Source organism: Physella acuta, unplaced genomic scaffold, assembly GCF_028476545.2.
Source record: "Physella acuta isolate Inbredline_101_S28 unplaced genomic scaffold, ASM2847654v3 ptg000425l, whole genome shotgun sequence".
Lineage (NCBI taxonomy): Eukaryota > Metazoa > Mollusca > Gastropoda > Physidae > Physella > Physella acuta.
The window spans coordinates 2561-146739 of record NW_026731944.1 but is presented as its reverse complement, the minus strand read 5'-3'; the positions used below and the strand labels follow the sequence as shown (position 1 = coordinate 146739).

Genomic DNA, 144179 nt, shown 5'->3' with positions numbered 1-144179 from the left:
TTTGTAGCGCACGCAACATAAATACTGGCGAATTCATATCGGTGTACTGCGGTCTGCCTTTTCAAAACTTTGAGAGGAAAAAAAAAATTAAAAAAAAAAAAAAAAAAAAAAAATAAATTCCACTGCGCATGCGCGGATATCGGCCATAAACTGAGAAATTCCGTCAGCCGTCGTCCAGCGGGCTAATTGATTCTGCCCGTCTACTCGTATCTTCTATTCAAACGCGGATCACTCGTAACACCCCGGCATATTTGTTCGCCAGGGGAGGAAATTTGTTTCTGTAGAACAGAATTCGCTTTTTTTTTTTAAATAAAAAAAATATATGAAAGGTTGAAAGAGTTATTTCCCTTGCACAAATTTTAGGTTATTTACACATTTGATATTTCGATGAACGAAATTTGTTTTTTTGAGTCCCATAGCCCGGGTCGTTTGTTTTAAGGGGATCACGTGATGTAATTGGACATGGCAGAAGGTAGATAAGACCGGTAGTGACCATTAGGTTAGACAAGCTGGACACACGATAGACCTTAGGTGACCGTTTGATTGGACAGGTGATGACCACTACGTTCGACCGTTGGTGACCGTTAGGTTAGACAAGCTGAACACTGTGGCGACCTTAGGTGACCATTAGACCGAAAGAGATCAGTGATGTGTAATTAAAACAAAGAGCAACTAGACTTTAAACCGATCATAACCAATAGACAGAAAGAGACCATTTCTTTGGATCACTGATGTCTATTTTAAAAACAAAAAGCGACCAGACTTTAAAGAAAGAGCAACTAGACTAAAGTTTAAAGCAATATGGTTAAAGAAACCGCAATCTTTACTGTGTTGAATTTATGCTAAAGCCGAGTAGAAAGTTGGACTAGGGTACTTGGACATTTGAAAATCTCAGAACTCCAGTTTAAAATTTTTGAATCAATGAAATCAAGTGTGTTGAGGCGTTGCAGAGTTACAGAACAACAACACCAGCTGGGTCCCGGGATTCTCAAAATATGGGTCACAAACTACCCAAATTGGGCCGTTGTCTTCCTGCCCGGGTATTGGTTATCTTTTTGTTATTATTTTGTATCTCTTTCTGGGTTTGTGTCTCCATTCTGAGAATTTCTGTCATGTTTCGGCCTCTCTCTTCGGTCATGGGTTTTCTGTTCGGCTCTGAATATCTGTGTCTGGCTTTGTGTCTCTCTGTCCGGCCCAGGGTCTTTCTGTTCGGCCCTGTCTCTTTGTCCAGCTATAGGTCTCGATGATCGGCACTAGGTTTCTCTGTTCGGTCCCAGGACTCTAGGGTCAGCCCTCGGTCTCTCTGTCCTGCCCAGAGTTTCTTTGTTCGGTTCCGGGTTTCTCTGTTCTGTCCTGTCTCTTCGTTCGTCTCTATGTCTCTATGATCGGCCCTGGGTTTCTCTGTCCGGCCCTGTTTCTCTATGATCGGCCCTGGGTTTCTCTGTCCGGCCCTGTTTCTCTATGATCGGCCCTGGGTTTCTCTGTCCGGCCCTGTTTCTCTATGATCGGCCCTGGGTTTCTCTGTCCGGCCCTGTTTCTCTTTGATCGGCCCTGGGTTTCTCTGTCCGGCCCTGTTTCTGTATGATTGGCCCTGGGTTTCTTTGTCCGGCCCTGTTTCTCTATGATCGGCCCTGGGTTTCTCTGTCCGGCCCTGTTTCTCTATGATCGGCCCTGGGTTTCTCTGTCCGGCCCTGTTTCTCTATGATCGGCCCTGGGTTTCTCTGTCCGGCCCTGTTTCTCTTTGATCGGCCCTGGGTTTCTCTGTCCGGCCCTGTTTCTCTATGATCGGCCCTGGGTTTCTCTGTCCGGCCCTGTTTCTCTTTGATCGGCCCTGGGTTTCTCTGTCCGGCCCTGGGTTTCTCTGTCCGGCCCTGGGTTTCTCTGTCCGGCCCTGGGTTTCTCTGTCCGGCCCTGGGTTTCTCTGTCCGGCCCTGTTTCTCTATGATCGGCCCTGGGTTTCTCTGTCCGGCCCTGTTTCTCTTTGATCGGCCCTGGGTTTCTCTGTCCGGCCCTGTTTCTCTATGATCGGCCCTGGGTTTCTCTGTCCGGCCATTGGTCTCTCTGTCCGGCCATTGGTCTCTCTGTCCGGCCCTGGGTTTCTCTGTCCGGCCCTGTGTCTCTGTCCAGCTCTGGGTCTCTCTGTTCGGCCTGTGTCTCTCTGTCTCTATGATCGGCCCTGGCTCTCTTAAAGTCAAGTTCTAAGCCTCAAGATTCGGCCCTGATTCCTTGCCCGGCCCTGAGTCTCCGACCCCTAAATCTCAACACCCTGCCCACGTCTCTTTGTCCGGCTTAGTCTTCCCACCCTTTGTCAAAACAAATCCCAGCTAAGTAAACTTCAACTCGCCCAAAAAAAAACCGCCCACCCGCACCCTATTTGACGATTACAGTAAAAAAGAAAAAAAAAGCGAAAAAAAAAAAAGAGGAATTAGGAGAAGTATTTGTCAGAGATAGGAATCAACCAATTCCAGCCACGATTGATGAGTTGCGTCTGCTCCGACAGATCGCCACAGAATTTCTGTCCGGAAGCAAACGCCGGATCTGACAGCCCGGATGATCAAAATCAACAACGCTCTCTTCCACTTGTTCTGCCGCTGAGTTCCGTTTTAAATCCGGTCTTGTTTTTTTATATTATTATTATTATTATTTTTCTTTTTTTTTTTTTACATGAAAAAGGAAAAGGGTGGGGATCGGGGTAATGTAATTAAAGAAATTGAAAATGCTTGTCGCATCAGTCTCGAAAGACAAGCGGTCCAATAGGGGACCGTGTCGGAGATCATGTGACTGGCCGGGGGAAGAAATGTCCGGCTAAAGATCGCCGGCTGTGTTAACACCAAGGCGAAGAATGGCTACTAATACACTCAGGGTGGATGTTTATCTTCCACCAAGATGGCCGCGCGGCTGACACGGTGGCGCGATGGGGGTGGGGGTGGGGGGAGGGGGAGAGATCATCGCTGTCTTATCATCGCTGTTTATTTGATGATGTGGTGGGGGGGGGGGATGCTTGATGGTGGGATGGGGGTGGGGGTAAAATTTGAGTATGTGTTTTGTTGATGGATGATTATGATGAGTAGAGTTGTGTGGTTGTTTTGAAGATAGTTTTTTTTAGGTATGTGTTGTTGTTGTTGTTTTTTAAAAGATATTTATGTTTGGTTTTTTTATTTTTTTATTTTTGGTTTTTCAAGTACTTGTGTGCTTTTTAGGTAGTTGGGTGGGTTTTATGTTGAGTGATTTTTAGGCAGTTTCTGTGGGTTTTTTTTGTTGTTGTTGTTGTTATTATAATTTTGTAAATTAATAGATAGTGTATTTTGTAAAAATACTGTATAATGTCAAAAAAAACTCCAGATATCACATTGTACAGTCACTAAGCTCCAGATATATCAATATATTATGTCTAAGCTCCAGATATCCCACTTTCTAATGTCACTACGCTCCAGATATTCCAGTTTCTAATGTCGCTAAGATATCCCAATGTATTAACGACAAGCTCCAGATATCCCATTTTCTAATGTCAGTCACCTCCAGATATCCCAGTTTTTAATGTCACTAAGCTCCAGATATCCCAGGCTCTAATATCAATAAGATATCCCAATGTATTGACCACAAGCTCCAGATATCCCAGTTTCTAATGTCACTAAGCTCCAGATATCACAGTTTCTAATGTAAATAAGATATCCCAATGTATTGACGACAAGCTCCACATATCGAAAGGTAAATGCCCGGCTTAGTTAGAGATCGACCTGCTGGTCCAATGCAAGCATCTACTGTTGGGGGGTCTGGCACAGCTGGTTGGGTAAACACGGGCATCACGTGGGGAGGGGTGGGGAGCAGACAGCGAGAATTGAACACTGGATTGAACGCGCTGGGGTGGGGGGGGGGGGGGTTAAGTAGGCTACTATAGGAGTTCTTGGTTTTTTAGGGGTCTTGGTTTGTTAGGAGTCGTTTTTTTAGGGGTCTTGGTTTTTTAGGGGTCTTTGTTTTTAGGGGTCTTGGTTTTTTACTTGGTTTTTTAGTAGTCGTTTTTTTTAGGGGTCTTGGTTTTTTTAGGGGTCTTGGTACTAAGGACGTCTTGGTTTTATCGATGTCGATACTATGGGGATCTTGGTTTTTGGAGGTCTTGCATTTATAGGGGTCTTGATCCTTTGGGGGGTCTTGCTTTTATGAGATTCTTGGTTTTTTATGGTGGGGGGGGGGGGGGGGGAGAGTCTTGTTTTTATGGGGGGGGGTCTTGGTTTTATGGGGGTTGGTTTTATGAGTGGGTCTTGGTTTTATGGGGGGGGTCTTGGTTTTATGGGGGGGAGTCTTGGTTTTATGAGTGGGGGTCTTGGTTTTATGGGGGGAGTCTTGGTTTTATGGGAATCTTGGTTTTATGTGAGTTGGTTTTATGGGGGGGGGTCTTTGTTTTATAAGGGTGGGAGGTGTCTTGGTTGTATGGAGGTATCTTAATAAGGTCTCGGTCTCACAGAGATCTCGGAAGTTTCAGTCCTATGGAAACGTCGATGATCTCTAGAGGTGTTACGGAACTATAATGGGGAGTGCTAATGTTATGTTTATGGGTACCGAAACAGTAAAATAACAAGAGGAATATCATCGGAGAAAACTCAAAACTAAAAAGAAACTCGGCGTCAAGTATCTATCTATATATATAATTCTCTTTTTGGAGACGCTAGAAAACAAGCTGTAAGCGCTCCCTCCCACCCCTCCACTACATGGTCTGGTGAGCTTTGGTTCACGCTAAATGTTTACAATCGTAGAGCCAGGTTTAGTGACGGCTATTCGGGGCAAATAATTTAGTTTGAAACGATTTTAAACTTAGGGGAAGTAACTAAGAGGAGGCTGCTTTCACGGGGGGGGGGGGTGTAGGGTAGGGGTTGGGGAAAGGAGGGTGGGGGTAGTATTGTCCTTAACGACCTACTGATAGTGTTTTAAAGCAAATATTTTCAGTGGCAGCATTGGTACTGTCGAATTCACAAATTATGAATTACTGAAAAGTAGAAAATAAAACAAATAAATAGCGGCGTATGATACGCCGCGGGCCGGCTCGTATAACTAAAGCGACATCTTCCGACAAGGCAAACATCCGACACAATGCCAGATAAGAAATAAGAAACCATCCACCGAAACTAACAATTATTTTTAAAAAACTGAGGTTCAAGCTAATGTTAAACATATTCGAAAATTGCTCTAGAAAAAAAAAAAACTTCAGCGTTATTAAAACCAACCATGACAGTAAACATCGGAGTCTTTCTGTTGCTAAACACTTACCTTGTCAATTAAACTGTTAGAGGCAAAGGAATCGAGCGAGTGATTATCCTGGTATTCGAATCCTTGCAGCTGAAGAGCTCTTCTCTTTTGTCGGCTCTTAATGTACTCACGAACCTGTAGGGACGATATCAAACCACGATTACAATGGTAAGTGGAATATCGATACGGCAGTATACAACAAGTTAACTGTTTGACTTATAGCTATGTGACTGTTTGACAAGTAGGTAGGGGGGGGGGTGTAACAACAAATCAACTGCTTGACCGTTGACTATTTTGCTAACACGTAGGAGTGTGTGTGTGAGTAGGGGGGAATACATCAAATAACACATGTTAGACTTGACTTTGCAAATGTAAATACATTTTGGGAGGTTGTGGGGGGGGGGGGCAGAGTTTCTCCCAGGCATCTCTTCGGGAGAGGGGCGCTTCCCCCGAAGAAAGTCTACCGCCCCCCCCCCCCCCCGAACGAAATGGAATTTATATAGAAAACATATACTTTTACCAGTGTCGTCGCCCCCCCCCCCCCCCCCCGCAGAAAAAAAAGTCTGGAGAAACACGGGGGGGGGGGGGATTCTGACCATTGTGATGAAGAAAAACGTTGATGAATGCGTTATGCCATAAAATGTGCAGAGAATTGCTTGCTGGTGATCATATCTGATAGAGGTTTAGAATGAAGCTGATTTTTTTTTTGTTTTCACTGGCGGCTTGTCAAAAAATGATTACCGACGTTTGGAAAAGTTAACTGCAGCAGTTTTATTACAGAGGTGCAGAAGTGTCAGGTAGGTTAGCTCGGGTCCTGTCGGTGTCGCCCAATGGACGCACCAGTACCAGAATCTTATGAGATCTATTCCGCCCTCAACTACGAGATAAATCTTCATCATCACTGCCCGACACCCCTGATGGGGTATGGACCACCAACTACATTTCCTCTCAGGGGAAACAGTCAGTGTGCAACGTGTATTTTATGTGCGCGGTGTTCTAAAAGTCGTATACAAGAATGTGTGTATTCTACAAAGCTGCAGGTTCAAAACTACTGCGCGGCCAGGCAGCTTGGAGGGAACATTGGCCGCCAACCAAAGATCTCCAGAGTCCTCTGTCAAGTGCTATCCTCTCAACCTGACTCCAGATGAAGCCCATCTTTGTGGCTTCAGCCGGGTATTTTTTTGGTCAACCTTTTTCCTTAAGGGTTCCACCTCAATGCCTGTCTGGTGATATTGGTTAGTGGTCAGCGCAGTGTGTACCTATCCAATTCCATCTTGTTCCTAATTTCTTTTTCAGCGGCAAGTTGTCCTGTCGTTTCCCAAAAGTAAACGTTAATAAATAAGATAGGCCTATAAAGGTGCTTTAATTATCTTTAATCTTCTTCTTCTTCGTTCTTAATTTGGTATATGAGGGAGGATTTAACAACAAGGCCAACTTCGTGTATGAACTGGACTGTGGTCTCCAGATCAGCGGGTGCCCCATATAGTTTTTCCTTGAGTGGGGTGTGTAGGAGCCAGTGTTTGGCCTTTAATAATTCGAAGGTTTTTTAAATATCACTCCTCCATTGAGTCCCACGTAAAAGTTTGCTGAGGGGGCTATTTACAAACATATTTACTATATATATATATATATATATATATATATATATATATATATATATATATATATATATATATAAACATATTACCAAGGACTGTGGTTGTACTTAGTAATTACGCTATAAGTAAGAATTCCCAAGTGTTTTTGACAAGTCAGCTCCCAAAGTGCCAGTTAATCACGAAGATTGCCATGCGGACATAATTTTAATCACACAAATTTCTCTGTACATGAAAAAAAAAGCAACAAAAAACGTTGCCAGTTGTTTTAATTTAAATTGGGTGGAAATATAATTGAAAAACGTCCGCCCGTCTCCAGCGAGACCCTCTTGACTTTGTCTTCTGTTGAAAATCTTGGCCCCCACGGTCACCCTGAAGCATGTCCAAGGATGCGCGCTCGAGGATTTCTGTAGCCATTTTGTGGCCCACCTCCCGTTCATTGTACTGGCCCGCCGAGGCGATTAATGCCCCTGATTGAAGTCCTCTCCTGTACGACCATCTGCGTATTTGATTTGTCTCGTTTTTCCCCCCGCCAGAAATCGGGAATTCCAAACGACACTATTGCGCAGGCGTACACGGTCCCCGGCACGCGGCCCGTTCTGCTCAATTACAGCCACGTGACCGATGGGCGGCCATATTTCCTAATCCAATTAACGAAAAGGAAGACGTAGAGTCCCCGGATCATAATGGCCGCTCAAATGTGCCAGTCAGCAGATTAAAAAGCCTCCATAAAAATGAAATGTTGTTGGTCTTTATGGGACGGCCCGGCCCGCCGTCTTAACTCGCGGAGACAGACGCGCAAACAGGAAAAGTTTGTTTAAGGGAATTGCAACTCAGCCGGCGATGCCATATTGCATCGTTTCCGGCCAGAGTTATCCCCCTTCCCCCACCCCTTTCACGCCGTGGTCCCGTCAAATCCCCCCTCCCCCTCCATCTACCCCCCAACCGGACTGGGACTAGTAGTAATGGGACAGCTAAGTGTGGAGAAATGCCGCCTTGTACATCTAGATACGGTGATGAACGCCCGGAAAATTCCCGCGGACAGAGACGTCTTATCGAAGAATGCATCGCATCAATCACCCCGCGGGTACCGTCCCGGCAACGCCTGACTTTAAGACTGATGACTTTTTATCAAATCAATTTTAAGACGGATGGCTTTTTATCAAAATCCTGAGATCGACAAGGATTCATTATGTTCTTTACAGGCATCGAAACAAAACAAAAATCGATTATAGTTTTTGTTATGTTTCTATCTGATAACATGACAGGTCGACCATTTAGAATTTTACATTTGAAAGTCTGACAAATTATAAACTGCGCATGCGCGAACAGCTAAAGTCCTGGATGTTTATCGATGATATTGAGTCATCGGAATTTAAAATAGAAATCTTGAATGTATATGTATTATATTATATTTATATAAAAATATGAACAAGTTCGTAGCTTCTAATTATATTTTAATAATGTCTGCCAAACGGACACCGGTCTGTGTATGAATGAATACTTAAATATGAATAATTAAACCAAACTGCAACAATATTTTAAAATGGGGCCTGCTTAAGATTGTACAAAAAACTGTTTTAAGATTTTACAAAATTTATTTTATTTTAAATTTCTTGTTATTATTTTAAGATTTCTTTCTCAGAAATGTGTAAAAAAAAAATCTTCCTAATTTACATATTCAGAATGTTAAAATATTGACAGAACATAATACAAAAGCAAACATAATATAACCCAAAACCAGTAAACCTATCTATCCTAGTTTGGTCACGTTTTACGCGGGGAAAAAAAAAACCTGGCCATTTCGTGCCTCCCCGCGCTGCACACAACTGGCCAGTTTGGCGGTGGTTTATGGTGTCCTGTTCAAGCAGAAGACAATGGGCGGCAATTCCCAGCAGGACGGCATATGTCCCCTCCACACCAGCAGACGGCGGGTGAGTCAGTTAGCAATGATCATTGGATGGTCATTAGAACTGCGGGCCCCCACTCCGGCCCCGGCCCCACAGGAGGGGCTCGTCTGTCACGGGGCACAATGCAATCCTTTTCTTGCGGTTCGCGGGAAAACAACTTGAGCCCCATATGCGCCTAATACAACTCGGATTGCCGGTAAATACTCTTCGCCTCAACATCGCTAAACCGTGACTTGGTCAAAGTTTTTGTATTTAATTACTTTTTATATACCCGTATTATTTTACAAATTCAGCCCATAATAGCTAAGATCTTTAGAATTGAAATAAAATGTATTAAAATTGGCTTCGTTGTCTATAGGCCTATATTATCTATAGTAATTATATCACACAAATATATCCCAAAATAATGCTTATACGTCTTATGAACCCATAGATCTTTAGATATATTGATGTCAATTATAATACATTTTTATATGCCTTTATTAGCCCATATTTGGCCCTAGTATAAGTATAATCTAAAATATAGTATTAACATATAGTATTAACTAACATACTAACATCTAAGTACTACCATACTATATATACATACAAATTATATATATATATATATATATATATATATATATATATATATATATATATATATATATATATATATATATATATATATATATAATATTTACAGTCAATGCATTTTGTTTTATTTTGTTTTCTCGATTTAATTAAATCAATCTGCTCGGAATCTACTCGTCATTTATTCAAAATGTCAAAATGTTAGCCAATTTGACAGTTGGGACTATTGACACTTCCCAGTTCATTGTAAGGTTACACCAATGGAATCTACCCAGTACCCACCCCGATGTAAAGTAGCGAGTTCATATTTTTTTGTCACTTCCCAGATAAAAATATTCAAACTTGGTGTGTCCCCGATGAATTGAAACACAGCGGGCAACAAAACATGCAGATCTTCACAGATTGGTTTTAAGCCCCCCAATTCTGACGATTAGCCACCCCCCACCCCTTTCTCAGTTCTCTTTCTTGATCATCTTTTTAGTATTGAGACCATCGTCGCGAGTTCTGTCCCTTGAACGCGGCGGTTATTCAAAGCTCATGAGAGGGCAATAGGAAGAAAGTGACAAATTAGCTAGATGAGCATACGGCGCACGAACCCACGTCTCGTGAGCCAAAACAATGGCGGAGGGCTTTTGTTGCAGCCAGCGCCATCTGTCGGCAAGTGTGCGTTATCTCCCTTGCCCCTGTCGTCCCTTTTGTACCGAGTTGAAGTGTTGAATAGGGGAGGGAATTGATGATATTGTTGTTGGGGTGGTTCGAGTGTCTACAGCCAGTTACCAGCAAACAAGTTTATGTCGCAGGAGGAACTAATGCTTCATTAGAGATGAATTAGAAGGAAGGATAGAAGACATAAAGAAGCTGGGGTTTAGTTTTAATTCCAGGGGAGTTAAGCGCTTGGGTTTAAGAAACAGGAAGAGCACTTAAAGTAGGTACGTGGTGAAGTACAAAGGGGGAAAGGAAGGGCATAAGGGGCAGTTTTGTTAATGAGAAGATGATAGGAGGGGGAAAAAAGGTGGGATGGAGAGGTTTAGTTAGTAAAACATGGCTGTATATAACATAGATGATAATGATCATCTGAACAATGACAATGTCACATGACCAACTGAACAGCAACAATGTCACATGACCAAATGTACAACAACAATGTCACATGACCAACATAACAACAATGTCACATGACCAACATAACAACAATGTCACATGACCAACATAACAACAATGTCACATGACCAACATAACAACAATGTCACATGACCAACAGCACAAAAACAATGTCACATGACCAACTTAACACTGTCACATGACCAAAATGACCAACATAACAACACTGTCACATGACCAAGAGTACAACAACAATGTCGCATGACCCATAAAAACAATGTCCACATGACCAACATAACAACAATGTGACATGACCAACTTAACAACAACAATGTCACATGACCAACTGCACAAAAACAATGTCACATGACTAAACCGACTTGACGCTAACAATGCCCCCCCCACGCCCATGCCCAGTTCTGCAGGCAGAAGACGGGAAAGATCAATTGAAAGTTTCTTGAGCGGACCTGGCTGTTGTGTCCATGTGGCCCCCACCCCAGCCCCCCACCCCAGCCCCTCCAATCTAATCAGCCTTCTAATCCACTTATCAATGAAGCATCTTGGAATTATCCCCCTTGACGACACGGTTAGCGTTTCGTCCCCCCGAGGGTGGATACTGGCCGGGGGTGTGGGGAAGGGAGGGGGTGGGGCGGGGGAGCAAGAGTTAGAAAAACAAGAAATTTCAGCGTTATTAAATTTAAAGCTTTGGAAGCAGAAGAAATCACATAGGCCGGGACAGGCAGCGTCCTGGGCAGATCTGGCTGGTCAAGACGTCTGGTCAAGATGGCTGACAATAGCATGTGATCAAGATGGCTGACAATAACATGTGGTCAAGATGGCTGACAATAACGTCTGGTCAAGATGGCTGAAAATAACGTCTGGTCAAGATGGCTGACATGTGGTCAAGATGGCTGACATGTGGTCAAGATGGCTGACATGTGGTCAAGATGGCCGACAATAACGTGTGGTCAAGATGGCTGACATGTGGTCAAGATGGTTGACAATAACATGTGGTCAAGATGGCTGACATGCGGTCAAGATGGCTGACAATAACGTCTGGTCAAGATGGCTGACAATAACGTCTGGTCAAGATGGCTAACATGTGGCCAAGATGGCTGACAAAAACGAGTGGTCAAGATGGCTGACAATAACGTCTGGTCAAGATGGCTGATAATAACGTCTGGTCAAGATGGTTGACAATAACATGTGGTCAAGATGGCTGACAATAGCATGTGGTCAAGATGGCTGATAAAAGCATGTGGTCAAGATGGCTGACAATAGCATGTGGTCAAGATGGCTGACAATAACATGTGGTCAAGATGGCTGACAATAGCATGTGGTCAAGATGGTTGACAATAACATGTGGTCAAGATGGCTGACATGTGGTCAAGATGGCTGACATGTGGTCAAGATGGCTGACAATAGCATGTGGTCAAGATGGCTGACAATAACGTCTGGTCAAGATGGCTGACAATAAAGTCTGGTCAAAATAGCTTACAATAACATGTGGTCAAGATGGTTGACAATAACATGTGGTCAAGATGGTTGACATGTGGTCAAGATGGCTGACATGTGGTCAAGATGGCTGACATGTGGTCAAGATGGCTGACAACAACGTCTGGTCAAGGTGGCTGACAATAACGTGTGGTCAAGATGGTTGACAATAACATGTGGTCAAGATGGCTGACATGTGGTCAAGATGGTTGACAATAACATGTGGTCAAGATGGTTGACAATAACATGTGGTAAAGATGGTTGACAATAATGTATGACCAAGATGGCTGACAACATGTGGTCAATTGGCTGTCAATAACATATAGTCAAGATGGCCGACAGTAACGTGTGGTCAAGATGTCGGACAATGAAGTGTCGTAAAACTGGATGATAAAAACGTGTGTTCAATTTGGCAGGACAATGACGTGTTATCAAGTTAAGAATTATAAGTCACAGTGGGTCTACTTTCCCTTTTAATATGCAATAAACCATATTTGATGCTTAGATAAACACTTCCTAGACACTAAAAAATATCTAGTTTTTCATACACGTTGAGCTCTTACAGCGTACAGCTCTAACAAACTGACCACAATCTTACAGCTCTAACAAACTAACCTCAACAAACTGACCTTCATCCCTAACAAACTGGCCTTATGTTCACACGTGTATAAAACAAAACCACTCACCTCTTCATGAAGAAACATGTAGAAGACCACAAAGAAAGCTCCCTGAAAACATTGAAAAAAAAAAGTTATTTCTATCACATCTAATGTTTTTTTAGTTGTAAGTAAACAGTAAACCTCATACATGAGTAGGAAATCACAAGAATATTAAAGAGTATAGTTCTTTTATAAGCAAGTATGTCTGAAAGATTATCTAGATTATCTACCACACTTTCTAAGAGATTATGTGGAGGATTAAAATCATTTTTTCCACGTTTTCTTTAACTTGCTTTCGCTTCTGTTTGTTTGTTTGTTTTTCCAATCAAATCTTGCGATCGAAATTTCTGGCACTTCCCAGTTAGCTAGCGCGCTGAAATTTTCAGGGAAGCTTTGTTTTGGATGACAATAGAATATTCAATTGTTATTATTACTAAATTGATCCATGGAAACATTTTATTGATCATTTTAGACCGCTATATAATTGTACAAAAAAAACGTGGGGAAAAAGGGACATAACCCAGTAACTGTAATTTGTTGAAAACAAGGTTCGGTACTCTCCCTCTTTTTGCTTACTGAGTAGTTGTCACGCGGTGTTTGTGTACAAACAACCAGAACGTAACTGGTGGCCAGTATGGGGGAGACGATATGGTCGAGTGGTTGGGCACACGATTGCTAAGCCACTCGACACGGGTTCAAGGCACGTGTTTTTTACGAGTTGTCTTCGTTTACCCAAAAAAAAAAGTGAATGCGAAAAGATAAAATCGATAGCAAGATTTTAATGCAAACAAACAGACAAAGACTAAAAAGTAGAAAATAATTATCATTAAAAAAGTTTAAAAAAACCCACGTTTTCTGATTGAACTAAAAAGTAGAAAATAAATACTATACATCACAATAATGCAAGCGATCACTCTACTATAAGCGATGAAAAACGTGATTTTCTTACAGTTTCTAATACTGTTGACTCTCTACAAGCTCCATAATAAAAGTCAATAGTATTATCTAATCAATAGTAATATAACTTTTACTTCGGCACCCCACGTTTTTCATCGCTTATAGTAGAGTGATCGCTTGCATTATTGTGATGTATAGTATTTATTTTCTACTTTTTAGTTCAATCAGAAAACGTGGGTTTTTTAAAACTTTTTTAATGATAATTATTAACAAGTATGTCTGAAAGAGGATTAAAAACATTTTTTTTTTACAATTCTGCTGAATTTTAAAAACCCCACAAACTACATATCAACATAAATAGTTATTACATTAAAAGCAGGGCAACTTACAGTTATTTTTTTTTTTTACATTAATATACAATTTTTATCACATTAGCACAAAACTGGATAAAAAATGTTTAAGAGACAGCCTGATGCTATTGATTGGGAGTCAATACATGTTGTTAGACATACAAATCTTGACAGACATACAAAAGTTGACAGATATAGGGGTCATCCATAAATGACTTACGCTTTTTTTGACGATTTTTTATACCTCCCCCCCTCCTCTCCGTCACAGAACATCAGACCCCCCTCCCCCTTAAAGTGACGTTCACACCTCAGCCACCCCCCCCCCCCCCCTCAAAATTGCAGTTGAATTTTTCTTAAAACACCGATATTTTTCCAAAAATCTTGTCTGAACCATGTTAAAATAGAGTATTTTAATAATTTACTATTACAATTTATTAAAACAGATTTCTAAAACGTGAAATAACGGTAAATATTAGTTTTCTAGCATTCTTTCTTTATAATGCAAAAGTGTGACGTCACACCATCTGAACACTCCCCCCCCCCTCATCAAAATTACGGACCCCCCTCCCCCTACGAGTGTGACGTCATTTATGGACAACCAGATTACAAACATTGACATATCTGGCCATCATACGCATATTTAGTCATCCACATATTAAAAGCCATACAGATTTAAACAAAAAATGTCGAGCTGTTAAGTGAAAGAAATTTTAAAATTAAATTTTCGCTATTTTATTTTTTTCCTTTTACATCGACAGAATAGTTCAAAATGCCAGCACGATTCAGGGTTACACCATTTGTTTTAAATTCACTGGCTGCACACATTTCATGGGCGACAACCCGAGAATTCTTACATTTAAAAAAAAATCCACAAGTTTTCTCCCTTTAAAAAATATATTGTTTAAAGTGTAAGCCCCACTACCCCATCTATTCTGGTCATTAATTAATGTGAGAACAACTCACCTGTAAGGATGTAAACATGGCGTACAGGTACTTGAGAATGGTGTCCACAATTTTAATGGAGATGAAGGCAAAAGCCCAACACACAGTCACCAGAATTACCTGTGTCCAGAGGGCTTTCATGTGGATGCTGGGTGGGGAGGGGGGGGGGGGGGAGAGAAACAAAAAATATACAACAAATACTGTTTACACTGTTCTAATTATTTCTTACACACCTATTATTGCTTACTACAAATACTAGCACATAGGTAGCACACTGTTTTGATAGCAAAGTAGCAATTATTTTTTTTTCACAGACATTTCTTCAGATATGACTTCAGACATGACTTACACTACAGACAATTCTTAAGACTTGACTTACACGACAAACATGAGACTTACTTGATGACTTTGTTTGTTTTATCACTTTTTGTGTACGAATTTTCATTGTGTTCTTTTGCAGTGAAGATCAAAACTAAAATTGTTATCTAAGAAGCAATATAAAAAATATAAATAAATAAAAATAACATTTTTCTTATGCTCATGGATGTGAAAGGTGAAAACTTCATTTTAACACTTTGATTTCAAATTTTATTTTTTATAGCAGTGGTTAAGTTGGACATTTTACAAGTGATAATATTAATTGTTAGTTATAGTGATTATGGTATTTAGCAACATATGTCAACATACTGGCATAATACGAATAATATCTTAAGGTCATGACACTAAAACAACTTACTGACATCAATGGCAACTTATTGACATGACACCAAATGACAACTTACTGACATGACACCAGTGACAACTTAGTGACACCAATGACAACTTACTAACATGACACCAGTGACAACTTACTGACACCAATGGCAACTTACTGACATGACACCAATGACAGCTGACATGACACCAATGACAACTTACTGAGATGACACCAAAGACAACTTATTGACAAGAAAACTTACTGAAATGATACCAATAGCTGGACCAATAAACAGCCACATGTGATCAGGCGCCACCCAGCACCTGCAAGCAAAATGTCATTTGACAAATTCAAAACATGTCATTTGACCAGTTCAAAACATGTCATTTGACCAGTTCAAAACACGTCATTTGACCAGTTCAAAACATGTCATTTGACTAGTTCAAAACATGTCATTTGACCAGTTCAAAACATGTAATTTGACCAGATCAAAACATGCCATTTAACCAGTTCAAAACATGCCATTTGACCAGTTCAAAACATGTCATTTGACATGTTCAAAACATGTCATTTGACCAGTTCAAAACATGTCATTTGACCAGTTCAAAACATGTCATCTGACCAGTTCAAAACATGTCATCTGACCAGTTCAAAACATGTCATTTGACCAGTTCAAAACATGTCATTTGACCAGTTCAAAACATGTCATTTGACCAGTTCAAAACATGTCATTTGACCAGTTCAACAACTGTCATTTAACAATGTTAAAATACCCTACGATACAGGCAATTACTGATACTACTTTTCAAGTTCTATAAAGAACTGACGCTAATTAAAATCTAATCAACAAAACAACAAGGCTAAAGCTCTTACATGTCTTGTGCATAATAATGATCTGAAGTTCCAACAAAAGCACCAACCAAAATGGCAGGGAGAACTGGATGAAACAAATACAAGTTTTATTTGGATGCTTCATTTGGTTTATTTATTTATTAAGTTATTCACATAAACATAAGAATAATTCCAAGAGATATTTAATTTTTTTTTCACATAACTGTTTCCTGCGTGGTCTAATAGTAGAGCTCACAAACTCTAACGCAAAGATCTGGAGATCAGATCTGGGGCTCAAATGTAGAATGTCCCTGAGTCCGCCCTGCTAAAGGTGATGGTGTGGTCGAATGGTAGAGCGATTGGCTTCTAGCCTGAGGATCTAGAGTTCAGGGCTTGGTTTGGACTTGTGACTGTAGAATGTCCCTGAGTCTACCCTGACTCATGTTAGGGAGAGTAAAGTGGCTGGACAAAGTGCTGACCTCACTATCCCCATGTGTGCCAAGGTCATTAAAACAGATGAACTCTGCTTCATCTGCTTCATGTGTTTTGGGTACGATGGGACAAGAGGACGATGATTTACCTGTTATTCCACATTAACTTTACCAAAGTGTAACCTTAATACTGTACCTGTAGTTATTAGCTTTACCAAATTATAAGAAATAACGCCTTATGCTAGAACTGTAGTTCTTAACTTTATGAAAGTATAACCTTAACACTGTATCTGTAATTATTAACATTACCAAAGTAAAACAAAGAACAACTTATGCTGTAACTATTACCTTTAACAAAGTTTAACAGATAAAGCCTTACCCAGCCTAAGACCTTAATCCTGTAACTGTAGTTATTAACTTTACCAAAGTATAACCTTAATACTATAACTGTAGTTATTACCTTTACCAACTATAACAAATAAAGCCTTACCCCAGCCTAAGACTTTAATACTGTAACTGTAGTTATTACCTTTACCAAAGTATAATAAATAAAGCCTTACCCCAGCCTAAGACGTAGTAGCGGATCATGGAGCCGGAGTTTGTCTGTTCGCTGGGGTTGTGGGTGGAGTAAGTGATGACAATGTACAGGTTAAATGCTTCGTTCATGACCCATGAGTAGGTGGCCAGGAAAAAGTAGTGGAGGAGGATGGCAAATACTTGACAGATGGACTGTGGGGGCAATACAAAACATGGACTGGATAAAATACTTGACAGATGGACTGTGGGGGCAATACAAAACATGGACTGGATCAAAGACTTGATGGATGGAATGTAGGGGCAATACAAAACATGGACTGGATAAAATACTTGACAGATAGACTGTGAGGGGGCAATACAAAACATGGACTGGGTTAATACTTGACAGATGGACTGTAGGGGCAATACAAAACATGGACTGGATCAAATACTTGTTAGATGGAATGTGGGGGCAATACAAAACATGGACTGGATTAAATACTTGACAGATGGACTGTGGGGGCAATACAAAACAAGGACTGGATCAAATACTTGATAGATGGAATGTGGGGACAATACAAAACATGGACTGGACCAAATACTTGATAGTTGGAATGTGGGGATAATACAGCACTCAAAGTTTTTGAAAAATATTTTAGCAATATAAAATTATTTTATTTTCCAAGGTTTTGAAGTATATTCCAGCAATTAAAATTATTCTGTTTCCTAAGGTCTTAAAAAATATAGGCCTACTTGCAATAACATTTTCTATGTTTTTAATAATTTTCCAGTAATAAAAAATGGGAAATTGCGACCAAAATTATTGTTCCATTCTATGGAAATGATACAGAATAAATAATTCTCACGGGTGTTTCATATCTGTCAATCCCAAACATAAATACCAGCTGGCTGAGTGCCATGGACACAGACAGGTTCCGGTGGAGAGCTGCAGTACTGGTGGATGTTCTGGAGAGTAAAATGTTGGACTAATTAATAATTAACTTATTTCCCACAATTTTTCTTGTTATTTTCAAGCATTAATTCATTGTTGTAATGAAATTTTCAAATGCTGTTCCAAGGTATATTTTACATTTAAAAAATAAATAACTTAAGGCCCTGAATCTAACACGTAGGCCTACTCAACAACATACTGTTTGTGTGCAATTGATTTAAAAAAAAATATTTTCACACTTTTATCAACTTGCAAAAGGCCTAAAAAAATTGTATTTTTGTCAGATTTTGGCACTATATGCAAAGTCACTCATACAAGATTTTGTACAATCTCAGGTATGTGTGAACCCCACACAACAAATTTTGTATTGGCCTCGGGTACATATGAACCTCACACACCACAAATGTACCTACCTCAAGTACATATGAACATCACACACCATAAACATACATACCTCAAGTATGTTTGAACCCCACACACCACAAATGTACCTACCTCAAGTACGTGTGAACCCCACACACCATAAGGCAGAGAGTAGCAGACATGGCACAACCAAAGTATGAGGCGAAGTTCATTAATTTAGGACGTTTATCTCCCTTGTCCCACTGAAAAACACAACCAAAGTATGAGGCAAAATTCATTAAAATAGACAGTTATTCCCCTTGTCCCACTGGAATAAAGCAAGAGATTGTGAAATTAAAATAATAGTTTAGGGGGGGGGGGGGGGGTTCATCCAATAATAACATTAAACTTTTTTTGAAAATTCAAACCTCAATTAAATCCTAAAATAAGAAATGCTTCACTCAATCACACCCCCCCCCCCCCCCCCAATCACACTTTGTTTCCAACTGAAACATTAACTGAACTGAGTTTGTGATTTAAACTATTTTATTTCTACAATTAAAAAAACTACTAAACAGTTGTTAAAATAATTGTTAAAATTATGTTCCAAAATTATTTTTTTTAAATACAAAAGCATGATGAGACACATTTTGAACGCCCCCCCCCCCAATAATAACACATCATCAACAAAAGCCCAAACACACCTTGTAAGTGTGACACCATTTATGTATAACACCCTAAACCAAATAATATAAAACAAGGAATAATAAGTCAGGAAAGATAACTCCGTTCAACCATATCATGGGTGACAACCCAGACGAAACTATACATTTATAAGAATAGAAACACCACTCACATTATCATCGTACATGTCTGTGGTGATAGCATAAACCCCCTCACTGGTACAGGAGCAGATGCCGTTGGTCTTGATGTAGCGCGTCATGGTGCAGTTTTTTCTGGTCCATCTCCAGTCTGTACGACTATTATGTGATTGGAATTTTTTTATTAATATTAGCAACATTCTAAAGTGGCTACATAATGTTTTAATGTAAGCTACCTGGTTTTTTTTTAAAAGGACTAACTAAAATTTAAGAAACAATATTAAAAATGAGCAATAGAGACAAAAATAATATTTTAACATAATGGTTCATTCATAATAAATATTCTAATAAAATTTAACTAGTTCAAGAATTTTTTCTCCTCACTTTTTACCTCCAATTAACGTCACAAGAAAAATTAAGTCTTTTGCTTTACTATCCAAAATTTTTATACTCAAAAACTAATATAAGCACTAAACAAATATAATTTTCCTGGTTGAGTTTTTAATTATCTAACCCTTTGTGACACAGCCTTACACACAGAAAACAAAAAATGTATAATTTTCCTGGTTAAGTTTTTAACTTACCCTCTGTGTTGCAGCTTCACACACTCAGGGTTGGATATGTTCTTTGTCTAGAAAAAAAAAGAATTGAGCACCAAAAATATAGGCAAGATATAATATTAATAGATGTTTAACTAGGAAGTTGGTGTCATAAAATTTTTTATTTACTATTAATCTGATGGATCACCTCATAAACTGAATGTATCACCACATTTATCTGTACAGCATAATATTTATCCATGTGTCACCACATCAGCTCAATGCATGCCCCCATCAACTCTATATATCACCACTTCATTTCCATGTACACCACATAAATATAAACTCCATATATCACCACATGAACTCCATATATCACTACATAATCTCCATATATCACCACATAAACTCTATATATCACCACATAAAATCCATATATCACCACATAAACTCCATATATCACCACATAAATGCCATATATCACCACATAAACTCCATATATCACCACATAATCTCCATATATCACCACATAAACTCTATATATCACCACATAAAATCCATATATCACCACATAAACTCCATATATCACCACATAAATGCCATATATCACCACATAAACTCCATATATCACCACATAAACTCCATATATCACCACATAAACTCCATATATCACCACATAAACTCCATATATCACCACATAAACTCCATATATCACCACATAAACTCCATATATCACCACATAAACTCCATATATCACCACATAAACTCCATATATCACCACATAAACTCCATATATCACCACATAAACTCCATATATCACCACATAATTGCATCACCACATAAACCCCACACATCACCACATCAATTCTATGTGTCACCACATCAATTCTATGTGTCACCACTAACATCTAGGATGGGCAGACTTATAATGATTGGTGAGCTCAGGTTCTCAGCTGGTATCCTTTTATCATCTTTCAGGCGCTGAATGTGGAAGTAGAGGGCAACAATCGGAGTATTTACACGATCTTCTTTGTTGGACCTGGAAGAAACCAAAACTTAATCAAAACTATGTGACATCATATGCTAAAGAAAGCAATGTCAACAATGTCAATTGATCCACTAAATTGTAAGCAATACTAGACCAATGTGAGTATAGGTAACAATGTTAGAGCTACTCACGCGGCACGATTGGACGATGGCAGCATTCTGTACAGTGTTTTGTAGCGGAATGTTGATATACCAAAGAAAACTGGAGTGGAGAAATATTAATGTTGATTTACCAATATAAAATGGACAGGAGAAATATAAATGTTGATTTACTAATGAAAACTGGAGGACAGATAATATAAATGCTGATTTATCATTGTAAAATGGAAGGCAGACATATAAATGTTGATTTGCTAATAAAAACTGGAGGACAGATATATAAATGCTGATTTACCATTGTAAAATAGAAGGCAGATTTATAAATGTTGATTTACAAATGTTAAAAAAAATATCTTGAGAGGTGTGGTAGGCTGAAGTGTGACTTCATTTTAGATTATGGGTCATGGCTGTGTGAAGATGAGTTACTTAGTAAAGGGGGCGTGAACAGGTAAAAAGTGTTTTTAAACTTCTTGACAGAACTTTATGATATGGATATGATGAGTATAAACGTATAAAAATACCGTGCTTTATTTACAGTTGAGCTGGGTTTTTTTTTTATAAAAAAACACAAGCAATGTCATCTTAATTGTACTTTCAACTTGCAGGGTTTGAGCATTATGTATGTTTGTTTTAAAATGTTAATACTTTCAGGTAAAATTCTCAACATGTAGACATTCACATAGACCTGAATTCCCACCCCCCCCCCCCACTAAAGTCAATTTTATTTTCGAACCCCCCTCTTTGTGGAAGTCACAAACTGGCTGATGACTTAAATGATACCTAAATTTATAATAAAGGGGAAGTAACAATTAAATTATTTAGCAACTGTATTTTTACAGACTGATTTTTCTTTAACTACAATTACAAGGTTACACTTAGCAGAAAGTGAAATTTTACCTGTTGCCCCTGTAGCGTTGGCAGCATTGATAGTCTCAAGGGGTAGCTTGACAAACCCAGATTCCCTGGCAGGTCGTCCATTGCTGTCCAGCATACTGGAGTCTGGGAACTCTAGCGCCTCCTGGCTGTACACCCACTGCATCTCAATCTTAAACTCTGGGAGTGGAGAGTTAGAAATTTTAGGAAGTTTTTTTACCATTGTTGTAGGACCTAGCTCCAATCCACTCTCAATATTGAACTCCAGGAGAGGAGAGTTATAAAAAATATTCAGGACTTTTTATCCCCACTGTGCTACTGCATCTAAATCTTATTCTCAAAAAGATTAAATTTTTAAAATATTTAGCAATTTCTTTTTTATTTTATGCCTACATGAGCTGATTTATCAGTCTTAACCTCAGAGAATTTTAGAACCTTGAAATATTTTTGTGATTATAGATATTGAAAGTCTAGGCCTAGATCAATGACACCTCAATCTTAAACTCTGTGAGTGGAGAGTTGTAAACATTTTGAGGACATTTTTTTTTCCTCATTTAATGGCCTACATCTAATCTACCAATTCACTTAAATTCTGGAAAGAAGAGTTGTTCAACTATACGAACCAGCAAGGGAGTTATGCCCATTCTGTTAACTACAACACAGGGTCAGATGTTTTTGTTTTAGATTATTATCTTGGTTTAGGAGTTGTCTGTGCAGGTACTAAGTTGTAATTTATTATCAAATAGGATTTTTAACTGAGAGGACATTGTAGACATAAATGTCAACAAGAGAAAAACATCTAAAGTGGTATTTTCAAAGCCTGAAGCAGAGAAATAATTATTACTCTGTTTGTTAAGACAAGTTGTATAGTAGCAGACTATACTTTATAGAGTTTAAGACTAGACTAGTTAGGTTTAACCTCTAATATATGGTTGATGTTTTAGTTTGTCCTGGTCAGGGATAAAGCAGAGTTGAAGCTACAGTTGTTTCAGTTAAAATTGGGATTCAAGGAATAAAATTGCATTGGTCCTTTTCTGCCAGCTTAGCAAAAAAGTAGCTGAAATTTAAAGAATTAGAATGCAGAAAATATGTGACCTACCCACATAAGGCAGAAAATATGTGACCTACCCACACAAGGAAGAAAATATGTGACCTACCCACGTATTCTCTGATGATTTGTATGGTTGCAGCCTTGTATGTCACCAGGCCATCCTTGATGTGATAGTCTAATGACCTGCTGATGACATCAGCAAATTCATACATGGCCTGCATCAACTGGTCCCCCTCGTCCCCCAGTGGTTGTGTGGCATTCCAACCTGCCTCGTTACGCGGGGCCAGCAGGTTGTTCACAATGTTGATGAAAAGCTAATAGGAAAATCAATGAAAATACATTTTATTATATATGGCTACATTGTCTAATATGGGACGGAGTGGTATAGTGGTAGAGAGCTGGTCTGCTAACCCGTAAGTCTCGAGTTCGAATCCGGGTTCAAGTCAGTAGACCGTCCCTGAGTCCACCCAACTCTGATGGGTACCTAACTCACGTTAGGGAAAGTAAAGGCGGCTGGGCATAGTGCTGACCACACTATCTCTTCATATGCCGAGGTCACAGAAACAAGTGAACTCTACTTCACTTGCCCCATAGACCATCAGGTTTGAAAGGGAAACTTTACATTGTCTAATAGACCATTTGATGATTGCCTGTTTTATCAGACCCCCTCTATCCACACAGCTAATGTACCCAAGGGAAAGGACGTTACCTAACAAACAATACTAAGGAATTGAATTAAATATTTACGATCATTTAAAACTATGGATAAGATTAGGTGATTAAGTTTATTAAAACTATTGGTGAGTTGGATGAAATGTTTAGGTTTATTAAAATGATGGACTGGATCAGGTGCATAGGTTTATTAAAGCAAATGGTGGGTTGGATGTTTACCTCACTGAATGTTTTGGTCTGCTGGAAGGTAGGATAAATTTCATTGGTGACTGAGGCAAACATGTTGCCTTCTGATTTCCAGGTGACTGTTCTTGGGGCAATGTCCTGAGGAATAGATTAATGGGAGAATAATGGTGGGACATTAATGAGGCATTGATCTGTAAAATAGAGAGGCTTCCCTTGAATCTCCCATCATAAGTTTACCAAAAAAGAAACTTAAGCTGGCTGCTAAAGTAAATGAGCTCGGTTGCATCTGATGAAAACATCGCTAGTCTTTATTTATTACTGAAAAGTTTTTATACTATTGTTTAAAAACAGGTACATAAATAATAGTATTTCTCTCTAACTTGGATGCGTGGTCGGTTGCTAACAACAATATGGCGCCCGGACCGGACGTCTGATTTCCGGTGATTTTTCGGCCAAATTCCAGAGACCTTCAACTAATTACATTTAAAAATGTTTACCACGCGCAAAATGGCGGGATTTCCGTGTCATAACAACAAACCATAAGTGGCAGGGTTAGATATGCCAGAAAAGCATTTTAAAATTTGGTTTGGAGAACGGAGGCTAAATTCAAAAGTTGGTTTCATTAAAATTAATAGAATTTTAAAAATATCAACAGTGTAGGTACAGAAATGAGCGAGAACGTAAAGCATTATTAGTTTTATCAGTCTATGAAAAAAGAAATCAAATATTGTGAGCTGTTTTTTTATAAGACCGGCGTCCGTATCACAACCAATTTATTTTTATTTTTTAAAAACCACGTGACCGCTATTTGGTGATCACTAGTGAGGAACTCTTGTGCATGGAGTCTAACCTGATTTGTGGTTTTCTTTAGCTTCAAGCTTAAGAACAGTTGTCATGGAGAGATGTGTTGGACATGGTAGTGATTGACAATAAATATTAAATTAACTAATTTAGTTCAAAACGAACTAAAAACTCCAAAGTTAGTGCCTAATGGATTAAATATGGATGTCTATTATTCAGTGGTCATGTTTAAATTGATAATTGCGTAAATTCTAGATTTAGTGAGAAAAACTAATAAATAAATCTTTGAAACATTTTTGTAAATTTTAAAACATAAATCCTCCTAAAATAATTACTAAAATTTAAGGAGTCACCTTTTTTCACATTACTGGATTTTAATAACTAGATCTAGTCTCGGCCGATTTTAATTTACGTACCTTAAGTCTTAAGTCCTAAAACGATAGATTACCATAATAATCTGTGTAGTAGAGAATATAAATTTACCTGAGCTCTGACCAGTATAAATAGAAGGTCGATCACAGTGGCAATGTCGACCGGATTGTTATAGATATTGACCTCCGTGTGGTTTAGAAGCTGGTAGGCCAGCTTGAGTAGCTCTATCTCGTTTATACCATAGTTGTCAATATACTTCGTCTGGAAAAATAAATCATTTACGTATTGATCAGTCAGCAGCAGTTTAAAAACCAAACACCGGTGTGCCAGATTGGCCGCTATTTTATTTTTTTTACGTACCCTAATTTTCAGCTCCAGCAGTTCTGGGGAGATACAGTCGTCTATGATAGGGTCCTGCCACTCTCCTTGATACTTTCTTGCTTCCATGCAGAACCTAATGGCATTTTCTGTGGGGTGGGGGGGGGGGGTCAAAAAGGGGTTAAATTTATTTTAACACCACAGTTCCACCACATATTTTAGCTTACCATGTTGTTAAATTAGTATATTGTGACAAAAGAATATTTATAAAAAAAACTTAACGATAAAATAAATAAATAAATAAAATAACGATAAAGCACTATTAAAAAGAAATTTTTTACAAAAGTCTTGTCTTTTTGTTTAAAAAAGAAAAAAAAGATCAAGGCCTATATAGCCTACACGTCTGTTTCATATTTTGTAGGCCTATGCAAACAATATAACACTTTTCAAATAAGCTTTCAATTATTATCAACCAGCCTACTATGCTACTAACTTACAAGATTGATTTAAGTCTAGAGTCTAAATTTTAAAATATAGAGCTTCTAATGTAGTAAGCGCACGTTTCACATTTCAATAATATATTGAAACTTTTAGTTTAACTTAGAGTTATTAAATCAAAATAATAAAAAGGCCATGATCTGTAGTATCCATTTAATGCCAAATTTAGTCTATATTTGCCTTACTTAAAATGGTTGAGTTATCTCCCTGGCTGCTGAAAGTGGGACAAGGAACACTGACATTACGATTGGTTTCCTGTCTGTCCCATTTGATATTTTCCTTGATCTCCATGTTGCACCGTGCTCCTGTGGTTTACAATAGGGAAAACTTTAATAGCAAACATTACTCGAGAGTTATTTCCCTTTAATGCTAAATTTAGCAGCTTAAGATATTACGTGATTAAGAATGGGATAAATTTGAATGTTGGATACTATTACATTGGAGTTATTTCCCTTTAATGCTATATCTAGCAGCTTGATAAAACTACGTGATATAGGACGGGACAATTTTTAATGTTAGATAACATTACATTGGAGTTATTTCCCTTTAATATTATATTTAGCAGCATGATAAATTTACGTTTTACTAACTAATTTAGCAATGTGATGAAAGTATGTTTGTACTGACCAATTGAAGTACTGCAAAACGTTTCACACGATTTGGCAAGTGAAGATGCATTATTGCATGGATATGATCCTGCTGTTAGTAAAAAAAAATATTTCATACAGATTATATAAAAAATACAATTAGTAAATGCAATCTTACTATCTAAAATGGTTAGTTCACAGTTTAGATAAAGAAATTGAAGGCAATTTTTAGGAGCGATGTGATTAAATGTTATGTTGTTTCTTTTATCACTTTCAGGCTCCTCTTCGGTAGTATTACATTTTTAAAAATTTATTTCTACACGCCAATCACCCAAAGAACGTTATAGTCTGTAATATATATGTACGTACAAGATAAGATGCGTACAAAAATAAAATTAAAAGATGCGTACACAATTTGAAAATGTGCATACAAAACAAGAAAAGGTGCGTAAAAAACAAGAAATGATGCGTACAAAACAAGAAAAGGTGCGTACAAAACAAGAAAAGGTGCGTACAAAACTAAAAAATGTGCTTACAAAACAAAAAAGGTGCGTACAAAACAAGAAAAGGTGCGTATAAACATGAGAAGGTGCGTACAAAACCAAAAAAAGATGCGTACACTATTTGAAAAGGTGCGTACAAAACTAGAAAAGATGTGCACAAAACTAGAAAAAAGTGCGTACAAAACTAAAATAAGGTGCGTTCAAAACAAGAAATGATGTGTACAGAACACGAAAAGGTGTGTACAAAAAAAAAACTTACTACGTATCCCTGAGGGCCATCTCATCTTCATGGCACCACGGGTACCTGACCGGAACTCCACCCATTGAACAGCATTCCCACAGTACATAAACGTGCAGGAGTTATTCATGTCAAGAATCTAAAACAGGATTGGTGGTACATACAATCGCAAATATTATAATTTAATGTGAAGAAGCTTATGTAGGGTATTTTAAAAATGTGTGATAAAATAGTGTTAATTTCAATATAATTATAGTTAATTAGTGAGAATGGTGGAAACTTGAAACATCAGTTTAGAAAGAGATGTGGCTTTTTTATGACGTGTGACTTTAGGTTAGAGTTACTCCCCTGTTGAGGCTTAAATGTACTTATAAAATTTATAGTTAAGGGCATTTACAATAAATGCAGCATTTTTAGAAGCGTTAATTTAGTAATGGAAAAGTACCTAATTGAAGATATTGCAATAATATATTATTTTAGTTCAAAAGGTAATATATTTGTAAGACATATTCAAATGCTAAAACCACACCATAAAAATCCAAAAGGAGTAGTTCCCCTTTACTTTTTAGCACGCGCGTCTAAGTATATCATGTCTCTCAGAAAGGTTTTCCTCTTTAAAATTTCAGGTAAATAAAATGAAATTAAGAAATGAACAAAACTTTCATCCAATTTGAATAGGAGTGACGGTACTATGAAATAACACATAACCATCTTTTAAACGTAATTTTCATCTATTTACGGATATACTATCTTAGCCAATTATTATTTAGGTTTGTAAAACAAATTACATAAAATAAAAATATTTAAATAAATAACATAACAGTTTTGTTGGACAGCGGTTGGCAGTACCTGCTTATCACCCAAGGCTTCATTCCAGATATTCAAATGAGACAGGTCACCATCCAGTGCCAACGAGCTGTTGAACACTGCTGTCGTCCTTGAACTTTGACCTAGAACGAACTCCCCTCCAGATGGTATGGCGAAAGAGTCATTTCCGGTCCACTTGATGCGTCCGGTTATTGAGCAAACCCCGTTGATGCACAGCTTCCATGTCCCATCTGAGTTTTTTTTTTTTAAATAACAGATACAAAAAAATGTAACCATTGAAAAATACAATATTTTATAGGCAGTGACGGATTATTGGGGGGGGGGGAGATGGGAGGGCACTGGGGTCAACGATGTTTCAGTATCTGCTAAAAAAAATTAGCCAGATATATGTGCTGTTAATAAAAAGCTCTGAGTCGCCCTTTGAACTGGAAGGATTGGAGAGAGGGGGGGGGGAAGAAACAGTGCCCAAGTATTTCTGTATTTCAAATGTGTGTTTTGAAACTGAACTTCTGAAGAAATTTTTTTTACAATGTATTTAATACAATTGATCAATGTGCCTAATCTTAATACAGATTTCCTGCATTTCGAGTACAAATACAAAAAAAAATATAGTGATTGATATTGGGGGAGGGGGGTATGGGCGGAAGGGATTCGTATGTGGGAAGTGGAAGGGTAGCGGGGGTCTGTGAATATGTATGACAATGTGATAAGGGGGGGGGTGAATTCAATTTTTTTAAAAATATTAACAAAAAAACAGAGCTTTGATCATATTTTAAAATTTAGTATACATGTTTCACACTTTCCCCTTGTATGCCGTGGTCATTGAATCAGATGAGCTCTACTTCATCTGCCCCATGTGTCTTAGGGTACGAACATGAAAAGATAATATGTGTTTAGCCGTGTCTCTGCTTTTCGCACTATTAACTAGTGGACCTGTTTGATCGGATAAACGACGCGACTAAAACATTTGCGTTGAAACAGGATCACTAACTCTTATCTACAATTATCCGCATCTTTGTGGGTTCTTGGGTATGAAAACTGTGAACTCAGCTCAACTCATCCTACTGATCGAGGCAAATTACTGCTGAATAATATTGTTATCTCCCATTTTGTTATTGAAATTCGTAATTTTAAAATTAATTTCACATGGTTAAACTAGTGCGGTATCTAATTAGATTAAAAAATTAAATATTCTATAGTTATTGGATGATGAGAATGTATATCTGCTAAAAACATGCTTTCAAATGCACTGAAAATAATAAGAAAAAAACTAATTTTCTTTCTTCTGTTTTACTTATTTAAGCGATCAAAGCATTTTTATTAAAGTCGTTTAGTTTTATTCTCTAATTTTCAGTGCAGTTAAAAGCTTGTTATTCGAAGGGGTTTTGTGTGGGTTTTATTTTCCACTTTTCAGTCATTCGTTCTCAATGAAGATGACACTACATAGGTTACAAGTAAAAATACCAAAACTCAACTAATAGCTCTAAAGACAGTTATCTGCCCCTCAGTTCATTGGCGACGCTCAGGTAACAAACAGTGACTAAACATTCGGCGTGAGCCACAGCTCAGCCAACTAATAGTGGCTATCGCGTCTAGCTGGTTATTTCCCCTTTTATTATCGAATTCAGTATTCTTTTAATTATAAATTATTTTATCTATAGTATAATTTTGTTTAAATAAATTCACGCAATGTAATTAAAGAAGAAGATATCTGAAACGTGTGAACGGAATCGGTGCATTAGAAGTGGTTCAACATTGAGTTACAAGATTTGCCACAAATTCACAAACAAACACGTTGCAAACTAACTAAAATCTTTTTAAAAATTACATTAAAAAATAGATAGACTTGTATTGTCATCGAAGTTAAACGTATCTGGAAAGTTAGAACGAAATCGCTGCATTCGAAGTGGGTCAAAATTGAGTTTTAAGATTTGCCACAAACCCACAAACAAACAAACAGACTTTTAAAACTAAATAAAAGCTTGTAAAAACAACAGGTGTAGCGGTAAACAAAATCTTCCTCACCTGTCGAGTTCCAGGTGAGGGCGATGTGGTACCAGCTCACACTCATCAGGCTGATATCCGTCAGCACCTCTTGTCCTAGAATCTCAAACTTAAGCTTCGGCCCGCTTGTCATGCGCAGGAGGTTGCCCATGGTGCGGACCTTGTAGGAGAAGATGGTCCCAGGGTGCTCGGCGTCGGACACGTTGATCCAGAAGGCGATGGTGAAAGAGTTGAGGGCGGGGAAGGCTTTACCCAGCAGGAGGGTGTACCTGATTGGCTCCCCTGATCTGAACTCGAACCTGGAGTCGACAGCTGAGGCTGGAACAGATGTTATGGACAGTCATATATATATATATATATATATATATATATATATATATATATATATATATATATATATATATATATATATATATATATATATATATATATATATATATATATATATATATATATATATATATATATATATATATATATATATATATATTTCAAAATTTTGAAAAACGAAAGTGTCATGATTTGTCATTGGCTGTATCTTATTGCGTGTAGTTCGTGGTTTTCAGCTGCCTGCACCCCCCCCCCCCCACCCCCACCCCAGCTTAACTGTACTGGTTAAAGTGATGGCCATGAATGATAGATAGCTTCAATAAAGGTGAAGATTTTTTACGTTGATGTCTCTTATCTACATACATACTTGTCAATTTCCTACGGACAAACTTGCCAACTTCTTACGTACATACTTTCCAACATTCTACGTTCTTAATTTAATTGCAAATTTTCTACGTACACACTTGTCACCTTCCTACTTACATATTTCTCAACTTCCTACGGACAGACCTCTAACACACTCTCAGTGCCGGCGCCAGGTTATTTAGCGCCCTAGGCAAAACTTATTAAAACGCCCCCTTCACACAAATTAATTACTAAAACCAGTGTATACGAGAACAATTAATTAAAATTGACATATTAATTTATTATCAATTGCATACATGTTATAAGTAGACATCAAAATAAAATTTTCTCTTGTCTCCTTCGTCGCAAAAGGTTGTACTAATTCCTTCAATTCCAGTTTATAGCGTAATAACATTTTATTATTTTATTGAAATTTTTGCTAACTCCACAAGTCCTTTTTGTACTTTACGACATAGCCCCCCCCCCCCCTACCATTAGAAAATTTGAAGTGCCCACCCATCCCGGGAGAAAAAAGTCTGGAAAAAAAAACACTGAAAAAAAAGTTCTTGTAGTGTTGGGCTCTCTGCAGTCCTCCCAAGGTGAGTTCCAGAATGAAACTTACCTGTTTTAATCTTGACTGTCTTTAGTTATAATTGTAAAATGACTATATTGTGTGATTATGTAACGATTTTTTTGTTTTTGAAAAATAAAAGGTTATAAATGTTATAGATTCCAGCCTAAAATTGTAATATATGAATCCTTTAGGACAGGGGTTCCCAACCTTTTTTACTCTAGAGCACATTCTGAAATATCGGTAGGGTGGCGGGCACCACCTATTTTAAATCGACAAACTCCTTCCAGAGGCGTAGCGACCCTTCCCGTCACCCGGGGACAAAACTTTCGATTTGCACCCCCCCCCCCCCTCAAATTTTCGATTTGCACCCCCTCCCTTCCCCCCCCCCCCCTCAAACTCTCGATTTCCATGCCCTTCAACCTTTCAATAATGTTTGTGAAAAAAATTCTGTCTTTGTCGAATAGTGAGAGGCGGGCACATACGAATCGTTCGGCGGGCGCCATGGCGCCCGCGGGCACGGGGTTAGGAACCCCTGCTTTAGGAGAAGGTGAAAAATAAGAAAAGACAATTACGACTAAGACTGTATGTCTACTAACATTAAGTATTGCAATCTACAACGGCTACTGATGTATTTGTTTTTCAGCTTAATAATGCTAAAACACCTACCAAACTATTTTGTTTTTTGAACTTAAGCTCTATATAATTTTTTCAATGGCAAAAAAATAACTGAAAGTTGTATTTATATGTAAGCGGTCAACCTAAGGTGCAGGAATTTGAAAAGAATGTAAAGTTAAGCAACAAATTATCTCCCATTTGAAAATCCAAATAACAAAAGTTTATTCAAGGTAAATAACTTTCACAAGAATAGCCAAAGTAACCAATTGTAACTAAGACATGATTGAAAAACACAATAAAACGCTGTAAAATTTCATTACGTAATAAATATAACATTTTTTTTATATTAACTATGTAACCTTGTGAAAACAATATATTTTACCTATTAAATACTTAACTGTATGTTTTGTTTGAAAATCCAAAAATGGTAGCTTTATTTTATCATACTTGTATTTAATTTTGATGAGATTTTTTAATTGTATACTGATGATCACGATTTTAAAAATTTTTTGGATCCCTAAATAAAGGGACGTCTTTCAAAAATTAAACACTGGAAACTGTTTTAGACATTGTTAGAATTATTGATTTTTAAAAAATAATATATAATTTGAAAAAAACAAACAAAGTTTACGGTTAGTTATAAATTCGATCCTATTTAAAATTAAATATTAATAATTTAAGAGTTTTAACATAGATTCCTAAAAAACAAGATTTTTCAACTAGAGAACGCCTACCTTTCTTTGTAGTGTGTTCCGTACTGAATTGAAATCATCTAACTTACGATAAACTCGACTACTCTATATACTTTACTACATTCACAACACATATCAAACTTCGATACCTAAACATAACTAGACTCGATGCTCCAGAACTACGACACCAACTCGCTTAACTTCACCAAGCTCTACAAACGGTACTCCCAATCAACAACGATTTCACTGGACCTTCTACTACACTTTAACAGTCAATATAATTCGATACCTAAATACCACAAGAATCAATACTCCCGAACTCCAGAACTACGATACTTCATCACCTGCACTCTCATTTCTCTATTACCAATAAAATTCCATTAGACCTTCAACTACAAAACAGCCGAATAAAAATGATGACACTTTAACACTTCGATACTTTATACCTACGAAACCATATCAGCAACAGACTTCCGCCGTTACTCCCAAATCTAAACGGTTCATCAAGTCTTACCAAACAAGTACAATACTTTGAACACCCCGTCATTACAAAACTCTGTACACCAGGAAATATTGCTAATTCAAAGTAAGGGAAAACGAGACTTACAAGCCCTATTAAAATTAAATAACCGTTTGAAATGTTCGAAATTTAAATTACGAACTTATTTAATCGCTTTCTACATCAATTATGTGACACCAAAATAAAAAGGCAAAGTGACTGGTAAAAAGTGCGCCGACCTTTCCAAATTAGGGAGGTGGGTTGCATTTTCACCATCGCGAAAAAATATAGGTATATATAGGCCTAATTTTAGGGTTGGGGTGCAAAATTGATAGTTTGTCCTGGGCGCCGAAATAGATCGCTACTCATTTATAAAAGTTATTAATTATTAGGTACTTTTTAATAATAGCGATTAAACATTAGGCGCCCCCTTAGGGATGGCGCCCTAGGCGACCGCCTAGTTCGCCTTATTGGTAGCGCCGGCAGTGGCGTAGCCAGGTTTGTCTCAAGAGGGGGGGGGGGGGGTTCCAATCTTTACCCGGGGACAAACTTTCGATTTGCACCCCCCTCAAACTTTCGATTTGCACCCCCCCCCTCAAACTTTCTATTTGCACCCCCCCCCCCTCAAACTTTCGATTTGCACCCCCACCCCTCAAACTTTCAATTTGCACCCCCCCTCATACTTTTTATATATATACCGAGGGGTCTATGGGGGGGGGTTATGACCCCCCCCCCCCCTTAACCCCCCCCCCCCCCCACCCTGCCTACGCCACTGAGCGCCGGCCCCGCACACTCCTACTTACAAATGCACATGTGTGTGTTCCAATAGAAGCCTGGCCCACACTCACACCCATAGCCATCCTCGTGATCTTTACATTCAGGTTTTGTGTAGTAGGTGTCTAGACAGTGGCTCCATTGGCAGGTCAAATCCCCTGGAAATATCATTATTTAACGAATCAAATAGCTAAAGAAATAGCCATAACAATATATATATATATATATATATATATATATATATATATATATATATATATATATATATATATATATATATACATATATATATATATATATATATATATATATATATATATATATATATATATATATATATATATATATATATATGTACATACTTAATTATTTATAAGGCTTTTATTTTTTTTAACTATAATAAAAGAAACCATACAAAATTTGAAAAGAACTACACCCCATATAGACTGGCCTTCGTATAACCAACATTAAAGAAACCGAACAGAATTAAACCCTACAAATGATGGTTTTAAAAAAAGTAAAAAAAAACAAAAAAACACCTACGACTGTTATCAGGGCAGGCTATGACTCCCTCCAGAAACAGGAGACATAACAGGACTAGTCTGCTCCACGCCAGGGGTGCTATTTTGCTGCGGTTAATTCCCTTGTTGGGGGCGTTTTGAACGGCGGACATCATGTCACGGCTTTTTCCTGCAGACACATATAAAATACATGCGGCTATGAACATACATCAGTTCATGTTGTGAAGAAATACAGGTCAGTCGTTTTCTTTGTTAAAATAAATGATATACTGAACTTAACCTCTAAAGACATATAATATATGTTTTTAGAAAATGAACTAATTTTTTTATAGTTTTAACTACATACTAGTAGTATATTATACTACTAGTATATAGTTAAAACTGTACTGTCAAGTTGGTCTATATTTATTAACAAAACACATGTTTTCGTTCGTGCGCTTAATTAAAATACACACACTCCAAAATCTCATGGTAATCCGTAAATGAATTAATACAATTAAAGATACACCTCCTCTCCCCCGTCCAATTTACAAAACAATATAATATATAGATTATATGGACTAAAATAACGGATATGATGATCACTTTCCATGACTAATAAGTGAGGTTAGGGGATAGGGATTGTGCACACGAATGACGAAATGGATCGTGTATGTATGAGTGAGTTGAGAGATCGCGAACATATCGTCGTTCAGCTGGGTGTGGTTACGTATCGTAACATAATACACAAGAGTGAGGTAAGGGATCATAACACATGTTAGAGAACACACAAGATGTTGGGGGGGGGAGGGTTAAACATGTGTTATATTGTATTTTATGGGGTTTTAGGGTAAGCAAGATTATAGAACACTATCTTAGATATTTTTTAAACTTCTCAAATCTTTGATTATTTAGAACAGTTGGGTGAATACGTTGATACAATGCAGAGGCGTAACGAGGGGAGGGCGGGTGGGGGCGCCCGTCTTAGGCGCCGACCCAACTGGGGCGCCAAAAGGTAAAAAAAATACACAAAAAGTTCGTTCTAAGCTGCACTACTGAATTATCCACAGTGGAGATTTAAAAAAAAAGACTGCTACTTGGCTTTACTGGCTTTAAAACAATTCTCTACATCAAATGTGGGACACCATAACAAGACGGGTAAGTGACCAGCAAACAGCACCTCAACCTTTCCCAAATAAAAGGGGACGGGCGATTATTTATAGGCCTGAATAAAAGGGGGGGGGGGGACGGGGACTGGATAGTTCACCCCCAGAGTGGGTCGCTCCGCCCCTGACACAATGGGTTTACGCGGGGATTTATTTTTTCTTTTAGCTTATCTATTTTAAACATTTGTAATTTGATGAAGATGCAACAGTTGACTTTCTCTAAGTTGATAAAGATATTTTTTGACATTACATGCTGTCATAAGGTACTTTTTTTTGCGTGGCACGAATTTATCTTTACCACCCATATTTATTAACGAATATTTAAAAATTTGAATAAAACAAACGAAAGAAAAAAAGGTTTAATTGAAATGTTAAATAATTGCTTAACAAGTGTAATTACAAGAAAAAAAATATTTTGAAGTTTAACTCTTCGAAAAATGTTTTTTTTAAATAAATTAAAGATAGTATTGTCAGGGTTAATTGTAGATGAACGCTTAAAATGTTGAATCGCAACGAACGAAAGAAAACATTTGAAAAAAAAAACTAAGGAAAAATATTTCGAAACTTAATTCTTGGATAAATGCATATAAAAAATAAAGAAAAGTATTTTGAAGGTTAACTGTTGATAAATGTTTAAAAAAGTCGAATCGCAACAAACGAAAGAAAGCATCGACCAGGAAGAAGCGAAGATCACCTAGACTGGCGACATCCCCCTCTCAACGTTGACAGATATCCGGGTCTCAAGAATCAATTCCAGTCATTTCGCTAAGCCGACATCGCGTCGATTAAGACATTTTTTTTCTTCAACCAAGAAATAGAAAAGCGAGGCAAATGTTCGTAACATTATCTGTAAAGTAATCGGTCTTTGGGTATAGCATGTCCTTTAAATAACAGTAAAAAAAATGCATTTCACTATTTAAGTGCAATTTGGATACATTTTTTGAGTTGCTTGATTTTATTGTTAGGAATAAGACAAAAGCGTTTGTCTATATTTATAATATAATAGTCTATTAAAACAGTGGAGTAGACAGGAGTTGATATACGCAAACACACACACACACACACATATATATATATATATATATATATATATATATATATATATATATATATATATATATATATATATATATATATATATATATATATATATATATATGTGTGTGTGTGTGTGTGTGTGTGTGTGCATGTGCATGTGTGTGCGTACGTATGCGTGTGTGTGCGTTCGTGTGTGTATTAAATTTGACACCGGTTGTACTAATGATCATCGTTAGCGTCGGAAATGCAACTTTCTATAACTTTTGTTACTGTGACTAGAAAGTGTAGAAAATAATGACATAACGACTGTAGATCATGTGACAATAGGAAAAGTGACAATATATAACTATAGAAGAGGAGCAAGTCTGTTATATGATGCTGTCTCGTCTAGCTATAATCCACCTTGTTTTCTAAGTAAAATTCCCTTTCAAACTTGACGGTCTATGTGACCTGTTTACAGATTTGAACCCGAGTTAGCAGTCGTATATTCTACCGTTCGACCACGCCGTCCCAGTTTGTTTTCTTAATAATTCATTCACTTTATCAACTTTTACATTATTTCTCGCTTTGATGTCTCTCACAAATGACCTCGTCCCGTTCACCATACCCGTAGATCTTAACATAGCAATTAATTTTTTTTTTACTTAGCCTTCTGTATTTAGCGTAGAAAAAAAAAATCGTTTTAAAAATATAGATCTAAATGACTCAAAATTGCTATTTCTTCGACAGTTCGTTAAAAAAATCAATCCGGAATGTATAAATATCAATTAAACATTTAAATTAGAGGCTGTATTTAGTGTTTTTTTGCTAACTAGCCAAGAACGGCCTGATGATGTTTGAAATCTCTAGCGTGTTGGTAGCTAATAATTACTTCAAAATAACTTTTTAATTATATTAATTTATCAAAATTGGAAATCGAAATCGGCAATGTTATTTTCATCCTGTTTTTTTTTAAAGAAAATGTTTCTATCCAGCTTAAGCATCGTAGATCAAGTAGCTTTTATAAAAACAGAGTCGCAATTCAAAAGGGGTGGAGAAGATGCGCTATCCTGAATCGATGGAGTCGATCCAGTTCTAATGGGTACCTTACATCATTTGGGGACAGTAAAATCAATTGCTGGGATGCAGCGAAATTTCCAACGATCAACAGCTGGGTGTGCACGAGAGATAAAAAAAAATATTCACAACAACCCCGGAAGTAATCAAAGTGAGGAAAAAAAATACAGTGAAAGATATAATGAAAACAGTGAAATGTAAAGGGAGAGAAGCAAAAAGGAAAAAGGTCACCAAAAAAGCAGGCAGTGAATCAGTGGGAAAGTCTAAGAGAGATTTTCTGGTCTTAAAAAACCATACTGCTGCCTAGTGTGTCTTTGTTAACACACCAGCACAGACGCATGCACACACACATATAAACATGCGCACACATACAATCACACGGACAAACACGCACATACGCACTTACACACAAACACACACACATACAAGCAAATAACACATAAATTATATACATATTTATGTGAGTGTGTTTACAATTGTTGTATAAGCCTAGATAAATAGCAAGATGATTTGCGTCGATATGAAATCAAGTATTTAATCCTCAAATGTATTCGATTGTTTGTAGTCGATGGTTTATTCTTTTCTCGATCGTCCAGCACACACTCAATCGCTTAGCCTACAGTCAATCATGTATTCTGTGGTCGATCGTCCACTCGATTATGTGTCCTTTGGACGTTAGTTCAGCCGATCGTGTATCCAGTAGTCGATCATCCAATCGATCGTGTAGCTTGAAGTCGATCGTTTAGCCGATCGTGTGTCTAGTACTCAATCGTAGCCTGCTGACGAACGTACAGTCAATCATGTATCCAGTATTCGATCGTCGAGTCAATCATCTATCCTCTAGTCGATCGTTCAGCCGATAGTGTGTCCAGCCGTCGATCGTTCAGCCGATCGTGTGTCCAGCCGTCGATCGTTCAGCCGATCGTGTGACCAGTGTGTCCAGCTGTCGATCGTTCAGCCGATCGTGTGTCCAGCCGTCGATCGTTCAGCCGATCGTGTGTCCAGCCGTCGATCGTTCAGCCGATCGTGTGTCCAGCCGTCGATCGTTCAGCCGATCGTGTGACCAGTGTGTCCAGCTGTCGATAGTTCAGCCGATCGTGTGTCCAGCCGTCGATCGTCCAGCCGATCGTGTGACCAGTGTGTCCAGTTGTCGATCGTTCAGCCGATCGTGTGTCCATTTGTCGATCGTACAGTCCACACCACAGTGCTGTTGCCTCCTTGTCTGACACAAATAATGATTAAATTTCCGCCTAGCCTGACTGCTAAAAAAAAGGGAAAGATAACTCAATATAAATCCGCTAATCAGACCGAATGGGACGGACAGACGCACAATTACTGCGGGTATTTCCGATCCTCGTCTATCTAACTGTACCCAACTACAATTGAGTAGAGGGAAGGGTTGAGGGGGGGGGGGTGAGGTGAAAAGGGTGTAGGGAGAGAGGGAGGGGGGTGGGACAGGAAGGTGGTTATGTCAGCAGTCGATTATTTTAGATGGGCCCATACTGTTAGATCGTGGTTCAATGTAGGCTGGGAACTATTTTTTTTTTTTGGGTTGATGTGTTTCTAAACGTTCGTGTGTTTTCAATCTTGATGCACGCTTTAAATTTTGATGCGTGCTTTCAATCTTGATGCGTGCTCTAGGTCTTGATCCACGGTTCGATTCTTGATGAGTGATTTTGATCTTGTGGTGTGCTTTCGATAATGATGTGTGATTTCATTATTGATGTGTGGTTTCGGTGATGATATGTGATTTTAATATGGATGCATGTTTGATGGACGGCTGGACAGACTCATGTTTGATGGACGGGGTAGATGGACACATGTTCGATGGACGGGGTAGATGGACACATGTTTGATGGACGGGGTAGATGGACACATGCTTGATGGACGGGGTAGACGGACACATGTTTGATGGACGGCTGACAGACACATGTTTGATGGACGGGGTATGATGGACACATGTTTGATGGACGGGGTAGATGGACACATGTTTGATGGACGGGGTAGATGGACACATGTTTGATGGACGGGGTAGATGGACACATGTTTGATGGACGGGGTAGACAGACACATGTTTGATGGACGGGGTAGATGGACACATGTTTGATGGACGGCTGGATGGACACATGTTTGATGGACGGCTGGATGGACACATGTTTGATGGACGGTTAGATGGACACATGTTTGATGGACGGGGTAGATGGACACATGCTTGATGGACGGGGTAGACGGACACATGTTTGATGGACGGCTGACAGACACATGTTTGATGGACGGGGTATGATGGACACATGTTTGATGGACGGGGTAGATGGACACATGTTTGATAGACGGGGTAGATGGACACATGTTTGATGGACGGGGTAGACGGACACATGTTTGATGGACGGGGTAGATGGGTTCAATTAAACCTCATTAATAGCTTTCCTCTAAAATGTTTTATAGACGCATTAGGGCATCGAGAAAGTATTAGACATCTGTGCACTTTATGTCACGTTTTAAAACTTTCCGACTGCTTAATCTCTTCAGGTTCAGAGTCACATGTCATTACGTCCTCTTACACACAAAGTATAGTGTGAGCAGAAATGGTTGTGTTATATAATGAAAAAAGATAGAAAAGAAAATGAGGAATCTTTTATTGTGATCTATCTTTTGACCATACAACCTCACAACTACTCACCTCCACGAAAATAACCTTGCTCTGTCTCTATATAGTGGTGAAATTCAAGTTAGAACGTCAAAGAATGATAACTGCGATACCCGATTCGTGGCGCTAATAGCAACAAATTACCTCCCTAATACAGTATAACTTTAAATGAGGGGAGACAACTTGAAACTCAATTTCCTACGTTGAAAGAATAAAAGTATGTATTACATACCTACACAAAATGTTGTCAATTTTTTTCTTTTCCAAATTGTAATGTATGTGTAAAAAAATAGTGAATAAGAAATGAATTTTTTAATATATTTTTAAATATTAGTATATAAAAACCAATAAATCTAAACAAAAAACCTAAAACTTATTATATTTTATTTTCTACAATAATAGGTTGTAATTTTAATTGCTTTATTAAACAGCACTTGCGCTTTTGAATTGAGACACTCTAAAAAAAAATTCTATACAAAACTGTAAAAACATTTAAAACTATCATGGTTAACTACCATTACTGTATTTCTTTATTTCTAATTAGCTTCATTTGAATTGTTAATCGACAAATCATTTTTAGTATTATCCACCATTTAGCTCATGCATTGACATTTTTTGTAAATCCTTGAGCTATGTTAAAGACTAACGCACACACACATTTGTATATGCTGATGTAATTATTTCTCTTTGAAAAGAAAAGTATTTTAAAAAAATATTTAAAAAATGTATCTATGAACTATAACAAAGAATGACTAGGGTAGATATCAAAGTTCGAATGATCAAAGTGTATTACTGTATGGATATATATTTTCTTCATGTTTTATCGTAATGTTCATACTATAGCAACTACCCCTCCATTCTCCCCCCCCCCCTCCCAGGTTTAAATCTTTATTTTCAGAAATTAAGCGCATAGTTTGCATAATTTTAACACATCGGTGAAAATAGTGAAAGAAATAGCCCTCAATGTAAAATCTACAACTGTTCTCATTTGTCGGATGCACTAGCGCAGGGGTCGGCAACCTGCGGCTCACGAGCCGCATGCGGCTCTATTGATGTTAAGATGCGGCTTTCCAATTCCAACAATTATTGATTATACTATTTTATCTTCAAAACTCGTTAAAATTATATTGTAAGGAAAAGCAACTTAAACTTTAAACAGGATAAAAACACTTATCAGAGAACATTGAGTACAGTGTTTCTTCCAGACTTTTTTCTCCGGGGGTGCACTTGAAATTTTCGGGGGGGGGGGGGGGGGGGGAGGGGCGGACAACAATTTCCGGGGGGGGGGCAGACACTGTCAAAAATATATATTTCCTATATAAATTCCATTTCGTTCGAGTGGGGGGGGGGGGGGGCGGTAGACATGCCCCCCTTACATGTCTGATTCAGACAGTCCAAGGCATATTAAAATTATTTAAGGAAAATGGCTTTTATTTTTTCACAAATCTCAAATGAAAAAAAAATTGTACTAAAATATAAAAAAATAAATTTACTTCATAAATTTTGTCCAGATTCATAAAAATGTGTCTCTCCCTTCCGGCATGGTCTTCATGATATATATATTTTTGGGCAAGTGACTTTCGGGCATGTGTCTCATGTGGGCAAGTGTCATTCGGGCAAACGGCCTTCGGGCTAATTGCCTTTGGGCAAACGGCCTTAGGGGAAATGACCTTTGGGCAAACAGCCTTCGGGCAAATGGCTTTAGGGCAAACGGCCGTCGGGCTAACGAATGTGTAGGTACTTAGTATATATAATTGACTTCTAAAATACAGAGATGTATATCATATAGTCGGTATATATCCATATTTTGCTAATATTTAACAATTATTGAATAAGTGGATCGAATTAAATCAGAAAACTATGAAATGAATAAATACTAGATTTAATTTAGAAATCATATTTTAAATACAACTTTCAGCGCTTTGCTGACATAGTTCTTGATTAATTTAGTTTACAATATAAGCCTTAACTCAAGTCAGGTTGCAGACCCACCGGTCTACTGACGAAAATCCCTGTGGGACTCCAGTTTTAAAAAATCCCTGTGGGACTCCAGGTAAAAAAAAATCGCGGTGGGCCCCAGGTAAAATAATCCCCATGGGCCCCTAGGTACAAAACCCCTGTGGGCCCCAAGGTAAAAAAATCCCCATGGGCCCCTAGGTACAAAACCCCTGTGGGCCCCAAGGTAAAAAAAATCCCCATGGGCCCCAGGTAAAAAAAAATCCCTGTGGGCCCCTTGGTTAAAAATATCCCGCTGGGCGCATAGGTTAAAAAACTCCGGTGGGCCCCCAGGTTTAAAAATACTGGTGGGCCACCATGATCGGCGCGACACTGGGCTTATTAGTGCTTTGATTTTAAAAATATATATTTATCGCGTGAATTTTCATCAAGCTGAGGATGATCATCCGGCTTTGATGGGGAAAAAATTTGGGGATTGGGGCCCCCATTAAAAGTTCCCGGGCCCCGTGGACACATCAGGTGCACCCATGACTAAAGCCAACCCTAACTGTTACACTGACAACCCAGCCGCTCACTGTGCCATCCCGCAACCCTCACACGTTCATCGATTCAACTCTAGGCAACATCCGCTTTGGATGCAAAAACCGTAGATTCGCGGTGCCTTACTACGGAAGTGTATCTTCATCCGTCCTGGATGGGGGGGGGGGGGGGGGAGAGGGGGGGGTGGTTAAATAGGGTAGATGAAGTAGTTATTCTGTTTTTTTATGACATGACACGGGGAGTTAAATAAGGCAGATGAAGTAGAGTTTACCTGTTTCTTTGACACGACACGGAACATTAAATAGGACAGATGAAGTAGAGTTATTCTGTCTTTTTATGACATGACCCAGGGAGTTAAATAGGGCGCATGAAATAGAGTACTTGTTTTGACCCGTGGAGTTAAAATAGGACAGATGAATTAGAGTTTACCTGTATGTTTTTTATACGACCCATGACATTAAATAGGGTAGATGAAGTAGTTATTCTGTTTTTTATTACATGACCCGAGGAGGTAAGTAGGGCAGATGAAGTAGAGTTTACCTGTTTCTTTACCCAATAAGGGGAGTTAAATAGGGCAGATGAAGTAGAGTTTATATTCTTCTTAAATGTGGGTATATCAAAATACGTGTCCGTTCTATGTTATATGATGTACAATCCATGTACAATGTCAAAAATTTCAAACTACTACACAATCTGCGCCTTGTCCAGCCTAACTCTACTTCCCCTTACTAAGGCTGGCACACGAAGCCGAGCGAGAATTCTTGCTGTGAAATCTGTCAGCTGTACAGTCGACTCGATCACGAATAAGCCAACACATCGACTTCACAACACACCGACTTCACAACACACCGACTTCACAACACACCGACTTCACAACACACCGACTTCACAACACACCGACTTCACAACACACCGACCTCACAACACACCGACTTCACAACACACCAACCTCACAACCCACCGACTTCACAACACACCGACCTCACAACGCACCGACTTCTCAACACACCGACTTCACAACACAACGACTTCACAACACACCGACCTCACGACACACCGACCTCACAACACACCGACTTCACAACACACCGACTTCACAACACACCGACTTCACAACACACCGACTTCACAACACACCACCCTCAAACACACCGACTTCACAACACACCAACCTCACAACACACCAACCTCACAACACACCGACTTCACAACACACCGACTTCACAACACACCGACTTCACAACACACCGACCTCACAACACACCGACCTCACAACACACCAACCTCACAACACACCGACTTCACAACACACCGACTTCACAACACACCGACTTCACAACACACCGACTTCACAACACACCACCCTCAAACACACCGACTTCACAACACACCAACCTCACAACACACCAACCTCACAACACACCGACTTCACAACACACCGACTTCACAACACACCGACTTCACAACACACCGACCTCACAACACACCGACCTCACAACACACCAACCTCACAACACACCGACTTCACAACACACCGACTTCACAACCCACCGACTTCACAACCCACCGACTTCACAACACACCAACCTCACAACACACCGACCTCACAACACACCGACCTCACAACACACCGACTTCACAACCCACCGACTTCACAACACACCGACTTCACAACACACCGACCTCACAACACACCGACTTCACAACACACCAACCTCACAAAACACCGACCTCACAAAACACCGACCTTACAACAGCAACATTGTCTGACCGACTTCTGCTTTGACGGAATGCCGTTTAAAACAACAAAGAAATATCACAGCAGTAGATGTGGGACATTAGTCATGTGCTCGCTAAGTCATAATGTAAGGATCAAGTCAAAGTCATGTGGGGATCAAGTCAAAGTCATTAATGTGTGGGCCAAGTTAAAGCCATAACCAATTCAAATTCAATGGACAGTCTAAGTCATACTGAATAGACAAAGTCTTAGTTACATTGTATTTATAAAGTCTAGGTCCTATCGTATAGAAAAAGTCCATCTCATAATGTATCAACCAAGTTGTAACATAACGATTGTGCTTAATGATGTTTATTGCATTACTTAATAATATATGCTAAAATGTATTGATGTGATAGCATGCATTGTTTAAAGCACGTGAAGGTAATTAATACTACTCTCTTAACGAACTTAATGTATCTAAGTCCTCTCATACGCCGAGGTCAAGAAATATATAAACTCTACTACTTCTGCAAAATGAATCGATATATTAATGTGTAGTAGTGTTTGGAATACGGTTTGTGTTTCTATACAACGATTTTGAAATATTAATTTGTAGTAGAGTATGCAAGCAATTGCTTTATAAAAATATGTGTTGATTACTAAATGATATTTAAAAAATACAGAATAGGAGAAAATGTCACTACTTACAGAATAGGCCTACAATATTGATAAATTTTTATAACTACAGAGTTTAACATGAATGAAATGTTGTAACTGCGTCGAAGAAATGTCATAACAAATAGAATATAACATGGAAGAAATATCATAACTCACAAAATACAGCGTGGAAGAAATGTCATAACTAACAGAATATAACATGGAAGAAATGTCATAACTCACAAAATACAGCGTGGAAGAAATGTCATAACTAACAGAATGCTTGGAAGATACGTCATAACTCACAGAATATAACATGGAAGAAATATCATAACTCACAGAATGCTTGGAAGAAACGTCATAGCATTACGTGATGCAATAAGAAGTGTCAAAACTCACGGAATACAGCATGATAGAAATGTCATAACTGACAATATACAGCATGGAAGAAATGTCATAGCATTACGTTACGCATACATATATGTCATAGCTCACGGAATACAGCATGATAGAAATGTCATAACTGACAATATACAGCATGGAAGAAATGTCATAGCATTACGTAACGCATACATATATGTCATAGCTCACGGAATACAGCATGGAAGAAATGTCATAACTGACAATATACAGCATGGAAGAAATGTTCTAACTGACAATATACAGCATGGAAGAAATGTCACAACTCACCCTTGTCATCACTGTCATGTCATGTCAACATCAGCCATCTTCGATAATCACAAGCAGACGGCAGACTCAACTGTGTGCAGGACGACCGTCCGTCTAGACCTGTGTTCGGTGAGGTGCGTGTGTCGAGCACACACACACACACATACGCACACAACGCACACACCGAGTCCCAGGATGTGACACACTAGCCTACCCCTCCTCTCCCCTCCCCTCAGCCAAACACGAGCCTACGGTTCCCGAAATGCACCTGATTCACAATAATCGAAGTTTATTCTTTTCACCACAGTACTGAAGTTCCGTGGAATCAACCTAAATTATACGCGATTTATAATCAGGAAAATAAAAATAAAAATTGAAATCACGTGACAAAATGACGTCACGCGTTTTACAACATGTAATACAATTCTTTCTGATGCTTCTAATTAAATTATTTTTAATAATACATTTTTTTCTACATTGCGATAGAATTAAAAAAAAAATAATTTAAAAAATATGAAAATTAGCACTTGCCGTCTTCCATACTATCCGGCATGCTATCGCTGGATATCGATCCACACACACAGACGGCATCTCCTGAAGGAAAGTTCGATCTCCAAGATGCGGCGTATTCAGGTCTAGGTTCACCCCCACCGTGTGTCAATACACCCGGCCCTCGTCAATACAAGCTTTTTTATCAAACACTTCGACAGATAACGTTCGCTTGGAATATTACATCCGAGGGAAGAGGGGGTTGAAAAATGGATTCTTCAAAAAAATAAAAAAATAGAAAGAAAGAAGAAAGGAATCTATTCATGCTCGGTTAAGTAAATTATAAAACAAAGGAAGGCGAAAATAACGGTGGTAAATTGATCCCCAGACGAAGGAAATTTCTTGTTAAAATATTTTTTTTAAAAGTGTTTCTATGAAGAACCATTTTGTGAAGAGGTAGGAGAAAGGGGGTGGGGTAGGGGGACTTACTTTATGTCGCCGAAACCTTCACCTCCCTATTTCGTTTATCACCATCGAAAGAGGTCAAAACAGCAAGAATTTATGAACCGAAAAAAGTGCTAATGGTAGATTAGCAGTAAGTATTAACCTAACGTTAAAACTGGTAATGGGAGTTTAATACTAGAAGTATTGATAGTTTAGGTTTTAGACATATAGGTAGGACACTGATGCGAGCTTTTGGTATGGGAACAGTTGATAACAGATAGGTAGGACGAACCTTGTACGAATCATCAGTAAATGGGCAGGACGAACCTTGTGCGAACCTTTGCTAAACAAATAGGTAGGACGAGCCTTGTACGAACATCAGTATATGGGCAGAACGAACCTTGTGCGAACCTATAATAAGCAAATAGGTAGGACGAGCCTAATGCGAATCTTTGACAGATAGGACGAGCCGTGTACGAACCTTTAATAAATATGTGGACAGGACGAGCCTCAAGCGAGCCTATGATACACAAAATAAACAAATAGACAGGACTAGCCTTTAAAAACACAACGTGAAGGGCGAGTCTAATGATTGGAGTAGGTTCGACGAGAATAATTCTAGTGAGGACGAGCTTTATGATAAATACATGGGTAGGACGAGTCTTATGATAAATACATGGGTAGGACGAGCCTTATGATAAATACATGGGTAGGACGAGTCTTATGATAAATACATGGGTAGGACGAGCCTTATGATAAATACATGGGTAGGGCGAGCCTTATGATAAATACATGGGTAGGACGAGCCTTATGATAAATACATGGGTAGGGCGAGCCTTATGATAAATACATGGGTAGGACGAGTCTTATGATATGATAAATACACGGGTAGGACGAGTCTTATGATAAATACATGGGTAGGACGAGCCTTATGATAAATACATGGGTAGGGCGAGCCTTATGATAAATACATGGGTAGGACGAGCCTTATGATAAATACATGGGTAGGGCGAGCCTTATGATAAATACATGGGTAGGACGAGTCTTATGATATGATAAATACATGGGTAGGACGAGTCTTATGATAAATACATGGGTAGGACGAGCCTTATGATAAATACATGGGTAGGACGAGTCTTATGATAAATACATGGGTAGGAAGAGCCTTATGATAAATACATGGGTAGGACGAGTCTTATGATAAATACATGGGTAGGACGAGTCTTATGATATGATAAATACATGGGTAGGACGAGTCTTATGATAAATACATGGGTAGGACGAGCCTTATGATATGATAAATACATGGGTAGGACGAGTCTTATGATAAATACATGGGTAGGACGAGTCTTATGATAAATACATGGGTAGGACGAGTCTTATGATAAATACATGGGTAGGGCGAGCCTTATGATAAATACATGGGTAGGACGAGCCTTATGATAAATACATGGGTAGGACGAGTCTTATGATAAATACATGGGTAGGAAGAGCCTTATGATAAATACATGGGTAGGAAGAGCCTTATGATAAATACATGGGTAGGACGAACCTTATGATAAACAGTTGTATAGGACGAACCTTATGAAACAAATTTTAGGACAAAGCTTGTGTTAAACAAATTGAGTAGAACTAGTCGTATGATAAAAAGAAATGCCCGTCGCGTGCTAAACAATTTGCAAAATTGAAAAACAATTTTAAAAAATGTAAATCCTTCACGAGTGGATTATCGGCGTGTTGGATTTGCAGGCAAATCTCACCAGAACAAGGATGTTATGTTTTTAGGTGAGCAGATTAGGCCATAACAGAGAGCTCACACTGGAACTCAACTGGACTTTAGACAGGATTGGTTGGGGGAAATTTTTTTCGTAAAAAACTCTGGAATAATTTGGTTAGAGATGGAAAGCGGATGAGAAAATGTGTGGTTTTGTGTGAGTCGACTGGATCCTTCGTGTGAGAGAATGTGTGGTTTTGTGTGAGTCGACTGGATCCTTCGTGTGAGAAAATGTGTGGTTTTGTGTGAGTCGACTGGATCCTTCGTGTGAGAAAATGTGTGGTTTTGTGTGAGTCGACTGGATCCTTCGTGTGAGAAAATGTGTGGTTTTGTGTGAGTCGACTGGATCCTTCGTGTGAGAAAATGTGTGGTTTTGTGTGAGTCGACTGGATCCTTCGTGTGAGAAAATGTGTGGTTTTGTGTGAGTCGACTGGATCCTTCGTGTGAGAAAATGTGTGGTTTTGTGTGAGTCGACTGGATCCTTCGTTTGTAGGATTGTTAGACAGGGTGTTTGATTGTCAAAGTTGACGTGGACACGCTTTTGTTGAAATGTTGAACTAGACAATCTTTTGTTGAAATATAGCCCTAGACACTAATGGCTCCTATAGACCCAGCAGATAGAAAACCCCCCAGCGCACCCAAGAGTTGAACTAGACCTTTACAGAAGTGTTGACCTTTGTAGAAGTGTTGACCTTTACAGAAGTGTTGACCTTTACAGAAGTGTTGACCTTTGTAGAAGTGTTGACCTTTGTAGAAGTGTTGACCTTTACAGAAGTGTTGACCTTTACAGAAGTGTTGACCTTTACAGAAGTGTTGACCTTTACAGAAGTGTTGACCTTTACAGAAGTGTTGACCTTTGTAGAAGTGTTGACCTTTGTAGAAGTGTTGACCTTTGTAGAAGTGTTGACCTTTGTAGAAGTGTTGACCTTTGTAGAAGTGTTGACCTTTGTAGAAGTGTTGACCTTTGTAGAAATGTTGACCTTTGTAGAAGTGTTGACCTTTGTAGAGGTGTAGACCTTTGTGGAACAGCTGACCTAGACCTTTGTGGAACAGCTGACCTTGACCTTTGAAGAACAATAGACCAAGATCAATGACTAACTCTACATGCCTGTGAGGTTAGCTATTATACATCTCAAAGACGTCCTCTACTGACGTCTAAACGTCCACCCCTGACGTCCACTCAAAAACATCACAGGCTCTTTCGTCCATATAAAAAAACTAAATATATCATGAATCGGCCTACTAAATGAATGGGCTCAATTATTTATTGAACTGTTACTAGTATCTAGGCCCGTTCTCCAACAATCAACGTTTCCCTCCCCACACCAAACGGGCACCTAACTGGTTCGATTAAAAAGGCTGATACATTATTAATGTCAACTTCTCACAAGGATCTTTAATTGGATGAGACTTTGGGGCGTTATAGCAGTTGCTAATCATACTGGTCTGTCGATGGCAGGATTTTGTCACTAAAGGGAAATGCAAAAAAAATTGGTTTATAATATATATATATATATATATATATATATATATATATATATATATATATATATATATATATATATATATATATATATATATATATATATATATATTTACATACATACATACATACATATATTTATTTTTATCTTTTCGGCTTTTATTAATATATTAGCCACTAGATCTTTATATTGACACATTAGCTAGTTAAGTTAAGCTACTTGATCCTGTGACGTCACTAGGTCGGGTGTCAACCGTGCGGTGACTTAGGGTGTCAGTACACCCCCCCCCCTTACCCCATCCCCTTCAACAATTTTTTTGTCTGGATCACCTCTCTTTCACTACTATTGGTCAAACGTTTTCTATAATCATCATCTCTTGACCTCACGTGACCTTAGACCTTCACCTCTTGACCACACGTGACCTTTGACCGTCACCTCTTGACCTCACGTGACCTTAGACCTTCACCTCTTGACCTCACGTGACCTTTGACCTTCATCTCTTGACCTCACGTAACCTTCGGTCGTCATCTCTTGACCTCACACACGTGACATGAGACCTTCGCCTCTTGACCACACGTGACCTTCACCTCTTGACCTCACGTTTTCTTTAATCATTATTTCTTGACCCCATGTGAAATTCAAATATCATCTCTTATCTTAGGGGTATGTAACTATCATGTTATATTTTGCGGATTAGATCTCTCTGTACTCACTTAATGAGAGAGCGAGGTAGACTACACCAATATAAACATAGTACAGATGACTGTTATCTGTCTATTTGTGTCTGTGATGTGAAGGGTGGGCATATACGTTTAAAACAGCAGTCCTAGTACTTACGTTTCTAATGAAGAGGTTGAAGAGATAGGTGAACTCTACTTCATCTACCCCATGGTTCGCCTGGTTAGCAAGAGTAACGTTACTATCTTTAAAGTCGTTCTTATATTCATTTGTTTGACCACGGTCTCTGATGGAGTTTTTCGTCAGCGCTTGTACAGATGAAGTAGAGTTCTTCTGTTTGTTTGACCTCGGCCTATGAAGAAATTTCTAGTCAGCTTTTGGACAGGTGAAGTAGAGTTCTTCTTCTTGTTTGACCTCGGCCTATGAAGAAATTTCTAGTCAGCTTTTGGACAGGTGAAGTAGAGTTCTTCTTCTTGTTTGACCTCGGCCTATGAAGAAATTTCTAGTCAGCTTTTTGACAGATGAAGTAGAGTTCTACTGTTTGTTTGACCTCGACCTATGAAAGAGTTGTGTGATAAGCTTTTTCTTCCCCCAGCCGCCTTGACTTTAAACAGGTACCCATTAGAGCTGAGATTGATTCAGGCCCAAAAGTCCTACCTCCCGTCTCCCCACACACTCACACACACACGCATATCCCCCCCCCCCCTTGTGACGTCATTTAAGGACCTGTGAGTACCTCAAGAACACACAACACCTAGTTGAACCGGTCTTTGATGTCTAAGCTCTCAATCTACCCCAATCATCAATCCCCAATCAATACTTTACCCAATCATTAACCACTCTCCGTGACAAAAAAATAAAACTTATGTTCATTCAAATGAGATTTTTATAAAGAAATAAAAAAAAACTCAATACACTACAAACAAGAATGCTGAAATTTTTATTTTTATTTTCAAAAGTTACAGTAACCTATGACATGTCTGATCAAATGCTTGGGCTCTGTTATTTTGATGACTTGTTTAAATTAATCTAACACTAAAGATTTCAGCCTTATAAGAAAAGCACCAGTGATTAGAAACATAAGAAAATATTTACAAACAAAGAAGCATGACGATTCGATATAAACACAGATACAACCAAAGACAAAAAAAAACTCAACAAATGACGTTGCGTTTATAGATCTTTCCTCATTGTAAACAGTAAAACCAATATGATGTATATTGCCCTTGTGGGGGTTAGTTTTTATTCACACGTCATTTGTTATTGTTTCCTTAAAGCTGACGTCAAACTTCATTGCTTGTAAATATTTTCATGGTCAAAATGTTAACACTGTATCTAATTTAGTTATCTATTTTAAAAATTCAATACTTATATAATAAGAAAAATTATTTATTATACCAATTTTATTTTTCTACATGAGGTTTTATTTTTAAACCAACGAAAAGAAAGTTAGAAAGTTCTGTATACATGTAACTTTTGATTTTACCAAGACGCATTGTATGAATCAATACCTCGAAATAGGAAACAAATTTAGTTTTGTTTTTATTAATATAAAAAACGTCGAACATCAGATATAAGACATTAAACACACGATATAATGGACATAGAGAAACACTCAACATGAACACAGTAAAGGCGTTGATCACACAAATGGTGACTCGTTACTAAAGGTCACCAAAACATTTGTTTTTTTACTGCTAGAGACTACTACACCAGTGACGCACGTCTAGAAGTCACGTGATTGTAAGACTAATTTATTTAAAGGCCGCCTTCTACTCCAAAATATTGTCATGGTATTTTAATATTTAATTAATTACTTCCATTTAAAATAGTAATTAGTTGCGTTAATTTAAAAAAAAACAACTTTACCTACTTAAGATTAGTTACATTTTATTATAACCGTTGCAGCCTTGGTAAACATGCTAGTACTGATATGTATATGTATGTATAATGGCGCGTACTACAGGCAACTAATACAGTTAATACATGGATCACACAAGCATATAATTAATTCTTTAAAAAAAATCAAGGCCAATAACAAATTTATGTTTTGTAGAATTCGCACTAGTGTGGGGTAAAGGGGGGGGTCCTCATTCATCCCTAGGAAATACCTCAGTACCTGTAGTACTACTATAACCATCATCGTATTCAGACCCCTCTGTTCTCCTAAAACCCACCCGCCGACCCCCAGCAGTAACCCAATGTTACTTCTACATGGAGTAAGTAAAAAAGAAAAACTGAGCACATTTTTATAGACCCGAGAAATAGTTATAAGTGCCACATATTTTGACACCCGTTACATGCTACGTGTATGTTCAACTTCATACTTGCACATCGATAAAATCAACCTTACAAGTTACACATCAACTCATAGATCAATTTCACATCAACTTCAGACATCAATTTTATATCAAAGTCACGAATCAATTTTACATCAGCCCACACAGCAATTTCACATCAAAATCACACATCGATTTTACATCAAAATCAGACATCAATTTCACATAAAAATCACACATCAATTTTACATCAAGATCAAACATCAATTTCACATAAAATCACACATCAATTTTGCATCAAAATCAGACATCAATTTCACATAAAAATCACACATCAATTTTACATCAAGATCAAACATCAATTTCACATCAACATAAAACATCAGTTTTACATCAACCCACTCATCAATTTTCAACATCAGCCTAACACATCACCACACCAATTGGACATGAACCCACACACCAATTGGACATGAACCCACACACCAATTGGACATGAACCCACACACCAATTGGACATGAACCCACACATTTTTTACACATGAACCCACACACCAATTGGACATGAACCCACACACAAATTGTACATGAACCCACACATGTATTACACATGAACCCACACACCAAACACTGAGCTCATCATTGCATAATTAGACTGATGGTCTAAAGATCTAGACACCTAAAGCCCAAGTCACAACATTGAACAGTTCTCTCAAAACATTTTGTTCTAGACATTTTGTTCTATACATTTTGTTCTATACACTTTGTCCCATACATTTTGATCTATACATTATGTTCTATACACTTTGTTCTAGACATTTGTTTCATACATTTTGTTCTATACATTTTGTACTATACATTATGTTCTATTCATTTTGTTCCATACACTTTGTTCTAGACATTTGTTTCATACATTTTGTTCTATACATTTTGTTCTATACATTTTGTTCCATACACTTTGTTCTAGACATTTGTTTCATACATTTTGTTCTATACATTTTGTTCTATACATTTTGTTTCATACACTTTGTTCTAGACATTTGTTTCATACATTTTGTTCTATACATTTTGTTCCATACATTTTGTTCTATACATTTTGTTCTAGACATCTGTTTCATACATTTTGTTCTATACATTTTGTTCCATACATTTTGTTCTATACACTTTGTTCTAGACATTGTTCTAATCAACATCGGTCAGCAGCTACACGTTCAGCTGTAGAACAAATTCTTAGTTCGTCTTGTTAATAGAACAAATCCCTTGTCCATCTTGCTGATAGATCAAAATCCTTCACCGAAGTCCAAATAGAACAATAAACCTTCACACTTCAGATGTAAAACAAATCGTTTTCCCATTTCTGAAGCTCAGAACAAATACCTTGTTCACTGTATATTTGTAGAACACATCCCTATTCAGTTGCTAAATTGTTGAAAACATTGTGTGTCCATCGTTATAAAAGAACACATTTTTATCTCCATTGTGCGAAGAAAACGTAGAATCTTTAGCTATAGGGCTGGTAAGTAGGTCACCAACAAGTTCTACGGCTCAATAAAAACCTGCATGAGCCATAGAACTGGTTGGTGACCTACTTACCAGCCCTATAGAAGCTTACACTTACACCGTTCTATAGGTCACAGTTCTGTCTTTCATATGAAACCTTCTCAGAAAAAAAAATTTCGTCTACCATTCCACATCCATTTGTTGAATTTTAAGGGGCGTATCCTGCCAGTCTAATTAAAAAAAAAACATTAATTAACTAGCTTGCTGCCATGTAGGGAAAAAATGTGAAGTTTATTCCCAAAAAAAAATTCAAAACAAATTTAACAAAAAAAAAAATTGAATTTGTAAATGTAGGCGGTGACGTGACGTCATAAGGCCTTGAAAATTTCATGAAAACATGTGAAATTTTTTTTTCCCTTCCTCCGGTTTTGTAGGAACGGTAACTCGTGATTGCTAAGACAGAGTGTGCCAGTGAAGGATTTGCTCCCTTTGGTTGGTTATCATCTGGTTCCAGTGCTCGAGTTCCTTGCCCCTGGCGAACATGAAGGATCCCAGCACTATCCGGCCCAGCTGTTTGTCTGTAGAGAGAGAGAGAGAGAGTTGGTTAGTCAGGGCAAAGTATACCTCATTCACTCACTAGCATCTCTTCGGGGGGGGGGGGGGGGGGGGGGAAGAGGGGGGATGCCCCTCAAGTACGTCTACCGCCCTATCCCCACCCCCAAATAAAATAGAATGTATATAGAAAATATATAAATGTATCAATGTCCGCCCATTCCCCCCCCCTCTGGAAAAATTTAGTCCGTCCCCCCCCCCGGAAAAAAGTCTGAAAGAAACAGTGCCATCATCTCTTTATCCATCTTCCCCCCACCTCCCATATACTCGTCTTCATCCACTTCCCGTCATCCCTTTCTTTATACATCCCTCCACCAATCTTCCTCTGCCTCGCTTCACCAATCTTTACCCCCCACCTCCCTCTAATAATGCTCCTCACCCCCTTTCCAACCACATTCATTCATTCTTAACCTCATCAATCCACCCTCCACCATATCTTATTGCCCCCCCCCCCCACGTATCTACGCTACCTACTCTCCATCTGCCCGTCAATATCATCTTTGAAATATTAATATGATTCTCCCTTAAAGGAAGTAAACAAACGTTCAGCTAATGATATTAGTTTTTATTTTTACCTGGGGGGGGGGGGGGTGTTCAAACCAGTGAATCTGGTTATTTTGTCGCGCGCGTTTTATGTTATCACGTACATTTTTTGTGTCACGTTGTGTGTATTGTTGTCACGTTGTGTGTATTGTTGTCACGTTGTTATCACGTTTTTATCACGACTTTACGCATTCACATAGTTGTGTTGCTAGTTTGATATGCCGTCATGATGTTAGTTGTGTGTCCGCGGTTATGTAATATGTCGCCACGCTATTCTCTGGTCACGTTGTTGTGTTATCACGTTGTTGCGATGTCACGTTCTCATGTGTTCACGCTGTTGCGTTTATATTTTGTTGTTTTGTCAAGTTGTTTATAAGTCGTGTTTATGACCACAGGTCTTGTTTCGCCACACTTGTCCAGGGGTGGACTGGCCCCAGGGGCGGAACCACAGTGCCTCCAGATCCCGCAATGCGGTGGGGGGGTCGTTTATGATATGTAACTATGTAAAGATACCAACAGATATGTAGCTATGTAAGGATAGGGGTCATCCATAAATGACGTCACGCTTTTTTTGACGATTTTTACCTCCCCCCCCCCCGCCCTCCCCTCCGTCACACACCGTGACAAAATTACGGTCCCCCTTCCCCTTACAAATGTGACGTCATTTATGGACGACCCCATACCAATAGATATGTAGCTTTGTAAAGATACCAATAGTAACGTCTGGCCCACCGGTTTAACGTGATACATCCCGATGGTCCTCAAGAAAAAATATCTCGGTAGGCCCTCAGGAAAGTGCCTGTAATAGTCCTATTAGTGTTTTAATTATTCTTTTTAAATTCTTGGCATTTTACCATTCCCTCATACCAAGGCATAAAATTCAAGCGTGGATAGCAAAACATGCAATATAAAAAAACAAGTTAATAAAAAGTCTAGTGACAATTTAAGCGCAATTTCCTTATGTTATCCATAACAATTTTAAATCGAGATAAATCATATATTCAGCAATTAAATAATGCAACACAAGTAGTTTTAATAATTCAAAACAAAATAGAAAAAATATTTATTAACGAGATTAAAAAAATATGCGGACGTGTAGGGGGTATTTGTTGTCGCGCTCTCTTTATTGCTATATAGTACTGTAGTGTATTATGTATAATGTAATTTTAAAAAACATTTTGTGACCGAACGAAAGGATATTTTTGAAAACTTTCTTCTGCAATATTGTTCTAAATTATAGCAGGAATCGATTGGTAAATGTTTCAAGTGGCTAAGTGGTCTGGTTGCCGAGATATGGGCCAAAAACTGCATTTTTTTCCGAGGTTTTTTGGCTTTTCCGGGAAATCCAGGAAGGAATTCCGGGAATTTTTTAGGCCTATGTTCATCCTCGGAACTTGCTTAACATATTTGCTTTTGGAACTAGTCCTCGATATTGCTTTGTTGAGGAGGAGATACGACTTAAAGCTGCGGACACGCTGCGCACACACATCCATCCAGAAATGACAAGTTAATAATCGCAATCCCCCAGTATGGAAATTGCGCTAAAAAAACTTTCATTCGGGTGGGGGGGAGGCTTTTAAAACTTACCAGGCCTATTGAACACAGAAAGCCCACCTCTGTACAGGTCTGTCACGTTTTTTTTTAAATTTTAAATACGACTTTCATCTGTTTACGTCGTTGTGTTGTCTCGATGTTGTTTAGCCACGCTGATATATTTTTTTTCACGCTATTGTGCAGCCGCTGTGTTGGGGGGGGGGTGTATCTTACATATGACGTGCCAATCTTGTCCCCCACACAATGTGTGTATGTGTGTATGTTTGGGGGGGTGTATCTTACATATCCTGTGGTGCCCATCTTGTTTCCCCACAATGTGTGTGTGTATGTATGTATGTTTGGATGCGGTGGGCGGTGTATCTTACATATCCTGTGGTGCCCATCTTGTTTCCCCACAATGTGTGTGTATGTATGTATGTTTGGGTGCGGTGGGCGGTGTATCTTACATATCTTGTGGTGCCCATCTTGTTTCCCCACAATGTGTGTGTATGTATGTATGTTTGGGTGCGGTGGGCGGTGTATCTTACATATCCTGTGGTGCCCATCTTGTTTCCCCACAATGTGTGTGTGTGTATGTATGTTTGGGTGAGGTGGGCGGTGTATCTTACATATCCTGTGGTGCCCATCTTGTTTCCCCACAATGTGTGTGTGTATGTATGTATGTTTGGGTGCGGTGGGCGGTGTATCTTACATATCCTGTGGTGCCCATCTTGTTTCCCCACAATGTGTGTGTGTATGTATGTATGTTTGGGTGCGGTGGGCGGTGTATCTTACATATCCTGTGGTGCCCATCTTGTTTCCCCACAATGTGTGTGTATGTATGTATGTTTGGGTGCGGTGGGCGGTGTATCTTACATATCCTGTGGTGCCCATCTTGTTTCCCCACAATGTGTGTGTATGTATGTATGTTTGGGTGCGGTGGGCGGTGTATCTTACATATCCTGTGGTGCCCATCTTGTTTCCCCACAATGTGTGTGTATTTATGTATGTTTGGGTGCGGTGGGCGGTGTATCTTACATATCCTGTGGTGCCCATCTTGTTTCCCCACAATGTGTGTGTATGTATGTATGTTTGGGTGCGGTGGGCGGTGTATCTTACATATCCTGTGGTGCCCATCTTGTTTCCCCACAATGTGTGTGTGTATGTATGTATGTTTGGGTGCGGTGGGCGGTGTATCTTACATATCCTGTGGTGCCCATCTTGTTTCCCCACAATGTGTGTGTATGTATGTATGTTTGGATGCGGTGGGCGGTGTATCTTACATATCCTGTGGTGCCCATCTTGTTTCCCCACAATGTGTGTGTGTGTATGTATGTATGTTTGGGTGCGGTGGGCGGTGTATCTTACATATCCTGTGGTGCCCATCTTGTTTCCCCACAATGTGTGTGTGTATGTATGTATGTTTGGGTGCGGTGGGCGGTGTATCTTACATATCCTGTGGTGCCCATCTTGTTTCCCCACAATGTGTGTGTGTGTATGTATGTATGTTTGGGTGCGGTGGGCGGTGTATCTTACATATCCTGTGGTGCCCATCTTGTTTACCCACGATGTGTGTGTATGTATGTATGTTTGGGTGCGGTGGGCGGTGTATCTTACATATCCTGTGGTGCCCATCTTGTTTCCCCACAATGTGTGTGTGTATGTATGTATGTTTGGGTGCGGTGGGCGGTGTATCTTACATATCCTGTGGTGCCCATCTTGTTTCCCCACAATGTGTGTGTATGTATGTATGTTTGGATGCGGTGGGCGGTGTATCTTACATATCCTGTGGTGCCCATCTTGTTTCCCCACAATGTGTGTGTATGTATGTATGTTTGGGTGCGGTGGGCGGTGTATCTTACATATCCTGTGGTGCCCATCTTGTTTCCCCACAATGTGTGTGTATGTATGTATGTTTGGGTGCGGTGGGCGGTGTATCTTACATATCCTGTGGTGCCCATCTTGTTTCCCCACAATGTGTGTGTATGTATGTATGTTTGGGTGCGGTGGGCGGTGTATCTTACATATCCTGTGGTGCCCATCTTGTTTCCCCACAATGTGTGTGTATGTATGTATGTTTGGGTGCGGTGGGCGGTGTATCTTACATATCCTGTGGTGCCCATCTTGTTTCCCCACAATGTGTGTGTATGTATGTATGTTTGGATGTGGTGGGCGGTGTATCTTACATATCCTGTGATGCCCATCTTGTTTCCCCACAATGTGTGTGTATGTATGTATGTTTGGATGCGGTGGGCGGTGTATCTTACATATCCTGTGGTGCCCATCTTGTTTCCCCACAATGTGTGTGTATGTATGTATGTTTGGGTGCGGTGGGCGGTGTATCTTACATATCCTGTGGTGCCCATCTTGTTTCCCCACAATGTGTGTGTGTATGTATGTATGTTTGGGTGCGGTGGGCGGTGTATCTTACATATCCTGTGGTGCCCATCTTGTTTCCCCACAATGTGTGTGTATGTATGTATGTTTGGATGCGGTGGGCGGTGTATCTTACATATCCTGTGGTGCCCATCTTGTTTCCCCACAATGTGTGTGTATGTATGTATGTTTGGATGCGGTGGGCGGTGTATCTTACATATCCTGTGGTGCCCATCTTGTTTCCCCACAATGTGTGTGTATGTATGTATGTTTGTGTGCGGTGGGCCGTGTATCTTACATATCCTGTGGTGCCCATCTTGTTTCCCCACAATGTGTGTGTGTGTATGTATGTATGTTTGGGTGCGGTGGGCGGTGTATCTTACATATCCTGTGGTGCCCATCTTGTTTCCCCACAATGTGTGTGTATGTATGTATGTTTGGATGCGGCGGGCGGTGTATCTTACATATCCTGTGGTGCCCATCTTGTTTCCCCACAATGTGTGTGTGTGTATGTATGTATGTTTGGGTGCGGTGGGCGGTGTATCTTACATATCCTGTGGTGCCCATCTTGTTTCCCCACAATGTGTGTGTGTGTATGTATGTATGTTTGGGTGCGGTGGGCGGTGTATCTTACATATCCTGTGGTGCCCATCTTGTTTCCCCACAATGTGTGTGTATGTATGTATGTTTGGGTGCGGTGGGCGGTGTATCTTACATATCCTGTGGTGGCCATCTTGTTTCCCCACAATGTGTGTGTATGTATGTATGTTTGGGTGCGGTGGGCGGTGTATCTTACATATCCTGTGGTGCCCATCTTGTTTCCCCACAATGTGTGTGTATGTATGTATGTTTGGGTGCGGTGGGCGGTGTATCTTACATATCCTGTGGTGCCCATCTTGTTTCCCCACAATGTGTGTGTATGTATGTATGTTTGGGTGCGGTGGGCGGTGTATCTTACATATCCTGTGGTGCCCATCTTGTTTCCCCACAATGTGTGTGTATGTATGTATGTTTGGGTGCGGTGGGCGGTGTATCTTACATATCCTGTGGTGCCCATCTTGTTTCCCCACAATGTGTGTGTATGTATGTATGTTTGGGTGCGGTGGGCGGTGTATCTTACATATCCTGTGGTGCCCATCTTGTTTCCCCACAATGTGTGTGTATGTATGTATGTTTGGGTGCGGTGGGCGGTGTATCTTACATATCCTGTGGTGCCCATCTTGTTTCCCCACAATGTGTGTGTATGTGTGTATGTTTGGGGTTGGGGTGTATCTAACATATCTTGACGTGCCAATCTTGTCCCCCCACAATGTGTGTGTATGTGTGTATGTTTGGGGTGGGGGTGTATATATCATATCTTGACGTGCCAATCTTGTCCCCCCACAATGTGTGTGTGAATGTGTGTATGTTTGGGGTGAGGGGGTGGTGGTATCTTATATAGCCTGACGTGCCCACTTTGTCCCCCCGCAATGTGTGTGTATGTGTGTATGTTTGTATGTTTTGGGGGGGGGGGTAGTATTTTACATATCCTGCCCTGTTCATCTCCCCCCCCCCCACAATGAAACACGACACGCTTATCTCCCTTGACGCTCTCACGCGCGTCCTGCCATCAACGCCTCACGCGCACACAGCTGACAAAAGGTGAGCGGGGCGGGTGACATAACAATGCACGTGCCTGTCGTGACGAGACGTATGAGCCGGCACAGTTTGACACCTGCTGACATGGGGGGGGGGGTCGGGGACAGGAGGGGGAGGTCAAGGTGAAACGGATTGCGTGCCGCTCTTTTTTTTTTTTTTTTTTTTTTTTTTAGCGCAATTTCCATTCTGGAGAATTGCGTTTATTAACCCGTCATTTCTGGATGTATGAATGAATGGATGGATGGATGGATGGATGTGTGTCCGCAGCTTTAAGTCGTATCTCCTCCTCAACGAAGCAATATCGATGACTAGTTCCAAAAGCAATTATGTTAAGCAAGTTACGAGGATGAACATAGGCCATAAAAATTACGGGTTTCTTTCATGGATTTCCCGGAAAAGCCAAACAACCTCGAAAAAATGCAGTTTTTGGCCCATATCTCGGCAACCAGACCACTTAGCGACTTGAAACATGTACCAATCGATTCCTGCCATAATTTAGAACAATATTGCCGAAGAAAGTTTTCAAAAATATCCTTTCGTTCGGTCACAATTTTTTTTTGAATTAATTAAAATTTGGACCGAATTAGTAGGCATTTTATGCAACCACACCACACGCGTCATCACGTTCAATAGCTGCGCCATCACGTTCAATGGCTGCGACGTCACGTTCGGTAGCTGGGCGCGCAATGGTTTTTAGTCATGTTACTCTATTGTAAATAAAACATGTAAAATACTGAAAAAAAAATTAATAAAAAATGTTTTAATAACTAACCAATGGTTTTACTAACCCTGCTATTGATTTACGCTACGACAGAGCTATTTTTAGATAACACAAGGAAATTGCGCTAAAATTGTCACTAGACTTTTTTAATTACTTGTTTTTTTTTTGGAAGCTGGCTCGAAGGATGTAATCTAAGGTGTTGATGTTGAGAGAGGAGTCGATTCTTTGTTGTCTGAGATAATCCTATTTCGGTACTTTAACTCCATGCTTAAACTATAAAATAATCTAATCGCATATAACCTTTCTTCGATACTTCGATTCTTACACTAATTTAAACTATTAATTCTGAATCCAACATTTTCGATACCCTTGCCTTAACTTTACCAAGAAATAATGTGTAGTAAGGAAGTAGTAGCATAATACGGACACAAGGACATATTTTTCTCAGTGCTAGATGGTATAAATTAAAGTCAAGGTCAGAGTTCCGCCATTTTTGTTTGTTTGTTAAATAGCCAACATATCGATACACTTAAACAGTCACGGTATCAATACAATTCCACAGTTTATGCAACGATACACTTGAACAGTCAATGTATCGATGCAGTTAAATAGTCAAGTCATCGGTACACTTAAAAACTAGGCATCGATGCAATAAAACAGTCAATGTATCGGTACACTTAAATAGCCAATGTATCAATACACTAGTATAGTCAATATATCGATACAGTCACTAACAATGTCTATGCAGTGATACACTTGACTTGGTTGTATCCATAAAACGGAAAAGAGACAACATAACTTACCTTTGTGTACACTACCTGGTACCATATAACGGAAAAGAGACCCTACCTTTGTGTACACTACCTGGTACCATATAACGGAAAAGATACCCACGACCTACCTTTGTGTACACTACCTGGTACAATATAACGGAAAAGAGGTCCATGACCTACCTTTGTGCCTACTACCTGGTACAATATAACGGAAAAGAGACCCACGACCTACCTTTGTGCCTACTACCTGGTACCATATAACGGAAAAGAGACCCACGACCTACCTTTGTGTACACTACCTGGTACCATATAACGGAAAAGAGGTCCATGATCTACCTTTGTGCTTACTACCTGGTACCATATAACGGAAAAGAGACCCATGACCTACCTTTGTGTACACTACCTGGTACCATATAACGGAAAAGAGACCCACGACCTACCTTTGTGTACACTACCTGGTACAATATAACGGAAAAGAGACCCACGACCTACCTTTGTGTACACTACCTGGTACAATATAACGGAAAAGAGACCCACGACCTACCTTTGTGTACACTACCTGGTACAATATAACGGAAAAGAGACCCACGACCTACCTTTGTGTACACTACCTGGTACCATATAACGGAAAAGAGACCCATGACCTACCTTTGTGTAAACTACCTGGTACAATATAACGGAAAAGAGACCCATGACCTACCTTTGTGTACACTACCTGGTACAATATAACGGAAAAGAGACCCACGACCTATCTTTGTGTACACTACCTGGTACCATATAACGGAAAAGAGACCCATGACCTACCTTTGTGTACACTACCTGGTACAATATAACGGAAAAGAGACCCATGACCTACCTTTGTGTACACTACCTGGTACAATATAACGGAAAAGAGACCCACGACCTATCTTTGTGTACACTACCTGGTACCATATAACGTAAAAGAGACCCACGACCTACCTTTGTGTCCGCTCACGTGTTGCATGACTCCCACGGTGATGGATGCCGTGTCCAATGACGTCACCGACACTTTAAACGTAAAAGACTCGTTAAAATTCGGACTGCTCGTCTTCTTGATCATTTCCGTTTTCTTGGCCTTGACCTGTTTGTTCTGCACCATCAAGTTGACCTTGGCGTAAATATCTGCAGCAGGAAACGAAAAAAATCAATCGGTAATTTACCTTAGTTATATTTAGAACCGGCCTTGAAGGTTATACACGAGAATTCTAAACCTCGATAGGTAAATTATCAGGTTTTTATTATTTTATTGAACGCGTGCCGAGGGTTGTATCATTATCTCACCCATTGTTTGGCCAATCGGTGAAGAGCCACAAAGATCACGTGTTTCAAAAAGACCAATCGTAAGGCGTTCTAGATGATTGTTGTAGCAGAGAGAGATGAGAAGTTCACCCTTGCTGGTGGTACACTGAAATTACAAAATTAGATAAAAAGCTGTCTAAGCTCATGACATATATATATATATATATATATATATATATATATATATATATATATTCCCTCACTTCAGAGTATAAAGTGGATAATGCTACTAATTCACTACTGTAATGCCACATCACTTTTTTTAAAAAGTTGATGCTTGTACTACATCAATGTCCTGTTTTTTAACGGCCAATTATAGGTTGTAGTTTACTAATGCCATGCCCCGTTACATCTGACTGAGCATTGCTAGTAGTTTACCAATGTGCAGAGGCGTAGCGACCCTTCCCGGCCGCCGGGGACAAACTTCTTTCGATTTGCACCCCCCCCCCTCAAGATTTCGATTTGCACCCCCCCCCCCCCTCACACTTTCGATGTGCACCCCCCTCAAACTTTCTATATGCACCCCCCCCCCCCCCTCAAGATTTGATTTCGATTTGCACCCCCCCCCTCCCTCAAACTTTCGATTTGCACCCCCTCTCAACCTTTCAATTTATTTTTCCAACCTATTTTGGCGCCCCCTAAGGTCGGCACCTGGGGACATGTGTCTCCCCCCGCCCCCCTCCCCTCGCTACGCCTCTACCACTGCGCACCCCTTACCTCCGAGACCTCCCTCTCCAGGTCGCGCCACACGACCAGACGCACGTTGCTCTCGCTCGCGTGCTCCCTCAGGGGGTAAAGAGCGTGACCGATGACCTGGTGACGTTTGTGTCTGTCCACATCATAGACGGTCAGCTTCAGCACCCGCTCTTCTAGAGCCCTGTGGGACACCTGCAAGACAAGGGGTGAGTTGGTTGAGTGATGACGTCATCAGAATGTTGAGTGATGACGTCATCAGAATGTTGAGTGAAAAACCAATGGTGTCATCAGTGTTGAGTGATATACCAATGATGCCATCGGAATGTCGAATGATTAATCATACATTCAGAATGTTGAGTGATATAATAATGATGCCATTAGAATATTGAGTGATATACCAATGATGCACTCAGAATATTGAGTGATATACCAATCATGCACTCAGAATGTTGAGTGATAGATTATTAATATGGTCGTAAACACCTTGACCCAAAATCCCTGACCCAAACACCTTGTCCAAAACACCTCGACCCTAATACTTTCACCCAAACACCCTGACCCAAACATCTTTACCCTAAACACCTTAAAGGTCCACCTTGAACAAAACAATTACAACATCTTAACCATTTCAAGTTGACCCCTTCACCTTGACCCCTACACACAAAACCCCTTAACCACAACAATTTCTTGACCCCCCCCTACACCTTCACACAAACAAATGACCCCCTTACATCCAAAATCCAGCCAACCTCCCAACTCTACCCTAATTACCCCATCCAGACAGATAATCCATAATCCTAACCCACCCACGATTCTAAGCACTAAAACCCACCCCCAAAAAAAACCCTCGCATTAACCCCCTTCATGATTTATTCCCCTCCCATTGTGAATTCCCCCTCGCCACTAACTAACGCTAATCCCAGCACGTGACCTCTAACCTTTCACCCACGACCGCACCGCATGCCGGGATCGTTAGTCTAAATGTTTAATCAAACGAGACTCGGTCCACTAGGTGCGCTATGTTTTATGACGGGCCGAGGATGTAGGAGAAGCTGATTGCAATTAAATAGTCTTAATGGCCACGCTTGCGGGAGGGGCATCTGAAGTTTAAAGAAATAAAATCTAAGACTCTTTTGATCCAGCAATATTATGGCTGATATTCCATCCTGTATCGAAACCTTGAGTAAAGCTATGCAATATATATATATATATATATATATATATATATATATATATATATATATATATATATATATATATATATATATATGTATAAATAAATAAATATATATATATATATATATATATATATATATATATATATATATATAATAAAGGAACTTGTCTTGACTGACAGCATAAAAAATTAATACATTAATAAAATTTACAAAAAACTGTGCCATCATGTCAGAATGTCGCACTGTATCGGTGGGGTGGGCGGGGTCATAGCGGCATGGGTTGAAAGGGGTGGGGATTGGTTGGGTACGGTGGCCCACACATCAGGAGCAATGTTGCGTGACCTGAACGCTGTGGTGTTCTACATACAGCGTGTGAGTTCGTGTGTTTCTATGTTTGTTTGTTTTTTTTGTTTTTACTTTTTCGTTTTTTTTTTTTAATATGACATAGCAGGGGTCGGCAACCTTTTGAGACGAAAGAGCCAAAAGTTACAAATTTACAACATTACCCGGTTTTTAAAGAGCCACTAATTTTTTATGTCAATAGTATATTTGTTTAGGATATATATATATATATATATATATATATATACATATATATATATATATATATATATATATAAATCCTAAACATATCATACTATATATATAATATAAAATAAATAGTTTTGAAAGTATGAAATAATTTTATTTGAATTTGTGTTCAGAGGATCTACTATGTAAGTCAGAGTACTTGCATTTGTTTTGAATTGCTCAAATTTCTCAGTGAAAACATCCTTCATTTTGTTTATATTAATGCTGAAGTGATTGAATAGTAGCATTTCATAACGATATTTTTTTCAGATTTTTCGCAATTAAGTAATTTACCGCTCACTATGTATTCAACAAAAAAAAAAGTATTTTTTTTTTTCGAAATAAACCACTTCTTCAAAGAAGACATAGGCTGGGTTTTCAGTTTTACACTTAGCTGGTTTAGTTTCTTTGAGATATCCACGATGAAGTTGAATGTTTCAATTCGGAATGGACAATGTAATAGGAAGTACACTGAGATAGGGAGTAACTAAATAGAATAGTGAATGTTTTTGTTTATACCTATTGTTATAGCGTTTATTACCGAGTGTTGTCGACTAATATTTTTATGAGTTTTGAAAATAAAATAAAATAATTATTAATATTTGTGCATGGAGCTGAAGAGCCGCAACTGGACACCAAAAGAGCCGCATGCGGCTCGCGAGCCGCAGGTTGCCGACCCCTGACATATAGGATAATACTATAATAGATATAAATGATGGCTTTACAAAGATGTCCCTCGGAAGGAATAACATTGGAAAATTACAAGGAAGAAACATAATATAATGTAAATTATCTAACTTTCAAGAATTAACTATAAAATAAAGCTATTGTGTTCATTTTCAAGCTTAAATGTGGTTTAATTTGTAGAAATATAAAACTTAAAATTTTTGATAAAAGAAACGTGATCATTTTAAACAATTATTTTGAGCAATAGAATAAAACTTAATGCTTTAGAATGTATTTAACCATAAAATTTATCTTTCTTTTTCAGCTATTCGATTATAAATCACCTCCCTTGGTTGGATATGCTTCCCTCCCTTCATTCTCCATTACTTTGTTTTGATTAACCTCTAACATAATTATAATCTTTATTCTAAATTATGGAATTTTCATTACAAAATCATCTGAATGATTTTTTTAACGGTGTCTATGCTAGTTCTATAAATGTCAATTATATACAGATTCGATTATGATGTAACCAAACGGTCGAACCTCGTGGGCATATTTACATGAGAGAGGGTTTTTATTTTTATTTTTACACTTAACTGACTATTTATAGAACAAAAGTAATAAAATATACTTGTTGGCGTGAATATGACGAACATAATTGATACAGGAGAGGGTTAATTGACGTAACCACAGAAATAAATGACGCTTGGAAACTACAGACTTCTACGAAGATATCAGGAAAAAAATCAAATATTCTTACAGACTTGTACGAAGATATAAGAAAAAAAGTCAAATATTCTTACATACGGGTACGAAGATATCAGGAAAAAAATCAAATATTCTTACAGACTTGTACGAAGATATAAGAAAAAAAGTCAAATATTCTTACATACGGGTACGAAGATATCAGGAAAAAAATCAAATATTCTTACAGACTTGTACGAAGATATAAGAAAAAAAGTTAAATATTCTTACATACGGGTACGAAGATATAAGGAAAAAATATCAAACATTACTACAAAGAGCTGGTAGGTCTTTCTATTTGTGAGGTGAACATTTACACAAACAAAAAAATAGCTACACCCGTAACATTCTTTTAAGGCTACTTTAGCTACCAAGTATCTGATATATATGTGCGTTTAAAAGTCAAGCCTTCTATATGTGCGTAGTTATTTAAATAGTAGTGTATAATTTATTTTCTCCTTTTAGTGTACTATTAAATAAAAGCTTGTTATTAAAACGTTTTATGAATTTTTTATCGGATCCAGCCCCCCCCCCCCCCCCCGACGGTCTACCCCCCCCCCCCCTCCCACATCCCCTATTAAGGGGTCTAGTGGTAGAGTTTTTTCCGCCCATGGGCTGTCTCCTGTTGCCACGTACTTAAAAATAATTCAATCTAATTTAAAATATATTCATGGACACAGACGGTCCGCTTTAAAATAGTTTTGAATTTTACCCTAATTTTTATTTATCTATTTTTTTTTTAATTTTAAATTTTAAATTTTTAAAAAAATTTAAATACATTTTTTTTCAATTTAAAACAAGTACACCAACACCAACATATTTTACATATTTCAAACATCAAATAAAACCGAATGATTATTAATTGTACTTAATGACTATTTACATAATGGCATACATATGGTTATACTACGATTGATATGAGGTGTGAAGCAGAGGCGTAGCGACCCTTCCCGGCGCCCGGGGACATACTTTCAATTTGGCGCCCCCCTCGGGAGCAAATTTTCGATTTCCACCCCCCTCAAACTTTCGATTTGCACCCCCCCCTTGAACTTTTCATTTGCACCCCCCCCCCCCCCTCAAAACTTTCAATTTGGCGCCCCCCCCTAAGGTCGGCGCCCGGGGGACATATGTCCCCCCCCCCCCCCCCGCCCCCCCCCCCCCCCCTCGCTACGCCTCTGGTGTGAAGTTAAAATGAAAGTGTTGGAATCCCGGGTGGGGACAGTGTTTCTTCCAGACTTTTTTTCTCCGGGGAGGGGGGGGGGGATACTTGAAATTTTCGGGGGGGGGGGCGGTAGATTTCGGCCCCCCCCCCCCCCCCCCCCCCGACGAAATGCCTGGATGAAAAACTGGTTGGCTTCTTTTTATTATTTGTATGCAAGAAAACGCTTGCTCGCATGAATATAGTGACCCGAAGATCGTCAGCACTCCAAATGCTAACTTCTTCACCTTACTGTACTATCCTGGAAGACTATTCCATGCGTTGTGTAGCGAAACGTGCATGTTTCTCTTTACTTCCAACTCTCCTAACTTTCTCTTGAGTTCTGTAAACTTATCACTCCATAAATGTTTGGGTTTCAAATCCAACAATTTCATTAGAAGAGAACCAACATCAAATCCAAATAGCTCAAACTTAAACTCATTTGTTTTAGTGTTGAGAGGATCTACTATGAACGTCAAGGTACTTGAATTTGTTTTGAATTGGTCAAATCTCTCAGTGAATCCATCCTTCATTTTGTTTATCGTAATGCTGAAGTAATTCATGTTATAAGTAGCATTGGTTTCATCATATTTTTTTTTTCAAATTTATCGAAATTAAGTAATTTATCGCTCTCTGTGTCTTCAACAAAAAATATTTTTCTCGAAACAATCAACTTCTTCAAGCAAGGCATAGGTTGGGTTTCCCTTTCATTGCAGTTTTACATTTAGCTCGTTTAGTTGCTTTGTAATATTTAACATGAAGTTCGATGTTTCAATGCGTGATGGACAATTTAATAAGAAGTACATTGAAATAGGGAGTAACTGAATATTCTAATATGATAGCGAGTGTTTATTGATTATATTTATTATTATATCGCTCATTACCGACTGTTGCAGAACAATATTTTTATGAGTTTTAAAAATAAAATTAATTAATTATAAGTATTTGTTCAATGAGCTGAAGAGCCTCAACTTGACATCAGCAGAGCCGCAGGTTGCCGACCCCTGCTCTAAAGGGATTCAAAATTGACTGATCTATCAAAAAACAACGTTAACTGTCTAAGTTTCAAGAATTAACTTTTAAAATAAAGCTATTGTGTTCACTTTCAAGTTTAAATGTGTTTTAATTTGTGGAGATATTAAGCTTAGCATTTTGATGAGCAAAACGTGATTAGTTTAAAAGATTATTTTACTGAGAAATAGAATCAAACTTAAAACATTAGAATTTATTTTAACCATGACATTTTTTTTCTTTCTTTTTTTTTAGCAATTTGATTATAAATTACCTCCCTTGTTTACTTATGCCCACCGCACCTCCTCTCCATTTCCTAGTTTTGATTACCCTCTACTAACATATATATATATATATATATATATATATATATATATATATATATATATATATATATATATATATATATATATATATATATATATATATATATAAAGGAACTTGTCTTGACTGACAGCATAAAAAATTAAAACATTAATAAAATTTACAAAAAACTGTGCCATTACGTCAGAATGTTGCACTGTATCGGTGGGGTGGGCGGGGACATAGCGGCATGGGTTGAAGGGGGTGGGGATTGGTTGGGTACGGTGGCCCACACATCAGGAGCAATGTTGCGTGACCTGAACGCTGTGATGTTCTACATACAGCGTGTGAGTTCGTGTGTTTCTATGTTTGTTTGTTTTATTTGGGGTTTTTTTTTAATAACACATATAGGATAATACTATAATAGAAACAAATGATGGCTTTACAAAGATGTCCCTCGGAAGGAATAAAACTGAAAAATACTCAGAAAACCATTGTATAATGTAAATTATTTAACTTTTAAGTATTAGCTATAAAATAAAGCTATTGTGTTCATTTTCAAGCTTAAATGTGTTTTAATTTGTAGAAATATAAAACTTAAAATTTTGATAAAAGAAACGTGATCATTATAAATAATTATTTTGAGCAATAGAATAAAACTTAATGCCTTAGAATGTATTTAACCATAACGTTTTTTTTTCTTTTTCAGCTATTTGATTATAAATTACCTCCCTTGGTTGCTTGTGCTTACCTCCCTTCATTCTCCATTTATAGTTTTGATTAACCTCTAACATAATTATAATCTTTATTCTAAATTATGGAATTTTCATTACAAAATCACCTGAATGATTTTTTTAACGGTGTCTATGCTAGTTCTATAAATGTGTTATATACCTCGTGTGCATATTTACATGAGAGAGGGTTTCTATTTTTATTTTTACAGTTAACTGACTATTTATAGAACAAAAGTAATAAAATCTACTTGTAGGCGTGAATATGACGAACATAATTGTTACAGCAGAGGACTTTCGTTCGTTAATTGACGTAACCACAGAAATAAATGACGCTTGGAAACTTCAGACTTCTACGAAGATATCAGGAAAAAAATCAAATATTCTTAAAGACTTGTACGAAGATATAAGAAAAAAAGTCAAATATTCTTACATACGGGTACGAAGATATAAGGAAATAAAAGTCAAATATTCTTACATACGGGTACGAAGATATAAGGAAAAAATATCAAACATTACTACAAAGAGCTGGTAGGTCTTTCTATTTGTGAGGTGAACATTTACACACAAAAAAAAAATAGCTACACCCGTAACATTCTTTTAAGGCTACTTTAGCTACCAAGTATCTGATATATATGTGCGTTTAAAAGCCAAGCCTTCTATATGTGCGTAGTTATTTAAATAGTAGTGTATAATTTATTTTCTCCTTTTAGTGTACTATTAAATAAAAGCTTGTTATTAAAACGTTTTATGAATTTTTTATCGGATCCAGCCCCCCCCCTCCCCCGCCGACGGTCTGCCCCCCCCCCCCTCCCACATCCCCTATTAAGGGGTCTAGTGGTAGAGTTTTTTCCGCCCATGGGCTGTCTCCTGTTGCCACGTACTTAAAAATAATTCAATCTAATTTAAAATATATTCATGGACACAGACGGTCCGCTTTAAAATAGTTTTGAATTTTACCCTAATTTTTATTTATCTATTTTTTTTTTAATTTTAAATTTTAAATTTTTAAAAAAATTTAAATACATTTTTTTTCAATTTTAAAACAAGTACACCAACACCAACATATTTTACATATTTCAAACATCAAATAAAACCGAATGATTATTAATTGTACTTAATGACTATTTACATAATGGCATACATATGGTTATACTACGATTGATATGAGGTGTGAAGCAGAGGCGTAGCGACCCTTCCCGGCGCCCGGGGACATACTTTCAATTTGGCGCCCCCCTCGGGGAGCAAATTTTCGATTTCCACCCCCCCTCAAACTTTCGATTTGCACCCCCCCCCCCTTGAACTTTTCATTTGCACCCCCCCTCAAACTTTCAATTTGGCGCCCCCCCTAAGGTCGGCGCCCGGGGGACATATGTCCCCCCCCCCCCCGCGCCCCCCCCCCCCTCGCTACGCCTCTGGTGTGAATTTAAAATGAAAGTGTTGGAATCCGGGTGGGGACAGTGTTTCTTCCAGACTTTTTTTCTCCGGGGAGGGGGGGGGGGATACTTGAAATTTTCGGGGGGGGGGGGGGCGGTAGATTTCGACGAAATGCCTGGATGAAAAACTGGTTGGCTTCTTTTTATTATTTGTATGCAAGAAAACGCTTGCTCGCATGAATATAGTGACCCGAAGATCGTCAGCACTCCAAATGCTAACTTCTTCACCTTACTGTACTATCCTGGAAGACTATTCCATGCGTTGTGCAGCGAAACGTGCATGTTTCTCTTTACTTCCAACTCTCCTAACTTTCTCTTGAGTTCTGTAAACTTATCACTCCATAAATGTTTGGGTTTCAAATCCAACAATTTCATTAGAAGAGAACCAACATCAAATCCAAATAGCTCAAACTTAAACTCATTTGTTTTAGTGTTGAGAGGATCTACTATGAACGTCAAGGTACTTGAATTTGTTTTGAATTGGTCAAATCTCTCAGTGAATCCATCCTTCATTTTGTTTATCGTACTGCTGAAGTAATTCATGTTATAAGTAGCATTGGTTTCATCATATATTTTTTTTTCAAATTTATCGAAATTAAGTAATTTATCGCTCTCTGTGTCTTCAACAAAAAATATTTTTTCTTGAAACAATCAACTTCTTCAAGCAAGGCATAGGCTGGGTTTCCCTTTCATTGCAGTTTTACATTTAGCTCGTTTAGTTGCTTTGTAATATTTAACATGAAGTTCGATGTTTCAATGCGTGATGGACAATTTAATAAGAAGTACATTGAAATAGGGAGTAACTGAATATTCTAATATGATAGCGAGTGTTTATTGATTATATTTATTATTATATCGCTCATTACCGACTGTTGCAGAACAATATTTTTATGAGTTTTAAAAATAAAATTAATTAATTATAAGTATTTGTTCAATGAGCTGAAGAGCCTCAACTTGACATCAGAAGAGCCGCATGCGGCGAGCCGCAGGTTGCCGACCCCTGCTCTACAGGGATTCAAATTTAACTGATCTAACAAAAAAAACGTTAACTGTCTAACTTTCAAGAATTAACTTTTAAAATAAAGCTATTGTGTTCACTTTCAAGTTTAAATGTGTTTTAATTTGTGGAGATATTAAGCTTAGCATTTTGATGAGCAAAACGTGATTAGTTTAAAAGATTATTTTACTGAAAAATAGAATCAAACTTAAAGCATTAGAATTTATTTTAACCATGACATTTTTTTTTCTCTTTTTTTTTAGCAATTTGATTATAAATTACCTCCCTTGTTTACTTATGCCCACCGCACCTCCTCTCCATTTCCTAGTTTTGATTACCCTCTAACATAATTATAACCTCCAGTCAAAATTAAGGAATTTTCCTTACAAAATCGCCTCAATGATTTTTGTAAACGGTGTCTATGCTAGTTCTCTAAACAGTGGCGTAGCCATGATCGTCTCATTAGGGGGGGGGGGGGTTCAATTTTTTTTCCAGCATTATATATATATATATATATATATATATATATATATATATATATATATATATATATATATATATATATATACAAAGGGGTCTATGGGGGGGGGTGTTGTAACCCCCTAACCCCCCACCACCCCCCCTGCCTACGCCACTGTCTCTAAAAGTCTGTAATATACATGTTTGATTCTGACTAATAAAACGGTTGTACCTAGCGTACATATTTACCTGAAAGACTATCTATTTTTACATTTAGGGGGGAAGGGGGGGGGGGGGGGGGGCTCCGTAATTTTGTGATGGTGTGTTAAGTGGGGGAGTGGGGCGAATGTTCAGATGGTATGACGTCACACTTTTGCATGTTATAAAAAAGCGATAATAGAAAACGCATTTTAGCCGTTATTTCGCGTTTTAGAAAACTGTTTTAATAAACTGTATTAGGAATTTATTAAAATACCATATGTTGACAGTGGGCAGACAAGATTTTGGAAAAATACCGTATTTTAAGAAAAATTCAACTGCAATTTTGAGGGGGGTTGAAGGCTGAGGTGTAACGTTATTTTAGGGGGTCAGGTTTTTTGTGACGATTTGTGACGGAGTGGAGGAGGGGAGGTAAAAATAGTCCCAAAAAAGTGTGACGTCATTTATTGATGACCCCCCCCCCCTTCCCCTTAACTGACTATTGAATATTGACTATTACAAAAGTAATTAAAATATCGTCGTCGGTGTTACTATGACGTACATATTTGTTAAAGGAGAGGACGTTTGTTCGTTGATTCACGTAAGCAGTGTTTCTTCCAGACTTTTTTCTCCGGGGGGAGGGGGGGGGGCACCTGAAATTTTCGGGGGGGGGGGGGGGCGGTAGACTTCTTCGGGGGGGGTGGACACTGTTGAAAGTATATATTTTCTATATCAATTATATAAAATTCATTTCGTTCGGGGGGGGGGGGGGGGCGGTAGAATTTTTTCGGGGGGGGGGGGGGGGGGCCGAAGAGACGCCTGGAAGAAACTGTACGTAAGCATATAAATAAATGAAGCTTAGAAATACAGGCTTGTTCGAAGATATAAAGAAAAAAATCAAATATTCTTACAGACGTGCGAAGATAGCAGGAAAAAAAACAAATATTCTTACAGACTTGTACGAAGATATCACACAAAAATCAAATATTCTTACAGACTTGTACGAAGATATCACACAAAAATCAAATATTCTTACAGACTTGTACGAAGATATCACACAAAAATCAAATATTCTTACAGACTTGTACGAAGATATCACACAAAAATCAAATATTCTTACAGACTTGTACGAAGATATCACACAAAAATCAAATATTCTTACAGACTTGTACGAAGATATCACACAAAAATCAAATATTCTTACAGACTTGTACGAAGATATCACACAAAAATAAAATATTCTTACAGACTGGTATCAGGATATCGACAAAAATCAAATATTCTTACAGACTTGTGCGAAAAAATAAGAAAGAAAAAAAAAATCCAATATCCCTACAGAGAGCTGGTAGGTCTATCTATTTGTGAGGTGAACATTTGCACAAACAAAACAAAAATAATTACACCCGAAAACTTTTTTGCAAGGCTACTTTAGCTACCAAGTATCTGAAAAAGTTGTTCTAAATACTGTCATCTCCGTCTTTCCTTCTCTCTCCTTCTCTGCACCCCCTCTTCCTCTCTCTCTCTCTCTCTCTCTCTTTCTTCCCTCTCTTCGCCCTCTCTCCCTCTCCCCTAACTCGCATTCTCTTTCATTATCTCTATTTTAGGCTAAAAATTAATTCCTCAGTTAATACCCGTTAATACCACAGTTAATACCTCAGTTAATACCTCAGTTAATACCTCAGTTAATACCTCAGTTAATACCTCAGTTAATACCTCAGGTTATACCTCAGTTAATACCCGTTAATACCTCAGTTAATACCTCAGTTAATACCTCAGGTTATACCTCAGTTAATACCTCAGTTAATACCTCAGTTAATACCTCAGTTAATACCTCAGTTAATACCTCAGTTAATACCTCAGGTTATACCTCACTTAATACCTAAGTTAATACCTAAGTTAATAATACCTCAGTTAATACCTCGGATATACCTCAGTTAATACCTCAGTTAATACCTCAGTTAATACCTCAGTCAATACCTCAGTTAATACCTCAGCTTATACCTCAGTTAATACCTCAGCTAATACCTCAGGTTATACCTCAGTTAATACCTCAGTTAATACCCCAGTTAATACCTCAGTTAATACCTCAACTAATACCTCAGTTAATATCTCAGTTAATATCTCAGTTAATACCTCAGTTAATACCTCGGATATACCTCAGTTAATACCTTAGTTAATACCTCACCTATTACTAATACACTTGAAAATACTTTACCTTATTCTAGACAAGAGGTTTTTTTAACTCCCACACGGCTCGTCAACTGAATGTTACAGGTTTATACAGGCAGGATTGGTCCACTGTGGCCGAAACTTTAAAAACAATTTATTCTTCTTCTTCTTCGTTCTTAATTTTAGTGTTGGAAGGTATCCCCTCCAGCACAATTAAGAATACGTGTCAACTGGTTATGCGCCATTGAGGCCATTGACTGCGATTTCAGCCTGCTTTTCTTTCTGGATTTGTTTCGAAGGCCTTGTCCAACCAAGAACAAACTACAAGCAGCAGTTAACTGTTGTTTGATTTTGGAGTTGTTTCTCCTAGAAGAGTGGCTGTCCCCAGCTAACGAGCCTCATCTGCCCGAGGGTTCGAACTCGAGACTTTTCGGTTTAGCAACCATGAGCTTTACCGACTCGTGTATGGATTGTTCTAACCAAAGTTTCAACAATAGTTTGGAAGTGTGCCCAATATTTTTAGTGTGTGTAGTTTACAGCGTCAGTTTGCCTTGCATGTTCGCTTTGGTATTATGGTTTTCATCATCGGCGTGTGAGGGATGCTACATATTTACAATAGTAATATTTCTTTCTGACATGTACTTTCATTCATTCAACGGGTTTACTTACTCGTAATAAGAAACGACTAATTACAAATTTATTTTACAAATGATATATTCCAATGTAAAAGTGTAAATGATGGGTTATTCAATAATCGAAACATCTTTGTTTTATCTTATTCGGAAATCGGTGTTAACAATGTCATCAAAATGTCCCTACTTGAGGGATCCAAAATTATACTTAATTTATTTGTAAAAGGACACACTACAAATGAAAATTATCAGACTAGGCGAATTATATTATGAAATAAAACTATTGTGCTTCAGTTGACAACTTTGCATGTTTTTTAATTTGTAACATTGTAAAAGTTATTATTTTGAAACGAAATTCGTAACCAATTTAAATATTATATTTTGTATGAAATAAAATGATTTTAACGTGTTAAAATTTCTTACATATGCATGACCTCTTTTCTTTTTAAAAATGTTTGATAATTAAAACACGTTATTTCCCTTGGTTAAAATAATCATAGCTTCACAAATGGGAAGTAATATTTACTACTAGTCGACCCGCGGCGTAACATACGTCGCTATTTAGTGACCAAAGACTTTCCCCGACAGTGTTTCTTTTAGACTTTTTTTTCCAGGGACGACGACACATGAACTTTGTATATAATTCTATATGAATTATATTTCGTTAGGGGGGGGGGGGGCGTTCTTCGGAGTGGGGGGGGGGGGGGGGGGGGGGGTGGCAAGAGATGCCTGAAAGAAACTGGCCCTCGAACTGATATTTGATAGTTAATTCGGCCCTCGGGTTGAAAAGTTTGGAGACCCCTGGTTTAGACCAACGTGTGTGGCTAGCAGAAAATATACGTGCTCTTTAGCTTTCAGTTGATTATCAAAATATGTAATGAGAAGAAACTATACGCTCTCTCTCTCTCTCTCTCTCTCGTCTCTCAGCCTACATATCTCTGTCCTCAGACTTCAACGTGTGATAGAAAGTATACGCTCTCTCTCTTTCTTTCTTCCCCATGTCACTCTCCCATATCTCCCCCTCTCTTCCATCCCCCTCCCCCGTCTATCTTTCTCTACCCTCACCCTCTCTATCTCCGTCCTCAATTAGACTTCAACGTGTTTGATAAGGCAGAAGTATCCGCGCTCTCTCTCTCCCTCCCCATCTCTCTCTTCCCCCCTCTCTCTCATACACACTCTTTTCCCTCACCCTGCCTCTATTCTTCTCTCTCTCTCTCTCTCTCTCTTTCTTTCTTTCTTTCTCTCTCTCTCACTCTCTTTCTCCCTCTTTCTCTCTCTCTCTCTCCCTTTCTCACTCTCTCTCTCTCCCTCTCTCTCTCTCTCTCAGACTCCAATGTATTCGAGATTTTCACGATGACATGATCTCAGCGACTTTTATCCCCTCTCTGTTAATTTACACCATAAGTATTATGCACTCTCGCGACATATTTTAGATTATTCACATTTTTATCATGCAAACTGGCCGGCCAATTCTGCTTCACCTGCGATGTAGACATGAACCACCTTAACTTTTACATTGGATTACAAAGGAAAAACAAACTTGAAATACTTTAATTGTTTAGAATAACTTAACTAGTACTATTTATGGTCGAGAGGTTCTTTAGCCCCCCCCCCCTCCCCCCCCCCCTCACACACACGTTTGATACCCCGAAGGTCAGCTTACGTGTACTGATGACCAAAGGTAAAATATGATGTAGTTTGTTTTATGGCAAAAAAAAAGTTTAAAAAAAATGTTCGTTATGATAATGATGTCCCTTGTTAAGAGATCCAAAATTAATTCAAATAGTGAAATAAACCAAATTTTCTCTTAAGATGATAAACTATTTAGAACTACTTATTTAAAAAGTGCTAATGTGTTTGTGCTTTCAACTATTAATGATTTTTAATTTATCGCGTTACAAAAGTAATTACTTTGAAAAGATTTTAATTTATTTTGAATATTTGTTTTAATCAACAATAAAATTAAACTCAGTGTTTTAGAATTTGTTATTTATGCATGACTTGTTTTTCTCGAAATAGTTTTTAGCAATTTAAGTATAGATTATTTCCCTTGTATAAAATCTTTTGTGAAGGGAGGTAATTTATATTCTAGCCCTCAACACCTTCCTCCATTATTTTGCATTGATTAACATCGATCATTATTATTTAGTTTTATTTTTGCAGTAAACGGACTGTTAATAAAAACATAATATTTGTGAACGGGAATATAATGTATATAAGTTCTAAAGAAGAAGGCTTTCGTTGAATAAGTAACGCATGCGTAAAAATGCGTACAACAAGTTAAAAGTAGAAAATAAATGTTCTTTAAATATATAACAATGCGCTACTCTTATATTAGCTAGAGCTATGTAGATTTGGGTTATACGTAGATTTGGGGCCATATGTGGATTTGGGGCCATATGTGGTTTTGGGCCCTATATAGATTTGGAGCCACTTGTGGATTTTTGGCTATTGGATAATGGACCATATGTGGATTAAGCAGACATATCAATGTGGATTTAGAGCCATATCTGGATTTGGGCCATATGTGGATTTGAAGCCATGTGTTGATTTGGGGCCATATGTGGATTTGAAGCCATATCTGGATTTGGGCCATATGTGGATTTGGGGCCATATGTGGATTTTTGGCCATATATGGATTTTTTGTCATATGTGGATATAGGGCCATATGTGGATTCGGAACCATATGTGGATTTGAGGCCATATGTAGATTTGAAGCTATATGTGGATGTAGGGTAATTACTAGATTTTGGGCCATATGTGGATTTGGGGCCCTATGTTATTTTTTACTTTCTCGTATATACGAAGTATAGAGAAAGTCTTGTAATCGTGCAAAAAAAAAATCGAGATTTTTGCAAATCTCGACGTTTTACATCTCACTGATACGGAAAAACATAATTTTGCAATCTTGTCCGTATGTCTGTGTGTGTGTGTGTGTCCGTGTGTAAACACGATAACTTGAGTACCGTTACAGCTAGGTTGATGAAATTTCATATATAAGTATTTTATCAAAATCGTAGATCCGTATCAACTTTTGAGCGATTTCCGATAACCGGAAGTGGTACTTTTTCTACTTTGAATTTTTCAAAAGCCTATAACTTAAGTACTATTTCAGATAGATAAATGAAATTTGATATGTAAGTAAAAGATCTAATTCTCTACCTTCTGTCAAATTTTGAGTAATTTCCGTTGACCGAAAGTACTTATTTACGCTATTTCCGATTTCTCAAAAAACGCGTGTAAATTTATAAAGTACTAATAAGATTGCGCACTATTATGCACATCTTTATTTAGCGTTCACTTGGTGTGCATTTCTTTTTTCTACGAGATTATATTCTATTTTTAAAAATTTGAGTAATTAAAGTGGATTAAAAATTATGTCTAGAAGTCTATATCCCGAGTTGCCATCCCCCATAGTGTTATATTAGAATATTCGAGAAAGTTTAGGGGAGATCACTCCCGGTTTATTTTGGTTGGGTTTTGTCAACTTTACAAAGTATAATTCAAGTAATTCTCTTGTTACACATTTAGTTCAAAGTAACTTCTACAATCTATAGTATAAAAGCTATAATAAAACTCTAAGAAAGGCTACATAAAAAAAATTATAGCAGAATTACTTTCAAACTTCACCCATCAAACCCTGAAATTGCCATAATTAGAAAATTTTTCCACCATTTTGTATCTAACCCGATCCTTCACAAAAAATATCCTTTCCCCCCCCCCCCCCCCCCAACCCCCTTCACTAGGTTTGTCTGACTTATCCGACTGCTAAGGTGTGGATGCTGATTCGTTCTTTAATGTGACATGTAATTGTTTGTGACACGTCATTTGGCACGCATATATCTGAGGAAATAATCGACAGCGCTCGCTGGCTGTCAAAATGTTTGTTGTGTAGGATCAATCATAAACACGCATGTCAATATTTAGTTTGTGTCATCTCTATAATTAGACATTGGCGTCCTTTTGTTTGGCAACAAAGGAATTTTTAAGGGAACAGTTCGGTTCATTAAAAAATATAAACAATGTATGAGCAGGAAGCGATGACAGCTGGTGTTTATGTCTAGACGGCTCGTCTTTGATTTCTCAGGAAGCAGCCGCATGTGTCTTGTGTTTGATAATTAAAAGCAGCCAACACAAGATTATTGTGTTAGCAAAAAAAAAAACCGTTCCTTTGACAAGCCATGCGGTGGGCATGTTGGGTTTAATCATCTGTTTACAACTTTAATTTCGTGGCACGCTTAACATCGCAGACGCTAGCTGTTGTTCGTTTCACACACACACACACACATACACACACACACACACATACACACACCACACACACACACATACACACACACACACACATACACACACCACACACACACACCACACGCACCACACACACACACACCACACCACACCACACCACACACACACGCAACACGCACCACACACACCACACACACACACACACACACACATACACACACCCACACACATTTACCGATAATCCGCCCCTGATGCTATGGTAACCTTGTGACTGTGTATTGTATGTCGTCTTATGTATAAAGAAGGTTATGATAACTACATTGTACAACCTTTCGCTCTACTCTCCACTACACCAACAACATAATACAACATTTCGTACTACTGCCATTATACCAACTACAAAATACAACATTTTATCCAACTTTCCACTATACCAACTATAAAATAGATGTTGTCATATTCTCCACTATACCAACAATATAATTCAACCTTCATCATACTATTCTTTGCTTCAATCATTCCCATCTTGTTTATTTTAATTACGTTTTCAAACATGGATCTAACGTTTTAAGCCAGGTTTAAACAATAAAATATTGAAGCTTCACTGATGGATGTAAACTCAGTGTGGTCCGGACGCGGCCCGCGGTTCTTTATGTTTCAAACATAGAAGAGAAACTAACCTGAAAGACGTAGGTCTCCTCAAACTTTGGGTGACAAGTTTTCCTGCGGAATTTGGACTGTAGGTACCGCCTCTCGTCTGGCATCAGGAATAACCTGAGTGGTGGAGTAAAGTAAAATTATTTGATCAAATAGTGGAGGTAGAGTAAAATTGTTTGATCAAATATTGGAGGTAGAGTAAAATTATTTGATCAGGAATAACGTGAATAGTGGGCTAGAGTAAAGATATTTGATCAGGAATAACATGCATGTATATCTCCTTTTGCCTGCTCGTGCCCAAGACACATATGATCTCGGCATATGAAGCACTATGCCCAGCCGCCTTTGCTTTCTCTCACAAGAGTTAGGTACCCATCATGGCTGGGTCGACTCAGGGACTTTCTACTGAATTGAACCCGGATTCAAACTCGCGACTTTCGGATTAGCAGTCGAGTTCTCTATCGCTAGGCCACACATTCCCATAACTTGCATGTTAGGTGTAGAAAAAACAATGATTCGATCAGGATTAACCTTCGTATTTGATATTTTTAAAGATGATTTAATCAGAAATAGCTTGTGTTGCAGACGTAAAAAAGGTTTTGTAGACAAAATGTGCATGCAATAAATTATGAAAAAATTAATCAATTTTAAACTTGTTTAGCTAATGTCCACCATCTGATGTCTTTTCTTACGGCTAATCCCGTGATTGCGTGCACTATACGAGCTATGTAAACACATTTTTTTGCATCACGTGGTTTACTGCACTATACGAACTATGTAAACAGTTTTTTAATCACGTAATTTACTGCACTATATGAACTATATAAACACAGTTTTTTAAATGTCAACACCGCCCTACACCTTATTCTTGCCTGTGCAGCCGCATCTATATTCAATAGTCTAACCACCTTCCTGCACAACCACCTCACACCCCACCCATCCTACGATTGCCTACACTACCCCACCCATCTTCCGATTGCCTACACTACCCCTACCCATCTTACGATTGCCTACACTACCCCACTCATCTTACGATTGCCTACACTACCCCACTCATCTTACGATAGCTTACACTACCCCACCCATCTTTCGATTGCCTGCACTACCCCACCCATCTTACGATTGCCTACACTACCCCACCCATCTTTCGATTGCCTGCACTACCCCACCCATCTTACGATTGCCTACACTACCCCACCCATCTTTCGATTGCCTACACTACCCCACCCATCTTTCGATTGCCTACACTACCCCACCCATCTTTCGATTGCCTACACTACCCCACCCATCTTACGATTGCCTACACTACCCCACCCATCTTACGATAGCCTACACTACCCCACCCATCTTTCGATTGCCTGCACTACCCCACCCATCTTACGATTGCCTACACTACCCCACCCATCTTTCGATTGCCTGCACTACCCCACCCATCTTTCGATTGCCTGCACTACCCCACCCATCTTACGATTGCCTACACTACCCCACCCATCTTTCGATTGCCTGCACTACCCCACCCATCTTACGATAGCCTACACCACTCCCATCTTACGATTGCCTACACTAGCCCACCCACCTTACGATTTCCTACACTATCCCACCCGTCTTACGATTGCCTACACTACACCCACCTTACGATTTCCAACACTACCCCCGCGATTGCCTACACTACCCTACCCATCTTACGATTGCCTACACTACCCCACCCATCTTACAATTTCCTACACTGCCCCTGAGATTGCCTACACTACCTTACCCATCTTACGATTGCCTACACTACCCCACCCATCTTACAATTTCCTACACTGCCCCTGAGATTGCCTACACTACCCCACCCACCTTACGATTGCCTAGACTACCCCACCAATCTTACGATTGCCTACACTACCCCACCAATCTTACGATTGCCTACACTAACCCTGCGATTGCCTACACTACCCCACCCATCTTACGATTGCCTACACTACCCCACCAATCTTACGATTTCCTACACTACACCCACCTTAGGATTGCCTACAATACCCCCACCCACCTTACAGTTGCCTACACTACCCCACCAATCTTACGATTGCCTACACTACCCCAGCGATTGCCTACACTAACCCAGCCATCTTACGACTTCTCAGCCGACAACTCTCGCAGAAAATGTCCCGATTGATATGTGGACCGCCAGATTTACTGGGCGCGCAACTCAATTTACATAGAAATCGAATCGCGGCGCCAGACAATGGCTTCTTGCAGGTCTGCGCTCTCTCTGCCTCTCTCTCTCTCTCTCTCTCTCTCTCTCTCTCTCACCCCACCCCCCCCCTCTCTCTCTCTCTATCTCACTGCCGGCATCTGATTACGTCAATGCAAGATTACGCCGAGTTGACCGATACAAGATCACGAACGTGATCTGGGGGACAGTGCGCGTCACGTGACCACGCCGGCACGTGATCACGTCCATGCCAGATGACGCCGAAAAGGCCGATAACACATTGCGAACGTGATGTCAGTACACTGCTTGTCACGTGATCACCCCTGTGGGAGGGGATTTCTCGAGATCAAGTCACCACAAGATCACGTCACCACAAGATTACCTCACCACAAGATTACCTCACCACAAGATCACGTCACCACAAGATCCCGTCAGCACATTATCACGTCACCACAAGATCACGTCAAAACAAGATCACGACACCACAAGATCACGTCACCTCAAGATCACGTCACCACAAGGTCACGTCACCTCAAGATCACGTCACCACAAGATCCCGTCAGCACATTATCACGTCACCACAAGATCACGTCAAAACAAGATCACGACACCACAAGATCACGTCACCTCAAGATCACGTCACCACAAGGTCACGTCGCCACAAGATCACGTCACCACAAGATCACGTCAACACAAGATCACGTCACCACAAGATCACGTCACCACAAGATCACGTCACCACAAGATCACGTGCCGTGATGTACCTACAGTACCCCAGCATCACGCTGCAGAGATCCGTGACACGGAGGTACTATAAGTACTGTTGTCTCATGTCATGATCACGTGATATCATGCTATCAGCTCAACTATTGACACATTCCTTACAATTAACTTTTGTCGTAAAATCGAGGAATTTTTCAGTCCCTTTTACATTTTAACGTCTGCGTTTAGTTTTTTTTTACACATTCCTTACAATTAACTTTTGTCGTAAAATCGAGGAATTTTTCAATCCCTTTTACATTTTAACGTCTGCGTTTAGTTTTTTTTTTCTTAGCCAATGAAAGAACAGGGATTTCTTTCCATTTCGAATTACTAGTCACAAATTATGTGAGGCTCTCACGCAATACATAGATCGGATTATTCAATTTACGCTGGAAAAATGGTAACAGTATAGGGGGCAGCACCCATATCCCACTGAATGTTTGTAATAGTATAGGGACCAGCACCCATATCCATTTGAGTAGTTGTAATAGTGTAGGGACCAGCACCCATATCCAACTACATGGTTGTAATATTATAGGGACTATCACCCATATCCCACTAAATGGTTGTAACAATGTTGTAACCAGCACCCATATCCCACTGAATAGTTGTAATAGTGTAGGGACCAGCACCCATATCCCACTAAATGGTTGTAACAATGTTGTAACCAGCACCTATGTTGTAACCAGCACCCATATCCCACTAAATGGTTGTAACAATGTTGTAACCAGCACCCATATCCCACTAAATGGTTGTAACAAACCAGCACCCATATCCGACTAAATGGTTGTAACAATGTTGTAACCAGCACCCATATCCCACTAAATGGTTGTAACAATGTTGTAACCAGCACCCATATCCCACTAAATGATTGTAACAATGTTGTAACCAGCACCCATATCCCACTAAATGGTTGTAACAATGTTGTAACCAGCACCCATATCCCACTAAATGATTGTAACAATGTTGTAACCAGCACCCATATCCCACTAAATGATTGTAACAATGTTGTAACCAGCACCCATATCCCACTAAATGGTTGTAACAAACCAGCACCCATATCCCACTAAATGGTTGTAACAATGTAAGGGACAGCACCCTGAACAGTGTAGGGACTAGCACCTATATCCCACTGAATAGGTGTAACAATGTAAGGGACAGCACCCTGAACAGTGTAGGGACTAGCACCTATATCCCACTGAATAGGTGTAACAATGTAAGGGACAGCACCCTGAACAGTGTAGGGACCAGCACCCATATCCCACTAAATGACTGAAACGGAAGTGACTGGCCCGCGCATTAAAATTAATCAATTAGAAATCTTCCTCAAATTATCCTCCCCAAAGAACCCACTCCTGCTATTTCCCATGCGATGGACCCTGACTCGTGTTTTGTGAATAAAATATAACAATCTTTTAAATGTACCGGAGCAAAAATTATCGATTCATTTTTTTTTTTTTAATGAACGACAGCATGGGGCCGCTATTTTTATCTCGAATTTTCGCGCTTGCCTCCCTTGAAGCATTACTCCATCCTGTTGTCGTCTGCCTGTGTTTTTTTGGCTCACGAGATTCGTCTGCTCGATGTTAACTTTTGTTTTCGTGGTTGTTTTTTTTTTTACCCCAACGATGTGAAAAAAAAATTGTATTTGACCCTTGAATTTTGAGGACACGAAGATCACGGTTCCCATTACAAAGAGCTGAATTGTCCCCGTGGAAAAAAAATGGAAAGAGTGAAATAGAGAATCTCACAAAATACGATTAAACTTGATGTCGAATTATGGTTTTTAACACAACATAGTTCAGAGACGCTTTATTGTTTTCCAAAATCTAAGGTTGTACTGCATATATTTCACATAATTAATTTTTTTTTACATTTTTCTTTTCAAAATTCGATACAAATGTCTGTTTTTCACAAAAAATATTGCTTAATTTTATTTTATTTGTTTTAATTGGAGAGCTTATCTTTTTTCCTTCTTTTCTGTGTTTGTAGCAGTGCGTTTCTTTTTGTTTAAATTCTTGCTATCTAGAGTTGTCCAAAAACTAAATAATGAGATTTCAAAGAGCCCGTACTAGTGTTATCAGTTTTGTGATTGTTTTCCCGCTTAAAATATAATAGTACACGAATGTATATTTTATATTCATTGAATTTATTATACGGCAGATGCGTTTCAAAACATTCCTAATATTTAATTCTTATTTTTTTTATTTAATACACACTATTTTGAAATTTTCAGCATTTCGTTTATCAACATTACCTCACTGTAGGATTACCTCCCTCTTTTTATTTACATAGAGTAGCATCCCCTACGTCAAGAGCTTCTTCCCGCGTCTAGCCGATGGATTGAGAATTACAAGGAGGGACATTAGAAGACATTTCGTTACAAGACGCTTGCGTGATGTTTACTTTCCATTCGTGTCTGCGTGACGTATGTCAAATGACATGCGCTAGTGACGTATTTTGCTGACGTGTGTGACTCTATGATGTATTTGATGGACGATTCTCCATGACGTATTTAATTGAGGTGTCTCAATGACGTATTTAATGAACGTGTCTTCATGACGTATTCAATGGGCGAGTTTTAATGGTGAGTGTCTCAAAGTCGTGTTATTAACTTATATTGGTGTGTTTAAACAAGGTTATCTGAACACCTGACTTCTACTGAGTCTAAACGCCTGATCTCAACTGTGTTTGTATTTATACTTGACTTAGCTGTATCCATTCGCTTAACTTTGGCTATGTCTAAAAGGCCTGACTTAAGCTTTTTCTAAACGCCTGACTTCAACTTTGTCTAAACACCTGACTTCAGCTTTATATAATTACCTGACTGCAACTGTGTTTAAACGTCTAACTTCAACTGAATCAAACGCCTGACATCAGCTGTATCTAAACGCCTGACTTCAACTATGTCTAGACGACTGTCTTCAACATAGTACCCACAACATCGCGGCCTTCAACTAAGTGTATCGCGCTTAGAGCGTAACCTAGTTAGATAAGAATGGATTTTTTAAAATTCCGGGCAAATCTTTGAATGTACGCGTAGATCTTCATTTCCATTGGATCAAACCTCGCTTGGTGGGTTGTTGGGAGTTGTCCTTCCATGAATCTCATACAATCGGGTTTGTGGTGTAGAGTGGGGGGGGGGGGTAGAAAGGGGTGGGATAGAGAGGTGTACAGGGGGAGGGATAGAGAGGTGAGGGGGAGTAATAGAGAGGTGGAGGGGGGAGGGGGAGGGATAGAGAGGTGGAGTGGGGTAAAGGGGTGGAGGGGGAGGGATAGAGAGGTTTACGAGGGGGAGGATAGAGAGGGGGAGGTAAAGAGGTGGAGGGGCAGGGATAGAGAAATGTACGGGTGAGGGATAGAGAGGTGTACGGGGGAGGGAGTGATAGAGAAGTGTACGGGGGAGGGATAGAGAGGTGTACGGGGGAGGGAGTGATAGAAAAGTGTACGGGGGAGGGATAGAGAGGTGTACGGGGGGGGGGGGGGGCGAGGGATAGAGAAATGTACTGGGGGAGGGAGGGATAGAGATGTGTATGGAGGGATAGAGAGGTGGAGGGGAGGGGGAGGTAGAGAGGTGGAGAGGGAGGGATAGAGAGGTGTACGGGGGAGGGATAGAGAGGTGGAGGGGGGAGGGGGAATAGAGAAGTGTACGGGGGAGGGATAGAGAGGTGGAGGGGGGAGGTTAAGAGGTGGAGGGGGGAGGGATAGAGAGGGGAGGTTAGGAGGTGGAGGGGATCTCATCGGATCAATCTGTCTGCTCTTGTTGAGAGAAACCGTGTATCAAATCTTGGCGAGCTCTTTTGTACGCGGAGATTCTAAAAGCTGACGAGCATTATTTATGAGGCTACACGAGAACGATTTGCTACGTCTAGCTACAGCTAGCCGCTTTATGCTGCTCGGGTTATGTGGCTATCGCATACATATGTTTTTCGTTTAATATGCGGTGAATGATTTGTATGTGATTTCTGTGAGAGGCTGTTGGCTTGTTGGTTAGTTTGTGTTGTAGGTACGGATATACGTTATTTGATAGGAGAAAACGTCTGTGATTAGTAATGGCCCTTTGTAAGATTTAATTTGTTTGTGTTTGCTAATTTTTTTTCTGTTTGCGCAGTTTTCCGTTGCGCGGTTTTCCGTTTGCGCAAATTTCAGTCACATTTTGATCGAATCTATACTTTGTACTAATCAACCCATGTACGAATTAAGTTACAATTTATATACGAATACGAATTCCGTTAGTTGAAGCATGCACATTTTATATGAATATTCCATTTATATTTGAAACTATGCTATTTGTTTAATACTACACTTTGTATGCGCCTGCATTTTTATACGATCTACACTTTTTGCAATACCCTATACATATTGCGCAAACGTACACTTTTACAAGTTTCATACGAACTTGCACGTCCCCCGCTTTTAGTACGAGCCCACATTATTAATTTTATCTTTTATTTTTATATGAATTTACACCTTACCTACGAACCTACACTTTTTGTTCGAACCTACACTTTTCGTACGAGCATGCACTTTTCGTACGAGCATGCACTTTTCGTACTAGCATACACTTTTCGTACGAGCATGCACTTTTCGTACTAGCATACACTTTTCGTACTAGCATACACTTTTCGTTCGAGCATGCACTTTTCGTACTAGCATACGCTTTTTGTACTAGCATACACTTTTCGTACAACCATACACTTTTCGTACTAGCATACACTTTTCGTACTAGCATACACTTTTCGTACTAGCATACACTTTTCGTACTAGCATACACTTTTCGTACTAGTATACACTTTTCGTACTAGCATACACTTTTCGTACTAGAATACACTTTTCGTACTACCATACACTTTTCGTACTATCATACACTTTTCGTACTACCATACACTTTTCGTACTAGCATACACTTTTCGTACTACCATAAACTTTTCGTACTAATATACACTTTTCGTACTAGCATACACTTTTCGTACTAGAACACACTTTTCGTACTACCATACACTTTTCGTACTATCATACACTTTTCGTACTATCATACACTTTTCGTACTAGCATACACTTTTCGTACTACCATAAACTTTTCTTACTAGCATACACTTTTCGTACTAGCATACACTTTTCGTACGAGTCTCTACATTTCATACTACCTTAGAGTTTCTGCACTACCCCAACACATGACGCAGAGACCAGAAATTGTACACAGGGAAGCCAAAGGAGGCGTGTCAAGACAGGAGCCGTGGGGTATCCACGACAGGGAGGGAGGGGGGGGGGGTGGGGAAGAAATACAAAGGCGTTATATTACTAAAAGTCATTCATTTTTTTTTTTATATTTTCAATTTATTTTTGTAATTTGAAGCGAACAAAACAACTCAGCTGTCTGTGTATTATTATTTTTTTAAGTTTTCAAGTTTTAAATTTCTGCTACGTCGTGGTGCAATGTCCTTAAATTTTGCACTATTTATTTTAAGGGGTAATCAACAGAAAGTGAATAGGTCCAACTGCATTTTGTAAAAGTTTCGCTTTTGATTTAAATCAGTGGTTAATTTGCACTCAGTTAACAAAACTGGCTTTTGAAATTCAACACGCATTTGAAAAAAAACTGGCAATATGAAAAACATAACCATTGGGAAAAAAACTGGCCATGAGTACCAAGCTAGCAATAATAAAACTGGTAACTGGGAAAACAGGCAATTTTGAATAATTACCATAAGTATTAAATCGGCAATAGGAAAACTGGCAATTTAAAAAAAAACTGGCCATAGTAATAAAATTGGCAATTGGAAAGCCTAAATGTAAGAATAAAGCTGTCTATACACCGTAAGTTTCCTTTCGAACCTAACGGTCAATTGAGCAGGTAAAGTAGAGTTTACTTAGAGTCAACATTACGCCCAGCCGCCTTTACTTTCCATAACGGAAACAATGTGTCTTTCAGAGATGTGAAGACGTTCTACGTTTTAGAACCCGGATTAGAACTGGAGACTTTCAGGTTGGCAGTCGTATGCTCATTCGACTACTCTGTCCCATTGCTATACACCGTGCCATATGTAAAATCTTGGCCCAGAAAGTATAACTGATATATACTCCGTGCAATATGTAAAGTCTTACCCCAGAATGAAGAACTGATTTCCCAGAAAGTAAAACTGATTTCCAAGAAAGTAAAACTGATCTATACTCCTTGCAATTTATAAAATCTTGCCCCAAAAAGTAAAACTAATGTATAAACCGTGCAATGTGTAATACTTGCCCCAGAAAGTAAAACTGATCTATACACCGTGCCATGTGTAATATTTACCCCAAAAAGTAAAACTAATGTATCCACAATGCCATGTGTAATACTTGCCCCAAAAAGTATAACTAATGTATACACCGTGCCATGTGTAATACTTGCCCCAGAAAGTAAAACTAATGTATCCACAATGCCATGTGTAATACTTGCCCCAAAAAGTATAACTAATGTATACACCGTGCCATGTGTAATACTTGCCCCAGAAAGTAAAACTGATCTTTACACCGTGCCATGTGTAATACTTGCCCCAGAAAATAAAACTAATTTCTTCCTGATTGAGAGTTCCCGTGGGGCCATGCAAATTGCATGACCTGGTTCAGCCGAGCGTGAAAAAGCTGTCTAATATGAAATCATGGAGCGGTTAACGTCACGTGGTGGCCGTGTGGGCGGAGTTTTCTTGAGCATTCTATTTCAGGCATGTTTGACTTGTAACAGCCACACTGGATAAACCACTGATGTCCACTTTTTGTAATTTTTGTGTTAGTGCCATATACTCATGTTATGCTTGTGTATATATATATATATACTAGATAAATGGCCCGTTGAGGAAGGGTACAACGGGCGCTAGGCTGATAGTGCTGTCTCTTTTCTCTAAACTAAAACCATCCCACCCCCCCCCCACACACCCCCACCCCCCCCACCCCACACACACCACCCCCACCCCCACCCCCCACCCCCACACACACCTCCACCCCCCACACACAACCCACCCCCACCCCCACCCCCACCACCCCCACCCCCCCACACACCTCCCCCCACCCACCCCCACCCACCCACCCCCACCCCCCAAAAAAACATGTCTACCGTCCCATTCAACGAAATATAATTATATACTTTTTCCAGTGTCCGCCCCCTTCCCGAAAATTCTACCCCCGCCCCCGAAAACCTCAAGTACCCCCTGCCCCTCTCCGGGGAGGAAAAAGTCTGAAAGAAACACTGGTGTCGCGCTTAGCCACTACGCGAAGAATTGCATTAAAGAAATTGCGAGAAAACCACTTTTTAGATTAGACACATTAATTAGGTGGTAATTTTATTATAGAGTATCGATGAGGAAACCACCCCACCCCACCCCCCCCCACACACACACCTCCACACACCACCCACCCCCACCCCCACACACACCACCCCCACCCCCACCCCCCACACACCACCCGCCACCCCCCCCCCCCCACACACCACCCACCCCCACCCCCACACACACCACCCCCACCCCCACCCCCCACACACCACCCGCCACCCCCCCCCCCCACACACCACCCCCCACCCCCCCACCACCCCCCCCGCCACCCCCCACCTCCCACCCCCCACCCCCCACTCCCAAAAAAATCATGTCTACCGTCCCATTCAACGAAATATAATTATATACTTTTTCCAGTGTCCGCCCCCTCCCAGAAAATTCTACCCCCGCCCCCGAAAATTTCAAGTACCCCCACCCCTCTCCGGGGAGGAAAAAGTCTGAAAGAAACACTGAAACCAACCCACCCCCCACACACCACCCCCCACCACCCCCCCACACACCACCCCCACCCCCCCCCACACAACACCCCCACCACCCCCCCCCCCCCCACACCCCCACCCCCCCCCCCCCACCCCTCCACCACCCCCACCCCCAAAAAAAAACATGTCTACCGTCCCATTCAACGAAATATAATTATATACTTTTTCCAGTGTCCGCCCCCTCCCAGAAAATTCTACCCCCGCCCCCGAAAATTTCAAGTACCCCCACCCCTCTCCGGGGAGGAAAAAGTCTGAAAGAAACACTGAAACCAACCCACCCCCCACACACCACCCCCCCCCCCCCCACACCCCCCCCACACACACACACACACCCCCCCCCACCCCTCCACCCCCCCCCCCCCCCAAAAAAAACATGTCTACCGTCCCATTGCAAGAAAACCACTTTTTAGATTAGACACATTAATTAGGCGGTAATTTTGTTATAGAGTATCGATGAAGAAATTTCTTTTGAGTTGGGGAGGGGGGGGGGGGCTCAGACGTTCTTACGCGGGGGGTGGGGCTTCGCCCCTACCCGAAGAATTGTATGCAAGAAACTCTTCACGCAAACCATTTAGATTAGACAACATTTCCTTTTTATTATTCCATGTTTACGCGATAATCAATGACGTCAGTGCACTAAATGTGGCGACGTCATACTTCGTCTTTCGTTTCACTGTGAGAGTTTTTATTTTCCTTATGTTTTCTCTAGAGCGTTCTTGTCAGAATTTTTGCTTATGTTTTCTCTAGAGCGTTCCTTTTTTGCTTATGTTTTCTCTAGAGCGTTCCAGAGCGTTCTTGTCAGATAGATAGATACACAGACAGCGAAACTATTAGTATTGATATATATATATATATATATATATATATATATATATATATATATATATCACGTAAAACACTATGAAAGCGTAAAACCACCTCGATCCCCTCAATATTTAGGATTTTAAAATCATGCCACAATGGAACAGTAAGGGATCTCAAACACAAAATCTCATTTTTTTTTCTCAAAATAAGAAAACTGTGACAACTGTGGTTTATCCATTGTGGTTTTAGTATGTTTTTCTTCAAAGTTAGGTTTCGTGCTTGTTTATGTGTGCATGTGTATGTATATCAGTGCTTAAGTTCCCAGATAGCAGTCACATTTTTACAGCGATACGTCACTTTTTCTATACTAACGCAGTGTGGCGTTATCAACAAATGGAAGTTGTTTTTATTTTAAAAACTAAATCCATGATGTAGAAAAAGACTTACAGAACTCAAACCTAACCCATACTAGTTTTAATATTTGCGCCTATACCTACTACAATATAAAGGAGGCCTATTAAATCATATATGTAAAAGTTGCCCTATTTGAACGTGACAGTTCAGGGGCAGATGAAGTAGAGTTTATCTGTTTCTGTGACCGACCTCATGAAGAGATTACTTTGGTCAGCGCTATGCCCAACCGCCTTTACTCTCCATAACGTGAATAAGGTACTCATCAAAAGATGGGTGAACTCAAATCAAATATAATCACACTAGGCATGCTGCCCAGCTTCGCTTAGGCTTTCGAAAACATTGAGAATTTGAATGCTTAATTAATTCGCCCGAAGGTCGGTCTACGACCTCAAGAGTTATGAAGAGGTTCCTCCGTGGACATTTTTTTTCGATTTATAGCTCATATAAGGTACCGGTCAGTCGAGGTCAGTTTTGACCCCCACATCGTAGACTTTTCGGCCAACCGGCCCCCGTGTTCTGTCGCACCAAGGCAAGATCATGCCAAATTTGAAGCGCCTGCGGCGCCGGGAAGTGCCCTATCGGACACCCGACAATCTAGATCTAGATCTAGATTCCTAAAAGAATTTTTTTTTTAAATTTAGCCCGAGCATAATAAAAAAGAATACATTGACTTGCTGTGTCTCGAACCCGCACCACCTGCGTGGTTTAATGTACACTAACATCTCCGCTATTTAGGCACCTTATAAAATACGGAGAATGAAACACGTATTTTAAAATCTTAACTTACGCGAATATGCCTATTCTTTCAAATTAATTTTTTATCCCAAATTAGCCAGTTCCAAACAAAGATTTTGTATAAAATAAATAAGTCTTGAAATAGTTTAGTCCTAATATAGACATTTATTTTTGGAATTGATTTTAGAGAAGTTAGAGTCTAAATCTAGATCTTAGCGTCTACGTCTAGATCTAGTTATTGCGTAGATTTAGATTTAGATTTAGTCTAGATCTAGAATCTCTAGATCTAGAATCCAAATACATAAAATAAATTTTATGAGTTTAGGCCGGAAAAATTGTATTGTATACATTTCATAGTGTACGTAGATCTAAATCAAATTTGAATGAAATAGTTCATTTCTTTTCATTCTTAACACGGCAGATGACGTCATTAGTTAATGTATAAGCAATAGTGACGTCACAGTTTTATGCGTTCTTTTTCACATATATTAATGCTTTTCCGGTTGCATAAATAATACTGTTTCTCTACATTCGAATACGCCTTAAATTTTTATTTTTCTTCTTTAAGTAAAATTGTGGTTATACATTTAAAACATCTAACATATTATTTTCAACAAAAGTCCGTAAAACATTCTCGATATATCGCTGCCGATTCTGACGTGATGTCCGGCGAAAATTTTTTGCGGACAGAGAAAGAGAGAGAGAGAGAGAGAGATGTGCGCACATTGGGCTTTTATAAATTAGGATATGTCTGTGTATTGAAATAAAATAATACTTAACAATACATATTTTATACACACAATTTTTATTTATCCATTGCGTGAGGTACCATAGACCTTCTACGCCACTGGGATTTCGTAAACAGATAGGTTTTATGATAATGTAATCGCGCGCGTCCTCTAGGTCAATATAGACAGCCATTTTGACCCACATTTGGCTTGCAGACGATATCTCACATCCGGTTATAAGCGAGCCAATCATGTCGTCGTCAAGCCGTATAAATTCGAGAAGATTCGTTCCAATTTCGCTAAGAAAGCATAACAGTACGATATTGAGTTTTCTCATTCCATCTAAGATATCTTTTAGCTGGAATATCCTAGGCATCTGTCATTAATTAAATGATGTTGTTCTAAAATGAGAATGAAACGAAACCAAATGTCGCAACAACAAACAATGAAGATATTTTCTTTGTTTTTAGTTGAAATTAATCTAAGGACGAATTGCATGCTGGTCAGTGGTTAAGGATCAGCGGTGACAGGCATATGTTTAAAAATCTGGCCATCGTTGTCTTGTGCCTGTCCTTGTTTTGTTTTGCCGTGAATCCTTTCTGGCATTTTTTTTATTGTTCTGTTGATTTGTTGTTTAGTTTAGAGTGTTTGTTTTGTATGTTTGTTGTTGTTGTGTTTTGTTTGTTGTTGATGGTGTATGTGTCTGTTTAATTTTTTTCTTAGTGTAGGTCAGTTCAATAGTTTAGTTCATTTTCAAAATTTAATTTACACGCCTTTTGTAAACCTTGTTTTTTTTTTTTTTTTTTTTTTTTTTTTTTTTTTTTTTTTTTTTTTTTTTTTTTTTTTTACTGTATAGCGCTGTTTAGGTCCGTGTTCTAGAAGTGTGTTAAACCCATTGATAGTAGCATTAAGTACTATCAGATAATTGGCCAAGCTGTGCCGTCCAGTAGATGTTATATTAAGCTGAATGTTTGGATATTGTTCTAAACAAGTATGAGTTGAAACATACTTTATGATGATATTTCTAAACCCCAGGCTATTTGTGATTCTCATTTTATCAACGGATTTAAAAAAATTCCTCTTTAGACCTAGCGATTCTTTGGGCACATGAAGTGGATTTTATAATGTTTCTTGACCTCTCCATATGAAGGGATGGTGTGGTCAACAATTTGCCCAGCCGCCTTTACTTTCCCTAACATGAGTTAGTTACTTATCAGAGCTGGGTGGACTCTGGGACGTTTTATTACTTTTACTGTTGGCGAGATTATATTGCCTGTAGCTTTTATTTAAGCTTTCTGACACTTATTTATTTCTCTTATTTTATCGGTTGAACGGAAAATAAATTGAAAAGTGTTCAACCTTCAGTATGTTTCAATTATACTATGCACTACAGTACTACATACGACCTAAATCTATGTGTATCTTGAAATACAGCTAGCTTTATCTGATAAAGAAATCAGTTTGAAGACGAGGAAGCCATTGTATTGAAACGTCATTGGTAATTGTTTTGACTTGCTTGACTGCTTACACATTCTGTGATGCGTTTTTTTTTTTTTAAACATAAAGCATCTTCTTTTTTCGTTCTTAATTCTAGTGTTGGAAGGGATCGAACACAATTACATATTGAGTGTCAACCTGTTATGCGCCATTTAGCCTGCTCACACATGAAACGAAAATGAAAGATATAATCCCAAAACCCCATGTCTCCGTCCAACCATGTATGATTTTCTAACCCAAAACCTTAACTTTATAGTTATTTCTATGAGCGATATCCGTATAACTGTGTATCATTTTCTAACCCTAAACCTTAACTTTATAGTTATTTCTATGGGCGATATCCGTATAACCGTGTATCATTTTCTAACCCTAAACCTTAACTTTATAGTTATTTCTATGAGCGATATCCGTATAACTGTGTATCATTTTCTAACCCTAAACCTTAACTTTATAGTGTTATTTCTATGCGCGATGTCGGTATAACATTGTATCATTTTATAACCCTAAACCCTAACTGTATAGTGTTATTTCTATGAGCGATATCCGTATAACCTTGTATCATTTTATAACCCTAACCCTTAACTTTAAATCCGTATAACCGTGACTCATTTTATAACCCTAACCCCTAACTTTAAATCCTTCTAACCCTAACTCATTTCATAACCCTCAACCCTAACTTTAACTACCGTGTTAGACTAGTACAGAGCGGAGAAGCAAGTAGAAGCTAACGTCCGAATAAACATTCCGTCAATCATAACGAAAATAAATAATAAATCAGATTTCCCCCCCCCCCCCCACCCTCCCCCACCCTCCTCCCCACCACCCAGACACCGGAAATGAGCTGAATTTACCTGACGAACGGGTCGCAGGCGTTGTCCACCCCTTGCGTCCTGCTGGGCAAGTTCCGGGCCTTGATCAGGGTGACCATCAGCTTCTCGGCCTCCCGCTCGTACTCGGTGGCGAACCAGACACGCCCGATGTGCTCGCTGGGGATGTCGTAGTCGTCGTCCTCGTCGGCCACGCGATACAGCGAGGGATCGATACTGCCCAGGGCGTAGGCGCCTAATGAAATACAAGTTATTTAATTAGTGGAAGGGAATTTTCGGGATTAATTTTTCGTCCAGTATTTGAAGGGTTAGTAAAAAAAAATGAAATGAAAATAAAGGATGTATCGTATTAAGTTTTAATAGGGAAGGAATATCTTGAGTAAACAACTTAAAAATGAAGTTCAGGGTTAGAGAGTGGGGTGTCGACTTACAAATCTGTAGGCAGATATGATAAAGTGTGTGTTTGTGTATTGTTTTTATGTACTGACAGTTCTTTCAGTAGAGCTGCTAGTTTTGTGAATGGTTGAGGCCGATTAGTGGTAGCCTTACATGATTGTGGGTGGCACATGATTGTGGGTGCTACATGATTGCAGTGAGGGGGGGGGGGGTACATATGTTCCCGGGCGCTGACCTTAGGGGGCGCCAAAATGGGTTGGAAAAATAAATTGAAAGGTTGAGGGGGGTCTAAATTGAAAGTTTGAGGGGGGGGGGTGCAAATGAAAATCTTGAGGAGGGGGGGTGCAAATGACTGTGGGTGGTACATTTTTGTGGGTGGTACATTTTTGTGGGTGGTACATGATTATGGGTGGTACAGGATTGAGCGTGGTGCGTGATTGTGGGTGTTACATGATTGTGGGTGATACATGTTTGTGGTCATTAGTGTTCCATGACTGTGCATGATGATGGCCATTAGCGATTCGTGATTGTGGGTGATACCTGATTGTGGCCATTAGTGGTGATTGATAGTGGCTATTAATGATATGTGGTTGTGACCATTAATGATACACGATTGTGCCCAGTATATTAGTTGTATATTATTGTGGCCGTTAGTGCTGCATGATTGTGGCCACCGTTGAGCGCACCATGAGCGTCACCATCAACATTTCATCATCCCATGTTTAAAGGGCCGCTAATTATACATTGTCCTGGCCATGAAACAAGGTGCAGCACTGCCCAGCTTAGACAAAAATCTGTACACCTACAAACTAACCCATCATTTGTTAGAACGGCCGTCATTTGTCTGGGTTAGCTCCCCCTGTTTGTGTTTTGGGCGAGACCGTCAATCGTGAACGGTTTTTTCTCGTTCTATTTTTAGCTTGCTGACGTTATCGCGGATCCTGGATGCGCGCGCAGCATTCTTTGGTTGCGTCCCCCTTCAAGTGGCTTGCGGCGATTAATGAAGGGTTTAGATTGCATACCTGACAAGCTGACCACTGGTCAGGTTATTGGGTCCATGGGGAAATTCCCGTGAGTTTTTGGTTGGGGCGAAAATGGTTGTTGCGTTTAATGGGGATGTGTACTTCATCGGCCCTCGTTAGGTTGAAAGGCAATTATTGGCGGGGATCGACGTTTGAAAACTTTTGAAAATAGATGTTTGGTGTCATCTCATATGGGCGTTGTGTTGAACGACGGTTGCAAATTTACATCGAATCCAAATAACTTAACGTCTCACCACTTACATCTTAACATCACCACTTACATATTAACGTCACCACTTACATCTTAACGTCACCACTTACATTTTAACATCTCACCACTTACATCTTAACGTCAACACTTACATCTTAACGTCTCACCACTTACATCTTAACATCACCACTAACGTCACCACTTACATCTTAACGTCACCACTTACATCTTAACGTCTCACCACTTACATCTTAACGTCACCACTTACATCTTAACGTCACCACTTACATCTTAACGTCACCACTTACATCTTAACGTCACCACTTACATCTTAACGTCTCACCACTTACATCTTAACGTCACCACTTACATCTTAACGTCACCACTTACATCTTAACGTCACCACTTACATCTTAACGTCACCACTTACATCTTAACGTCCCACCCCTTACATCCCAACCTCACCTCTACCCAACAGATAAAAAAAAACACGCGGACCGCCAAGAGATCAATAAACTGCTCGACGCTGCCAGGAAGCCAAGATGTGGTCACAGCGACAAATCTCTGTTAACAACGTCTTGCTCGGCAATCCTGGAATCAAAGTGCCATAAATTCCGGACCAGACGGCATCAAGATGCGGCCAGGTCTATCTCTGACTTGTGCTCCGTGCGCGGAGCTAATGTGTATGCACGTGCCGATAGCCGTCGTCACATCAAATCTGAATCGTATGAGTCATTTTGAAGAAGAAAAAAAAATTCGGCTTTTTTTTTCTTTTTTGGCAAGTCAGTCGTGCAGAGATTTTTTTTTTCTCTTATAACATCTTTATTCAAACCGTATTTTTCTTTCATTCCGATGGTTAAATCGTTCAGATGTTACGGCTTAGAGACCAGGTAATACAAACAAATATTCTGATTATCAAACTGACAACAGACTTCCTGAAAAAGACATTAGTCGAGTGTATTTAAACCAGACAGCAAAAAGATCCGCGTTGAATTTCAAAAGCGGAAGAAATCGATTACTGTTTTCTTCTCGAGTATCGTATCAAACAATCTTCGGGCGAGTTATTAAATCTAATTATCAGGCAGAGATTATTTTTTTTTTTGGAAAAAAACATGTTGATAGCCTGAGGTGTAACGACTCGATAAAGCCAAAATTTGTAAAAAATTTGGCCAATTATAGGATAACGTTGTTTCCATCTAGTTCTTGTGGAGAACTTTAAACTTTGATTTTAGGCGAGTTAACAGTATATAAACATCGGGATTTTGTAGATATGCACATATATGTATATATATATATATATATATATATATATATATATATATATATATGTAACTAGGGGAAGTTACCAGAGACATAAGAACGCAGTACAGCGCTGTCAACTTTGACACGACTGATGCAATAACACAGGTGTTGGCTGATAACGATCAGAAAGCCAAGGCGTAGTATCTTGGGAAGCGATACGATAAGAACGCAATACGGTCTGTCAACTTTGATGTGACAGGATGCAGATGGCTTATTAAATCGGACTGTACGACAGAAGCGGCGTAATTAACATTCTGATGCAACGATTAGAATCGATTACGATTACGATTATGATAGAACCGAATACGATTACGAATACGAAGGGGATATATAGGAAGGCGACGGCTGAGGTCGGGGTGTGTGGCTCTCTCTCTCGATCAGTCAGTCAGTGTGGCAGTATCAAGTTGGTTATTGAACGGGTTAGCCGTATTGTGTTAAGAAGGACGATAGACATGTGCATTCAGTTATGTGAAGACTAGTGAGGACTGTTGGGGGTCAGTTGATTCAGACTATTATTGTGAAGCATTCCTTTTGATTCATTATATTATTGTGAAGCATTTCTTTGATTCATGTAATAAAAGGATCAATAGCGAACCTGCATCTTCGAGTATCTATACTGTGGTCGATGTTGTGTAGAATGAGTGGTTAGACTCGGTAACATTTGGCGTTGTCGAGCAGAACTCGTTAACATTTGGCACTACAGGCAAATAGTCTCGTTACATTTGGCGCTGCGGACAGGATGAATTCAACGAGACCTGCCGCTTGAGGCACCCATAGTCAACCTTGTTCATAACTGTGTTTCGTGTGTGTGTGAATTCGGACATTCAGGAACAGTGAAAATTGAGGAACGAGGAAAATTTTTCATACACACACGGTAAGAAAGAACTCTTTTTTTTTTTACTCAAGGAATAAAATGTCTACTCTGGACGAGAAGCAGACCCATATTGTGGTCCTGCCCAGAGAGTCCCACATTAACAAATTTTACGGGGACGGTGATCCAGCTTTAACCAACAGGTTCAGTGAAGAGGTCAAAGCGGCCTGGGCCTCGAGACACATGTCACCAGAGGAAAGATTAAGACTGCTGATGGGCAGTATAGGAGAGACGGTTAGGGCAGAGGTCAAATGCCACGATAAAACCATCCAATCAGATCCAGATAAGGTGCTGGATCTAATCATGGAGACCTTTGGGGAGAGACGGTCGGGATCGCAACTGCTATCGGGGTTCGTAGGCTTAAAGCAGAGAATGGCGGAGAGTGTGATGGAGTATTCACACCGTATGAACAGGGCCTTTGATTCGGTAAAGGGCAAAACACCTGACATTGATGTACGCCTACTGAGGGACCATTTCATCGAGGGGCTAGCAACCCCGATCTTAAGGAGAGAGTTGAAAGAGGAGGTCCACAAAGACCCGCAGTTGACCTTCCTTCAGGTCAGGAACTCAGCGATCCGCAGGTCCGAGGATGAGGACCAATCGAACTGTTCGGTGGACAAAGTCTCTGTGCCGGAACATAAACCATCCCCACCCACAGGGACCGGCACAGTGGAAACCATGATGGCTCAACTGTTGGCCCACCTGGATAAGGTTGACCAACGATTGGAGAGGTTAGAAAGCAGGTCAACAGCTGAGAATCAGGAAAAGAACGGGACAAAACAGAGACAGGTTGGACGGCCGCGACCCGCCGGTCCATCGCTCCGGTGGACGGCTGACGGTCGACCAATTTGCTTGTCCTGTTCACAACCCGGACATATGGCACGGTACTGTCAGGGAAACGGTCGTCCTCTGTAAGGCAGGGCCAGGCTACAGAGGGGCGAGGTTATGGCCCAAGAAACAAAATGATGGGAGTCTGTCCCGAAATGGTGATTACGATTGGGGACATCGCGGTGAAGGCAATTGTGGATACAGGCTCCCAGGTGACGACAATTACGGAAAATTTTTACACCAAATGGATGAAAGGAAAAGACCATAGGTTGAGGTCTGACACATGCATGCGCCTGACGGCAGCTAATGGACTAACCATTCCATACTGTGGTTATTTTCTGGCGGATGTCGTGGTGGCGGGACATAGGTTGAAGCAGGTTGGGGTGTTCGTTACGAAACACAACCTAGAGACAAATGTGTCAAATATACCTTGCCTGTTGGGCATGAATATTCTTGGCCAGTTGCCAGAATTTCTTACAAATATTGTCGGATCGACCACACCAGGTCGGGGATCCAAGTTGGCCAGGTTTGCCAAGACCAGAGGAAGGATATCAGTCCCGGCAAACACGGTCAAGGCAATCACATTACAAATTGGTGATAGAAGCGTGAATGGTGATGTGATGATAGAACCATGTGGCGCCGCACTGAGGGCAGGCGTCGTGTTACTGCGGACATACACATCAGCGGAAAATGGACTAGTTCAAGGATTAGTGGCAAATGTTTTGGATGAGGAAATTTTTATACCGCCTAACACTCTGGTAGGAGTACCACAGAACGTCGAGGTACAAAGGTCGGCACAGTGCATCGAACTGAGCAATACCAGCAGTAATGAAGTAACAATTAGGTCGGTCAATGTGACGGCCGAGGTGAAGAAAGAGGATGGCCGATCATATACATTCCCGGAAACTGAGGACCCAAAACTAAATGAATTGCTGAATAAGTACAGGGATATATTTGCCTCGTACGAGGGTGATTTGGGTTACACGGAAGTAATAAAACACCAGATACCCGTACTACAGGACAGGCCTGTGGCGCAACCTTATCGAAGATTACCACCAAGTCACTACTCGGCGGTGAAAGCACACCTGAACGATCTACTAAAAAAGGGAATTATTACAACCAGCACGAGCCCGTATGCGGCACCGATAGTAGTGGTAAAAAAGAAGTCAGGGGAGATAAGACTGTGTTGTGATTACCGGAAATTGAACAATATCACAAGAAGGGATGCATTCTCCTTGCCTCGTATTGATGAATGTCTTGATGCGTTGGGGGGAGCAAGATTTTTTTCTACCTTGGATTTGGCTAGCGGCTACCACCAAGTGGCCATGCACCCCAACGATCAACATAAGACTGCATTTATTTCTCCACTGGGACTGTACGAGTGGACCCGTATGCCGTTTGGTCTAACTAATGCGCCTGCTACATTCCAGCGAGTAATGCAGAGTGCTATGAGTGACTTTCTATTTCAAATAATGTTGGTGTACTTGGATGATATACTAGTTTACTCAAAAACTTGGGAGGACCATCTAAAAAGATTAGAACAAGTGTTTCTCCGTCTTAGGGAGATAGGAGTAAAGCTGAACCCAGACAAATGCGGCTTCGGTCTGAAATCGGTACGTTTTTTGGGTTATGTGATTTCGTCGGATGGCATCGCCACTGACCCAGATAAAATTGCAGCTGTTAAAGAATGGAAACAGCCAACAACCACGGTAGAGGTCAGATCATTCTTGGGCTTTGCTTCCTATTATAGAAAATTTGTACCTGGTTTTGCAAAAATTGCCGCACCGTTGCATGACTTGGTAAACAAAATGACAAAGAAACACAGTAAGGAGAAAAAGAAAGGCAAAACACAACTGATAGGTGAATTATGGACTGATGAATGCCTGAACTCGTTTAAGCTCTTGAAAAAGGCTTTGACAGAGACGCCGATATTAGGATACGCGGACTTTGACAAACCATTTCGGCTAGAAATTGACGCCAGCTCTAAAGGTCTGGGAGCTGTGCTATCACAACAACAAAAGCAAGGTTTCAGGGTTATTGCGTATGCCAGTCGAGCTCTGAAGGAATCAGAGAAGAACATGACAAATTACAGCGCCATGAAACTAGAACTTTTGACATTAAAATGGGCTGTGACTGAAAAATTCAGGGACTATCTATTAGGTGCTAAATGTGTGGTATACACTGACAATAACCCCTTGAGTCACCTAAAGACAGCAAAGTTGGGATCCATCGAACAGCGATGGGCAGCAGAATTGGCGCTCTTTGACCTGGAGATAAAATATCGCCCGGGGCGGTCCAATGGCAATGCGGACGCTTTATCAAGGAATCCGTACGAGAGACCGGGCGATGAGGAAGAAACGCTGACAGGAATATGTGGGGTCAGAGCGTCAACAGATATCCCTCACGGGGTGCAAGTGATGCAAAACGGACAGACCGGGGTGGAGCACATATCCACAGAGCCCGGACATATGGACATTAGTGATTTTAATTGCCTTAATCACAAAGAGATAAGAGATGCCCAGAGAACGGATAGTGGCTTACAGCCGCTGTTGAAACACGTCCAGGAACAAAAATTCCCAGGAAGAAGGGAAAGAGAACAATTTGGTCGAGAAACAAAGAAAATACTGAGTCAGTGGGACCGTCTCAGTATAAAGGATGGTGTTCTCATGCGGAGAATTCATGACCAAATTGATGGGACAATACACCAGGTGGTGGTGCCTGGACAATTACGAGAAGAAGTGCTAAGGTTGGCACATGACAGGGCAGGACACCAGGGTCAGGACAGGACGCACAAAATATTACGACGGAGGTGTTACTGGCCCAATATGGAGATGGAGGTCAAACGCCATTGTGAGGCTTGTGTGAGGTGTCAGCATGCGAAAATGCCAGTTGTCAAAATGAGACAGCCATCAGGACACCTACTAGCGACAAAACCACTAGAGATTGTGGCTATGGACTTTACGTCGTTGGAGCAATCATCGGATGGGACGGAACATGTGTTGGTAGTGACTGATGTATTCACCAAATGGACTGTGGCGGTGCCCACACGAGATCAGACTGCCAAAACAGTGGCAAAGGTCTTAATAGAACATTGGTTCATCAAATATGGCATACCAAGACAATTACACTCTGACCAAGGAAGGGCCTTTGAGTCAGAAGTAATTAACCAACTGTGCAGCCACTACGGGATCAACAAATCTAGAACAACCACATTTAATCCGAAAGGAAACGGACAGTGCGAGCGGTTCAACCGCAGCATGCATGATTTGCTGCGTACCCTAGAACCTGAACAGAAAAAACGTTGGCCTGATTTTCTCCCAGAGTTGGTATATCTATACAACTGCACCCCCCATGCCACAACCGGCCTTTCGCCACACATGTTGCTGTTCGGACGGGAGGCTCGACTCCCTCTTGACTTGTTCCTAGGAAAAAAGGAGAGTATGACTGGCTCATACACTGCACTGGAATATGTGAATGAACATATGAGACGAATTAGAGAAATGTACAGGGTAGTACAGGAAAGACTAGAACATGAAGCACGGCGAAGGGAACCGCCGGTACAGACAAAGGACCCGCCACTCAAACTGAACGACAGGGTATTACTGCGTAGCCACCCGTTAGGCAGAAACAAAATCCACGACCTCTGGGGACAGGAGATATGGCAAGTCGTGGAGATGCCTAAAGTAGCAGGTGGCCCCTTTAAGATAAGACCCATCGATCACACCAAACCGGATCGGTGGGCGAATATTGCTCAATTAAAGAAATATTGTCATAGTCAAGAAGAGCAGTTACACACAAGGAAACCCAAGACAATTAGGGAACCGGAAACTATAACGGAAATTCACATACCCATCCCGGAACCATGTCACCATCAACAGAACAACAGCGATACACAAGTGGAGGATAACGGCAACGAAGAGGATCCCGTTCCTCCCAGAAGCAGAGAGACAGTAGACCATCAGATAAGTGGTCCGCGGAGAAGTTTGAGAAACAGAAAGAATACGAAATTTTTTGTCAGCAACCATCAATTCTTTCATGGTCGCGCTGGTATGAGAACAGACTGTTCAAAAAGTCATACAAGTGAACTGGTGAAGGCACCAAACGAAAAAAGGTGGATGTGAATTCTAGAACTGTTTTGTGTCTGAGGAAGATGATGTAGACACATTTGATATGTGAAATAGGGATAACGGTCAATCTTATACGAATGTGACGACATTGACAGTGAGGGGAACAATAAAATTTTTTTACGGTGGTGCGATTGACTTTGAAGGACTGCACCTGCCAAGCGTTGTTTGTGGTTGATAACACACAAAAAAAGGCAGGGGTGGATGTAACTAGGGGAAGTTACCAGAGACATAAGAACGCAGTACAGCGCTGTCAACTTTGACACGACTGATGCAATAACACAGGTGTTGGCTGATAACGATCAGAAAGCCAAGGCGTAGTATCTTGGGAAGCGATACGATAAGAACGCAATACGGTCTGTCAACTTTGATGTGACAGGATGCAGATGGCTTATTAAATCGGACTGTACGACAGAAGCGGCGTAATTAACATTCTGATGCAACGATTAGAATCGATTACGATTACGATTATGATAGAACCGAATACGATTACGAATACGAAGGGGATATATAGGAAGGCGACGGCTGAGGTCGGGGTGTGTGGCTCTCTCTCTCGATCAGTCAGTCAGTGTGGCAGTATCAAGTTGGTTATTGAACGGGTTAGCCGTATTGTGTTAAGAAGGACGATAGACATGTGCATTCAGTTATGTGAAGACTAGTGAGGACTGTTGGGGGTCAGTTGATTCAGACTATTATTGTGAAGCATTCCTTTTGATTCATTATATTATTGTGAAGCATTTCTTTGATTCATGTAATAAAAGGATCAATAGCGAACCTGCATCTTCGAGTATCTATACTGTGGTCGATGTTGTGTAGAATGAGTGGTTAGACTCGGTAACATTTGGCGTTGTCGAGCAGAACTCGTTAACATTTGGCACTACAGGCAAATAGTCTCGTTACATATATATATATATATATATATATATATATATATATATATATATATATATATATATATATATATATATATATTGTGTGTAGGTGTGTGCGTGCGTGTATGCGTGCGTTATACGCTTGTTTAATTTTAAAAATTATCAGGAAATCTTTCATTTAAATGTAAATAATTTACAATACGACTAAAGATAGTTTAGATGTGTTGTTTTTAACAAAGAACACTTAAGAACACATAAAGCACATAATATTGAGGAATGTTTGTTTACTCGTATTACGTCTTGAAACGAGAAGAAATAAGATAATCCTAAGCTCGTTAAAGCTTTCAGATGATTACCTAACCGGATTCCCGTAGAGAGGAGTTCTAGGGGATTATTTAATTTTTTCTTCTACTTCCTCGGATGGAAAAATCGAGATTTGTTTAGATTGTAACAAACCTCGACGTTTTACATATTCCTTGGGGAAAAAATCTCAGCTTTGCAATTTGGTCTGTCTGTATGTGTGTCTGTTTGTGTGTGTGAAGTAGTCGATAACCTGAGTACCATTTCAGTTAGGTGAACTTTATTTCATGAGTCAGTATGAGATCCAATTACCAATTTTTGAGCGATTTCCGGTAATCGGAAGTTGTACTTTATTTCCGGTTTCTCAGACACCTTCAAACTTTGATAATTTCATATCATATTCAAACAAAGCCACATGTTCTAAGAACTTGTCGCCGGCATATAGCAACTCTTCCAGACTTTTTTCTCCGGGGGGGGGGGAGACACTTGATATTTTCGTGGGGCGGACAACATTTTCCGGGGTGGGGGGCGGACACTGATAAAAGTATATGTTTTCTATAAAATTGCATTTCGTTCGGGAGGGCGGTGTGGGAGGGGGGGAAGAGATGCCTGGAAGCAACTCTGGTCACAAACTTCTATAATATCTCTACAGCCTGATTGCGCTGGAAGTACCACCCGAGCCCTATTGCCGATATGCCAGATAAATTAGTGGAGCTCAATGCCGCTTGACTTTTTAAATCTATTGATTTACAAATATTGTAAAGCAAATGTACACGCTTACATATACATACTCGTCCTATCTTGCAAATACAAGAATTCATTTTATTTATTTTTTGTTATCAAATTTTGTCTATTTATGATGATTGTAGATTGTAAATATTTTAAGTTTTAGAGTATTTTGGTTTTTTTTTTTAACTTTAAAAAAAATGCTATACAATGTTTTGAGATTTGTTTATTCGCATGCTAGTTGTTGGACGTCTTTTCAGTAATATGTCATGTATTGACATCTATTAAATGACATGTCATGTGTTGACATCTGTTCAATTACCTCTCATGTGTTGACATTTGTTCAGTGATATGTCAAGTGAGGACATCTGTTAAATGACATTTTATGTTTTGTCACCTGCTTCATACCATGTCATGTAATGACATCTATTCGGCGATATGTCATGTGGTGACATCTATTCGGCGATATGTCATGTGATGACATCTATTCGGCGATATGTCATGTGGTGACATCTATTCGGCGATATGTCATGTGATGACATCTATTCGGCAATATGTCATGTGATGTCATCTATTCGGCAATATGTCATGTGATGACATCTATTAGGCGATATGTCATGTGTTGACATCTATTAGGCGATATGTCATGTGTTGACATCTATTAGGCGATATGTCATGTGTTGACATCTATTCGGCGATATGTCATGTGATGACATCTATTCGGTGATATGTCATGTGATGACATCTATTCGGCGATATGTCATGTGGTGACATCTATTCGGCGATATGTCATGTGATGACATCTATTCGGCGATATGTCATGTGGTGACATCTATTCGGCGATATGTCATGTGATGACATCTATTCGGCAATATGTCATGTGATGTCATCTATTCGGCAATATATCATGTGATGACATCTATTCGGCGATATGTCATGTGGTGACATCTATTCGGCGATATGTCATGTGATGACATCTATTCGGCGATATGTCATGTGGTGACATCTATTCGGCGATATGTCATGTGATGACATCTATTCGGCAATATGTCATGTGATGTCATCTATTCGGCAATATATCATGTGATGACATCTATTCGGCGATATGTCATGTGATGACATCTATTTTGCGATACGTCAAGTGTTGACATCTATTCGGCGATATGTCATGTGATGACATCTATTCGGCGATATGTCATGTGATGACATCTATTCGGTTATATGTCATGTGTTGACATCTATTCGGCGATATGTCATGTGATGACATCTATTCGGCGATATGTCATGTGGTGACATCTATTCGGCGATATGTCATGTGGTGACATCTATTAGGCGATATGTCATGTGTTGACATCTATTAGGTGATATGTCATGTGTTGACATCTATTCGGCGATATGTCATGTGATGACATCTATTCGGCGATATGTCATGTGATGACATCTATTCGGCGATATGTCATACGATGACACCTATTCGGCGGTATGTCATGTGATGACATCCGTCCACTGGCCTACCATTAAAAGCACATCCCACAGGCTGGACAGCTACAACTTTCTAATCAATAATTACTCGCGTTTGATCCAATCAATACCCGCGCGGTCATTAACATAAATCACTCAAACGGTCGGTGGAGATGCACAAGTGGTTTAACTCCGGCTGAGAAGTAACGGGAGGGGGGAGGGGGGAGGGCCTGTCAGAGAAAACAGAGTGCCGGTTTCCGTGAGAAAGGGTCAACTACCTGAGCGAAATCCGACACCGTCTGCTTGAGATTAGGCGGAACGGGGTTTGGCCGACGTCCATGCGTGAGATTAGGCGGAACGGGATTAGTCGTTATTGTCAGGCGTGAGATTAGGCGGAACGGGATTAGTCGTTATTGTCAAGCGTGAGATTAGGCGGAACGGGATTAGTCGTTATTGTCAAGCGTGAGATTAGGCGGAACGGGATTAGTCGTTATTGTCAAGCGTGAGATTAGGCGGAACGGGATTAGTCGTTATTGTCAAGCGTGAGATTAGGCGGAACGGGATTAGTCGTTATTGTCAAGCGTGAGATTAGGCGGAACGGGATTAGTCGTTATTGTCAAGCGTGAGATTAGGCGGAACGGGATTAGTCGTTATTGTCAAGCAATTATTATCCAATCATGAAATTAGGCGAAACGGGATCGGTCTTTTTAGTCCAGCATGCGATTATGCGAAACGATCGGATTTTATCTTCAAGCATGAAATTAGGCGGAATGGGAGCGGTCATTATTTGATCGCGAACTAAATGTGATTTATCGGGAGAAAAAAATGTTAAAAATAATTGGACGAATAGTAAATAGGGCCTAGGCAGTTAGAAGAAACTTCAAAACACGTTCAGGTCAAACACACAAAAGAATACTTTAACAAATCTAAGTTTGGTCAAAACTTAAAAACAAGAACCAAAAAGATAAGATTAAATTTAAGTTCATTTTGTGAATCTGACGGTCCATGGGACAAGTGAAGTAGAGCTCACCTGTTTCTGCGACATTGGCATATAAAAGGATATTTGAACAGCATTTTACTTTTTTCTTAATCATCAACATTTGTTACATGTGCCGGCTACAATCATGAACATTTGTTATATGTGCCGGCTACAATCATCAACATTTAATACAGTTAAAAGACAAGCTAAAAAAATAATTAAATCCATAGTTTCTACGGCAACAATTATTGTTTATGTTTTAGATTCTTTGCTTCATTATTTATTGTGTAAGATTGCCTCCACCTCCACCCATCCCACAACCATAGATGATGTATTTCACAACTTTAATGTTAAGTAACCACAACCATAGATGATGTATTTCACAACTTTAATGTTAAGTAACCACAACCATAGATGATGTATTTCACAACTTTAATGTTAAGTAACCACAACCATAGATGATGTATTTCACAACTTTAATGTTAAGTAACCACAACCATAGATGATGTATTTCACAACTTTAATGTTAAGTAACCACAACCATAGATGATGTATTTCACAACTTTAATGTTAAGTAACCACAACCATAGATGATGTATTTCACAACTTTAATGTTAAGTAACCACAACCATAGATGATGTATTTCACAACTTTAATGTTAAGTAACCACAACCATAGATGATGTATTTCACAACTTTAATGTTAAGTAACCACAACCATAGATGATGTATTTCACAACTTTAATGTTAAGTAACCACAACCATAGATGATGTATTTCACAACTTTAATGTTAAGTAAACCCCAACCATAGATGATGTATTTCACAACTTTAATGTTAAGTAACCACAACCATAGATGATGTATTTCACAACTTTAATGTTAAGTAACCACAACCATAGATGATGTATTTCACAACTTTAATGTTAAGTAACCACAACCATAGATGATGTATTTCACAACTTTAATGTTAAGTAACCACAACCATAGATGATGTATTTCACAACTTTAATGTTAAGTAACCACAACCATAGATGATGTATTTCACAACTTTAATGTTAAGTAACCACAACCATAGATGATGTATTTCACAACTTTAATGTTAAGTAACCACAACCATAGATGATGTATTTCACAACTTTAATGTTCAGTAACCACAACCATAGATGATGTATTTCACAACTTTAATGTTAAGTAACCACAAACATGGAAGCTGCATTTATCATCTTTTATGTTATGTCACCGGAACTATTTATCATCTTTTATTTTTCATGACCTCATCCACAATGCTACATTTATCATCTTTAATATTTCTTTATTAAAACCATATATGCTATATTTATCATTTTTATGTTTCGTTACTACAACCACAATGCTACATTTATCATGTTTATGTTTCGTTATTAAACCATATATGCTATATTTATCATCTTTATGTTTCGTTACTACAACCACAATGCTACATTTATCATCTTTATGTTTCGTTACTACAACCACAATGCTACATTTATCATCTTTATGTTTCGTTACTACAACCACAATGCTACATTTATCATCTTTATGTTTCGTTACTACAACCACATTGCTACATTTATCATCTTTATGTTTCGTTACTACAACTACAATGCTACATTTATCATCTTTATGTTTCGTTACTACAACTACAATGCTACATTTATCATCTTTATGTTTCGTTACTACAACCACAACGCTATATTTATCATCTTTATGTTTCGTTACTACAATCACAATGCTACATTTATCATCTTTATGTTTCGTTACTACAACCACTCTGATACATTTATCATCTTTATGTTTCGTTACTACAATCACAATGCCACATTTACCATCTTTATGTTTCGTTACTACAACCACAATGCTACATTTATCATCTTTATGTTTCGTTACTACAACCATAATGCTACATTTATCATATTTATGTTTCGTTACTACAACCACAATGCTATATTTATCATCTTTATGTTTCGTTACTACAACCACAATGCTACATTTATCGTCTTTATGTTTCGTTACTACAACCACGATGCTACACTTGTCATCTTTATGTTTCGTTACTGCAACCACAATGCTACATTTATCATTTTTATGTTTCGTTACTACAACCACAATGCTACATTTATCATCTTTATGTTTCGTTACTACAACCACAATGCTACATTTATCGTCTTTATGTTTCGTTACTACAACCACGATGCTACACTTGTCATCTTTATGTTTCGTTACTGCAACCACAATGCTACATTTATCATCTTTATGTTTCGTTACTACAACCACAATGCTACATTTGTCATCTTTATGTTTCGTTACTACAACCACAATGCTACATTTATCATCTTTATGTTTTGTTACTTCAACCATTGACGCTACATTTACCATCTTTATGTTTCGTTACTACAACCACAATGCTACATTTATCATCTTTATGTTTTGTTACTTCAACCATTGACGCTACATTTACCATCTTTATGTTTCGTTACTACAACCACAACTCTAAATTTAACATCTTTATGTTTCGTTACTACAACCACAATGCTACATTTATCATCTTTATGTTTTGTTACTTCAACCATTGACGCTACATTTACCATCTTTATGTTTCGTTACTACAACCACAATGCTAAATTTAACATCTTTATGTTTCGTTACTACAACCACAATGCAACATTTATCATCTTTATGTTTTGTTACTTCAACCATTGACGCTACATTTACCATCTTTATGTTTCGTTACTACAACCACAATGCTACATATAGCATCTTTATGTTTCGTTACTACATCCACAATGCTACATTTACCATCTTTATGTTTCGTTACTACAACCACAATGCTACATTTATCATCTTTATGTTTCGTTACTACAACCACAATGCTACATTTATCATCTTTATGTTTCGTTACTACAACCACAATGCTACATTTATCGTCTTTATGTTTCGTTACTACAACCACGATGCTACACTTGTCATCTTTATGTTTCGTTACTGCAACCACCATGCTACATTTATCATCTTTATGTTTCGTTACTACAACCACAATGCTACATTTGTCATCTTTATGTTTCGTTACTACAACCACAATGCTACATTTGTCTTCTTTATGTTTCGTTACTACAACCACAATGCTTCATTTAACATCTTTATGTTTCGTTACTACAACCACAATGCTACATTTATCATCTTTATGTTTTGTTACTTCAACCATTGACGCTACATTTACCATCTTTATGTTTCGTTACTACAACCACAATGCTACATTTATCATCTTTATGTTTCGTTACTACAACCACAATGCTATATTTAACATCTTTATGTTTCGTTACTTCAACCACAATGCTACATTTATCATCTTTATGTTTCGTTACTACAACCACAACGCTATATTTAACATCTTTAATGTTTCGTTGTACAACCAAAGATGCCACAAATATCATCTTTAATGTTACACAATGCAAAGCATAGACATTACATTTACCATCTCTAATATCAAGTTACCCGAACCTTTTTCTCATCTCTAATGTAATATCACCCCCAACCATAGCTGCTACATTAACATCGTTAATGTTTCGTAATCCAAAGCATAGACGTACGTTCCATTTCTCAAGTTTAACATTACGCCACACCAACCGAACACGCTATATTTATCATCTTTAAACGTAACATAACCCCCATCACCATTCTTGCACCATCCCGTAAAAACTGTTTAATTTTCTTCTGTCTCGACCTTAGCCTCGGTTTGAGTTAGCATTCAATGTTGTTTTCTGATTTTTCAGCCAATGCTCAGCTCAGGGTATTTCTGTTGAGGTGACTTTATGAATACATATTTGATGTTATTGTCTGTCCCGGAATCTTTTAGCCACAATTTTCTGGTCCACGAACGATCAATAGATAATTTTTTTGTTTTTTGTTTTTGATGAAATAAAAATGTTTGGTGTTGAATGGCATCAGGTTATAATAAATTGTATCTTGTGGGGTGGGGTTAGGGGGTGGGGAGGTTTTTCCTGCTGATAGAAAAGGGAATGGATGGTTGTAATTTTAATAGAATTCGTGTTGTGAATGCAAAGAAGTTCATTTTTGTTTGTTTTGTTTTTGTTAATTTATTTGATTTGAATAGGTGGGAGGTGGGAGGTGGGGGGGGGTTGTGTGTAGGGGTAGAGGTGGGGGGTTCGGTTGTTTCGGGTAGGGAAGGGAGTGGTGCAGTAGTTTGATGGAGTGGTGCAGTGGGTAAGTGGTTTTGTGGATTGGTGATTAAGTGGGTTGGTGGTTTTGTGGATTGATGGTTAAGTGGGTTGGTGGGTGGGTTGGTGGTTAAGTGGGTTGGTGATTAAGTGGGTTGGTGGTTTTGTGGGTTAGTGGTTTTGTGGGTTGGTGGTAAAGTGGATTGGTGGTGTTGTGGGTTGGTGGTTAAGTGGGTTGGTGGTTAAGTGGGTTGGTAGTTAAGTGGGTTGGTGATTTGTGGGTTGGTTGTTTGTGGACAAGATGTGTTGAGTGTGGTGTTTAGTTTTTTAGTGTTTAGTTCAATAAGATCCAATATACTAAATGATGTAATGAACGATCTCATTACCAAATAATGATCTGGTTGCTATGCTGAAGATCTCTGGATGATTGGGGTGGGGATGGGGATGGAGGTGGGGGAGGGGGAAGTCACCGTAGCTCCGGTCATTGCGACTGCACCCGCGTACGTAAAAGTAAACAATCCCACAAACAATGCAATTAAGAAGCGACGTCCTCAACTGACCCTCCTCCCTCCTCCCTACCATTTACCCCCCCCCCCCACGTCCCCTTCAACATCTGCTGTGTGGTGGTCAGTGCGCGTGCCCCGGGGGGTGGCGCTCCCGGGCAACGGGGCGATGAAGATTTGTGGTTGGACCAAACACATTAGCCTCCTCTGCTAACATCTGCCCGACATCAAACCATTAGCTAACGTTTTGTCTAATGTTATCTATCGTTTTGTCTAACATTATCTATCGTTTTGTCTAACGTTATCTATCGTTTTGTCATACAATCATCTATCGTTTTGTCTAACATTATCTATCGTTTTGTCTAACATTATCTATCGTTTTGTCTAACATTATCTATCGTTTTGTCTAACATTATCTATCGTTTTGTCATTCAATTATCTATCGTTTTGTCATACAATCATCTATCGTTTTGTCATACAATTATCTAACGTTTTGTCATACAATTATCTATCGTTTTGTCATACAATTATCTAACGTTTTGTCATACAATTATCTATCGTTTTGTCATACAATTATCTATCGTTTTGTCATACAATTATCTATCGTTTTGTCATACAATTATCTATCGTTTTGTCATACAATCATCTATCGTTTTGTCTAACATTATCTATCGTTTTGTCATACAATTATCTATTGCTTTGTCATACAATTATCTATTGTTTTGTCATACAATTATCTATCGTTTTGTCTAACATTATATATCGTTTTTGTCTAACCACATTATCTATCACTTTGTCATACAATTATCTATCGTTTTGTCTATTATCTATCGCTTTGTCCACCTTTGTGAATATCAGCTCAGCTATTAAGCTACAAGTTTTGATTCTCGATTCATATAAATAAGTATATATATATATGTTACGGTCAAAGCCCGAAGTGCGGCCAAAGCTAGGATTGGCCGGCCAATCCGCGGATTGGCCGGCTCTCTTGGCCAAAGCCCGAAGAACTTAGAACTAAGATCGTATTTCGTACATTGGCCGGCCAATGCGCGCACTGGCCGGGACGTACTGGCCAAAGTCCGAAGAGCTTAAACTTGACAGCGTATTTTGTACATTGGCCGGCCAATGCGCGCACTGGCCGGGATGTCCTGGCCAATGTTCTATCTAGACTAAGTTGTGATCGCATTTTCATTATTCTGCGTGCGTTTTCATTGAGAGTAACGTATTGTTTAGCTCTTGTTTGTATAGCATTCTATATGCAAGGCGACATGGATCAAAAGGGCCGTCAGACCATGAGACAGACATAGCAGATGGCTGTCAAAAGAAAAAAATGTAAATCCATGTTAGTTTCCATATATGGGCTCTCGATAAAATAGTTGCTGAGGAAGATCTTGAGAACATTGAACAAGAAATAGAGGTTGCCATAAATGCAACGACATCCTCAGCTGACACATCTACTGCCGTGGCGGAACGTCCAGACCAGTTGCGTGACAATATTGTGGCCAACCGATTCTGTATAGTTTGTGAAAAACATTGTAGTGCAGCTCATTCTTTTGGATCCTGTGGCAACGATGTCCTTGCTATTTGTGGAATACCTAATGAAGCAGACGAAGGGTACGGAGGGAACATTACCTGCAGATTGTGTCACAACAAACAAGACATCATGGAACACAGATCAGCAGCTCATACTGGCTTGCAAACTCAAGGTGCTAAGATGCTTAAAACATCAAATAAAAATTTAAAGATGATGAAGTGGGTGACAATGGTGTTCTAAAACAAATATATTCTAGAAGTGAGTTTTCAATTATTCACGAAAAACTGCTCATAAAGTCGTCAGTTGGCACTGAGGAAAATCTCTACGAACCATCGAATCTTCACAATCATTGACTGGGGGCCAAGGCTACACTCGCAGCAATTGCACAATTAAGTGCACAACAAATCGCTTCAAGTGTAAAAATAACAAGCTGCTATGTAATTCTAAATGCCATAAAAGTTCAACTCGTTGTAACAAATGATGATATTGATAGATTGAGACTATAGTACAATAAAAAATTTGAATATTTCTGTCATTTACTGTAATTAATAATCAATAAAGACTTAATTTCATGATCCTTACTGCATAAAAAGCCAAAATCTGCTCATGATCTTCTAATTAGGACTTTGGCCGGTCGTCCCTAGCCAGATGATCTTCTAATTAAAACTTTGGCCGGTCCACATTGGCCAGTCTGCGGATTGGCCGGCCAAAGGCCGAAATCAAGCAAAGTTTCGGACTTTGACCTACCTATAGGAGGCGATATTGGCCAATGCGCGGATTGGCCGGCCAATCCTAGCATTGGCCGACTTCGGGCTTTGACCGTAACATATATATATATATATATATATATATATATATATATATATATATATATATATATATATATATATATATATATATATATATATATATATATATATATACAAGGGTTGTCCTTATTTTCGAAATAATAAGGTTACATTTTTAGATCGAATGATATTTGAGGGTCGCTACCTAGGTCAGATGACTCAGCAAATTTGTACACGCGATAGTTAAAGCTCGTCAGTTTGTTGTTCATACTCTGTCAACGATTGAGCCTTATTGAAGTAACACCCTAACAGTGAGAATATATTTTTCTTTAAACGTGAAATGTGGGATAGGGCCTATAGTGATTTCATAGAGAAAAGAGTAGACAAAATGTAACTACTAGAAACTGTGATTTCATACAGAGCAGAGGAAATGTGAAAACTATGAAAGACATTGATTTCACGCAGAGCAGAGGAAATTGTGAAATATGCGACACCCCCCCCCCCCCCCCACACACACACACATACCTCCCTCCGAGCGCGTGGGGTTTTAAGTAACTATATGAAAGTACGTCTGCGATTAAATAAAAATTCGCCCAACACAAAAGTGTGTACTGCACGCAAATAGAAATTGATGATTGAAATGTTATCCATTTTATAATTTCATCCGAAACAAAAAATATTTTTTTTAATTTTAAGCGAGCTTTTGGCATATTTATTCCTGTCGATGAAATGAAGATGTGTAAGGAATTTTAATTATGCAAATATTTTGTTTTGAATAAGCGGGGATCACTCTAATACTCCACCTTTATAAAGGTGGGATTACTCCGAAAAAAAAAAACCAACAGAATCTTGTAGTCTTTACACCGCGTTTACACTTGCGACATGTATACTACACATTTATAGAAAAAAAACTTCGCTATAGGGCCTAAGTTAATAGGAGAGCCTACTCACTTATTGCGAAGTTTTTGTTTCTAACAATGTATAGTATACATGTCGCAAGTGTAAACGCGGCATTACAATAAAATAATCCAGTTGTTGGATTAACAGAAGTTGTTTTTTTTTTTTTTTTTTTTTTTTAACGTGTGAAAGTTCTGAAATAAACTGTTGTATGGAAAGAGAGAATTAATTTTTCAGAGTTGTGAAGTTAAATACTTGGCTGTTAAGTTGTAAATTGAAGAAAGGTGGTAGAGATGGGTTTAATGTCGTATTCTCGTTAGATTTGGTTTCATTTAGAATAGGTCTGGGTAAGTAAATATTAATCAATACAGGTTAAATTGACACTTGCTAGAATAGATTGGTACTCTCTAGGATTGGTGTGGTCAGGTAGTCAGAGGCGTAGCGATGGGGGGGGGGGGGGCAGGGGGGTACATATGTCCCCGGGCGCCGACCTTAGGGGGCGCCAAAATGGGTTGTAAAAACAAATTTAAATGTCATTTTAGCTGCATTTTCGGATTATAAATGGTTTGAGGGGGGTGCAAATTAATAATTTGCTCCTGAGGGGGCGCCAAATTGAAAGTTTGTCCCCGGGCGCCGGGAAGGGTTGCTACGCCTCTGCAGGTAGTTGCTAGAATTAGCCAGGTACTGATTTTAAATTGGCTTAGCCAGATAGTTACTAGAATTGGTTTGGTCAGGTAGTTGCTAGAATTGGCCAGGTACTGATTTTAAATTGGCTTAGCCAGGTAGTTACTAGAATTGGCTTAGTCAGGTAGTTGCTAGAATTGGCCAGGTACTCATTTGAACTTAGCTTAGCCAGGTAGTAGATAGAGTTGGCTAGGTACTCAATATTGGCTTAGCCAGTTACTCACTTGAATTGGCCTGGCACCCGCTTTGCCCGGTAGTCGCTAGAATCGGCCAGGAAGAATTCGCTAGATTTGGCCAGGTACCCGCTAGAATTGGCCAGTAAGAATCCGCTAGAATTGGCCAGGTACCCGCTAGAATTGGCCAGGAAGAATTCGCTAGATTTGTCCAGTACCCGCAAAAATTGGCCAGGAAGAATCTGCTAGAATTGGCCAGATAATTTCTAGAACATCCGTTCGACAATCGAACTCGTGACGCTCAGATAAGCCTAACCGTACCGATAAATCAGACAAATGTTTCGTAATCACATACAGCAGCATATGTTTTGTTAATTACAGACTGGCGCCTGTGTTTATTAACAGCACTCAAGCATGTGACGCGAGTTAATTAGGCTCGAGCATCTGGCATGTGTTTATTAATTAGACGTGGGCAGGTATTTTTTTTTTCAACCAGGTCGATAGTCTGATCCTGTCAACAGACGCGCCACGCCCAAATAAAAGTCAGATTTTTGGTAGAATGGAAATCCATGCCAAAAAAAAAAAACCGACCAACAAAAAACAAAATCCCACCTCTAAGAAAATGTATTTAAATCAGAAAACACATTAGGCCGGCGTGACTGAGGGGGAATCCAGCGGCTTGGGTGGTTTTAGGGAACAATCCGCCCTCGGTATCCATCTCATTATTCGGGAAAACACGCGACGGAGCATGCGCATCGTGGCATGCGCGCAGACACATGCGCGGAGGCGACGGGTGTAATGGAAGGTAAAATTGAGAACTGTTGCGCTGTTGACGAGTCATTCCGTTTGTCTGACGACTTTTACACCCCCCTCCCCCCTTTGTTTTTTACGACCGTTAACCTCTAACTAATCCAGTACATGTTTTGTTGTTGCTTTTTTTTTTTAAATTGGTTTCAAGTTTCCACGTGAGTGTTTTTTGTTTTTGTTTTTTGTAATGAATGGCCAGTGAAGTGTGGAAGACAGGTGTGAAATTGGTCCACATAGCAGAGCTTAGTCAAATAGACGTGGACATTCAGAGATCACACGTGGACATTCAGAGATCACATAGACATTCAGAGATCATATGTGGACATTCAGAGATCACACGTGGACATTCAAAGATCACACGTGGACATTCAGAGATAACACGTGGACATTCAAAGATCATATGTGGACATTCAAAGATCACATGTGGACATTTAGGGATCACGTGTGGACATTCAGAAATCACATGTGGACATTCAGAGATCACATGTGGACATTCAGAGATCACATGTGGACATTTAGGGATCACGTGTGGACATTCAAAGATCACACGTGGACATTCAGAGATCACACGTGGACATTCAGAGATCACATGTGGACATTCAGAGATCACACGTGGACATTTAGAGGTCACATGTGGACATTCAGAGATCACGTGGACATTTAGGGATCACATGTGGACATTCAGAGATCACATGTGGACATTCAGAGATCACATGTGGACATTCAGAGATCACACGTGGACATTCAGAGATCACATGTGGACATTCAAAGATCACTCACATGTGGACATTCAGAGATCACATGTGGACATTCATAGATCACATATGGACATTCAGAGATCACACGTGGACATTTAGAGGTCACATGTTGACATTCAGAGATCACATGTGGACATTCAGAGATCACATGTGGACATTTAGAGATCACATGTGGACATTCAGAGATCACATGTGGACATTCAGAGATCACACGTGGACATTCAGAGATCACATGTGGACATTCAGAGATCACATGTGGACATTCAGAGATCACACGTGGACATTCAGAGATCACATGTGGACATTCAGAGATCACATGTGGACATTCAGAGATCACTCACATAGACGTGTACAAATATCACTCACACAATCCGTCCTCCCTTACATAAATAAACCGGGAGTGATCTCCCCTAAACTTTCTCGAATATTCTTATATAACTTCGAATATAGACATGATTTTTAATTACTTAAACTTTCAAAAATAGAATAGAATCTCGTAGAAAAAAGAATGTGCATAATAGTGTGCAATATTATTAGTACTTTGTAAATTTACATGTGTTTTTTTTTTGAGAAATCGGAAATAGCGTAAATTAGTACTTTCGGTCAACGGAAATTACTCAAAATTTGTCAGAAGGTGTAGAATTAGATCTTTTACTTACATGTGAAAATTCATTTATCTATCTGAAATAGTACTCAAGTTATAGGCTTTTGAAAAATTCAGAGTAGAAAAAGTACCACTTCCGGTTATCGGAAATCGCTCAAAAGTTTATCAAGATCTACGATTTTGATAAAATACTTATATATGAAATTTCATCAACCTAACTGTAACGGTACTCAAGTTATCGTGTTTACACACAGACAGACATACACACACACACACACACAGACAAACAGACATACGGACAAGATTGCAAAATTATGTTTTTCCGTATCAGTGAGATGAAAAACGTCGAGATTTGTAAAAATCTCGATTTTTTTTTTTTGCACGATTACAAGACTTTCTCTACACTTCGTATATACGAGAAAGTAAAAATTGTTTTCAAGATAGTTGGATAAGTTCGAGGGTGGTTAGGGGTGGTGGTTTTAGTTTCTAACATGTAAGTGGTGGGGGTGGGGTGGGGTTAATGGGCGTGACATCTGAGATCACGCGAGTAAACCTGGGCGTAACGCGAGAGATATATGTCTCGCGCGTGAGGGCTAGGTCAAGATGACCCGCGTAAGTTATAACCTGTTCAGTGTGGTCTATAGACAAACAGGTTGATATCTAGGCATCCTTCTTCAAAAGGTCAGATTTTTCAACTAGACACGCGCCAGCATCTTTATCTAAGTAATGATCTTTAAACAGTCATACATGTCATTACAAAACACACAAGACACACAGGTCATTACAAGACATTTAGGTCATTACAAGACATTTAGGTCATTACAAGACAAATAGGTCATTACAAAACATATAGGTCATTACAAGACACACAGGTCATTACAAGAAATATTGGTCATTATAAGACAGGTCATTACAAGAAAAAATACATCATTACAAAACACACAACTCATTATAAAATGGTCATTTCAAGACACACGTTCATTACAAGATATACAGGTCATTACAAAACACACAGGTCATTACAAGATATATAAACCTACAGATCATTACAAAACATAGAAGTCATTAAAATACTTAAGAGTCATTACAAGATATACAGGTCATTGACTAGACACATAAGTCATTATCCAGACGCAGATATTTATCTAAAGGAATTTAGAAATATTATTTTGTATTTTAGATTTTTTTTTCGGCATAGAATTATAGACATTGCAGGACAAAATAACTTCTACTAACTTACAAACCCAAGTCAAATGATTGGTTCATCTGCGTCATTTAAAATGTCAGCAAAATATTCGATTACAGTATACATTTCACACACGAAATACCGGCCTGAATATTGTAATGTTACCTCGACATGCTAATACCGCACGTCACTGAGTTGTGTAGAGGGGTTTTTATTTGTTTGTTGTTCGTCGCTACAACCGCCGTAACGGTGCTCTGCTACACAATGTCCTTAGGATTATGGCCGTCCTTGTATTGTATTACTTCAAGGAGGAATGTGTGTGTGTGGTGGGGGGGGGGTATTGTGATTGTAGCAATATTGTTATGAAGGAATGGCTGGTAGAGAGAGCAATGTATTTTGATTGCTGTTGTTTGGAATGCTGTCATATATACTTACATACTTACGCACACACACACTCATATATATATATATATATATATATATATATATATATATATATATATATATATATATATATATATATATATCCCCCAAAACGCTAAGTATTTCAGTCTGTATAGGAGACACCACCTAGTACCAGTGCTGGCGGCCAGGTTATTTAGCGCCCTCGGTAAAACTTCTTAAAAAGCCCCCTTTCACATACATTAATTACTAAAACATATGTATAAGAAAACAATTAATTAAAAGTGACATATTAATGTATTATTAATTGCATCCACGTTATCAAATTTTACTTGCCTCCTTCGTCTCAAAAGTTTGTACTAATTCCTACAATTCCAGTTTGCAAGCGTAATCACATTTTATTGAAATTGTTGCTATGTCCACGTGTTTACTTTGTACTTTATGACATAGCCCCCCCCCCCCCCCTTAGAAAATTTTAAGTGCCCCCCCCCCCTACCCTCCCGGGAGAAAAAAGTCTGTTAAAAAAAACACTGAAAAAAAAAGTTCTTGTAGTGTTGGACTCACTGCAGTCTTCCCAAGGTGCGGACCACAACGGATATTACCTTTTTTACTTTCTCGTATATACGAAGTATAGAGAAAGTCTTGTAATCGTGCAAAAAAAAAATCGAGATTTTTACAAATCTCGACGTTTTGCATCTCACTGATACGGAAAAACATAATTTTGCAATCTTGTCCGTATGTCTGTGTGTCTGTGTGTGTGTGTGTGTGTCCGTGTGTAAACACGATAACTTGAGTACCGTTACAGCTAGGTTGATGAAATTTCCTATATAAGTATTTAATCAAAATCGTAGATCCGTATCAACTTTTGAGCGATTTCCGATAACCGGAAGTGGTACTTTTCCTACTTTGAATTTTTCAAAAGCCTATAACTTGAGTACTATTTCAGATAGATAAATGAAATTTTACATGTAAGTAAAAGATCTATTTCTCTACCTTCTATTAAATTTTGAGTCATTTCCGTTGAGTGGAAGTAGTACTTTACGCTACTTCCGATTTCTCAAAAAACTAATGTAAATTTTAAAAGTAATAATAATATTGCGCACTATTATGCGCTTTTTTATTTCGCGTTCACTTGGTGTGCAATTAATTTGTCTACGAGATTTTATTCTATTTTTAAAACTTTAAGTATTTAAAATGGATTAAAAATCATGTCTATAGCCCGAGTTCCCATCCCCTGTTATTTTATATAAGAATATTCGAGAAAGTTTAGGGGAGATCACTCCCGGTTTATTTAAGCTTGACTGTCTTTAGTTGTAAAATGTCTATATTGTGTGATAATGTAACGATTTGTTGTTGTTGTTTTGTTTTGTTTTGTTTTTTTTGAAAAATAAAATGTTATACATATTATAGATTCCATCCTAAAATTGTTATATATGAATCCTTAAGGAGAGGGTGAAAAATATGAAAAGACAATTAGATGTTTAATTTACGATTAAGATTGTATGTCTACTAACATTAAGTTTAGTATTGCAATCTACAACGCTACTGATGTATTGTTTTTTAACTTGATAATGCTAAAAAAAACATACCAATCTATTTTTTTTTTAGAACTTAAGCTCTATATAATTTTTACAATAGCAAATAATAACTTAAAGTTGTATTTATATGTAAGCGGTCAACCTAAGGTGCTGGAATTTTAAATGATTGTACCGTTAAGCAACGAATTATCTCCCATTTGAAAATCCAAACACCAAATTTTTACTCAAGGGAAATAACTTTCACAAGAATAGCTAAATTAACCAAGTGTAATTAAAATATGATTGAAAAACACAATAAAACAATACATTTTATTACGTAACAATTATACAAAATCTTTTATATTACCTATGTAATCCTCTGAAAACAATATATTTTACAAATTGAATACTTAAATGTAATGTTGATTTGAAAGTCTAAAAACAGTAGCTTAATTATAACATACTTCTATTCAATTTTGATGACATACTTTACAGTTTATTATTAATCTAGATATAAAAACATTAAATTTTGGATCCCCTACATAAAGGGACGCATTTCAACAATATCAAACACGGTTAAATGATTCAGACAGCGATCGCATACTTTCCACAGTCCCCCCCCCCCCCCCACCTGCTCTACCTACTGACCTATAAAAACAGGCTGAAATCGGAGTTAACGGCCTATACGGCGCATAGCAAGTTACGTTACAAGGGACAGACTAAAGCTATGTTAGCCAATAGTCCAGTAGTTCTTCAGCTGGGTTCGATCGAACCCCAGGGGCTCGAAGAGTCAGTCTCAGGGGTTCGGCGGAGGTCAAGACACACACACACACACACACACACGACTTACATGATTCACGATCGTATTTTGACAAAACTATTAAGAAGGGTTTGGTGAGTGCGCATATGAATCTGATGGGGTTCGGGAACTCCAAAAAAAAAGGTTAAGAACCACTGCTCTCGTCTTATTTACACTAGATATTTAAAAGTTCATAAGATCTCTATTCATGAACTTTAATGTCACTTTACCCTTGCTCCCTATACGCAAAAGAAAAAAAAATAATTTTAAAAATCACAGTCTAAATAGAACTATTGAAATTGCATTGTAACATCCAACAACTTTTTAACAAACAAACAAAAAAAAAAAGAAACCACCCCCCCCCCCCCCCGCACATTTCTGATGACGTCATTGTGGTCTTTTAAAAATAAATTCTGGTGTACATTTCAACAGTACCCTCAGCTAAAAAAAAAACCAACTCCACAGATCCTAATTATTTTCGAGTTGTGTAATTATCTCTCTTGGTTTTTTTTCTCTTTCCAGAAACTGAAGTAGTTAAGGATTGGGTGAAGGGTGGGGGTGAGGGGGTGAGGGGGGTTAAAAACACACAAACAAGATTCCAGAAACTGGCCAGATTTCTAGCGTCTAACCAACGTTCTAGGAAACGAGTTATGCGTCCCCTGGGGAGGGGGGGGATCCAGGGGGGACGGGAAGTAGACCAATGACGTCACTGTGTTTATGTTGATTTTAGAAGGGGGATGAGGGGGGGGTCTGTCTTCTTAATAGCGCTTTTACGATAACCGACTATTAACATTTCAGATTTTGTTTTGTTGCATGAGCGATGTTTATTTTTTTTTTATCAATTCATAAAATCATCTGATTTGTGAGAAGAAAAGTAAATATCAACAAGAAAATATTCGTGTTGGTTTGCCGTACTCAAGTATTTGTGAATTAAAAATTTCACCGAAAAAACGATTTGTGAAATGCTCAGAATGAGGCTTCCGGCTAGAGGTTATGCTAGGCTTAGGAGGATGGTGTGGTGGGAGGGAGTATAATTGTTACCTCCAACGGTCCCGAGTTCGAACCCCGAGCAGGTTAGTTAACTGGGGGCAGCAGCTCATGTAGGAGGGATAACTCAAAAACTCAACACACAAAAAAAACAGCTGCCGCCTTGAAGATTGTTCTAGGGTGGACATAAGCTAGAGAAGCAATACCTGAAAGAAAAGCACGCTGAAGCATTTTTTCTTTCACCGACTTTGCCCCTCCCCCTCCCCCCCCCCCCCCCCCAACTTGTCCTCCCCTCTCAAACGAAGTTTAGGTTAGCATGTCGATCTTCCTGTGAAGTAGGCCGCTGACAATGTCATTAAACTTTTAGAGATCGAGGGTTCATTTTGCTTCAGAGGTCATCTCCTCATTTATTTTTACAGGTCAGTGGTCATCGAAACTTTTTTTTCCAGCTGTCAAAGGTCAGCTAAAGTTCACTTAAGAGGTCAAAGGTCATCTAAAGTTCACTTAAGAGGTCAAAGGTCATCTATGGCTTGTAACGTATGGCTGTGAGGTCATGTTAACGTGTCATTGTTCAGCTGGTCGATGGTGTCGTGAGACTAAGACGTGCTGCCGTGTTGGAGCCAGAGTTTTTCAGGCACCTTACCGTCTCCACCCCCCCCCCCCCCCCCCACACACACACACACAACGCATCACGTCCACCAGCCCATCCCCAGACGAATTTTTTTTTTAAATGTATGATTTATGTATAAATATATTTTTTTAATCCAGCGTCCGCCTACCCAACCCGGAACTTGTAACTACCATCTTCCCCCCTGGTGATAAAGGACGTGATTGTGGCGCTCTCTTTCAAATGAAACACAAAAAGTATCGGACAGTAAACAACAAGCTTATAAATCATTTGAAATAGAAGTAGTGAAAATAGTTTTTTTTTTTTAAGAGATCAGCCTTGTGGTAGGCCAAAAAACGTGACATACAATTTGTTGTTGCCTAATCACGTGATACACAACTTACCACCCTAATGACGTGATACACAAATTACCATCCTAATCACGTGATACACAACTTACCATCCTAATCACGTGATACACAACTTACCATCCTAATCACGTGCTACACAACTTGCCTTAGCCTAATCACGTGATACACAACTTACCACCCTAATCACGTGATACACGACTTACTAGCCCAATCACGTGATACACAACATACCGTAACTTAATCACGTGATACTCAACTTACTAGCCCAATCACGTGATACACAACTGTCCGTAGCCTCATCACGTGATACACAACTTACCGTCCTACTCATGTGATACACAACTTACTAGCCCAATCACGTGATACACAACTTACTAGCCCAATCACGTGATACACAGCTTACCACCCTAATCACGTGATACACGTATTGCTGACAACCTAATCATCTAATGGCCGCCTTCAGATCCCGCCCCTCCTAAACTTCCGCTTCCAAGTAACATATAATAAAGCTAATCTGTTTGAACTGGCTTTTCTTTTTATCTTGGAGGTTTTTTTTTTTAAATTGTCAACAACTGGAGAGGGTAATAAGCTATCAATTTGTTGATTTAAGTTCTTATGCTACGCCGAATAATAATACTCAAACTATAAATAATTATGGTAAATTAGTGGCAGGTTGAGAATCGATAAAAAGCTGAGTATCGATATACTTTAATGACGATGGGTTTTAAGCATCGTCCGAGTTGAGTATCGATGTTGAGATTTTGTTTAGGACGAAGAGGAGCGCATTAACATAGAGTTGGGTATCGATGAATGCTCGAGTATTGACTGATAGCTGAATACTGATTGATTATTGAGTATCGATTGTTAGTATAGTATCGACGGATAGGTGATTGTCGATGTAAGATGAGACGTGTTGAATACTTGGGTGTCGGTTGGTAAAATCGATGAGTTCAATGTTGATGGATAGTTGAGTATTGATGTAAGAGGAGTATCGATTAAAAGATGAGTCTCGATAGATAGTGAGTGTCGATAAAGAACTCAGTATCGATGTATAGTTAGTTAAAGTGTCATGAGTATCGATAAATAGTTAAGTATCGATTTATTGCTGAGTATCGATACATAGTAGAGTATTGATGGATATTTGAGTATCAATCAAGAGTTGAGAAGCGGAGGAGAAAAGAATCGAGATATAGTAGAGTATCGATTGGGCTATTGAGTATCGAGAAACAAAATATCGATGTCAAGTTTGGTATCGGTGGACTATTGAGTATCGAGAAAAAATGTCGATCTAAAGTTGAGTATCGGTGGAGACTGACCAATGACAACAAAAGCTGTGCACGATAGAGTGTCTATGGACTAGTGAGTATCGAGATAAAAAAATATCGATGTAAACTTGAGTATCGATGGACTATTAAGTATCGAAAAATTAAAGATGTAAAGTTGAGTATCGGAGGAGACTGACCAATGACAACAAAAGCTGTGCACGTTAGAGTATCGATAGACTAGTGAATATCGAGAGAAAAAATATCGATGTAAATTTGAGTATCGAGATAAAAAAAATATCGATGTCAAGTTGAGTATCGAGAGAAAAAACCTCGATGTAAAGTTGAGTATTGAGATAAAAAAAAATATCGATGTCAAGTTGAGTATCGATGGACTATAAAGTATCGAAAAAAATATTGATGTACAGTTGAGGATCGAGAGAACAAACCTCGATGTAAAGTTGAGTATCGAGAAAAAAAAATGTCAACGTAGAGTTGAGTATCGAGATTTTAAAAATATCGATGGAAAGTTGAGTATCGAGATGTAGAGTTGAGTATCGATGGACGATTAAGTATCAATAAAAAAATATCGATGTAAATTTGAGTATCGAGATATAAATATCGATGTAAAGTTAAGTATCGAGATTAAAGTAAAGTTGAGTATCGGAGGGGAATGACCAACGAGAACAAAAGCCGTGCACGTCCAGTCAAGAACCGACCCATCTCCAGGTGAAATTGGAGAAAACCTCGTTCTATTTTTAGCTCTGATTACACAATGTAAATAGAGGCGAGAGTCCCCGGGGAGGCGACTGTCGTCTGGGGCTTGTCCACGTCTGCTGTGCCGTGGTCATTTTCTAAATATTTTAACGTCTGCTCCATCATCTCTTTAACCGTGGGTCTGATAGGTTTTTTTTTGTTTGTTTTAAATCTATCGTCTGCTTGATGTTCAATAATTCTATTTTTTTTTTGTTTAGCTCTTTAACCGTGGGTCTGATAGTTTTTTTGTTTGTTTTAAATCTATCGTCTGCCTCATGTTCAATTTAGGACTACCAATAATTCCTTTTTTTTTGTACAACTCTTTAGCCGTATTTCTGATTTTATTTTTTTTAATTTTAAATGTATTATCTGCTTCATGTTTAATTTAAAACTACTTATAAATTATATTTTTTGTTCAGCTCTTTAACAGTATGTCTCTGTTTTATTCTTCTGCTTTAAGTTCTCTTTGAAAACTAGATCTGATTTTGTTTATTTACTTGCTTAATATAAACATATCATCTTGGATGATCTCCTAAATCCTTTTCACATCTAAAGGTACTTTCAATAATATATCTAGTTTTTTATTCACTTTAACTAAAATATCTAGTTTTTTGTTCACTTTTACTAAAATATCTAGTTTTTTTTTATTCACTTTAACTAAAATATCTAGTTTTTTATTCACTTTAACTAAAATACCTAGTTTTTTTATTCACTTGAAAATATTAAGTTTTTTATTTACTTTAACTAAAACAACTAGTTTTTTATTTACTTTAATTAAAATATCTAATTTTCGATTCACTTCAACTAAAATATCTAGTTTTTTATTCACTTTAACCAAAATTGTCTAGTTATTTATTCAATTTAACTTTAAAAAATTGGACTAATTCACTTCTCACGATTTTATTATCGTGTTGTGATTAGATAAATTATTATCTCCTCTCTATGAGTAAAGGGCAAATCGCAACTTCCTTTTTTCTACAAAACATAATGTCGTGCTCAATGCAATAGATGACGTCAGTTGTACGTCTGTAATAAATTTGTGTCACGTGATGGGGTCGCCTGCGCATGTCACAAAAATCGCGTGATGTCTCAGATGTGTGTTTAATCCCAGATAGTCAATACATCATAGTCTACACATCACATGACGTCATAGTCTACACATCACATGACATCATAGTCGACACATCACATGACATCATAGTCAACACATCACATGACATCATAGTCAACACATCACATGACATCATAGTCAACACATCACATGACATCATAGTCAATATATCAAAGACATATCATTATAGAAGACACATCATGTGAGATAAGTATGGATTGGACAATTTAATACCAAGTCCATTAGAATATAAAACAATCTTTAAAGTTAAAAATTAAACCCGTAAATGAAACACTACAACTGAAATAAGATTTTATAAAAGAAAGTTTGTAAAATAGACAGCAGTGAAAAAATCAATATCAGTAAGTTGGTAGAGCTAGGCAAAGAGTTACACATTAATAAAACCAGCGTGAATCGTACACAAAAAAACAGAAAACTAATCAACGATTTTTGTGCAAGCAATTTAGATTTTTCTTTTTCGACTTGTTTTTCGGATTTCTGTACAATCATTCTCAGATTGTTTAGATTAGAATCACATTTTGTACGTTAATCTGTCTCGTTAACTTTAGTTTTTACCGCTTTAGGTCATGTTTGTGTTCAATGTTTGTGGTCAATGTTTGCGGTCAATGTTTGTGGTCAATGTTTGTGGTCAATGTTTGTGGTCAATGTTTGTGGTCAATGTTTGTGGTCAACGTTTGTGGTCAATGTTTGTGGTCAATGATTGTGGTCAATGTTTGTGGTCAATGTTTGTGGTCAATGTTTGTGGTCAATGTTTGTGGTCAATAATTGTGGTCAATGTTTGTGGTCAATGTTTGTGGTCAATGTTTGTGGTCGTCAATGTTTGTGGTCAATGTTTGTGGTCAATGTTTGTGGTCAATGTTTGTGGTCAATGTTTGTGGTCAATGTTTGTGGTCAATGTTTGTGGTCAATGTTTGTGGTACATGATTGTGGTCAATGTTTGTCGTAATCTTTTGTCCTTATCATTTGTGGTCAATGTTTGTGGTCAATGTTTGTGTTCAATGTTTGTGTTCAATGTTTGCGGTCAATGTTTGTAGTCAATGTTTGAGTTTAGTTTTCTCTTGAACGCCTGTAGTTAATGTTTAACTGTAACATTTGGGTCAGTGTCTGTTGTCAACGTTTGCGGTCAATGTTTTTGGTCAATGTTTTGGTCAATAGTTGTGGTCAACGTTTGTGGTCAATGTTTTTGGTCAATGTTTTGGTCAATAGTTGTGGTCAATGTTTGTGGTCAATAATTGTGGTCAATGTTTACGGTCAATGTTTGTGGTCAATGTTTGTGGTCAATGTTTGTGGTCAATGTTTGTGGTCAATGTTTGTGGTCAATGTTTGTGGTCAATGTTTGTGGTCAATAATTGTGGTCAATGTTTACGGTCAATGTTTGTGGTCAATGTTTGTGGCCAATGTTTGTGGTCAATGTTTGTGGTCAATAATTGTGGTCAATGTTTACGGTCAATGTTTGTGGTCAATGTTTGTGGTCAATGTTTACGGTCAATGTTTGTGGTCAATGTTTTTGGTCAACTTCTGTGCTCAATGTTTGTGGCCAATGTTTGTGGCCCATGTTTACGGTCAATGTTTGTGGTCAATGTTTGTGGTCAATGTTTGTGGTCAATGTTTGTGGTCAATGTTTGTGGTCAATGTTTGTGGTCAATGTTTGTGGTCAATGTTTGTGGTCAATGTTTGTGGTCAATGTTTGTGGTACATGTTTGTGGTCCATGATTGTGGTCCATGATTGTGGTCAATGTTTGTCGTAATCTTTTGTCCTTATCGTTTGTGGTCAATGTTTGTGGTCAATGTTTGTGTTCAATGTTTGTGTTCAATATTTGCGGTCAATGTTTGTAGTCAATGTTTGTGTTTAGTTTTCTCTTGAACGCCTGTAGTTAATGTTTAACTGTAACATTTGGGTCAGTGTCTGTTGTCAACGTTTGCGGTCAATGTTTTTGGTCAATGTTTTGGTCAATAGTTGTGGTCAATGTTTGTGGTCAATGTTTGTGGTCAATGTTTGTGGTCAATGTTTGTGGTCAATGTTTGTGGTCAATGTTTGTGGTCAATGTTTGTGGTCAATGTTTGTGGTCAATGTTTGTGGTCAATGTTTGTGGTCAATGTTTGTGGTCAATGTTTGTGGTCAACGTTTGTGGTACATGTTTGTAGTCCATGTTTGCGGTCAATGTTTGTAGTCCATGTTTGCGGTCAATGTTTTTGGTCAATGTTTGCGGTCAATGTTTGCGGTCAATGTTTGTGTTCAATGTTTGTGGTCAATGTTTGTAGTCCATGTTTGCGGTCAATGTTTGCGGTCAATGTTTGTGGTCAATGTTTGTGGTACATGTTTGTAGTCCATGTTTGCGGTCAATGTTTGTAGTCAATGTTTGCGGTTAATGTTCGTCGTCAATGTTTCTGGTCAATATTTGTTAACTTTTGTTCGTGTCATGGGGTCGGCGTGGTCGAGTCGGTAAAGCTCATGGTTGCTAAACCGAAAAGTCTCGAGTTCGAACCCTCGGGCAGATGAGGCTCGACAGCTAGGGACAGCCACTACTCTAGGAGAGACAACTCCAAAATCAAACAACTGCTGCCTTGTAGTTTGTTCTTGGTTGGACAAAGGCTATGGCAATTCAAAACTCTGGCAACTGCATGGAAAACTGTGAGTAATCTTTGTGACAGACAGATGAGCTATCAGATGAGCTATCTGTCACCCTTTGAATTATCTTTTGACAGATGACCGAGCTATTAAATGTTGAACCATCACATCAGATAATGTGTGGCCATCTGTCAAAGTCCAAACATGGTGAATGCCGCGATACTTGTTAGTTAAAAATAATCAGGCAATACGTCTTCATTACCATTCTGTTGTTGTTGTTGTTGTTTTATTTCAACTGAATGAGGTTGTCATTGTTTCAACACAACACATCCATGCATTGTTGTGGTGAGATTGGGTTTCAACTGTAAACACAATAAACACAACACAGTCATACATTCTTTTGATCAGAGTGGGTAGCGACTGTAAACACAATAAACACCACACAACACTCTTTTGATCAGAGAGGATAGCAAAAGTCAACACAATAAACACAACACATCCATTCGTTGTTGTGGTGAGATTGGGTTTCAACTGTAAACACAATAAACACAACACATCCATTCATTGTTGTGGTGGGATTAGGTTTCAACTGTAAACACAATAAACACAACACATCCATTCATTGTTGTGGTGAGATTGGGTTTCAACTGTAAACACAATAAACACAACACATCCATTCATTGTTGTGGTGAGATTGGGTTTCAACTGTAAACACAATAAACACATAACACAACACAGTCATACATTCTTTTGATCAGAGTGGGTAGCGACTGTAAACACAATAAACACAACACAACACAGCCATACATTGCTGTGGTCAGAGTGGGGCCCGACATTAAAAACAATAAAACAGCAGTTGACTTCACCTCGTTACAAAATCGATAATGCGACGTCATGTTCTGAAGCGCCGGTACCGAAGTATCTGACAAATACCTATAGGCTACAGGCTGAAGGCATAGTCGCGTCTAATAACGCTTTTTTTTTTAATTTAAAAAAAAACGGGAGTAGTCTCCCCTAAACTTTTTCGTACATACATTTTTTAAATAGAATAGTATTGCGTAGAAAAAAGAATAGCACACCAACTGAACGTAGAAAATGAGTGAATAATACAGTGAAAAATGAGTGCTTTATAAAGGAAACATTGATTAACTTTTAGAAATTAACTAAATATCTAATTTGGCCAAACTATAATGTCTAGCAGGGGTCTGCAACCTTTTAATACGCAAGAGCCAAAAGTTACAAGTTACAAAATTTCCCAGTTTTTAAAGAGCCACAACATTTTTAATTTAAATATTTGGTGTTCGATTAGAATTATGTAAATAAGTTTGATTTGTTATTTAAAATAAATAGCTTTAAATATGAAATAATATTTATTCATATCAAAGCATAGACATGTTTGGCCAGAATAGTAAAATTAGTAATCAAATAATATAAATCTAGGACCATCTCACTCCACTTTAGAAGCTGTGAATATTTTTTTTATTTTTTTCTTTACGGATATCACCGGCTCAGGAGGTGTCTCCCATTAGCCAGTCAGGCCTCAACACGGCAAACGCCGACTAACAGGCTTGGATATCGGTTAGAATAACTTGCATCGTACGCTTCTATCCTTTGGTTCTCATAAGGCTTATCTCCCATCCCACTGAACGCAGGGTAAACTCGTACCCCACCGTCCGGTAAAAATAAAATTATATAATTATTAGTATTTGTGCATTTGATCTGGACATCAATAGAGCCGCATGCGGCTCGCGAGCCGCAGGTTGCCGACCCCTAGTCTAGACTTACGTGAAAAGTTTTGAAAAAAACGATCCGGTAGAAGCTATCTTTTTCAGAAACGCAAATCGCGTGAAGTAATACTTCCGTTCACCGGAACTCATTCAAAATTCGAGAGGATAAGATCTAATAACTATGTTTAAAATTTCGTTCACATCACTGATACAGCACTCAAGTAAAAAAGTAAATGTCGTTTTTTTTTCTCTATCTCGTATACGAATTATAGAGAAAGTATTGTAATCGTGCAAAAAAATATAAAAATCGAGATTTTGATCGAGATTTTTATTAATAAGGACTTTTTACATTTCCCCATAGTTGGAAAAAGTTTTGCAATTTTGTCTGTGCGTCTGTCTGTGTGTCGCTATGACGTCATCGGCATCACGTCATCAACATTACCATCGAGGCTCACAAAAGCGTTACTCAAATCACCAACATCAGCAACATCAGCAACATCAGCAACATCACCAACATCACCAACATCACCAACATCACCAACATCACCAACGTCACCAACATCACCAACATCACCAACATCACCAACATCAGCAACATCACCAACATCACCAACATCACCAACATCACCAACATCACCAACGTCACCAACATCACCAACATCACCAACATCACCAACATCACCAACATCACCAACATCACCAACATCACCAACGTCACCAACATCACCAACGTCACCAACATCACCAACATCACCAACATCACCAACGTCACCAACATCACCAACATCACCAACATCACCAACATCACCAACATCACCAACATCACCAATATCACCAACATCACCAACATCACCAACATCACCAACATCACCAACATCAGCAACATCAGCAACATCAGCAACATCACCAACATCACCAACGTCACCAACATCACCAACATCACCAACATCACCAACATCACCAACATCACCAATATCACCAACATCACCAACATCACCAACGTCACCAACATCACCAACATCACCAACATCACCAACATCACCAACATCACCAACATCACCAACATCACCAACATCACCAACATCACCAACGTCACCAACATCACCAACATCACCAACATCACCAATATCACCAACATCACCAACATCACCAACATCACCAACATCACCAACATCACCAACATCACCAACGTCACCAACATCACCAACATCACCAACATCACCAACATCACCAATATCACCAACATCACCAACGTCACCAACATCACCAACATCACCAACATCACCAACATCACCAACATCACCAACATCACCAACGTCACCAACATCACCAACATCACCAACATCACCAACATCACCAACGTCACCAACATCACCAACATCACCAACATCACCAACATCACCAACATCACCAACATCACCAACATCACCAACATCACCAACATCACCAACATCACCAATATCACCAACATCACCAACATCACCAACATCACCAACATCACCAATATCACCAACATCACCAACGTCACCAACATCAACAACATCACCAACATCACCAACATCACCAACATCACCAACATCACCAACGTCACCAACATCACCAACATCACCAACATCACCAACATCACCAACATCACCAACATCACCAACATCACCAACATCACCAACATCACCAACATCACCAATATCCTTACACTCTGCGGGGCTTAAGCTGTCCGTGACCTATGCTCTACTTCACTTTTAATCTATCCTCCTCCCCCATCCCTCCCCTTCCATTTACCCTCCTCCATTTACCCTCCCCCATTGTCCCTCCCCCATTTAACTAAGTCGAGACGAGTCGAGGATTAGATAGACTAACAGGACCAGGATAATGAACTTAAACTCTTAAGGAAGGAGACGCTGTACACAGCCGACTCCCACGAGATTACGTCAACGGTAGGTTCGTATTGATTAGCCGTACCTATTTATTCCGTTGGGATTAAGGTTAAGGTGTAGTGGAATGGAGTGTACTGCAAGTGTCGTTGTCGCTGAGTCGGTCTGGTTAATCGATGGGTACCGTGAGGTTGTGGTTACAAACATGCAAACATACAAATATACAAATATACAGCCATGCATACATATACACAGCCATACATACATAGACACAGACAGACAAACATACAAACATACAAACATACAAATATACAGCCATACATACATACACACATCCATACATACATACATAGACACAGACAGACAAACATACAAATGTACAGCCATGCATACACACACACAGCCATACATATATAGACACAGACAGACAAACATACATACATACATGCAAACAGGCAAAATCACATACATACCTATACACAGCCAAACATACATGCACATAGACAAAGCCAAACAGTCAACATACAAACATACACACATAAACAATCAAATATACAAAAGCCAAAAAAAACACCAAAAAGTAAACGATCAAGCGATTAAGCATACAAACACAGTCAGCCATATAAACACACATACATATAATCAAACATAGAAATACACACACAAACAATCACACATTCAAACTAACACACACTCACACACATAATCAAACACGTTCACACAAAAATCAAACACACACTCGCATGTACAAAAACACACCAAAAAGTAAACATGCAAAACACACACACACACACACAAACCTACGCACAAACTCAATAACAGACCGACACAAAATCACAAATACAAACAGCAAGCTATCATACATACAAAACACACACACACAAACCTGCACAAAAACACATACACTTAAACCTATACATAAAAAACACAAACACAAACATGGAAGAAAAAAATTGTTAACAAACCCACAAACAAACAAACATAAAGGCTGGAGTTAACGAGGGTTAATAAATAGGCCGTACTCTCCTACCCCGTGACTTAATGGTTTTATTCCACATGATTAATGCCTTTTGCATCCATACACAAACAAAAGCCATAAAAAGGAGGTCGGTTCATTTACTCTGGCCAGATTTCTTTCAGTCGAGAAGCCAAGTATAGATACAACACTTGCCACATGGTCCGGTAACTGACTTGACCTCATTAACGTGTTAACACAGTATCCAGCCAGCTCTGATGGGCAACTGAGTTAAATAAGGGGAAGTAAACGCGGCTGGACAGGATACTGACCACTCACACACAAGACGCAAGTCACATGACTTCTTTATCGGACCCTTTAGACCACAGTTTCTAAAAGTTTTATGACTACTTTAATTACCCTATTAGCCATGTTTTTTAAAAAAAAAATTGGAAATTTGTTGAGCCGAATAATCACAGCGTTATTTTTTTCACTCACTTTCTAGAATTCGCGTCTTAAGCACGTACGCTATACGGATTAGCTGAATTAGACTGAAGCTTTTGAGGGTTCTTCACACCAAAAAAAACACTAAGTAAGAAACATAGGTTCGTTTTTACAACCGACCAGCCGTTTCTTCTTCCTTTTTCGTTCTAAATTCTAGTGTTGAAAGCAATTCTTTCCTAGTTGAGCTGCTGACCCCAGCTATCGAGCCTCATGTGCCAGGGGGGTTCGAACACGGGTCTTTTCGGTTTAGCAACCACGCCGACCTCCCGATCGGCCACTTGAAATTGGTGGGTTGTTTTTTGTTTTTTTTTTTATTATTTTCGTTGTTGTTGTTGTTTTTGTTTGTTTGTTTTTGTTAGTTTGTTGCTGTTTTTTTTTGACAAAAGATAGGTTAGAGTTGACGGCATGAATCTTCATAGTTAGTCTAGTGTGGTGAACACTAGGTCAAATCTTTCCCGACTAGAACCAGACACCCGTCATACGCTAGATGCCTTCTGAGACCATCATACAGACTAAAGCGCGTGAATCGAATTCGAGGCTTTCTGGTTCGCTCTTCCTATTCGATTCATCCAATCCATACTATAAACAAGTAAGTTACTGTTTCTTCTTCAGAAAAGTTTGAATAAACGTCTTTGTATATTAGCCGAGTACTGATTTAAATTTCCTAGCTCTACAAGAACAGAGTTTTATGAATGCAGAACGCCTTATCCATAGTGCTAAACCAGTGGCTTTATATACATACGGCTATAGAAGTATGGCTATATAGTAGTGCTGAGCATTACGCTTATAGCTTTATATACTTAGGGCTATATAAATATTGCTATATAGTAGTGCTAAGTACTTGGCGCCACAGGCATTGTGCTACATACTAAGTGCTACATAGCACTTTATACTTAGGACTGTACATTTGGTGCATAGCACCACATACACAGTGCTACATACATAGCACTACGCAATTATAGCTATATACGTAATGGTACATACGTAGCGCTACTAATATAGTAAAACATACTTAGCGCTACAAAATAATCGCTACATACATAATGCTACATCCCTAGTACCACCTACATAGTACCTCATACATAACAGCACATACACATCACTACATACATAATACTACTTACATAATGCTACATCCATAGTATCACATACATGCCACCACATACACACCACATACCCATCACTACACACATAATGCTAGTGTTTTCTTCCCTGTCTATTTCTTAAAACTCCCACAATAGAAAATTTAATGCCGTGAGCCGTGAGCATTTCTATTAGATTATTTTTATTGGCGTATTTTTTTTTTCCAACAAAGTCTGCACGCCGAACCAGGATTTGTTGTGTTTGTATAATTGAATGGAAAATACTCAAGGAGAGTGGGTGTTGAGGGGAAGGTGAGAAAGTGACGTCTTGAAGCAGACGTGAAAGGAAAAAAAAAATATTTCAAAGCTCAACACGGAGGACACGTTTGTTGAGCGTTACGCAACGTATGAGAAATGTCTTGTGGGATTGATGGTGGTCGTTTTCGTGAATACTGTTGCTGGGTTACATTACAGTAGTGGGATGGCGTGGTCTGGTAGTAGAGCGTTCAACTGCTAACCCAAAGGTTTGGGTTCAGATCTTGAATACCCGGTTATAACGGGTAAGTGACTCACGTTAGGGGAAAGTAAGGGCGGCTGGGCATAGTGCTGGTATGCTGATTTAGATGCCGTGGTTAAGAAATAGGGGAACTCTGTTTCATTTGACCTATGGATCGCCAGGTCCGAAAGGGAAACTTAACTAAGAAATTATTTTAAAATAAAAGCGGGAGTGATCTCCCAAATACAATCAAGTCAAAGTACTTACATTAACAGCCAATAGAATAAGTATGATGTGTAGTTTTTACTTTCTTGTATACAGAATATAAAGGAAGTATTTTAATAGTGCTGAATAATTAACAGATACGTTGACAGTTGTCGACATTTAACATTTAACATTGCCTTACTTTATCGTATACGGAATTTAAAGGATGTATTGTAATTGTGCGAAAATCTAAATGAAAATCTTGACGCTTTACATAAATAGTTTTTCAATCCTTCCGTAGGTACGATGAATTCAGTTAGGTTGACGAATTTTCATATATAAGATCTTATGCTTCAATGACTCTCGAATTTTGATTGATCTACAATGTCCGGAAGTGGTACTTTACTCTATTTTCGTTTTCTAAAACACCGATAACATAAGTAACAGTTCAGTAAGCTATAAGATCTTATTATCTTGATTTTACCGAATTTTGAGAGATTTTCGGTGATCGGAAGTAGTCTCTGGCGCAATTTCCGATTTATCAAATGATTTCTCTTCTACGGGACCGACGTGTTTCACAAGTTTTCGCAGGTCAAGACTTAATCACAATGCACTTTGACACAAAATGTGAATTAATTAGATCTGTAATAATTAACTTTTTAAAAATGTATCAATGTTTCCTTTATATACTAATTTTCCGCTATGGTATGCACACTTCGTTTGTGTTCAGTTTGGTGTATAATTTTTTTTTCGTTTTGGCTCTAATCTATTTCTACAAATTTAAGTATTAAAAAATTAATAAAATCATTTAATTTGCCACCACCCCCTCCCCCACCTTACTGTTATATGACCATATACGAGAAAATTTAGGGGAGATCACTCACGCTTTATTTAAAAATAATCACCCTACTCTCATACTTGAGACCTATTTCAAGGACGACCTTTACATCGTTTTTTTTCCTCCTTTCGATGTCAGTATGTAGACAATTATTTTCTCGTTTCTAGCCACTCTATCACTGGGAGTTACTTCCCCTTTAATGGTCAGTCCAATAACCCGCCCTCTCGTGACAACAATTATTCACCGAGTTATGCTACAGAGCTCCTCTTCAAACTAGTTTTTTTAAGGGTTTGTCGGCTCTCAGAAATATACTAATCCCTTCATTAAAAGGGCCAGCTTATGAAAACGTGAGTTGTGTTCACAACTCGGCTATGTATTGTGTAGGAATCTGTGTATGGACAGTGAAGTGTTGAATAAACAACGTTGCAAGGTTTCTATGGAAACATTGTTGATGTTATAGAGAGCATTCAAACGGCGGAGTATTTTGGAAACAAATTTTCTTACATTTTACAAACTGTTGGTTTATGTTTTGGTGTGTTCTTGTATTGTTATTTTCTATAACTTTGTTTCAATGTTGTTTTTACGAAAAGGAGTTTTGGGAAATAGAAGGCGGGGAGTATTTTATTAATTTAAAGTTAAATAAACATGTAATATATTTTTGAGTGTATATATATATATATATATATATATATATATATATATATATATATATATATATATATATATATATATATATATATATATATATACATATATATATATATATATATATATATATATATATATATATATATATATATATATGTATCTTATATATAAATAGCTTATATATAAATAGCTTTTATATATAAATTGCTTATATATATATATATATATATATATATATATATATATATATATATATATATATATATATAAATTGCTTATATATATATATATATATATATATAAAGTGAAATATATCAACAAGAGCATTTGGAGAGAGCCCCTACCTGGTATCTCAACAGACGGCCGTTTTCCCGTGGGAGAGCCAGGCTCGGACTTGGCCGTTGGGTCATCCAACGAGTGGTACTCGGCTTTCTTCAAAGCACTCCTGGCACCGGCGCTGTGTGGGGAGGCTGGCACGGTGAAGGGGATCTGCTGGAGGCTGGAAGGGAAAACAATGAGGGACAGGTAACGTCTGAACACCGGTCGCTCCTTGGGTGTCGCAGACTTTCGTCCAGGGAGGTTCGGAAGTTGCGGGAATGTTCCGGAAGGAGTGTCGGTGGGTGTGGTTTTCGGGGAGGTGGAGTGGGAGGAGGAGGTGGAGGAAGAGGCGGAGGAAGGTTTTGAATCCGCGGTGGATTTTCCGAGAAGTTTGGAGTGGAGGAGATGAACCAACCCATGTCGGAGTTTGTCCGCGCTGCCGAAAATTCCGGCGGAGGTGGGGAGGGTGTTCCCCGGAGGAGGGTAGGTGTTGGAGTGCAGGGAGGACATAGAGGACGAGGTCCTGTGCTCCGAGGACACGGATTTCTCGTCGTTGTCCATGGTGGCGCAGCGGCGTAAGGTGGCGAATGAGAAGATGGGGGTGGTGGGGGAGGCGGCTTGCGGACTAGCCATACCCTGGCGTCGATCCTCCATCCACGAAATCAACCAAAAAAAAATTAAAAATCTGTCAACACATGACAATGTATGAAGCTTCCATTCACAGCCTAGATGCGCATCGCGCAAGCAATCAATACTAATTAAAATGGTTTATCTCTTCAATTATTCACACAATATTTCTGTTTTTTAATTCCTTGCTTACATTGCCACGTCTAGTATTTAACTTAAGAATATTTACGAACATAAGCCATCCTTCATTAGAAAAACCGATCAGTTTTCAAACAAGTTACGAATTTTTAAAATACAAACACAATATTTTTTTTTCCCATCGGAGTTCAAAAGAAATCTATGTCACAACAGAGCGGATACGTTTTCACTCTACACCGGATGTACTCTCGTCAGAATAGAACCAGAATCTATGTGAGAGTAGACCAGAATCTGTGTCAGTTAACAACTTCCTAGCCCGGGTCCCATCCGCTTTGAAGCACGCGCGCTATATGCTCGCATAGAGTCGCGACGCGTGAGGGGGGATTGTCGCGCGCTGCATCGATCGTGGGGGGAGGGAGTTGGGGGGGGGGGGATAACCGGCCGCTTTCAGATGCTACCACGACACGTTTTCACTCCACATTTAAGGCAGGCATGGTCAAACCCTAATGACATCTTACCTGTCCGTGTCAATTTACAGCATGCTGTCATCTGATGACATGCGCGCTGGTGACATTCCGGGAGAGTCCAAGTCTAAGCCGTGAGTCTGAAGTATGGCGCACCGAAAAGTCAATTGTTTTTAAAAACAATTAAAATGGTTTTTTTAATGATGCTTGCGAAATATCGATAACTTAGAGTGTCATGTTTGTGTAGAACGGAAACAATTATTTGCACAGGAAAGTAGCTGGCACTTGTATCAGATCTACGCACGTGTTTGTATTCAATACGAGCAATTGTTTCTATAGGGTAGAGCAAATGTTTGTACAGGATACAAGCCAATATAAGCAAACTACGGGCTGTTTACACCCAGCGATTACGGCCCTTGAAAAAAAACTAAATCTAGTTGTTGCTTTTTTATGTATTTGTAAACATAAACGTTCATCCTAATACATAGGTTTTTATAGAATCTGCAAGTAAATCATAGAACAAAGGAAAGACCTCGACCATTCCCCTCCCCCTTCCACCACCACCACAACCACCACCATATTAATCTCTTGCCCTGCTATTTTCTATTTTACCTACTAAATTCTTCTTCTTCTTTCTTAACTGAATTCTCTCCAACACATTTTAGTATGTTATGCGCCATAGAGTTCCTTGGCTCCGATTTCAGCCTGCTTTTCTTTCTAGATTTGCTTCCATAACCTTCTATCCATCTAAGAACAAACTACAAGGCAGCAGTTGTTTGATTTTTGGAGTTTTCTCTTCTAGATGGGTGGCTGTCCCCCAGCAAACGAGACTCATCTGCCCGGAAGTCCGAACTCAAGACTTTTGGAGTTTTCTCTCCGTTCAAGTGAAGTGAACTGTTTTCACGTCAACGTCTCATACATTTAGTTTGTTTCCCAGTCTTTGACTTGATGTCATTGTACCGACCATGGACATTTGTACTCATGTAAGGAGCAACGGAGAGCTGTTCACTATTTGATGGAGATTTGGGGCCAATTTGACTGCTAAGTCAGCTGGGGGGTCCATTTGACCTAAGTCAGCTGGGGTACCAAGTAGGCCTCAAAGTTAGCTGCGACTCCATATGACTGCTAAG

At 39.0% G+C, this 144179-nt stretch overlaps 2 protein-coding genes across 3 annotated transcripts in view; both read right to left on the bottom strand.

Moving 5' to 3' along the window:
* The window catches only part of LOC131942762 (cadherin EGF LAG seven-pass G-type receptor 1), a 48954-nt gene extending 3075 nt beyond the window's left edge, over positions 1-45879 (bottom strand). Inside the window, exons 1-26 of one of the 2 annotated variants that reach the window (XM_059302684.1) lie at positions 45768-45879; positions 34341-34487; positions 33827-33955; positions 29990-30286; positions 27986-28194; positions 27158-27275; positions 26436-26507; positions 25994-26113; positions 25353-25459; positions 25104-25253; positions 23853-23957; positions 23068-23275; positions 21935-22090; positions 21071-21140; positions 20798-20930; positions 19937-19983; positions 19388-19511; positions 18685-18794; positions 18104-18203; positions 17282-17450; positions 16333-16396; positions 15722-15782; positions 15162-15247; positions 14784-14910; positions 12601-12642; positions 5263-5376 (exon numbers count right to left, since the gene is read on the bottom strand). In XM_059302684.1, the coding sequence (XP_059158667.1) occupies positions 5263-5376; positions 12601-12642; positions 14784-14910; positions 15162-15247; positions 15722-15782; positions 16333-16396; positions 17282-17450; positions 18104-18203; positions 18685-18794; positions 19388-19511; positions 19937-19983; positions 20798-20930; positions 21071-21140; positions 21935-22090; positions 23068-23275; positions 23853-23957; positions 25104-25253; positions 25353-25459; positions 25994-26113; positions 26436-26507; positions 27158-27275; positions 27986-28194; positions 29990-30286; positions 33827-33955; positions 34341-34473 (3051 nt within the window). In that variant the 5' untranslated portion in view covers positions 34474-34487; positions 45768-45879. Of the gene's footprint in view, positions 1-5262; positions 5377-12600; positions 12643-14783; positions 14911-15161; positions 15248-15721; positions 15783-16332; positions 16397-17281; positions 17451-18103; positions 18204-18684; positions 18795-19387; positions 19512-19936; positions 19984-20797; positions 20931-21070; positions 21141-21934; positions 22091-23067; positions 23276-23852; positions 23958-25103; positions 25254-25352; positions 25460-25993; positions 26114-26435; positions 26508-27157; positions 27276-27985; positions 28195-29989; positions 30287-33826; positions 33956-34340; positions 34488-40237; positions 40286-45767 lie in introns of those variants that run through there. The other variant, XM_059302685.1, reaches the window with a different exon arrangement.
* Positions 45880-54508: 8629 nt separating this feature from the next.
* On the bottom strand, positions 54509-142001 carry LOC131942759 (synaptotagmin-15; the record flags this gene model as incomplete). The annotated part of the gene is given in 7 exon segments (XM_059302681.1): positions 54509-54972; positions 63551-63733; positions 63893-64016; positions 64628-64798; positions 81833-81926; positions 97581-97791; positions 141847-142001. Coding segments are annotated over 7 exon segments (1063 nt in total), but the record flags the coding sequence as incomplete, so codon positions are not given.
* Between the last annotated feature and the right edge of the window lie 2178 nt (positions 142002-144179).